Source organism: Orcinus orca, chromosome 5 (genome assembly GCF_937001465.1).
Source record: "Orcinus orca chromosome 5, mOrcOrc1.1, whole genome shotgun sequence".
Classification (NCBI taxonomy): Eukaryota; Metazoa; Chordata; class Mammalia; order Artiodactyla; family Delphinidae; genus Orcinus; species Orcinus orca.
In genome coordinates, this window is record NC_064563.1 from 147455947 (window position 1) to 147566352 (window position 110406).

Genomic DNA, 110406 nt, shown 5'->3' on the forward strand with positions numbered 1-110406 from the left:
GGCTGGCCTTCCCTCAGGTCTGGTCACCGTGCTTGACCAACTTTGCCGCAGGGTGTGACTAACAGACCCAGACGGCCGCGATCCGCCCCCTCAATATACGCGCCCCTTGTTAGACTGAACAGGTTTAGAAACTTGAACAAAAAGGCCGGCGCTGCCGGGTCGAGCCCCAGTTCCGCCGCCCAGGTGCCGGGTGCACGTCGGCCCCGCCCCGGCGTGGACAGCGGTGACATCACACAGCGCGGGGCGGAGCGCAGGGCGCGGGGCGGGACCAGCGACAGCGGCGGCGCGCGGCGGGAGAGCGAGTGAGGCCGAGTCGGCGCCACCATGGCCACCGTGGATCTGGAGAAGCTGCGGATGTCCGGGGCCGGCAAGGCCATCGGCGTGCTGACCAGCGGCGGCGATGCGCAAGGTGGGCGCGGGCACGCGGGGGCCGGTCGCCGGCGGGCGGGGGTGCTGCTGTCCCCGGGTCCCTGGGGCGCTCCCGCTCCCTCGGCGGCACCTGGGGCACGCGGTCAGCAGGTCCTCCTCCCGGCCTGCGCCTCCCGCCTCCTCCTCCCCCTCCCAGCCCCGGTCCCCTTCCCGGTCCGCGTCCTGGACCCGCCCCCGCGCGCCGGGGGCCCGCGTACGTGCCGCCCACCACGGCCTCTGCGTCCGGCCCGCCGGGGGTGTGTCCGCGCTGCCGGCCGTGGCCGGACAGGGTGCTCTCGCCGGCCGCCGCTCCTGCCGACCCCAGGCCCTCCCCGCACCCCTTCCCGGTGGCGCGTCTCAGAAGCACCATTTCCTGGAGGCCAAGCTGAGCGGAGGCCAGTGAAGGATGGGCAGGTCCCCGCAGGCCCACAGAGCCCCGGCTCTAACCAGGTCGTTATGAAACACGACTCGGGGGCACCGTGCTTCCCCCAAACCACTGCCTCCAGGGCCGCTCTGGGGCATTTTCTTTAGTGCAGAGCTGTTCCCACCCCCCTTGTACAGGGGAGGCCAAAGGTGGTGGCCTTCCTGCTGACCTGCCCAGGGTCCTGCAGCTGGGACCTGGCAGAGCTAGATGAGTGCCCCTCCTGGGGTCTGTCCTGGTGCCCTGGACTTGTCCTGACTGCTGCTCTCCTCAGCACCTCTGGCCTGGGATGGCCAGTGTCACACCTGTCGGGCTTGGCCGTATGGCCACACCACACACCTTGAACCTCAGGAGACACCTTAATTAGCCCAGGAAGCAGGCCTGGAAGGAGCCTAGCCGGCACTCTCAGGCTGCACAGGCAGGCCTGATCTGCCTCCTTCCAGAGCAGAAAGTCCAGACGCAGAATTGCTCTCCCTGCCTCAGGCCCCCGACTCCCCGCTCCCCACTCAGAAGCAGGGAAGAGCTAGAAGGAGCTTTCACAGGAGCAAGCCCAGGAAGGCAGAGACATCAGCCACTGTCTGCGTCCCGGCCTGTGTGGGTTTGGGCTGAGCCCTCCGGACCTGGTCTGGCGGGCGGACAGTGTGCTCCGCTGCACGTCCGCAGCCCCGCGTGGCCAGAGCGCTTGCCTGTTGCTGGGCAGCGGCGGCTCCCTCTTAGGGCACGGCCAGTGGGCCGGGGCCAGGTGGGAGGAGAGTGGTCTTGGGGAAGCATTGCCCTGTGAGATTGGACCACGGGAAGGGCCTGGTATGTGGGGGACAGACACTTCCTGAGAGGCTGGGCCCGCCTCTCCAGAGAGGCCCTTCCTCTGCGAGGCCCCAGCTCCCCGGCTCGAGCAGGCACAGGGGTCTCCACCCAGGCTCCTGTCTGCACCATGGAGACAACAGCACTGGAGGGAGGGCTGGGAAAGATAAATGCACGTTGAGGCAGGGGAGCCGAGCCGGTGGGTGGCACAGACTAAGCAGGACGAGGGATCAGTGGGGGCAGCTGAAGGGCCAGGGAGGAAGAGGCTGCCGGCCTGGGCCGGCGGGCCAGTGGAGGGCAAAGCCTGTATGACCTGTAGGTCTCCCCTTGGCCAGCCCGGACCTGATGCCCCACATGGAACGAGCAGTGCTTCCTGGACACCCAGGAGTGTGGCCGTCAGCGCACTGCCAGCTGGGCCGGCCACCTCACCTCGCGCTGTGTCCTCGCTTCCCTAGACCCCTGGCTGTAACGTGGTTTTCTGATCGGGGCTGCGAGAGAGAAGGGCTCCGCAAGCTTCCCCAGTTTAGGGCTCGGGCTGATGGCTGGGGGAAGATGCCAGGGCCAGCTGGCTCTCTGGGGGGCAGGGAGCCTTTCTGTATTGTAAGTTCTGAAGGCCAGCCTGTGGGTGTCCGCGCCGGGCCTGCGCCCTCTCGCCGGCACTGCTCCGGGGAGCTGGCTCCAGGCGATGGGTTCTCGGTTTGCCCTCAGGGGCCCCCGGGGCCTTCCAAATAGAGGCCGACCTCTAGGGACCTGATGGTGCCGGGCGGCCCTCCCCACGGGCCCCCCCGGGTGGGCGCGGGGCTGACAGCCGCCGTGGAGAACGGGCACCCACCCCGACCTGCACTTGCCTCCCCGAGGCTCAGGTCTGCATTTGTTGGAGTGAGTGGAAACCAGCCAGCCTCGCGGCAGTGGGCGGCGGGGGAGTGGGCAGACCCTGTCCCGGTGGGGCCGGCCTCGACCAGCTCTCTGACTTGACCCGAGCACATCCCTCGGGCCTCAGTTTCCCCTTCTGTAAACAAGACAAGCCACCTGGCAGGTTCCTTCCAGCCAGCCTGAAAGTCACGTCCTCTGCCCTTCCCATTGGCAGGGAGTAGGTGTCCGTGCGTTGAGGGAAGGTGGTCGTTACGGATGTTACTTTGTGCAAAAGTGACTAGAAGACTATAACACAGCCCCGCCGCCCACTGGTTCCACGCCTCGGTCTCGCCCCTGGGGCGGACCCCACCCTGTCCCTCAGTAACGCGCAGGACCTGCCTTTTCTGGGTGGATCCGTGTGGACGTGGATGTCCTGTATTTGCGGGTGAGGACCGCCCCCATCTCGTTATGTCCCAGCCTGGCTCCAAGTCTTCACATCGACTGATGCTAAGTGTGAATCTGCGGGGCCCCGTGTCCTGCCAGGATCACCTCTTTCTTGTCCATTTTGTTTTCCCGGAAGCTAACTGTGAAGAGAAGTCACCTTATGAACAAAGGCATCCGCCTTCGGACATCAGTTTGGCGGTGGTGTCGGTTTCCTCCAGCAGGAAGTCATCTGTTGCAGTGTCCCTGGCCCATCGGAGGCTGGAGGGTGGAGTGGAGGGTCCAGGGCTGCTCCTTCAGCGGGAGATGCAGCTGCTCTCCTCCCTGCTCCTCTGGCCCTGTGGGGCTTGCGGCTGCCACCCTGGGTTTATTTTGAGAAAGAAAAGCAGATTAAAGGGCAATAAAAAAGGCCCTTTCAGGAAGGCAGCTACAGTGAGGTTTACAGGGAAACCCACGCCCTCAGGCCTCCGTATCCATGGTAGCTGGCACAATTCCACTCTAAGATTGAAGAGTTTTCCTGTGATATGGTCATTTGTTCTTTTCTACAAGACTGAGCACACTACCCTAAGCCTGGGGCCCTTTGCAGTCCCTGGGTCTCCAGCCACTGCCCCCACCCCTCCCACCGCCCCATCCGGAACTGCTGGCCTCCCTCCAGTTGCCAGGGGGTGGGGCTTGGACTTGAGCCTGCAGTGAGCCCACAGTGGCCTCACCCCGGCGAGGGCAGCCGGGGAGGCAGATACCTGAGGGTGGAAAGCCTGGGCTGCCCAAGGCCCCAGAGGCGGCAGAATGCTTCTGCAGGACCAGGGCCTGCTGGGGGCTGGGGGGGCAGCTTTGCAGCTGTCTCATGTCCCTCCGTGCCCCTGCCCTGCCCCCTGCCAGCGAGGGCAGGCAGGGCAGGGAGCTTGCAGCTCGAGGCCCCTGACCTCAGGCAGCAGGACTGTCAGCCCTTCGGATCCGGTTCCTGGGGCAGCCGGGCTGTCTGGGGGTGGGGGTGGGGTACACTCTCTGGGCTCCTACCCCTAACTGCAGTCACTGAAACCCCACTTCCATTCGTTTTGGGGCCGTGAGACTTTTATGATTTCTTTAGAAATGGGGTTCTTTCGCTAAAGGCAGGTGTGTCAGCTGTGAGTGTGGCCATTTCAGGGCCCTTCTGGCCTCTGTGCTCTGCCAGCCGTGACATCTGGGCACCTCGGCCCCGGGAGTCCCTGGCTCTGGACGTCAGAGAGCAGGAGCCTCGGCTGCTGGCTGGGGACAGGGCAGCTTGCTGAGCCCAAGGAGGGTCCAGGGTACATCCTGGTACTGCCCTCACCTGCCGGGGTTCCAGCAGCTCCCCTGCCTTCCCTCTGGGATCTCGGTTTCTCATCTGCAAAATGGGGGCAGTGACAGTGGGCTGATTTCCTGGGAGCCCGGTGCCGTGAGCCTGCACTGGGGTAGGCTCTGCCCGCTGGGCTCTTCCTGAGGTGCCCATATGCTATATAGCCCTCCACGGTCCTCTGGGAGCTACGGGCTCCCCCTGGGCCCGCCTTCCAGGCTGGAGACGGGGTGAGACTAGTGTAAGTACGGTAAAGGGCGAGAGTCTTTACGTCAGGGTCACCCTGTGGACCACACAAGCTACGAGGGACCCTGGGGGTGACGGCACTCCCGCAGGACACCCAAGCTGATGGGCACTGCCCGTCCACCAGCTCAGAGCACCCGGGGGTGGGGCAGGGCTCCTGGGGCCTCGGCCACCCTTGGCTGGGGCCCCGCCGCCTCCAGGGAAAGGCTTTCACAGCTTAGGGACAGACCACGGGATGTATATGTGCTCCGGGCCAGGACCACCAGGAGGAAGCCGGGGGAGCAGGGGCGGTCCTGGGCCAGACCACGTGCAGGTCATGTCCGCGATCCAGCCTCCAGACCCAGGGTCAGAGGCTGGAGCCCAGGGCAGGTGACTGGCCAACTGTCTTCCTCTCTGAGTACGTGGGGGCCGCCCTGCCTGCCCCTTTGTATCGAACCACTGACATCTTTTGTGACGGCAAGAAGGTTTGAGGCAAATTGCCTACAGCCGCTGATTCCAGGCTCCTGCCCCCTCAACCCTTTGCCCCTCACCCGTCCCTGGGCCCCAGCCAGGTGGCAGTCAGTGTGGAGGCTGGGCCCGCCCCAGGTGCCCGCACAGGGCCCCTGACCTGGCACTGTCCAGGCCCGCAGCAGCTGCAGCCCCGGGCGGGGCCGCGTCCCACTCACAGGCAGGGCAGGGCCACGGCGTGGGCCACTGCTGGTGCTCGAGTCTCTCGTGGGGCTGCCCACGGGGTCTTCTTCACGTTGTGCCTTGTGAGCCTGACTGCGTGCGAGACCCCGGGGACACAGCGGGACGGCCCCCCGTGGAGGGACCTCAGGGACACCTTTCCCTTCTCTGGGTCTCAGCCTCAGAACTGACCACGAGGGAAGGGGACTGAGGTTCCTCTGGGCTCTTCTGAGCATTTCCTGCCCCCTCGTCCTGCCCCATGAGTGTCCGTCTTTCCAGGAAGCCTATACTGCAAGGTAGCTGCTGTAGACGGGGGCTGGGGGTCCCAGGGCTGGGGGACAGGGAAGAGAGGTGACCCGCTGAGCCTGGTGGCCCCGGCGTATGTTTGCAGGCTGGGGAGCAGGGGCGCCGGCCCGCTCAGCTGCACTGGGGCCATGCGACCCCCAGGAGCCTGAACTTGGCCCTAGGGGGTGCTGTCCTCCTCTCCTGTCTCGCGGAGCCCACCCTGCAGGCCAAGGGGCAGGGGGCTCACGGCCCCAGGGCCACAGGCACCGACCTCAGGGTGCTCCCCAAGCCGCCCCCCAGGGTGGTGGCCCGAGTCTAGCAGCGGCTGCGGGCGCATTTGGGAGGCGGCTGCCCCCGCGTCCCACCTGCCCCGTTTTGCATCTTGGGGCCATGTGCCCGACCTGCTGCGATTCCCCCAGGGCCCTGGGGGCCGGGGCCGGGGACTGTGCTGGGCAGCAGAGGCCGCAGGTGAGCGTGGTGGTGGGGATGCGGCCGGAAGCGATGTCGCACGTCTGCAGGTGCCTGTGCTCCGGGCTCAGGAGGAGTCAGGCCCTGGCGGGGACCTTCCCGGTTTAACTCTGGGGTGGCTTATTTCTGAGTGTGAAGCCGATACAATGCGGGGGGGCTCACCCCGTGCTGGACTCGGAGTCCTGGCTCGGCGCCCCCCGAGATGTGGGAGGGACGGTCCAAGGCGCCCACGCTCCGCGTCTCCACTGACGGCGTCTCCCGGACCCCTTCGCAGGCATGAATGCTGCCGTCCGAGCCGTGACGCGCATGGGCATTTACGTGGGAGCCAAAGTCTTCCTCATCTACGAGGTAAGGTGCGGGCAGGGCGGTCGTCGCCCCACGCTCTGGCAGGGAGCAGTGCGGGGAGAGGGGTGAGGATGGTGGATGGGGCAGGGCTGCCAGGCTCTGGGGTGTGGATGGGGAGTCCGCCCTCAGCCTGGGCGCTCACGGGTGGGCGTGTCCCCTGAGAGAGAGGAGGGTGTGAAGCTGCTGTTCTCCTCAGAGGCCGGGACCTCAGCCCCACCCGTCCTCCGACGCCCAGCCCTCCTGTACCCTCATCACCTAACCCGAGCTCGAGCTACCCTAGTGACAGCAGAAAACGGCCTCCTTACGCAAAGCAGCAGAGAATCATGGTGCCACTTCGCTCTGGCTAAAGCTGGTGCGCCCTTCGCCTTAGCCCCCGTTCCTGTCCCCCCAGATCACACGCACACACACACACACACACACACACACACACGCGTGCGCGCGCACACGCACACACACACTCTCTCTCATACACACACACACACACACACACACACACACACACACACACACACGTCCTGGAGTTCTCTCCCACTGTGTTACTTTGTTTTCACTCTTTGCTAAAGTGTAGCGAATCCCAACCTGCTCTGCTCTCCCCAGAGGTTCCCTCCTCCCACCTTGGGCGTGTCCACGTCCCGTCCCTTCACTCTGGTCCAGGTCCGGCCCTTCCTCCCCAGCCTTGTCTGTATGGGGCTGTTGAGTGAACAGATGGGCGGGCAGTTCTGCAGACCCCTCCCTCCTGCAGAGTCCAGACCCTCAGGCCAGGCTGGGACGACCAGGACCCTGCAGAGCCTGAGGTCATGTTTCGGGAGCACATCTCAGAGTCTCAGGACCTGTGGCCTCAGGAGCTGGGCAGGTGGAACCCATGCCCTGATAATGGTCTAGAACCTTCTGAAGGACAGGGTGAGATTCTTCAGGGAGTCGCCTAGTTTTGTGAACAAGTGGTCTCCAATCAGGGCGGGGTGGGTCCAGGGCGCGGCTCCTGGAGGTTGTACACATGTGACAGGGGCATCCCTTCACCTCCCTGACCCTTGGTTTCTTCTATGAAGTGGGGATGTTAGGGCGAAAAGCTAATGCAACACTGAGAGTTAAGGCACTTTTCACAGCCCCTGGTGCTGAGAAGGGCTCAGTGAACGGGGCTACTCTATTCACGTGACAGCCCAAACTGCACCTGTGGGCTCAGAGCTGCCACAAGGATGGCTGCTGGAAGTGCCCTGGGCCTGCGGCCAGTTCTGAGGCTACCCGGGTGCCCAGCCAGGTGGGAGTGGAGAAGGCAGAGGAGTGGGGAGGGGAGAGGGGAGAGGTGACACAAAGTGGCTGGAGGTGTGCAAAGACATTCCAGAAGGTTCCCAGGCCAGGAAAGGAGGACTGTGTCTGTGAGACTTTGACTCCAGCCGGGAGCACCGTGGGGCTGGGGTCTTGCGGACTCAGGGTGGCCTCTTTTGTCGCTTGGGTTTTCAGGTTACTTTCCTGCTTCTCTGTGGGGAGGGGGTGGGCGCGGCGGGGGGCGGGGGTGTCCTAGTGGCCAAATTCTTGACCGGACCGAGAGGGGGCGAGAGGGGGCCAGGCCTGGCCTGAGCTGGGGAAGGTAGCTTGACGATCCCTTAGACGGGGGTCTCGTCCTGAGGCCCTTCTCCCAGCTGCTTCCCCCTCTATTCCCAGGGGTGGGAGCATTTGCCCCGCCCGCCCCCAGGCCCCGCTGCCCAGGCCCCTGCAGGCCCCGGCTGATCTAATGACACGTGTGGGAACGGAGGAGGCGGGTCGCAGAGCCGAACCCAGGCAGGGGCGGTGGCTCGTGCTGCTTCGTTGGAGGTGCTGGGAGGGCTGCTTCGTTGGAGGTGCTGGGAGGGCTGCACGGAGGAGGTGGCCCTGCTCATTGCAGCTCGGCGGCGCCTCGTCTTCTCACCATTTGTGAAAGCACGTGTCCTCTCTGCAGACTCTGTAAAGAGCTCCTGCTAATAAGAAGGGGTTGGCCACATGAGAACAGAAACAGGCAAGACACTGGAATGGTCGCCCTCGCAGAGGCTGTCCAGGTGGCCTGTGGCTTACGTCATACCCGAAACAGCATGTGTCGTCAGGGAAACGCAGGGGAGAAGCCCTGCGGGGACCACATACAGCCTCCGGGATGGGAGACGCCCTGCAGGGACCACATCCAGCCTCCGGGATGGAAACCAGCAAGGGCCGGCGCGGGGGTGGGGCGCTCTGAGGCCCTGGCCGCGTTGCTGATGGACGAGGTGGCCGCAGGCGCTTCTGGGCACTGTGTGGCAGCGCTGTCGGTGGCTGCTTGCATACCCAGTGACCCGGGAGTCCTTTCCCAGGAGATGTGGAGCGTTATTTCCAATAGCCCCAAACCGGATCCCTCCAGAGTCCATCAGCGGTGGGCAGGTCATAGACTGTGGGAGTGTGCAGGGGACTCCCGCGTGGCCGCGAGCGCAGACACAGTCGCACGTGACCTCGTGGGGCCTCGCAGATGCCCGGCCGCGCGAAGGGGGGACGCAGAGGGGACGCTGTACTGTCATTTCCGCATCTAATCGGCACCCTTGGGAGGCAGGGCCGCGGGTGTCTCTGGCAGGGAGGGTCCTGGAAGGCAGAGGGGCTGCCGGGCGCTGGGCTGGATCTGGTTCTGACCCGGGCGCGGTGACCCAGCTGCGGCTCGTGGGCATACGTCCCGGGGCTGCCTGCGACAGGAGCGCTGCTGAGCAAGTCATGCTCTGTGTGTAACGCGCTGCCCTGCAGGCCCCACAGATGGTGCCTGGGAGGCGTCCGGGCACCCCAGCCTCTCCCCTGACACCCCTGACCCCAGCAGACCCTGGCTTCGTCCCCCAAGGCCCTGGGGGTGGAGGGGCCTCTGTGCTCAGGACCCCTGGGCCCACTTCCTGCCAGATGGGCTTTTGGCCGAGGTTCCACGTGTCCTGCTGCTGTGGGCGCCCGTCTCACGCCTGTCCCCTCACTTTCAGGGCTACGAGGGCCTCGTGGAAGGGGGCGAGAACATCAGGCCAGCCAACTGGCTCAGCGTCTCCAACATCATCCAGCTGGTAAGGCCCGCAGCCCTTCCCGCCATGAGCACGCGTGTGCACTGGGGACATGCGCACGGGCACATGGAGGGACGCACGGAGGGATATGCAGGTGCACACACCACACGCACAGACACACGGGGACACACAGAGGACACAGAGACACACAGAGACACACAGAACACACAGAACACACAGAGACACACAGAGGACACAGAGACACACACATAGAGACACACAGGCACACAGAGGGACACAGAGGGATACACAGGTGCACACACCAGACACACACAGAGACGCACACACAGGCACGCAGGCGTACACGCCATCCCGCAGGGGCTTGGCTCCCGGCTGACTGTCGTCCGACCGCCTTGGGGACGCGGGAGTGGGAGGTCGTGGGGGTGCGATGGCCCCGGAATGTCCCAGCTTCCAGCTGCGGGCTCTGGGAGGGGACGACACCCTGGAAGAGGCATGCTTGGCCTCAGCGGCCTCTGCGCCTCCCCCGCCTTCCCCTTCGTCATCCTACTTACTGAGGGCGGGGCGCTGAGCGCCTCGCTGGGGCCAGGGGTTCCTGGGAGCGGGGATCTTTGAACCAGGTCTCTGTAGGGAGACCCGAGTCCTCCCACAGAGCAGGGCCCGCTGTGGGGCGCCTGTCACCTGTGTATCCTAGACCACCAGCTGATACCTGCTTATTTAAGAGGCCTGTCGTCGTCACATGCTGTGTATGGGTCAGCGGAGCAGTGGGCGACAGGCCTGGACCCTGGGTCATCCAGGCACAGCCAACCCTGCCATGCCACCCACCCCTCCTGCCCAGGGTGGACGTCCCCAGGGGACCGCGCGCTCCAGGCGCTCGTGGGAGCGGCCCGTTCGCTGAGCCCTCAACGGTCCAGTGGGGCACAGACAACCCTGTTCATCAGAGCCCCCCACCCCGTGTCCTTCTGCTCTGGTGCGGTGCTCCCTGACCCCGTCATGGGTGGGGCTGCAGCCTGGGTGCCTCGTCCTCCACCCCAGGGGTCCAGGGAGGGCGGCCATCACGCCTCAGGCCTGGATCCAGCCGTTGCTCTGCTCTGAGCCTGTGTCTGAGGGTGGCTGTGGCCTCTGTCCTGAGAGACCGCCCGGGGAAGGAGCCTTGGGCCAAGTGTTAGCTGGGGTGTGAAGCTGCATGAAAGGTGGGCAGGTGAGGATGCGGGCTGGTGTTGAGACGGGTGGGGAGCGTAGAGCATGGGGGCAGCGGGGAGGGGCGCAGGGGGAGGCTGGGCTGGGCCAGGGCCAGCTCTGATGTGCGTTTTCCGTGAAGCCCGGGGCCCAGCCCGGTGCTCTCGGTGGTCTGGGGAGCAGCACATTGTCCCCACCAGCTGGCCGAGCGCAGGGGCCGGCAGTGCTGCCTGTGGGCAGGACCTGGGGAGCCTGGGCTGAGGCTGAGCCGGTGGCAGGGGAGGGGGGGCACGCGGACGACGGCATGAGCTGCCCAGGCACGTCCCTGCGTTGGTGCCCGGCCGTGTGGGCCAGAGTGCGTGCATGCGTGCGTGTGTGCACGCCTTACAGACCTCAGAGCCTGCTCATCCCTTACCTGTCGAGCTCCCCGAGCCTGACGGTGGACAGTCTCCTCCTTGCACACGTGAGGAGAAAGTCCAGGGGGTTGGGGCAGGGGGAGGCGGGCACCTGCCCAGGCTTCCGAGGAGCCCCTGGACTTGGCCCTCCGTTCCTTGGGGTCTCCCAGGCCGCCCCTGCCCAGTACCCGGGTCCCTCTGGCGCGCCCCGTTGGCCCAGGCTGCCCCTCCTCCGTGCAGGGCGGCACCGTCATCGGCAGCGCCCGCTGCAAGGCCTTCACCACGCGGGAGGGGCGCCGGGCGGCCGCCTACAACCTGGTCCAGCGTGGCATCACCAACCTGTGCGTCATCGGTGGGGACGGCAGCCTCACGGGCGCCAACATCTTCCGCAGCGAGTGGGGCAGCCTGCTGGAGGAGCTGGTGAGCGAAGGTGGGTCGGCGGCGGAGCAGCTGGGGCCGGGAACAGGCAGGACCAGAGGCTGCTGGCCGGGGATGGGGGCCTGGCCCGAGATCAGGCGGACCCTCGGTGGCTCCAGGAGCCACGGGCCCGGGTTTGGCCGGTAGTGAGGCCTGTGGGGACCCAACGTCAGGGACCCCCAGGCAGTGCTGTCCTGGTGCTGGATGGCAGTTCCCAGGCTGACTCGCCTGCGCTGTGAGTGATTCATTCCCCAACGTGGCTTACGGCCTTGTCACAGGTTGCAGAAGTATGATAGTTAAAATTTGGTAACATAAGACACAGAGTCCTGGGGGGTCACCAGTCGGAAAGTGACCTGCTGGAGCTTCGTTGGTTCTGTGCTGCTCGTGGGGGACCTGGAAGTGAGGGGTGCACTCTCCAGGGCCCCCCTGGACGTCTCCCAGAGGGTGACAAGTCCGCAATCAGCGGTTCGGCCACGACCGCCCGGCCCCAGGACCCCTGCTGCGGGCCCTGGGGACCTGACCAGGCTGCACTGCCGGGTGGGCTGGGGGAGGGGGTGGGGATCGGGGTCCGGGCCCCGTGTTGTGGCCAAGGGGGCCGGGTGGGCTGCTGCGGCTGCAGCTGGGCTGGCCTCCTCCTTCCAGGCAAGATCTCACAGAGCACGGCTCAGACCTACTCGCACCTGAGCATCGCTGGGCTGGTGGGTTCCATTGACAACGACTTCTGCGGCACCGACATGACCATCGGCACGGACTCGGCCCTGCACCGCATCATGGAGGTCATCGACGCCATCACCACCACCGCCCAGAGGTGAGTGAGGCCTGCAGCCCCCACCCAGCCAGGCCACCAGGCAAGAAAGCTTGGGATCCCGTCTCCCGACGAGCGGCTGAGGCTGCCCTTCTGCAGGGTCAATGGCTCGTCAGCGTAATGCCATCCCTAGGAGCCTGTACTGGCTGCCCGCAGCCCCCGTGTCGGGGGAGACTTACAGCGGGGTGAGCAGAGGGGCTTGGGGGTCTGGTCCCCACCCTGCCAGGTTGTCCCGAGCCCTAGGTGGGCAGTGGCTCTGACAGGTCTCCTCCGGCCCTGGGGCAATGGTGCACCCCACAGGGGGTCCTCAGGCTGCTGGCTGGTGACGGCCAGGCCCCAGCAGGGTGAATGGCCTTCAGTCTCAGGAGCAAAGATCGGTGAAAACCAGCGTGAAGCTGGCCGTGAGCCCGAGACAGAGGTGGCCCTTTGCCCAGGGCCTTGGCCGCCCTGGGAATGACAAGGGCTGTCTGTTGCTCCCACATCCTCTGTCTCTCCTGGGCACGCCCTTGGCGGAGCTGGGGCCATGGGTGGTGTGGTACGAGAGGCCAGGCTTCGTGGCTCAGCTCCGCTCAGGGGGACTTTGCACTGATGCCATCTGCCCTTTCCACGTCCACAGCCACCAGAGGACCTTCGTGCTGGAGGTGATGGGGCGGCACTGCGGGTAAGAGGGCTGCCCGGGTCAGCCGGGGGGCCCGGGGCTTCGGGGCAGTGGGAGCAGGGTGCAGCGCCTCCAGGGCTCCTGGCACGTGGCAGGTGCTCACTTGACACTGTGGGTGTGAGAGCCGGGGTGTGGGGAGTCCTGACTGTGGGGCTGGGTGCCACTCAGAGCTGTACCTCCCCTGTGACCCGGGGACCAGGGCCCGTGGTGTCGGGTCGGGGCCCACCTACTGCAGCCCCTCCCCCTCCTGCCCCTCCAGATACCTGGCCCTGGTGTCCGCCCTGGCCTCGGGGGCCGACTGGCTGTTCATCCCTGAGGCGCCACCCGAGGACGGCTGGGAGAACTTCATGTGTGAGCGGCTGGGTGAGGTGAGGGCCAGGGGGTCTTCTCCCAGGGTCCCTGCCGTGAGCTGCGTGGCCCGTGTCCCCCACGAGAGTGTCCCTGGGGTCACGTGGCCAGCTTTGGCCGATTCACTTCCCTCTGGTTCAGCAAGCATCTGCACATATCCCCCCGGGGGCGCCAACGCCCATGGACACCCGGGGGCTGCCCCGGAGTGCAGAGGGGCCTGAGGGGCACACTCACCACTGCCCCAGGCTGGGCTCTGCGTGGTCAGTGCTGACATGGGCGAGGGGTGGGAGCAGGGACATGGTCAAGCTGGCTCCCTCGGGCCCCGACCGCTGAGCCTGGGCAAGGGGAGGTGGCTTTGTGAAGATGGGTGGACGGGAACCTGGGGCAGTGGCTGCAGCAGAAGAGGCTGTGGAGGCAGGAGCAGATGGGGGTCTGAGGCCTCATCCAGGAGAGATGAGCAGGGGTGCCTGAGACGGGGGGCCTGGAACGCGGCTCTCCAGGCCCTTCAAGGTGGAGCTGGGGGGCTCTGGCACAGAACAGGCAGATACTCTGCCCCGGGCATCCCCGAGGCCCCCAGCTAGGATAGGCTGGCCCCTCGGCTAGGCCAGTGGTGGACTGGAGGGCTGTGACGGGGGGAGAGGCGCCTTCAGATCAGGGGTCGGGGGCACTCGAGGGCTGCGGTCTGGATTCAAGGCAGGGGAGCCCCCGAGACTGTGCACCCCAGTTCACACTCGGGCCCAGTCTGGGGCCCTAACGGGCTGTCTACCCCCCAAAGTCCTCTGCATCCTGGCCCAAGGGCAGGACGAGTGTGGAGGCTGCCCGGGGCCGGGCCTTTTGTTTGCTCTGTTGTCCTGGGAGGTCAGTGCCAGGCCCTGTTTCCTGAGGGAGAGGCGGCGGCTCGGGGCTGGCTCTGGAGCGTCCGTGTCCCCATGTGACCGAGGTGGTGGCATCACTCCCGTCCGCTGCCGGAGGCTGCTCTCCCCACCTCCCACTCGCACCCCAGGGTTTTGTACCCCTGCCCAGGGCCGTGGGAGGGGCCGAGGGCCATGACTGGCTTCTGGAACCTTCCCCAGTGAAGACAAGGGTAAGGCCGAGCTGAGCCTGGCAGCGAAGCTGGCCAGAGGTCTCTGTCCTCTCCTTGGGGGAAGTCCTTGCACCCCAGGGTGGCCTTGTGGCCTCGCCTGGGTAGAGGGGGCCTCTGGTGGTGACGGTCTCTGGCTGACCTCGGCCTTGGCCTACTCGCTGAGAACTTGGGGCTGGGTCTTCCTGGAAGTGGCCTGGACTCAGGCCTGGCCTCACATTCTGGTTCTTTGCTGCTGTGTGTAAGGCCCTCGCCTCACCCCGCCCCGGCGTTCCCTGAGCTTCAGTTTCCCCACCTGTTACGTGCAGGTGTCACCCTCTGCCCTGCCCACCTCCTGGGCTGCAGCGAGTGAGGCTGAGGGAGGTGTGGGCTCTTCTGGCTGTCTCCCTTCACTGCACCGCCCCCACCTGCTCCAGGCAGCCCTCTGCTCCTGGCTCCCCCGCCGCTCTGTACCCGGGTCTTGCAGGAGCTGCTGTGACCCTATCTTTCTCTCTAAGTCTCTCCGGGTGCTGTGGGGCAAACTTCTGAGGTTGGTGGATCAGAGTGAACCCCACAAACATTTGTTGAGGAAATACATAAACAAAAAGTACTTTCAAATCCCCAAAGAGCTTTGCCTTTGCGACAGTTAAGTGACGCTCATTCGTCCATCACCAGCTGATGGAGGGAATCTTCCCGCAGTCCGGGGAGGGGGAGGGGGAGGAGGAGTCCTCCAGTCGCCCAGTCTCTACCCCCAGGAGAGTCCACCCACCGCCCATGTGAGCCCCGCGGCGTGGACCCCGGGGAGGGCTTGCCGGTCGCAGCCGTGTCTGGGGCGGGGACTGGGGCTGGCGGCTGAGCCCTGCCGCGTCTCTGACCCAGACTCGGAGCCGGGGGTCCCGACTGAACATCATCATCATCGCCGAGGGCGCCATCGACCGCAACGGGAAGCCCATCTCGTCCCGCTACGTGAAGGACGTGAGTGGGCGGGGCCCTGGGTCACGTGGGGTGGGCGGGGCCTTGGGGAGGGGGCTCCCCTTTATCTCCAGTCCCCGAGTGCTCTTGCTGGGGCCCCACCCCCAGCTCCTGGAGGGAGCTTTCTTGTCCCTAACGATTGCCAGATGTGGGGTGGGTGCAGCCGGGACCCCTGAGAAGCCCCAGCCCCTCTGAAGCTGAGGTGTGGCTCCCGCCTGCTGGGAACCCCCAACCCCCTGTCCAGCCCCCCATTGACAGGGGAGCCCACTGCCTATCCAGTGCCAGATTCATAACAGAACAACTTTGGGGGGAATCCTTCGTCCCTGTGAGCGGCACCCACCTGCCGGGTTCTGCCCAGGGCCCTGGGCCCCCGTCCCCCAGTGGGTCACAGCCCCTGGGAGCCTCCATGCTCCTCACTTTGGCCGCCCACCCTGTCCTTGAGTCCCAGCCAGGTGCTGCCAGGAGCTGGCCTCTCCGCCGACCCTGTGCGCTCTGCTTCCTGCCACAGTTCCTGGCAAGGCCTGACCCACAGGGGCTGGAGACCATGATGAGCTCCTGCAGCCGGCACGTGTGGGAGCACACGCCCACACACTCACATGGAGACACACACCCACACACACAGGAGCACATGTGCACACGCTCAGGCTGTAGGCGTGAACCCTGGGCTGGCTCTGTGGGGCCCCTGGGGAGCTGACACCCTGAAATCCCTGAGGCAGGGTGGGAGGGGGAGGGGAGAGGTCTGGGGGCCACGGGGTGGTGGGACAGGGGGGTAGAGCGGCAAACTCAGGAACCCCCTCTCTGTCCCCACGAGCAGCTAGTGGTCCAGAGGCTGGGCTTTGACACACGTGTGACCGTGCTGGGCCACGTGCAGAGGGGAGGGACCCCCTCGGCGTTCGACCGCATCCTGGTAGGTGGGGCATCACCCTGGTGCACGGGTGGCGTGGTGGGTGTGCATGCGTGGGTGTGCGTGAGCATTTCTTCACTGCTGCTGGTGCTTGTGAGTGAGACCACGGCCTGGCAGCCTAGGCCACACCCCCCTGGCGACGGCTTTGGCAGGACCTTGGGAAAGGAGGGCCGGGTGAGCGGCAGGTCGACGTCTGGTTGTTCTGAGTCTGGCCCAGGGCCTGGGTGCCCAGCTCCGGGGCCTGGGTGCCGAATCCTGATTACCGCTGGTCCCACCCCATCCTCTGCAGGGTGGGAGTCATGCTGCAGCCCCACAGGGCCAGGGCCCAGGGCCAGGGAGGCCCCAAGGTGGTGAAGCGCCCGCCTGTGAGGCGCTGGTCGCCGGGACTGGGGGCTGGAGACTGCAGGGCTGGCCGGAGCTGTGCCTGGGCCACCGTGCTGGGTGAGGCCGGGTGGCCAGCGTGGGCCTGGGGGAGCCGCTGGACCAAACCTCTCCCAGGAGGCCTCAGTGCGTCCCCATCCCACACAGAGCAGTGGGGACACTGGCCTCAGAGGGAGTCTGGCCCCAGGGGTGCACTCGGGACGGAGGGTCAAGCACTGGCCCTCCACCAGGCCTGGCGCACAGAAGGGGCTGTCGAGTGCCAGCATGGGCCCAGGTCTCACCTGGTGGCAGGAGAATGGGCTTACCTGCTGCTTTTGCAGATGGTGGAGACACCGGAGGCCTGGGTCGGCGGCAAAGGGGCTCCAGAGGCACAGCTTACCGCTGGTCCCCGAGCCCAGGCCCTGCAGGGCGACACCTGCCCACAGTGGGTTACAGGAGAGCGGCCGTCACACGGTTCCCGAGGGACACAGGAGCATTCTCCAGGGCTGCTCCCGACACCCACCTGACCAGTGTGGGAGGCCAGGGGCACGGTCTGGGGGCGCCAGTGTCTCGCCGAGCTGAGCCGCGGGCCTTGGTCTCTGGCGCGCCTGTCTGTTCCCGTTGGCCGTGGCAGGACCCCTGTTTGTGATTTGTCTCCATGGAGGGCGGTCCTTACCTGACCAGTTTTAGCTGGTCCGGCCCGCCAGCCCATGCCCAAGTTTGCACACACACCAGGACAGCTGTGACAAAGGAGCCCCAAGCGAGAAACCTCGTCATAGTGGAGAGAACTCCAGAAACCCCAGTCCAGCCCTGGCCCTGCCACTGCAACCCCGGGGTGCAGGGGCCACGCCCTCCTAGCAGGGCCGGCTGAGACGCGGTGAAATGGTGCCGGGGGGCTGCTGTGAAACGTGGTCATGCTAAGTCACCGTTTCTAGAATAAACAGCGTCGCTGACTCCAGAAGCTTCTAGTGTGTGCGTGCGTGTGCGTGTCCGTGTGCGTGTGGCTCTGAGAGCCAAGGGCGTGTGCGTGGCGTGGGGCCGGCTCCGTGCCGGCTGCGCCTGCCTGAGCCCCGCCTGCCCTTCTTTCTGCTCAGAGCAGCAAGATGGGCATGGAGGCGGTGATGGCCCTGCTGGAGGCCACGCCCGACACGCCGGCCTGTGTGGTCAGTCTCTCCGGGAACCAGTCCGTGCGGCTGCCCCTCATGGAGTGCGTGCAGATGGTGAGTACCCGCCGGCCCGGGCGCCGGCACGGGGGCTTCCCAGGGAGGTGCCTGGGGCTCTCGTGCCCCCTCCCCGCCACAGCCCCGGCGCTGCCTGTCCTTCCAGGCCCCTCAGGGCCCAGCCAGCAGGCCGGCTGCAAGCCCCCCGCCCTGTCCCCCTGGGCGCCCGGCTGCTGCTCCGCGCGTGTTACACGGAGCGAGGGGCAGGTGCATCGCGCCTTCTGTTGTGGCCCCCCTTCCGAGTGTGTTGCTGCGCCCCCCAGCGGGCCTCAGGGTATCCGAGGCCTGCAGTCCTCCAGGTGGGGGAGGGAGGTGTGAGCACATCCCCAAGGTGCCCCCAAGGTAAGACAAGCCCGAGACAGGTGTGGGAGCTGCAGGGAGCTGGGGAGCCCGTGGGGGGCCTGTGGGGGTAGCTGGGGGGAGCCCAGGACACTTAGCTTCCCAGAGCCAGTGGGACAGACTGGCTTTGCAAAATGGGCAGGGTGGGGCCCTGGGGCTAGGATGGGAGGGGGAGGGGGAGTGGGTGGCCAGAGCCCCCGGGACGTCTCACGTGGTTGGAGCAGGGACCACGGGAGCGGGGAGTGGGGAGCAGAGAGAGGCTGGCTATGGGGACACTGGGGTACGGGGCTCGGTAGGTTTGGGGGGCCCTGCAGCTGGGGGCAGAGCGGGGCCTGCCCAGGCGAGGTGGGCTGGCACGGGAGAGGGGCCTCCCTGGCGCTCCTCCTGGAAGATCCTCCTGCGGCGACCTCCCCTGGGCCCCGCTTTCGGGCAGGCTGGTCGCCAGTGGGTGGTGGGTCTGGGGACCAGAGCAGCCTCACCCTTCGTTCCTAGACCCCAGCTGCCCCCCACTCCCTTCCCAGGGCTGAGGGGGAGCGAGGCCCGGGTGCCCCTTCCAGGGAGGGGAGGACCTGGCAGGCCAGGTGGGGTCCCCTTGCCCCTCAGCCCTCTCGATTCCGACAGCTGCCCGGCGGGTCTGGGTCAGGCCCCCCGCGTTGGGCTCAGACGCATGTGCCAGGCCTCCGCCTCCAGCCTGTGCGTCTTGTTTTCTTTAAGACCAAGGAGGTGCAGAAGGCCATGGATGAGAAGAGGTTTGAAGAGGCCATCCAGCTCCGAGGCAGGTGAGGGCCTGGAGGGCCTGGTGTTGGGCAGCTGTCTGCTCAGTGGGGCCACAGCAGACTCCGAGTGGCTCGCACACGGCCACCCCCCGACACGGGGACGTGCCCACTTGCAGAGGTGGCGCTCTGAGACCTTCCTCCTGGGGCGTGCATCGTGTAGGAGGGACAGGGCCCGACAGTGTCGGAGAAGTAGGCAGGCTGTGTGCATGCGCCCCGCGGGGCTGGTGGGGCCTGCAGGGCGCTGGGGGGATGGGGGGGCACAGCACAGGGAGGGTGCCTGGGAAGGGGGAGGGGGAACTACAGAAGACAGCAGCGAGGCAGGCCAGGGGGGGCCAGGTCAACTGGCCCTGCAGGTCTGCTTCCTGTGGTTCCCGTGGCCACGCTTCCTGCCCCACTGCGGAGCCGCCGAGACCACGCAGGCTGAAAGCGGGCGCTCGCTTTGCGGAGGGGGGCGTTGGGATCGCGTGTCCATGGGAGCCTCTGCCGCCCGGCGACGGCGCCCAGCCAGGGTCCGTGGCGACAAGAGTGGGGAGGGGGGCCGCACCCGTGTCCAGTCCTCTGAGGCTGTGCTGCCGGCGCCGTGCTGTGCTGAGCTGTCCCGCTTTCTTTCCAGGAGCTTTGAGAACAACTGGAACATTTACAAGCTGCTTGCGCACCAGAAGATCTCCAAGGAGAAGGTGAGGGGCGAGCCGCAGAGCCCACACCTGGCTGCGCCCTCGGCCTCCTCCCGCCTGCCCTGCCACCCCGCCAGGGAGCGGGGAGCTGGCGCCTCTGAGCCAGGACCCACCCTCCCGTCTGGGGTCTGAGCTGTGAGCTGAGAGGACCACACCTGGCCTCTGCTTGACCAGCAGGTCCCAGACAGGCCTGGGGATTACGCTGGCCTGTTGCTTATCAAACAGCAGGAGGAATTTAAGTCAGGAGAGGAGGTTTAACTCAGGAGACGCGGGATACAGTGTTATGACACATTCCAAAATAGGTAAAACTCTCAGGAAATGGACTCTCTTCACAATAAAGATGACAGCAGGCTTCGTTTCTGAAACCACAAGGGCAAGGAAAGGGTCCCACCAAGACAGTCTTGGACGGTGGGGTCCTGGCCCCCCATTCATCCCGGGAGCTGGTCAGGGCTGGGCATCGGCTTCTGGCAAGGCAGGGTGGTCCCCATATCCCCTTCCAGAACCGCCTGGGGCATGACCACCTCGGGCACGTCAGGCTGGTATTACCAGGACCCACTAGAGCCAGGCTGCCCAGCAGAGCCGGTGGCCACACGTGGCTGCGGAGTGCTGGCAACATGGCTGTCCTAGTGAGGTGTCCCTGCATGCCACGCGGGCGCAGGTTCTGGGCAGCAGCGAGGGAAACGGCTGTGGAAGCGCCCGATAGCAAAATGTCTTACACTGATTCCGGGTTGAGGTGATGACGTGTTGGTTCTGTCAGGTTCCAGTAACCCTAGGATTGAAAGAGCATCGCCTGCTTCTTTGCACTTTCTTACCATGGCTGCGGTGGCCCCCTTCCCTCCACGCACCCGTGTTGCTCGCCAGGGACTTTCTGGGGTGCTGCTGCCCTGAGCCCTGAGCGTGGGGTGGTTGCCCAGGGCCTCCAGGCAGGCGCTGACTCTGGCCTGAGCCACTGCTGCCCCGTGAGCCGCGCTTGGCCGACAGTGGCCCGAGTCCCGCTCCTACCTTTGGCCGAGGACTTTGCGGTAGCGAGCGGGGCCTGCACCGCGGCTCATGTGGTCTCGGGCACAGCCTTGCGGTGTCAGGAGGACAGGCCTTTGTTGTGCCCGGGGGAGTCCCATCTCTGGGCCGTGTGCAGGCTGCCACGGGGACTGGGGGGAGGACAGGCCTTTGTCGTGCCCAGGGGGGGTCCCATCTCTGGGCCGTGTCCAGGCTGCCACGGGGACTGGGGGGAGGACAGGCCTTTGTCGTGCCCGGGGGAGTCCCATCTCTGGGCCGTGTCCAGGCTGCCACGGGGACTGGGGCCTCTTCTCCGGAAGCGGCTCTCTGCTGACTTCTGTCCGGGTCGGCGGTCCCCCGCCCCGCGCTGGGGCTCATGCTCTTGTCTCCCCACCTTCTCTGAAGACCAGCTTCTCCCTGGCCGTCCTGAACGTGGGGGCCCCAGCGGCTGGCATGAACGCGGCCGTGCGCTCGGCGGTGCGTACCGGCATCTCCCAGGGCCACACGGTGTACGTCGTGCACGACGGCTTTGAAGGCCTGGCCAAGGGGCAGGTAGGTGAGGCCGTGCCTGAGGCCGGGCGGGGGGCGGGGCCTGCGGGGGTGGGCCCGTGTGTCTTTGGTCAGTTTAGGACGTGTCCCCGGCTTGCTTACGAGCAAACAAGGACCAAGGGGCTCGCCATGTGGGTATAAGGGCCAGGCCAGGTCCTCTCCTTGGTGTGGAGGGGGAGCACCTGGGTCCACTTTAGCCCGGCCCAGGCCCCGAGACCCCGCTCTGACCTGTGGTAGGACGGTCAGTGCCAGGCACGGCCCCTGTCCCCCCTCCCCCGAGGACGTGCGCTCCCCGAGGACAGGCCCGTCACCTGAGGAGGGGCGGGCCAGCACCCCTGGCCCGCCGCCCCTGAGGCCGCGCCTCGCCCTGCAGGTGCAAGAAGTGGGCTGGCATGACGTGGCTGGCTGGCTGGGGCGCGGCGGCTCCATGCTGGGGACCAAGAGGTGAGCACCTGGCTGCCGAGGGCAGCAGGGGTGGGATGCAGGCGAGACCAGCCCCGTGGCCCCGGGCTAGGTCTCCTCTGGCTGGTGGCCTGTCCAGAGCGGGACACAGACCCTCCTGCCTGGGGCTTCCTGGCCAAGAGCTCACTTGAAGTCACCTGTGTAGAGGAAGGCTGCTCGGGCGGCTCCGCACCTACAGAAGGGACCTCCTCGGGCAGGAAGTGAGGCTCACAGCCAGGCTGTCGGGAGGGCAGTGGCCAGTGCCCAGCAAGGGCGTTGAATAGGCGCCAGGCCGCTGGTGGGCCCTGCCGCCCCCGGGTGCCTCACCTTTGCGTCCACCTCTAATTGGGAATCCCACCGCCACGCCCCAGGCCTGCCTTCTCCCGAGGTCAGGCACGGTGCAGACGTGGGTCCTTCCAGCCTGGCGTTCTGTACAGATGCAGCACGTCCGTCTCATTTATCTCCCACTGCAGGACACTGCCCAAGGGCTACATGGAGAAAATTGTGGAAAACGTCCGCATTCACAACATCCACGCCCTGCTGGTCATCGGGGGCTTCGAGGTGAGGGGGCAGCTGCCGGGGAGCAAGCGGGGGTGGAGGAGGCCCCGGGGTGTGGGCCGCCGAGGTGGCCCTTCCGGAAGCCCCATGTGCAGGAGGTTACCTTGAGCCAGCTGGACTGATGGGGCCACCAGGGTGAGTGTGGCAGGGCTGGTGAGGAGGGGGAGGGGGGGCGGGAGGGGGAGGGGGAGGAGAGGGAGGGGGAGGAGAAGGAGGGGGAGGGGGAGGTGAAGGAGGGGGAGGGGGGAGGAGAAGGAAGGGGAGAGGCAGGGGCAGCTCTGACCGCAGGGGAGGGACAGTGGGGGTGAGACGGCCCAGGCAGGAGGGTCGCGTGGCCTCAGCCTCCCGCTGCTGAGGCGGTGGTCCAGAGTGTCTCTCGGCGGAGTTCTGGGTGGTGGGGGGCACGTCGGTGTGATGCTGGGGCTTGGTCAGCCCCCGTAAATGACAGATACCCACTCTTGCCCTTTCCTGAAGGAGCCCAAGCCCCCGCAGACTGCATGGAGTGGGCTGGGGTCAAGGCAGGGTGGGCGGGCCTCCTTCCTGTCCTCCTTGGAGTCCAGTTTCCCCAGTGAAGGCGGCTGCAGAGCTCCAGGATGGGGCCCGCCTGGTCTCGGTCCTGGGTTGTGGCAGGTGGGCCCAGACGCCCATCGCCAGGCACACAGCCGGGAGCAGGACCCAGGGGCCCCTCCTTGTGCCTCGTCCGGCAGCCCGGCCCCCCCCCGATTCCTGCAGGCCTACGAGGGGGTGCTGCAGCTGGTGGAGGCCCGCGAGCGCTACGAGGAGCTGTGCATCGTCATGTGTGTCATCCCCGCCACCATCAGCAACAACGTGCCGGGCACCGACTTCAGCCTGGGCTCGGACACCGCCGTCAACGCCGCCATGGAGGTGGGGCGTGGGGCCGCTGCCCCCACTTAGGCCGGCAGTGGGCAGACGGGGCGCCTGGGGGGGAGAGCGCCCAGAGGGTCTGCCGAGGGGTGGGATGGGGTGCGGGGCCCTCACCGAGGCTGGCAGCCTGCATGGGGAGTGGGCAGGACACGGCTGCCCCCGAGGTCTCAAGGATGGCAGAGAGGTTGTGACTCTGGGGTCACCAGGGTGTGATGATGACGGTGGTCAAGGCTGCCACTGACCTAACTGAGCTACTGTACTGGTGTGGATGTCGGGCCACGGTTCTGTCCGGTGAAGCAGCCACACGTGGCTCTAGGGGAACCCCAGGGCTCCGGCTGGGACATGGGAGGGTGGGAGCTGGGAGCCCGGTTCCTGGAGGGGTCCCAGCAGGCTGGCGCCACCAGGGGCTCTCTGGGGGCATCCCCACCGCTGTCCCCACTCTCTAGACCTTTCCCACCTTCGACTCTAACCCCACATGAGCCTAGCTTCCCCAGGGGTTCATTAGCTCTGTTATGGGGGGATCTGAAGCTGGAAGGGGGCGTGTTGCTCGATCAAGTGCTGCGTGTTTTTAGATGGAGGAGAAAATACAAGTGAAACAAGAGGCTAAAGGAGATCCCACCCCACCCCCATCTCCTGACCCAGAGTCCCATGATCCTCAGGGGTTTTCTTTGAATTTACCTCCCATCTGAACTGGCTGTGGGTCGCCCACGGCCCCTCTGAACCTTCTGGTGCCCCTGCCCCTCACCACATGAGGGAGGACAGGGTTCGGTTTTCATTTGCAGCTCTGATTTCTGGTTGAATGTTTTTCTATATGTTTATTGCCCAATTGTCAGGGGGTTTTTTTGAAATTATCTTTTCCCACCATTTGCCTATTTTTCTCTGGGCACGTTTTCTTTTTTATTTGTAAACGTTGTTTACATATGTAGGCTATAGACCCTTTGCCAAACATTGCAGCCGTTTCCTCCACTTTGCTCTTCATCTGTTATCTGGGGTCTATCCTCATAGTTCAGACACCAGTAACCTACATATCTGTTTTATTTCTTTCCTCAGTTCTTTATTTAATGCTTGAACTTCGTTGAACTGTTCAGTTAGGATTGTCATCACTTGTCGTGTTATCATTAGCGTCTGCAGAGCACTCACTTCACGTCGTCAGGGCCCCTATTTACGAAGACCCTGCCGTGGCAGACTGTCTTCCCCCATTGGCACATGAGCCGATTAAGGCCAATGTGTCCCTGGTCCAAGGTCAGGGAGAGCCTCCTAGAGTGTCCCTGGCCCCTACCCACTAGATGCTGGTGACGCCCACCTTGTCCTGGGGGCACCAACGCCTGGGCTGAGGACCCAGTTCCGTGTGGCCGCCTGGAGGGCGTGTGCTGAGGGCTGCCAGTGCCCTGGGCACGTGGGGCAAGGGCTGTCCCAGCCGCATTGGGAGAGAGACCCGGGTCCCCGCAGCGTCGTGGGTCCCCGCGGTCCGAGGGGAGGGCTCTGACCCGCACCCTGGCCCTCAGAGCTGCGACCGCATCAAGCAGTCGGCCTCGGGGACCAAGCGCCGTGTGTTCATCGTGGAGACCATGGGGGGCTACTGTGGCTACCTGGCCACCGTGACCGGCATCGCTGTGGGGGCCGACGCCGCCTACGTCTTCGAGGACCCCTTCAACATCCAGGACTTAAAGGTGAGCCGAGCCCGTACCCTTCTCCCGGCCAGGCTGAAGGGGCCCCTCCCGAGACGCAGTGGAGCAGGCCTGCAGAGGAGGCGGGGCCCTGCCAAGCAGCCGCGGCCCGGCAGGCTGGGGCCTCGCTGCCTTCGAGGGGACACAGCCCGTGACCCTCTGCACCCCTTCCCCGACCGGGCAGTGCTCCTGCCTCCCTGTGGCCTCCGTGGCTGGCCCCGGCCCTCCCCCCGGGGCTTCACGGTCCAGCCACAGGCCCACACCTGCACCACCCACACAGCCCTCCAGCAACCGCAGCCTGGTCCCCGCGCCCCGCCCCCAGGCTGATCTGGGTCTTCTCAGCCCCACCTGTTGGCTAGTCCGGAATAGGCCCTCCCAGACAGCCTCAGGCTGCGGGAAGGGGTGTGCAGTGCAGGCTGCTGCCCCCGACTCCGCTCAACCCAGGTCTTCACCCCACAGGCCAACGTGGAGCACATGACCGAGAAGATGAAGACGGACATCCAGAGGGGCCTGGTGCTCCGGTGAGGCTGCCGGCGAGCCCGCAGGGTCCAGCAGGGTGGCAGCTGGGTGGGGCAAGGCTGGGGGGCTTAGGAAGGAGTGGGTGGGGTCGGGCTTTCCTGAGAGCCTGTGGCCCAGCCGGAGGCCTCCCCGGCCGCCCCCACCCCCTTCTTCCCAGAAACGAGAAGTGCCACGAACACTACACCACGGAGTTTCTGTACAACCTGTACTCCTCCGAGGGGAAGGGCATTTTCGACTGCAGGACGAACGTCCTGGGCCACCTGCAGCAGGTACGGGTTCCGTGGAGGGCTGCTCCCTGGCCCCCGGCCCCCAGCTGTGCCCGGGCCGACGGGTCCCAGGAGGCCGTGGCAGGATGAGGACCCCTCTCTGTGCCCCTCCTCATGGGGCACCTGGCTGTAGGTGCCCCTTCGTCCTCACACCCCTGAGCAAGGCTTGCTCCTGCCCAGGCCTCAGCCTGAGGAAGGGGTGGGGCCGGGAGCCACTTCCACCCTGACAAGCCCCTCCCCTTCTGGCCCCCTGGAGGCCCTGCAGGAAGCCCGCGCTGTGGGTTCCAAGCAGACTGAGGGCCGTGTGCACCCCTAGGGCTCCCCTCTCCCGGGGGCCTTTGCTCACTGGTGGTGGGACCTGCCTGCCGGATGCAGGGGCCCACGGAGGCCCCCCAGTCAATGAGTAGGCAGCCCACTGCCCGGCCTCTGGAGGTGGCTTTTAGGGGTTTTTAGAGGTGGGACGGAGAAAGGGGCCGGAGTGCTGCAGGTCGAGGGGACGAGGTGTCAGCCCGGCAGGGCTCACCTGAGGTCACGGCAGGGCCTGGTTGCTGGGCTCGGGCCAGGGCTCGGCTGCCTGAGGCCCAGCTCCTCCCTGAGGGCCAACACCGGGCCTCACCCACTGTGTTTCCAGGGCGGGGCTCCCACCCCCTTCGACCGGAACTACGGCACCAAGCTGGGGGTGAAGGCTATACTCTGGATGTCGGAGAAGCTGCGGGCAGTCTACCGCAAGGGTGCGTGAGGGAGGTGGTGGCTAGCGCGACCTGTCCCCGCCGAGGGCCCTGGGTGTGGGGCTGCCGGCACGTGCCTGTGTCCACAGGGCGGGTCTTCGCCAACGCCCCCGACTCAGCTTGCGTGATCGGCCTGCAGAAGAAGGCGGTGGCCTTCAGCCCCGTCACCGAGCTCAAGAAGGATACCGACTTTGAGTGAGTCCCTCCGAAGAGAGGGGTGGACCGCCGGGCCCAGACCTGCCTGGACCCCTGATCCCACAGGGCCGCCCGGTCCCCACGCCCAGGGCTGACCCCGGGTCCCTGTTCCTCCCGACGGGGCAGAGAGTTGAGGGTGGGGTCAGCCACGGTCGGGTCTGCGGGCGCTCGCGGTCTGCCGACCCCTCCTGGGGGCGGGCCCCGGCACCTCTGAAGCGCAGGGGCCGGAGCTAGCCTCCACATGTCCCGGGTCCCGAGGTCCAGGTGTCCCGAGGGGGCGTGCGGGGCCCAGGTTGGGGCGGCGGCCCGGGAGCTGCCCCGCCCCGCCGCAGGCGCCGCAGGCCCCGCCCCCGCCCCTGACCGTGTCCCGGCCCCGCCGCTGGCACCGCCTGCCCCGCCCCCTGGCCCTGACCCCGCCCCGCCGCAGGCGCCGCCCCCGCCCCTGACCGTGTCCCCGCCCCTGACCGTGTCCGGCCCCGCCGCAGGCACCGCATGCCCCTGGAGCAGTGGTGGCTGAACCTGCGACTCATGCTGAAGATGCTGGCGCACTACCGCATCAGCATGGCCGACTACGTGTCCGGGGAGCTGGAGCACGTCACCCGCCGCACCCTCAGCATCGAAACAGGCTTCTGAAGGCGCGTCCCTGCCCCGCCCCCGCCTGCGCCCGCCTCCCGCCGCCCCCCCCCCGCCCCCACTTTGGAGCCTGGGCTGCTGCCGCCTGGAGCCTGCGGGCAGGCGGGCGGGGGGTGCACCCTGGCTCCGGGACTCTCACGGCCCCAGTTCCAGCCTGCTGTCCGCTCGGCTCTTCCCCAGGACACAGCACCCTGGGCACCCACTTTCCATCCTAGGGGTATGTGGGGGCGTCCGCGCTTGGACACCGCCGCCCCTCTGCCTCGGTACCCATGTGGCCCGGAGCCTCTGCCCGAGCCGGCCCTGCACCCTCACCAGCCCCGGGGGCGCAGCAGCCTGGGTCCCCGTGCCGGAGGGTGGGGAAGTGCCCCGGCGCGCCTCACTGTGCCCCTCTCCCTGTGTGCACTGGCCGCCGGGGCTGAGTAGCGCTTGTCACCTTTTTTTAGAAATAAAATCACCCCGACTGTGGGGTGCTGTCAGTCTCTGGAAAGCAGGGCCTCTGGAACCTTCTAAAGAGGGCGGGCTGGTGGTTGGTAGCCCCCCACCTGCACACATGGGCCTGGGGGCCTCCTCTGGGCTCTGGGCTGAGCCCGGTCTCAGGGACACGGGCCCTCTGGGGCCGCACCCTCATCCCAGGACCAGCAGCCCCTGTCCATGTGATGAGCTGAGCCCCTCCATCCTGCGGGGTGACCTGGGCCCCCCAACCACGTCCTGAGGGGTGACAGGCCTGGCTTCCCCCCCCTTCTTGGGAGGACTTCTGAGCCTGGTTCTTGGGGCCCAAGTCTGACCCGGAACGTTCCCCCCGACTCAGCCTGGGGTCTCAGCAGCACAGCCGAGGATCCTGGGGCAGGTGGCTGAGGGCAGGCGGCCCTCGCTCCGCAGTGGCGCCGGCACCAGGGTCCTCGGGAGCACGAACTGGATGTTGACCTCGTGGTCTGTGCTTTGCAGGTCCCCGTCACCCCTGCACAGGTTGCCCATCCACGTGTGTTCCCACTGCAGTCACCTGGGCCCTTCATCCAGGGCTGCTCTGCCTGCACTCCTGCTCTTGGCACCCTTAGAGGTCAGGACGAGGTTCTGGGACCCAGGAGGTTTTGTGGGGAGGCCCACAGGCCAAGTTGGGGGTCCCCGGGTGGGCGGGGGTCTCCCTGTCGGGCCCAGGCTGGGGCCCAGCGTCTCAGGCTGCCTTCGTGTGCCCACAGACCCCGGCAGGGAGCCTCGGTGACTCCTGGGCACCGCAGGCCTGGCTGGGCTGACCTGTGCTGGGGGCCCACGCCAGCCTCACTGTGTTGCCGAGAGCCTGGGGGCTCCTGGGTGCCCATTTCTGGAGCTGGGGCCCCTCCGGTCTGCTTTGCCAGCCCTGGGGCAGGCCAAGGGGGGACAGTCCCCCAGCGGTCTGAGCCTCTGTCTCAAAAGACCAGGGGCAAGTTTGCAGGGCCCAGAAACCTGAGTGTGCATGTGTGCGTGTGTGCGTGTGTGCATATGTGAGCGTGCCTGTGTGTGTGTGTGTGTGCGCGCGCGCACGTGCACACCTATGTGCCTACATGTACGTGTGCACACGCGCCTATACACGAGCGGGAGGCTGGAGCTCAGGGGTGGCGTCTCCCTTGGGGGTGACCCTGGCTGGTGGCAGCCGTGTCCCCTCTGTCCTCACCACACGCCAGCCCCAGCCAGGATGCCACGCTGACCCAGGCACTGCCCAGTGCCAGCCTCGCCCTCGCCTGGCTCCGCTTGAGCCCTGTGGTGCTGGGGCCAGGCCCTCCCAGGGTGCCCAATGCCCAGCCTGGGGAAGGCGGGAGGAGCGCTGGAAGGCTACTTTTCCAGGGTTTCCGGGTTGGTTTGGCTGAAATGTGCATTGTTTGCGGATGCCTCAGCAGCCGTGAAGGACCTGGCCCCGTGCTGGCCTCCGACGCGCCCTCCAGGGCTGCCGCCTGCCTTCCGGGCACTCAGCCCTCCCCAGGGCGTCCCACGCGGGGCACACAGGAGGCTGCCTGCCAGGCTGGAAGGACGTCTGCGGCGCCACCGGCCGCCTGTCCAGCAGCTGGGAGGCCCAGGCAGAGGCTGCGGCAGCTGCAGAAGGGCCAAGGTGTCCGGGCCCAGTCCCTGCCCTGCTTCTCCCTCCCTGTCGCCCCCCTTCCTCCTCTCAGCCAGCGCCTAGGCTCCCCAAGCAAGAGGGGGCTCCCTGTTCGGCCGGGTTTGGTCTCAGCTGGACCTCGGCCCTTCTGAGCTGCCTGTTGGTAGAATCCCAGCGGCAGCAGGAGGGTGTCCGCTGCCCCTAGTCTCTGAGCTCAGGGAGGGAAGGCCCACGGCCTCCTTATCCCTGATCCGGGGATGCCTGGAGCGGGGTGAGGTGGGGCGCCGAGGTCACCGGATTAGGGCAGGCCCACCAGGACACTGCCTTCTGTTAACTCAGAGTCACCTGATTAGGGGCCTTAACTGCAGCTGTGCAGCCCCTTCACCTTGGCCATATATCCATCACGTTCACGACTGGCCCCCCATTTGGGGGTGAGGATCTGGTAGGGTGTACACGCCAGGGGGCTGGGACCTGGGGCCACCTCAGAATCCTGCCTCCCGCCACAGACAACAAGACTGGGCCTCAACTGCAGGAAAGCATGTGTGCAACAGTTTCTCAGAACGGGATGGGGGTGGGGTGTGAGGCCAAGGGCGCGTTTCAGGGGACATGGCTGGGGAAGGAAGGTGCTGCAGGCCCAGGAACGGGGTGAGCCGGGGACCGGGCATCACTCTCGAGCTCCCTGAGACCAGGACAGGGCTCTGGGAGGGGCCGGGTGGGGTCCGCTGCGCACTGGGGTGTGGTCTGGAGAGCAGGGGTGATGACCCCCCTGCCTTGGGAAGCAGCCGGATCCCCACGATTCCTGCAACCCCCCCTCAGCCCCACTGGTCTAGGGCCACCCGACTGAGCAGGCTGGGGAGGGCTTGAACCCTGAGCCCCTCTCAACCCTAGCAGCACCCCCGAGGCCCAGGACGGTCCTGGAGGGCAGCTCCCCCGAGGCCATGGCCCCCTCCCTGAGCCTGGTGCCCACCGGGGAGGATGCCAGGCAGGCTCTGGGACGCAGGTGACCACAAACGCATAGTTTTCCTGTCTCAGCGTTCTTGCATTCTGTCTCACTAGGCGGAGACTATAATTTTAGGCCCTGGCAAACACTGCAATTCCTGCGAGCTTTCCGGGGAACACAGCCCACGAGTCAGCCTTGCGGAGGTGATGGAACTTTGAGAACGTCCAGCAAAGTAGACGCTTGTGCAGCAGGTTCAGCTAGAGCCCTTCTCCGTAATTCTGCCGGTGGCAGGGCTCGGCAGGTGCTGGAGAGCGTCGAAGGCCACCCCAGAGGCTCCTGCGCAGGTGCACTCACGACAGGACTGTGGGAGGGGCCTCCCCTGAAGGCCTAAATGCAGGGGGGTGGGGGAGGCCCTCGGACACTGTCCCAGACCCTGGACAGTCCGGCCAGGGGACATCAAGGCAACATGCAGTGTGTTTGTCTCAGTCTGATGGTTGAGTCGGGCCGCTCACCTGTCAGGGCTGCTCACCTGTCAGAGTGCTCACCTGGTGAGGTGCTCACCTGTCAGCAGTCCCGCCCATTGGGCACGTGGGGACGGTACAGTGACACCGTACTGGCTTGCCTACTTGTCGTCATCCTGAGGAAGGGTTTACGCAGGTGCTACACCCCTGGCCTGGCTAAGGTTCATAGGTTTGTCTCTTCCAGCCCTGCCCTGCCCACCAGTCCCTGCAGAGGGGGCAGGGCACGTGTCAGGCCCCTCAGACGAGCTGTGGCCACCCCCCTCCCTCATGTGAGGCTGTGACGGGCAGCTGTGCCCTTTACGTAGAAATAGCAAAAAGTGACAGCCCTGCAAGAGGAGAAAGACGCCGACTTCCCAGGGACCAGGCCCCGTGTTGAACAGGGATGAAGACACTCAGGTCGGCGACAGCAGGACACAGACCAAGCTCGGGCTCCCGCGTGCCCACGCCGTCCTGGCTGGCTGAGCGGCCGCAGGAGCGCAGGGCAGGCACAGCTCGTACTGGCGGCGCTGCTGGCCTCACTCAGCCTGGCGACTGTTCGCATCCACTCCTAGCCGGGCCAGCGCTCTTCCTCGGCCCGAGAAGATCCGATGCTCGCCACGGTGGCATCCCGCGCGGCGTCCCCAGGTGCTCCCACACCCCGGCGGGGCGTCTCAGGACCGCAGGCTCCCCGGGAAGACAAGGGAGCCCGTGTCCATTCACAGCGCCCTGGAGAACCACTGCCCTCAGGGGATGCTGGCAGCCAGGAGCCCTTGTTTCTTGTCTAATTTCCCAACTGGTTTGACGGGGGCCCCGTGAGCATCCCACAAGGGGTCCCACAAGCATCCCAGAGGCCCCACGAACACTTCCCGGAGGATATAACCAACAGAGGGAAGCCCCAGTGTCCTCCTGCAAACAGGGCAGCCCTGGGCTCGAGGACAGGGCGGGTAAGCGGCCCCTGCAAGGCTCCTCTCCACTCCCGCTCCTCCTGAAACTTGCCCCCAGTCAGCACAATCAGAGGGCGCCCCCACTGTGTCCTCCCCAGAACTCGGGGCTCACCTCCTGACCCACTGCGGGGTGGGGGAGCGGGCTGAGGGAGGAGGGTCTGCAGCTCAGCAAACTGGGGGGCGCTCGGGGTCCCCACCCACCCAGCGGCCGGGAGACGGGGTGTCGCCTCCACGTGGGAGGCTCTGGCTGCGCTGCAGCCTGGCCCAGCGCCCCACGTCAGCTCAGGACCCAGATCTCGGCCTGTCCTGCCACGAGTGTTGGACGCTGCGTGCAGCACAGGGGCTGCTGGCGCAGGTGACCCAGTGGTGGGGTCCGAGATGCAGAGTGACCGCCCTCGTTCCTGGGCAGCAGCTCTGTGGGGAGCACACAGTGCATCTGGCCCACCTCTGGCTGCACTGACCAGCGTTTCAGACGAGCGATGTGTCCTCTGGGGTCTCAGCCCTTTCCTCCTTAAACGGGGGCCAACAGGACAAACACACAGGCCGTAATGCCAGCACCTGCTTTGCTCCGAAACCCCACCTTCAGGGTTACCTGGGGCGAAGTTCAGAGCTGGGACTATGACGTGCCCGAAAAGACCGGCGGCCTGGGATCCAGGCCAGGGGTGGATGCGCTTCGTCCTCGGTCCAGATCGAGGGCTTCAGACGGGCACCGAGGGAGCAGGTGGCCGGGAGTGGGAGCCGGTGAGCTGACAGGAGGCTCTGACTAGGGGGTGGCGAAGGTGGGATGCGGGGGGAGCTGAAAAGTCAAGGGGCTGAGGCGGGCAGCTCACCCCGACCGGGGTCTGAGTCGAGGGTCCCTGACTTAGGCGAACCAGATCGTGGGGCAGGGGAAGTGGGTGTGAGCCGTGCCTCGCGGGTGAGGAGAGGGAGGGTGTTAATGCAACATAAGCACACACAGCTTGTTCTAACCAGGACGGGGCTTTATTGAAGACATCCAACGTCCCATAACACGAGAGAAGGCACATGCACAGGCCTCGGCCACCCGTCCTAGATGGCCCCGCGTGGCGAGTCCTCGCTTCCCGCGGCCAGACCTCACCCCCTGCCCTGAGAAGTACAGGGGGGCCCCAAGGTGAACCACCGCCTTCCCCGCGGCCCCCCATGAGGCCAGCGTGAGACGGTTGCACCACGAGTGCGGCTTCACCTTCCCGGAGCCGGTGGTCTTTCGGGCCGGTGTCTTGCACACGCTGTGGTCAGTCCCCCTTGGGTCTGTGCGGCGCTCATGCAACCTGACACACCCTCGGCTCCCACAGGGACGTGGACGTTCCTGTCCCAACAGGACACCAGTCCCTGTCATTTCAAGCCCAGCAAGAAGGAACCTCCCCTAACAGCTCGGAGAGCACGCTCCTCCCCTTGCACTGGGGGCACCAGGAAGACCCCAGGGCTGTGGAGTCACCGCCCGCATCCTGGTCACCGCAGCAAGGCCTGCAACTCTTCCCAAAGGAAGAGAACATAAGACGCCGTTCCCAGAAGGCTGTCCGTTCCCACGCGGCTGCTTCAGGTCCCCGGACAGAAGCGGCAGGCCTGTTGTCCAGGTCTTCTCACTCGGGCAGCACAGACCCTGTGTGTCGTGCGGGGCTCTCAAGAAGGGACACAGTGCCCTGCAGACAAAACGTCCCTGGAGGCGGCAGGCAGCCCACCCCTAAGGTTGCCACTGTTCTGGAAGTCTTCTATGGTCAACAGAAATCCATCCCATGACAGCGTCAGACAACTGGCTGAGAAAACATGCGCGAGCGACTGCCCTTACCTTTAACAAGAATGTCAAGGCCGTGCCTGTCATTCAGGAAACATCTGCTTCCAGGTCAGACTTTGGAAAAATATTTATTAGGGAGGATGGCTGCAAAGCCCACCTTCAGGAAGAGGCAAGTCGAGGTGGCCCTGCCATACAGGAGGGCATCTGGCTACGGCCCCTCACAGCAGAGGGCACAGGGGCAGGTCTGCCCAGCCAGCCCCTCCTGCCCTGGGTGCCCATCCACAGCGAAAGCTCGGCTTTCCTGGGTGGGCGAGGCTTCCTAAGGACGCAGCCCTGTGCGCCGAGGCTCAGCCTGGGGTCGAGCAGAGGCCGCAGCTGTGACCCCCACGCTCCCAGGTGTTCGGGAAGACGCCGGACTTCAGCTCGGGGTCCCCGCTGACAGTCACTCCATGGCCTCCTGCTTCTGCAGGGCCTGGAGCCGGCTGACCACGCGCTGGTGGACGGCCTCCAGCCCCTCGCTGTCTAGTTCCCGCAGCAGCAGGAGGACGGCGGTCAGGACGTTGTTCTGCGGGCACAGAGAGTCACTGGGTGAGCATCGCGCCTGCGAGGCTGGGCCGCCCACACCGCGACACATGCGCACATCGCGGGAGCATAGCCTGCAGGAGGGCGGCCCTGCAGGCAACAGGTGGAGACTCCGGCAGACGGAAGCCACAGTCGTGGCACGGGTGTGGCACTCACCGCCGGCGGGGACTTCCTACAAACTGACTTACCTCCTGTTCACAGCCCTGAGGCCCAGAGAGGCTGGGCGGCAAAGGAGCAGAGGCCTGCCGCAGGCTCTCGGCAACACGCACTCAAATGCACACGCGCTTAGTGTGTGATGCACCCGTGTCCACATGGCTACACCTGGTCTCCATCTGCATTTGAGCAGGGAAACATTGCCATTTCTACTAGGAAAATTCTGGAAGGATTTTGCACAGGCGGCTACTTGAGCCGATCCGTCTTGTGGGATGAGCTGAGGCACAGCCGCAAGCCAGAGCGTGTGGCCCATGTGGACACGTGAGGACGTGGCTCAGGGGCTCACGCCTGGGGTGCCGATCCCTGGCTCTGCAACGCCCCAAGACTCCTGCTGCCCTCAAATCTCACCAGCCCTCCCCCGTGTCCCCAGGTCTTCCTGGCCACCGGCACCTTGCACTCAGAGGCTTGTGGGGGGCTTCATGCCCACAGGGACACCCAGCCTGGCCGGGACCCTCGGTGGCAGAGCCAGGCCCCTTCTCTTCTCTGCTTTCAGAGCAGGTGTCCTGTTTGAGCAGGTTTGATGGTCTTTCGTTTGCATTTAGGGCAGGTGCGGAGCTGAACCAGTGTCTTCAATCTCTGGTCCACTCTGCGCCGCAGAGGCCCTGGAGTGGGAGTGAGGGTGCGGGGAGCTTCAGGCCTTAGCCCACCTGCTGGGCAGACCTGCCACTGGGGACGGTACATGCCTCGGGCTCCTCCCAAAACATGTGGGAAGTGTGTGCAGGGACCCTGAGCTGCCCCACGCGGCCACCTCACTGAGGAGAGTGTTGCCACGAGGGGACAGTGACCTGCCGGGGTGGGGCAGGGCGGGGGCGACTGCTGCCTAGGTCGGCCTTCAGCCTGCGGCCACATCTGTCCACAGCCCTGGGGGCTGGTACTTCCAAGGGCGGGGCCTCAGTCCACCCACTTCTGTACCTCCTGTGAGCTCTGCATGCATTTCAAGTGGCCACTGCATGAATGAGAGAGGCCCAGCCCGTGGCTTCGGGCAGCCCCGCTCGGACTGTGGTGCCCCTCTTCACGATGCCACAGGGAGGTCACAGCGCCTGACAGCTCTGGTCAGGCCGAGCCAGGGGCTGGAGCAGGTGCTGAGGGGTCACGGGCCTCCCCACAGACCCTGGTTCAGACAGCTCCCCTTCCCACGTAAGCCGGTGGCGAGGTCCCCTCTGGGCTGAGCTGACTGCTGACCCATTCCTCTGCCAACGACCGGCTCAGGGAACCGACAGCGAGCCTGCTGGGGGGCAGGGGGCACGTGGGGAAGATGCTGCACTGGTGAGAGGACACACGGCAAGAAACAGCCCCACCCTTCTGCCAGTCGCGAGCCTGGAGCAGGACATCCCTGTGAGCGCGGGACGAGCCCAAGCACAGGCCAGAGTGACACAAGAGGACTTGGAGGGACCCGGGTCCTCGCTGATGTCACTCAGCTGCCCACACGGCCTACTTATCGCTCAGCCAACAAGCTGTGGTCCATCAGGGGTGCCTGTGGGGCCGTGGGGCCCGCTGCCTGGTCACTGCACTTACAGGGATGCCTGTGGGGCCGTGGGGCTGCCGCCTGGTCACTGCACTTACAGGGGTGCCTGTGGGGCCTGCCGCCTGGTCACTGCACTTACAGGGGTGCCTGTGGGGCCGCGGGGCCCGCCGCCTGGTCACTGCACTTACAGGGGTGCCTGTGGGGCCTGCCGCCTGGTCACTGCACTTACAGGGGTGCCTGTGGGGCCGTGGGGCTGCCGCCTGGTCACTGCACTTACAGGGGTGCCTGTGGGGCCGTGGGGCCCGCCACCTGGTCACTGCACTTACAGGGGTGCCTGTGGGACCGTGGGGCCCGCCGCCTGGTCACTGCACTTACAGGGGTGCCCGTGGGGCCGTGGGGCCTGCCGCCTGGTCACTGCACTTACAGGGGTGCCCGTGGGGCCGTGGGGCCTGCCGCCTGGTCACTGCACTTACAGGGGTGCCCGTGGGGCCGTGGGGCCTGCCGCCTGGTCACTGCACTTACAGGGGTGCCCGTGGGGCTGGGGGCCTGCCGCCTGGTCACTGCACTTACAGGGGTGCCTGTGGGGCCGGGGGCTGCCGCCTGGTCACTGCACTTACAGGGATGCCTGTGGGGCCCGCCGCCTGGTCACTGCACTTACAGGGATGCCTGTGGGGCCGTGGGGGCTGCTGCCTGGTCACTGCACTTACAGGGGTGCCTGTGAGGCCGTGGGGCCCGCCGCCTGGTCACTGCACAGGGACACCGCCACCGCCCTGGCCAGGAGGGGCCCTGCTTCTAACCGCAGGCGCGAGGCCTCTCCCCAGGCAGCAACCTTCCCGCCCCCAGACCACCCTCGGCACAGCCCCAGGCGCGGGGGGGCCCACCGCTGTGCACTCAGGCGCCCCCTCCTCCGTCTGCCCCGCCCAACCAGCTTAGATGGAGACACAGACACTGGACCCGGGTGGTCGGCTTCCCGCCCTCTAGGGCCTGGCTTCGCGCGTCCCTGTGGTGTCTCCAGCCCCTGCCCCCCGCCCCCCAGCCCCCAATCTCCACATTCCGGGGCCTCTTCCGGCCAGAGCAGCCTCCGTCACACTCACCCTGTTCTTGCGACTGCTTGTGGCCGCCTTCTGCGAGAAGGAAGGAAACGGGTCCCGGGAAGGGCGCTTCAGGCCGAGCTGCCCCTGGGTGCCGCTGGCGGGGGCGGGCGGGGGGAGGACAGCGGGGCGTGAGGCCCGAGGGGCGCGGAGCCCCGCCCGCACTGTTCACACAACATCTGTGGGTCTGGCGCCTCGGGGGACAGCGAGGAAGAGCCTCCTAAAAGTGGACCCCACCCCGTCCGCAGGGAAAGCCCCACTGCAGGACTCCGCTTCTGGGGGGACAGGAGCAGTGGACGGGGGGGCCGGGGCAGCTCTACTTCTCTGACCCCTGGGGTCACCTCCCTGCTCCTGGCGCTCCCCCCGGGGCCGGGGGTGGGGCACTAGCACAAATGCTGCACGAGCCCCGGCCACGTGCCCTCCCCCTCCCGCCGCGGGGCAGCAAGGCGCGTGGGCCGCATCTGTAAGTGGACGCCCGGCCTGGGCCCCGCTGTGAACAGTGGTCTCCACCACGTTCCCCAAGTCCAGTTTCTGCCCACAAACGTCTGTGACAATCATTCAATTGAGGTGCCCTGTGGGTCAGGGAGGGAGGGCCCTCCCTCAGCCCACATGCCCCGCCGTCCCCGGGGCTCCTGAGGCCACACAGAGGCTCGGCCGGCCACGGCCATGGCCACGAGGCTTCCCTCCTGCCCAGGGGGCCCTGCGCGCCCACCAGCCCACCGCCCTGAGTCCACCACTCCCTGCGGAGGGCTGGTCCCACACTCGCACGAGCTCCCTGCCCTGGGCCTTCTCCTGGCCACGTGGCTGACCCCAGGCTGGGGGCCCCTGAGAGCCAGCCCAGAAACAAACACCCACACCCCCATCCAGCCCCAGAGGCGCAGCCGCGCGCGGGAGGACCGGGCAGGCCCACGGGCCACACCTGCTCTCCTCGCCGAGGCTCAGCGGGTCCCGTGGCATCTCAGCGGCGGCGTCCTCGGCGCTCAGGGTGTAGGACAGCTCGGGCGGGCCATTCCCTGAGTGCTGTCTGCTGGGGGCCGTGACCTCCTCTCCCTCCACCAGCGCTCGGGACACCTCCTCCTCCGTCACAGCTTGGGAGGGGGAGGGGGAGGGGGCGAAAGCATCAGTGGCCTCACCGCAAGCAAGCCCCGCGAGCCGTGGCCCCGCTGTCCCCTCGGCGCTCAGCACGGTCTGCTTCGGGGATGAGGCGGCTGACTGTCCACCCCGACGGCCAGCACCCGGCAGCAGGGCTGGGCCCCCCACCATTGCATCCCGCCCTGGAGGTGCTGGAGAAACGACAGATGGCCAATGATTGCTTGTGAATCTGAATTTCAGCATTTGCCAAAAGCAGATAGATACTCATAAAAAACCCTAAACTAAGACAGGTTTTTAAAAGGAATAGACCACACTATATTTCTTCTATTTCACTCACACATGACAGTTTATCTGAAGCTTATTTATATTAAAGTCATTCATCTAGGAGAAAATAATCGTGCACATAAGGGTCAGGAACCAGCACAGAGAACGCCAGGGGATTCACAGGAAAAAGGCCTGGCCCTGGACACGAGCTGGAACCCCAGAGGCAGGAGCAGGAAAGGCCCACACACGTCGCCTCGTGCGTGATGGAGGAGATGCGGGTTGAAACGGCAGGAAGGCGCCCCCCAAACCCCCACCCCACCCCTCCAACAGCAGGGCAACCCGGGGTGGGAGGGGTCAAGGACCGATGGAGCACCCTCACCTGCTGGCATCACCACCTTGGGACCCTGTCGACCAGCAGTGACGCTGCCCGGCCACCCAGACCGTCACGCGCTCCCGGGGCAGGCGGGTGAGCATTTGGAGCAGAGGGTACTTAGCAGCATAAAAAGGAGAAGCAGCAGCTCAGCGCTTCGACGGCGGGACCGAGAAACAACGGTGCGGGTTCAGCTGAGCTCCTGCACTCCGCGAGGGGCCGCACCGGGCGGCAGACGGCACAACCTGGGGCACCCCGAGGAGGCCGGCCTCCCCGGCACCTGCGAGAGGGGAGGGGTGGAGCCTGCCCGCGTGCGACCCGGCCCGCGGGCACCTACCCTGGTTGTCCAGCTTCTGCAGGTGAGGCAGGTTGCGCAGGACGGTCATGCGGTAGAGGTGAGGGCAGGCGCCGCAGCAGGGGTTCTCCGCCAGCCACAGCACACGCAGGCACGGGAGGCCCTTCAGGTAGAAGAGCTCCGCCAGGCTGGAGATGCAGTTCTTCCGCAGGTAGAGCTCGCTCAGCTGCCGGCAGCGGCTCACGGGCTCCAGGGTGGAGATGCTGTTGACGCTGCAGGGAGATGGCCGTCAGTGCCCGCCGGGGCACCCCCGCCCCACGGAGACGAGAGCACTGCTGGTCCAGTGCCCACCTGCCCTCGCCTTAGAAGTAGGTCAGACCCGGCTGTGGCCAGTCAAGTGCAAGGGAGGGCCCGGGCCCAGGAGAAAGCCCTGGGGGCGGGGGAAGCTCCTCCAGCTGAAGGTGGGAGCGGCAGCCCCGGCTCTGTTGAGGCCGCGAGGAGTCAACCTTGGGGGTAGGAGGTCTCAGCCCCCTTACAGGACAGGAGACTGCGGCCTCCCCGGGACACACCAAGCCCAGAGCTGGCAGTGGCCAGGAAAACCCATGTGACCGAGAACCGAGCACTGAACTTCCAAACCCAGGTTCACCAAAGAAACAGCCACGGGTTTAAATGATGAGTGACCCAGAGACAGGACAGCAGCCAGGCGCCCGGCAGAGACCTACAGGCTTGAGCTGACGGGACGGGATCACTCCCTGCACACCCAGTCGGACCAGCCGGCTGAGCCCGAGGGGGGCAGCCGGCAACCTCACGCCCTGAGCCCCAGGCCGCAGGGGACCCTGCCCGACGTGCCAGACCGGTCTAGACCACCCTGTGCTGGACGCCGCATTTGTGCCGGGCAGGCTGTCCCAACTCCTGCCTTAGGGCCGCTGCTGCCCCACCCGACACTCACTTGTCAACGTGGTTGCTGGTGTGCTCAGCACCACCTCGCCCGGCAGCCGGGATGAGGCTGACACCGTCTCACCACGAGCAAACACAGGCTTTGGGATCCTCACATCAGGGAAGCTGCGCAGGCCACGGGGTGAAGCGAGAACTTCAACCTGCAGCGGCCTGGAGCCCCTCCTCGCCCACCAAGGCTACCGCTGCTACAGACCGAACGTGTCCCCCAGATTCAGATGCTGGGATCCTGACCCCCAGTGCAGTGGTGTTAGGAGGTGGGGCCCCCGTGAGCGGGGTCAGTGCCCTTATAAAAGGGACCCCACAGAGCTCTCCGCCCTTCTGCCAGGTGTGAGCCAAGAGGCAGCCCCTCACTAGACCCTGACCTCGGGCTTGTGGCCTCAGAGCTGCGAGGAATCAATGTCTGTAAAATCCCACTAGAGCAGCCAGAATGGACTAAGCCTTCCTGCCCGTGGGCACCGAGACCAAAGCCAAACGCACTCATCTCACAGGACGGCCGACCCGCATCCAAGCAGCAGCCCCCACACGGCGGGGGTCCCGCCAGCTCAAGCGGCCAGACAGCCCGGCGACAGCCCTGGGCACTGTCCTCCCCCGGCCGCGGGGGTGAGAACCCCTGCTGCACGACGAGGGAGGCCCGGCAACTTGCCCCAGATTCCTCAGACAGCGCTCGGCAGCGACGAGGTTAAGTCCGCAGCCCGCTGCAAGTTTCCTGCTACTTTTGGGTAATGAAAGTAAACACTTGTTTGTCAGGTAGGGCCTTCTGGGGCATGGGCTCAAATCCCAGCTCCACTGATAATCGTACCAGGTGAGTAACAGTGGACGGCTGGCGCCCCACGTGCCCCACTGCACGTGCTCCTCCTGCCTCCACCCCACCCCACCCCAGGGCCGCTGCTGCCTTCACCCCCGTCCCACGGGCCTTGCAGCCAGGGAAGCCAAGGCACACAGGCCCGAGCTGGGCCCCGGGCGGGAGACCGGTCCTGGGCCCACTCCTTCATTCATTCCTTCGTCCTGCAAGAAGGTGCCGGCCTGAGCCTGTCGGGTCGGGACTGGGGGTACGTGAGCACAAGGTGGGCGGCACGGCACCCACCAGGTGACCTCGGAAGGTGCAAAGGAGGCCGAGCAGAGGGCTGGGGAGGGGCAAACAGGATGGCTGGCTGTGTGATGAGGAAGGTAAGTGACGGGATCTGCACGGGACCGAGGGCCTACGACCCCACATGCAGGGCGAGTCCTGCGACCTCTGAGCTGCCAAACAGGGGGTCTGCCTTCCTTACAGGGCTTAAATCTCCCTGAGGTTTTAGGTGTGGGGACCTGCAGAAAGCACCCACCCCGGCATCTGGCAGGGTCAGCTCCCTCCCGGGCCCAGAGCAGACAGGACAGAGCTCAGGGCTGGAGGGCGTTCCTTCCTCCGCCTGACCCTGCAAACTCCCCAGGCGCCTGAAGCCCCAAGGACAGTATTTGGTTCTTTCAAGGTTTCCTTTGTTAAACCGCTAATGATTCTGGAAGAGGTCAGCTATTACCAAGGACAGATCGTGTGATGCAGGGAAGCTGGCAGAGCTCCAGGCAGTGATGGAACCAGGAGGGCAGGAGAGGCTGGCGCGCTGGCGCAGACGTGGTCACCCTGGGGCAGATGCTCACCACTAGGAGGGCGGCACCCACTGACCCCAGGATGGGCAGGGCGAGCTCAGGGGGAGGCCCGGTGCCCTCCAGGAAGGGGGGCGGAGCTGCAGAGCAGCCAGGGCCTCGTGCTGCCTAGGCCTGGCCTGCAGCAGTGGCCCTCCCACACCTTGGTTGGGAATTTTCAGGTTATCTAAGGGCCTGCAGGAGGGATCTGAACATTCTCCTCCTCTTCCAGCCCCGGTGACTTAAGAGTGGGGCGGGCCGGCATTTACTACCTGAGGGTGATCACTTCCAGGCTGGGCATTTCCCGGCATATGGAGATCTAGGAAGGAAAAGAATGTGATTTTGCAAAAGTCGCTGGCACTGGCCCTGTGGCGTCACCCCTCTCCAGCAGCCAAGAGAACCAAGTTGGAGCTGCAGTCTACCCCACGCCAAGGGCCTAAGCAGAGGAGCCTCCCTCGCCCCAGGAGCACGCAGGGCTCTGCATCCCGCTCCCCTCTGCAGCCCAGACGTCCCCTCTACCTGATGGAGAAACGGGCACCCTCTCCACGACTTTAAACAGCATCTTTACTACCAAATGCTGCCAGTCCTCGAGACGGAGCATTCCTAATTTTAGATGCCCTCAAAGGACACCAGTAAGGGGAGCTGAATGGACAGAGGACCTTTCTTCTTGCTGCCCCTGACATCCAGGGAAAGGACAGAAGCCGCTTCTGGCCAACAGAGCTGTGCCGATAGGGAGACAGGCTTGAAACTGGATCTCAGACCATCTTAACACTGAGTGAGTGGAAGAGAGCAGCGGGGCTCAGGATGGACCACGCAGGCTCCCTGACCCGTGAGGCTGATTAACGGTGAAGCTGCAAATATCTGTGTGCCTGCCAGACCCCACGCACGGGCCAGACGGGGTCCCTCCGTCAACAAGCGCACAGTCTGGTCAGAATGCTTCACATCTGCGGTGGATCTGTTCTCTGTGACAGTGGTGTTTGGCTTCGTTTGTTTTTGTTGCTGAATAGGCAGCACTTCGGCCGCAGAATGAGGCGGAACTGGCTCTTCTGGGCAGCCCTGACAGCATCTCCAACTTTGTTTCTCAGAAAAGGTACAGTTCAAGGTACAAAACGGAAGTCAGTAAGAACCCGCTGACTAGCACCCACACTCTGTGCGAGCTGGAGACATTCATCCCAGAAACGGGCGGGCGGGGGCAGAAATCTATTCATGGACATACAGCTCAGCCCAGCGGCCCAGCTCCGTGCTCTGCCCCCACCCAGGCCCCATCTCTTCCTGCCATGGGAGTCGGGGTGAAGCTGGATCTGACCAAGGGGAGGAGCTGAAGTGAAGGGGCTCCTCGGGGACGTGAAGTCCAGGAACCTATACGAGGAACCTCTGGCTGAGTGCACTGCTCCCTCAAGCCAACCACCCAAGCCCCTGGGGCTCTTCCCCAGGTGGGAGCAGGTCTGTGCCCTGGACCTGCCCGCTCCTCCGTGAGGCCTGCCTTTCACCTGCAGGGGAATGGGTGCAGGAACACCACAGTGCACTTGGGTCCTGTAGAACTTTTTTTTCATGAGTGGTTCTGCCTTACAAGAACTGCTCAAGGAACAAAGTACTGGTCGGTCGCCTGGACCGAATGGGAGCCGTCTGTCAATTTAACCAGCCTCCTGGGGACCAGGAATTGTCTGGAGACAATCAGCATGATACTTACATCAGTGAGGCGGCTGCCCCTGGGGAGAGAAAAAGACATGCGCACCTTTATTTTGTTAAAGTTGAATTTAAAACATTAAAAACGAAAATTAATGACAAACGTCTACAGATTTCAAGAGTCTGTGATTTTAACGATAAAGTAAAAGAAATCTTTCCCAGATAACTGACAAAGGTGCCAAAAATCGTTTCCTGGTTGATTTTGGACAAAACTATTTGATACTGGCAGGCTCCTTCGCAGACTAAGGCACGGCAGAGGTTGCCCCATTTGAAGGACACCAAGAGGTACTCATTCTCAAGGCTGCTGCACTGAGGGGTAATTCCCTCACTAATGTGCATAAACAAGGGAGTCTTTGTAAGGGCCAAGTTCAAAGGCTAAACATGAGACTTATGAAACACACTTCAGAAAGCCTGGAATAGGGCTGTTGTGCCTCCCTGCTTAGGGGAAGAATGACCGCCCCATGCAGAACAAAGGCACGTATTATTGAAAACAATGACAGGGATGCCGTGGCCAAAATACCAGATGTGCAGCGCAAAGAGAAAGGCTTTTAATGAACAGGCAGAGCTCACTGCAGCCAGTCTGCCCGACACCAGTGGGAGGACGCTCTACTTCTGGCTGAGCGCCACCTGAACTGTCCAGTGTACAGGGCGCGTGGAGCCGTGCTCTGAACCCCCTGTGAACGTGTGCGGACCTTTCCGGAGTTTCAGAAGTACTTCTGGTCCTTCCTCGGCTCAGCTAGGCCTGGCCGCCCTGCCTTTGAGCCTGCACCTGTATCTCTTCCTGTCACCTCCCGGACAGTAAGTCCCCTGGGGACAACCCCTCTCCGTACCCCCCCGGAGCTCAATTACAAAAATGTTTACTGAAGCAGCACTTTAGAGTCTCAGTTTCCTTTCGTTCCCCAAGCAAGGGTGTCAATCACCTTGATCTCCCACCTTATCAGCAGGCCTGGCTCCCAGGGACTGGCTGGCAATGTCAGAAATGAGACCTGTCCACAGAGGGAAACGTCTGCCCACTAAAACTACCTAGAAGTCCAAGAACAGTCTTCAAGGTAATTCCAACCGTTTCCAGCAAGGAGGGCTGCTTTGGAGCTGTGTGTGAAATACCACTGCTCAGGAGTGAAAATTCTGAAACGACCTTTCCCCAAAGGCCCCCTGAGCTTATGGCATCACCTCCCAGAGGCTGTGAGCCCCTGGGACCGGGCACACCAGCCTGGACAGGGGCCAGGAAGGTGAGGCCAGAGGTGCCCCCCCTCCATCCTGAACCCCTCTGCATCCTCCGCAGGCCCTTCTCGGTCCCGCCCCCAGAGCAGAGGGGGCGGGCTGGGGTCCCCGCTCCAGGGCCGAGGTGCTGGGCAGGGGTCTCCATTCCTAGACGGCTCTTCCCAGCCCCTGTCCCAGGGAGGGGGTCCCGGGGAGGGGTTGCCGGGCAGCGGGCAGGACACGCGGGGACGGCCCCCGGCCCCTGGGCCTCACCAGCAGTTGAGCTTCCGCACGCTGTGCAGCTCCGAGGCCTTGGCCCGGGACAGGACCATCTTCCGCGTCAGCTTCATGACGGCGGGCAGCCCGAAGGCCTCAACCCGGCCCCGCTCTCAAACCGCCAGCTGCCACTGAGGCAGTCCGCCAGGCCGCGGGGCTTCTCCAAGGGGCGGGGCCCGCGTTGTCAGGGGCGGGTGCTGAGAGCCCATTGGCCGGCAGCGAGGGGGCGAGCCGGCGCGAGCGCAGTGGGGCCGCCAGAGCCTCTGCTCCGCGCATTGGTTCCGCCGCACATTGGCTCCGCCTCGCCGGCTCCACTCTGTCCCTGGCGCCGCGCGCCCGGTTCTGCGCATGCGCATTGTGGGGGACACCTCTACCCGCCACCCCCCCCCCCGGCTCTGACGCGATTCTGGCGCGACTCTGGCGCGATTCTGAGGCGACAAGGTTGGAGACTGCGGCCAGACGCGGGACGCCGGTCGGGTCCCGAATCCCAACCCCCGGCCCCCAGCCCCCTCCCCGATCCCCGAACCATGGACACCAACCCCGGGCCCCAGTCCCCGCCCCGAGTCCCAAATCCCGAACCCCATCCCCTGGCCACAGCCCCCGCCCCCGCCCCGAACCCCAACCCCGGGCCCCAGTCCCCGCCCCCAGTCCCAAATCCCGAACCCCATCCCCTGGCCACAGCCCCCGCCCCCGCCCCGAACCCCAACCCCGGGCCCCAGTCCCCGCCCCCAGTCCCAAATCCCGAACCCCATCCCCTGGCCACAGCCCCTGGCCATAGCCCCCGCCCAGAACCCCAACCCCGGGCCCCAGTCCCCGTCCCGAGTCCCGTGCATTAGAAGTGATGGTCTCGTAACTGCCCTGAATTAGAAAGATTTGAAGTGTTGAGAGGAGAACTCCAGGACAGTCCCAGGGCTGCGTTGATCCTCTCCCTCTCAGCATTTAAGGAAAGGCGGCAGGTGCCAAAGGTACGGGCCAGCCCTAACAGAGACCTCGCCAGTACTTACACATTTTAGAAATCAAAGGTTACTTGGGCTGCAAAGTACATTAAGACAGGTACCGGGGATCTCAGACCCGTTAGAATTGACAAGACCAAGCTCAGCCTCCTCTGGGACCTCTTTCCCATTAGGCCCTGGTCCAGTCTTTGGCCTGCCCAGCCCAATCTCAGCAAAGATCCTGCTAGGTGACCCCCACCCTTGATCTCTGATTGCCCTCATTATCTGATTAAGTGCCTCATCCCTCCCTCACAAGTGGTAGCTAATCTTCTTGGCCTGTAGTTTGCAAGATCCCCTGCCCTTGAAGTCTCTTAGTAACTTTCCATCCACTGGCCCCTCACCGCTCCTTGGCTGTAAATCCCCCTTTTCCTTGTTGAACTTGGAGTTGAGCGCAATCTCTCTCCTCTAATTGCAGTATTCTTGAATAAAGTCTTCCTTACTCTTTTAACAAGTGTCAGAATGATTTTTTCTTTCACAGGGGTCAGAGGTTGCTTTCCCAGGGTGTCACAGCCACATCCGAAGCCCAGGGCCCTGGAGAGTGGTGAAGGACCTGCATGTACGAGGGACCCCTGGCAGGACCAGGGGTTGCAATTCAGTGGGGGGAGTGGAATTTTGCTATAGGATCTCCCATCCCATCCAAGCCCACCATTTTTATTGTAAAGACAATACAGAGAATTCCAAAAACAGAAAAGCATCTCCACAGTAGTTTAACAGCTGCTGCGTTTTCTGTATTTCATCCTGTGTGCTGTATTTTGCTGGGACACACCGTGTTGTGAGGGGTCTACCAGTCAGTTCTTGCCCTGAGCCCCCTCATCCATGCCTGGGTCCTACCGTATGGTGGATGGGCCCAGAAACAATGTTGAGTGAGTGGAACCAGGTGCGAGGGGCGTGGGGCCGAGGGCACAGCTAGCTGGAGCACAGGTGGCCCAGACCCCCAGGCGACCTCCACCGTTGTCCCAGTGCCTGTGGCCCCACAGGGGCTCCTCTGATCAGCTGGTGAGGGATGGCCGGCTCAGTGTGGGGCTGGAAACTGCCGGGAGCTGCAGGATGTCACCCTCGGGTGGCCCTGAAAGACTGGTGAAGGCTGATGCCCGCAACAGGCAGAGTTTCGAGCAGGGTGTCAGCCTGGGCTTTGGTTTGATCCCACTTGCAGGCTGGTAAGTCAGCCTGTTACTCCTTCGCGGGTGCCGGCAGGAGACTGCGGCTCCTGAGTCAGAGACAGAGGACGGTTTATTACTCGTGGCGCTGGCACGTTTGCGTCAGCGACCCGACCCGAGCTCCACGGGAGCGACGTGAGGGGCTCAGTGGGTGCTCACTGCCCACGCTGTGGGTCCATGCGGTAGGCACCAGGAGGGGTCAGGGAGCTCTGGATCCACCGCTTTTCCAGCCACAGTGAGCAAGCCTCATCCTGGTCCAGGGGCAACATCCCTCACGTCTCACGGTTACCAGTTGTAGGAACAACCCAAGGAAATGGCCGTGCAGCCTTAGCACAGCAGCGAGACCTGTAGGTGAGCACGAGGTCCCGGGAGTGCAGGCCCACCACGTGGAGCGCCTGTTCCTCCACTCTGGGGTGGGAAGGGCACTGACTTTGGGTCACGCGTGGACTCACAGGTGGGCAGGAATGGCCTGACCCTCTGGGTGGTGGTGGGACTGAAAGGAGAGAGACGGGAGAATCGGGGACCGGGAGGTCTGGCGGAGACACTGGGGGTGGGCCGCGGTGCAGAGATCCTCATACCCAGCAGTGAGGCCACCGGGCACCGCCCACGGACGAGGCGCTGGACGGCCAGAGAGGGCAATGCCTCGGCCAGATGATGGCCATCAGCCTCTGTCCTCAGCCAGCCCGGTGCTGGCTGGTGAGTCAGACGGGGCAAGGCCATGGTGGCCCAGATGGAGGCCACACACGGTACCATCCCTCGGAGAGACGGGACGGTGACGCACTCGGGCAGGATGGACACGTTCTGGGGCTGGCCTCGGCTTTCCCACCCGCAGGGCCTCAGGCAGAAAGCACCGGGGTCTGAAAGCTCGCTGTGGTTTGATCCACCAGCACAGGGTCCCACAACATCTCGTCAGATCAGGGGACCCACATCAGGGGCACGAAAACCCTGCGTGATCTGGCCCCTGGCCCCTCCCCTCATCTCGTGCCCCACTCCCCTGGCACACTCCACGGCCACTATGGCCTTCCTGGTGGTCCTCAAACACACGACTTAAGTTCACCTCGGGGCCTTTGCACCTACTCTTCCCTGGGCCCAAATGGCTTTCATCGGATTGTTCTGGTTCGATCCATCACACTTCCTTAGAAAGTGGATCACTTCCTCAATGCACCCTGCTGAGAAAGGCCATCCCAGCTTGCCTGACACTGACCCTGTGACCTCCAGCTCCTGCCGCGCTGAACTCTCAATGTTTTCCACGCCCTGAGGTGGTTTATATCATTCTTCCCCTGGACTGTGGGTCTGGGCTCCTCTTTTCCCCAGAGCCCCAGCTCCTAGACAGGGTCTGCCCATGGTGAGGCTGGCTGACCAACGTGCATGCAGGGTCTGCAGGGGCCTTCGGATGCCAGCTCTGGCAGGTCCCCGAGTCACCGCTCCCTCCCCACCCACTGGGGGTGAGAAGGTTTCCTTCCACACTGGGTTTGAGGACTGCCAATGGACGTGGGAGCTTAGCGTGGCGCTTGGCAAGTGGACGGGAGCTGGGGGGTGGGGGGACCGGCCAAGCGATCAAGCCTCTCTGCCCTCATCCACCGACGGTGATGCCGGCCGCCGCAGAGAGCAGTCTGGACGGACAGACTCGGCTGCAGACCACAGAATGGACTTGTGGGAGAGAAGTGAGGCCTGTGTTTATTCATTTTATTCTGTGTCCTGACTGTCCGGGGCATTTCCATCTCCGTTCTCATCCTTGTCGCTGCAGAATGAATGGGCCACCTGGTAGAGCTTTCTGGGCGGGCACACAGCCACGAGGGTGTCCACGGTCTCTACCCTCCTGGGCAGCACCACCATGCCCACTTACTTCCATGGGCAGTCCCTTTGGATTAGACGTTTCTGGAATGCAGTTCATCCTTTGACCTCAGAAATGAAGTGATGGAGGTTGTCCCCCAGCATGAAGCCCACTCCTCTTGGTCCGCTCTCAAGACGAGGGTCAGCACCTCCCAGCCAACAGGCCAGATCCAGCCAGTGCCTGTTTGTGTAAATAAAGTTTTATTGGCACACAGCCAGACCCGTCCGCTTATGTTTTGCCATCGGCTGCTCTCTCGCTGCGAGGGCAGAGTTGAGTAGTTCCAACCGAGACCATCGCCTGCAAAACCTGAACCATTAACCACCCGGCCCCGAACGGAAAAAGTCTGCAGCAGCTGCCCTAGGCTCTGGCCGTGTTGGCTCCCAGCCCCCAGCCCCTCCCCTCCTTCCTCTGCTCTTCTCCAAGGAGCCTGCAGCCTGGCCTCTCTTTGCTCCTGTGTATTATTCATGAGCAGGGCTCGCCATGCTAATCGCTTAGATCACTATCTTTTCAGTGATTGTGGTTTTTCTCTCCCTGCCAGACCAGGGGGCTTTATATCTCGGGCATGACGTCCGCGCGGTAACAAAGTCTTCTGCGCCGCATTTCCTTTATCTGAACTGGAAACAACCCTCGGTGGAGATCAGTACTCGCTGCTCTTGCACTTTGCGGTTCCTGCTTCTTATTTTTATGGAAACGACATTTCATAATTGCTCTTGCAGCAGTGTGAAACATGTGGTGAGACATGCTGGTCTCTAGGAGGGAAAGAGCCCCACAGGGAACGATGTGGGCACATATGTTTCGTCAGAAGCCTGATTCATGAGATACTTCACCTTAAGCAATGTTCCCACAGAGGCCCTGGCGTACCTGGAAACGAGAGCCAGCCCGTCTGCACCTGTCCATCGGACGGTCCTGCAGTTACTTCTGTCTCATGAAATATTAACTTCCCCTCAGTGTGCTTTTAGTCATGATGGCTCTTGGGCCAGAGGGCATCAAGGAAGGAGCCCTGGGTGAGAGTATGGGCACAGCTGCTGACGAGCAGCTGTAGACGCGGGTGGGTCTCCTCTTCCTTTGCCTGTTAACTAGGGTCTGAGATGCCTGTCTGGGGTTGTGGCCGTCCTCGTAGCAGAATACGTCCCGTGGCGGCCACTCACTGAGCGCTTGCTACTTGCGGGCTCTGAGGATGCAGCAGTGATGTCTGGAAGGCTGTGCCCCCTGCAGCGTGCAGTCCTGCAGGCCAGAGCCATCGGGTAACACCCACTGTTGCTGTTCTTTAACTCCGTGGTGCCAACCACCTTGGAGGAGTGGCTCCAGCTGCCTTTAAAGTGTCTGGAAAAAAACGACCAAGTGCCATACAAGGGGCTCTGCTGGGTTCCGACACGTTCCCCAAGCTGCTTAGGAACCTCCTGATGACCAGAGAGTGAGACAGGGGCCAGCCTTTGGCTGGTGGACCCGTGGCACTGCCGGCTGGCTGCTTTGTGGAGAGGCAGGGGCGGGTGGGGGTGAAGGGCCTTCCAGAGGAGGGTGCTCCGGGCAGGAGTCTGCACACTAGGTCAGCACGCCCAGGGGAGGAAATGAGGGTCAGCAGGCAGTCCTCGGGCCCTGGATCAGAGAGGCACAGGACCCTGTTCACTTCCCTGGACCCTGAGCAAGGGCCCGGGAGTGGCCGTGGGGCCTTGTGGGGTGGCAGCTGGGAGGGAGAGGGCAGAGGGCCTCTGTTGGCTAAGAGACTTGTGGCCCGGGAGTTTGGACCTTTAGGGAAAGTTGGGATCAGTCTTTCAGAATCCAGTCCCCTCTGCCCTCCAGCCAGGAGGACTGAGCAGGGCAGGGCAGCCAGGGTGGAAATCAGGCACCTGAGGGCCCAGGGGCCAGCACGTGGCAGGGTGGATACTGTGCGGTTGCATCTTTCCGGCTCCCTCGGTTCCTGCCTTCCCGGGAACGGTCTCCTGGCTTTGGGGCCCCCAGGAAGACAGGTGACGGCAGGGATAGGCCGGCAGGGGAAGTGGCTCACCCGGTGCGGTGCCGGGGCCCCCTGGGTCTCCAGCTCTGGCTGACACAATCCCCACCCAGCCCTGCGCGCCCCGCCTCCCAGTGCTCTTTGGACTTGGCCAGAATCGCTGCCTCCGGGTTTACACGTGCCGCCAGCCTCTCGGGAGGGGGTCTGGGGAGGCTGACCTCCCAGCTCGGGCGTCTGGGAGACCCCGCTCCTGCGGCTCTTCTCTCCTCTTCGGCTCTGGCCTCGGGCGCGGGACGGGGCGGGCTGCGCTCTCCGGAGCCGTGACGCAGAGCGCGCTGCGGGGGCCCGAGATGCGGGCGGCCCCGCGGGGCCAGGGCTGCAGTCCTGCGCAGCGGCGCGCGAGTGACGCGGGGCCGCGGGCCTCCCCGAGCAGGTAGGCGCGCCGGCCGGGGTGGAGGACACCGGGGTGCGGCGAAGGCGCCGGTCGCGGGGAGGATGCGCAGGGGTCCAGGGGCGCCGTTCGGGCCGGCACAAGCGGAGCACAGGCTGGGGTGCGTGCGCCGCGGGGTGCGGAGACCCAGGCACCCGCCTGGGTGCAGGCGCGGCGGCGGGAGCTGGGGCGCGGCTGGGGTTCGGGGACGACTGCAGGCTCTGGGGTCTGAGTGAGCCGGGGCGCAGAGGGCTGGGCGCGGGCCCGGGCTGGGGAGCTGGTGCGGGGCTGCGGCGGGCGTGTGGGGACGGAGGCAGGGACCCAGGCAGCGCGGGTGCGGGCGTCCGCTGGGCTGCGGCGCGGGACGCAGGCGCTGCGACAGGGCTGGGCGCGGTCTGTCCGGGGGGAGAACAGGGACTTGGCCATCTCAGGCTCTTGTTCCGACACCCGCGCCCCCCGCCCCCGCCCAAGACCTCCCGGCCCAGTTCTGCGGCTGGTACTTCCTTTGCCCCTCACCCCGCGTGTGGCCATTTATAGCCTGGAAAGTGCTTTCACAGCCAGCATTTCAAAGGATGCTGGAGCGGAGCCGCTGGGAGCAGCTGCAGGGTTTAAAGAAGTGCAGAGGGGGGTGCACATAGGACGGCAGCCAGTGTGCCCAGGCCCGCTTGCGGTTCTGTTTCCTGGTGAGTCTTCCGGGCTGGGGAGGGTGGAGTGCCAGCAGGAGCCCTGTCTCGGTCCCCGTGGTCTGGACCCGCGGTCTTGGGTGGGACATTCACCCCCTCAGTCCCCTCCACGGTAACAGCTTCACCTTCTTGTCAGTGTCCTGTGCTAGGTGACGTTTGCGGTGTGCGTGCTGTGTGGCCGTATATTCAGGCCCATGCAGTCAGATACTCTCTCTCTCTTCTTGGAAGTCATTTACTTTTAGCGTTTTCTCAACACGCCTGTGCTAATTGCTTATGAAGAATTTTAGCTATAACACAGGGTGGCCAGATTTGCTTTTAGGTGATATGTGAAGAAAGCAACTGATGATAAGATTCTGGGGAGAAGAACCCCAGAGAAGGTTGGACGGGGGGCTTTGTAAGGGCACTGTCAGCCCTGGGTTTCCGGACTCTCCCAGGGCCTAGGCTGGTGGACGGGAAGCTGGGCATGGCGGGGCTGGGTTGGGGGGAGGGACAGGGGGAGGAGGGAGGAGAGGGTGAGGCCAGCATCCCCCCTGCAGCTGGGCATGGGGATGGTTACACACGGCCGGCTCTGTCCCGTGAAGTCTGATGGGGTGGTGGGTGGGAGGAGTGGCGTTTGACACGTTTCCCAGGGACCTGTTGGCAGCTGGGATTGGAGAAAATCCGCACAAGCCCCTGTGGGTGAGCTGAGATGGGCAGCTGTCTGAGAAATGTGAATCTGAGCACACGCACTTGAGTTTCTTAAGACCAAGTCCTTTACGGCTCATCCTTTAGCTCCTTGTCCTGTACAGGACCGAGCCTTGGAGGGGGGGCGGGAGCCGCCTTTAGTCCAGGTCCCCTTACAGACTAGCAGCCCGGCTGTATGCTTTTCAGAGCCTCGTTCTCCTCTTTGGTCACCTGGAACATTTCCTGCTCATCTGCTTCCCTGAGAAGCTGGTTGTGAGGCCAGGTGAGCTGCCATATAGGACTGCAGATGGCCCTGTAAGGGCCACACAGGTATAAGGCCCCCTCCGCCATGAGTGCTGTGCCAGGAAGCCCTGGAGGGGCTGCAGAGCCAGCACTGCTGACTGCCGTGTCTCAGTCCAGCCAGGCCACTATAACAAAATTCCACGTTCGGTGGTTTATGGACAGCAGGCATTTATTCCTCACAGCTCTGCAGGCTGGAAGTGCAAGATCAAGGTGCCCGCAGGGTTGGTGAGGGCCCCCTTTGGGTTGCAGGGAGATCTTGGGGGTTTCTTTTATAAGTACCCTGATCCCATTCACGAGGGCTCCACCTCCTGACCTAACTACCACTCAGATGCCCCACCTCCAAATGCCATCGCATTTCGGGGGCCGGTTTCAACGTAGGAATTTGAGGGGAACACAGTCAGACCATAGCATTCTGACCCCCAAAATTCATGTCCTTCCTACATGCAAAATACATTCACTGCATCCCAACAGCCCCCAAATCTTAACTCATTCCGGCGTCCACTCCAAAGTCTGAGTCCAAAGTCTCCTCTAAATACTACCTAAGTCAGGTGTGGGGGGACTCGAGGTAGATTCATCCCGAGGCAGAGTCCTCTCTGGCTGTGAACCTGGGAAACCAGACAGTGTTACCCAGTGCAAGTTCGTGTGCCCGACGGACGCACAGTGAGGCCAAAACAAACCGAAACGTCAGAATCTGGAGCAGAGAAAGGTTTATTGCAGGGCTGAGCAAGGAGATGGGTGGCTTGTGCCTTCCCAAACTGCAAACTCCCCAATGGCCTTCAGCAAAGCATTGTTAAAGGCCAAGTGATGGGGGGGAGTCACAGGGTCTGTGATCAGCTCGTGCACAGCTCTCTGATTGGCTGATGATAAGGTAATGGGCGGGGTCACAGGGGCTCACATGATCAATGCTCAGGCTCCAGTAGGTCTGGGGGCTGCATGCTCACAGTCGTCAAGTAGTTAGCGGCTTCCACTTGGTGGGGGAGGGGGCCGGGTGGTTTCACAGTTGTGAAACAATGCAGGAAATGTACAGCAGAGGATGTGGGGAAAGGACCTGCCCCCGGAAGACGCCATAGGGTCCTGCATGCCTACAACAAGCTGTGTGCTCCCAGAACACAGTGGACGCACAGGCGTAGGGAGGACATTCCCGTTCCCAAAGGGAGAGGTTGGAAAAAAAGGCAGGGTGGCAAGTCCTGAGCAGGTCCAAAGCCTTGAGGCCCACTGCGGGGTGGTCCTGCCCCTCTGCTGTGCTGGGCACCGTCCGCTGTGCACGCTCCTGGCCCGGAATCACTGGCCGGGGGCTCCACCGGTCTGGGGCTGCCCTGCACCACACACTGCCCTCGAGGCAGCCCTCTGCCGGGGCGCGTGCCTTGGGCTCTGGGCACCTCCATCCTTCAAATCCGGGGGCAGGTAGCCACGCCAACCCTGGGCCCCCAGGGCTGTGCACGCTTCCCATCGGCAGAGACAGCATCTTGCAGGCGCTGCCACAGCAGACTGGCTGGGGCCACACTCCTGCTGAGGAGTCCAGGACGGGAGGGGTGCAGGGCAGCTGGGCCCCCCTTTGAGATCATTCTGCCCCTCACGCCCTCCCACTCTGGGCCTGTGCTGGGAGGGCAGCCCCGTGAGCTTCAAAATGCCTTGGGGTCAATCTTCCATTGTCGTGGACGTGAGTCCCGGCTTCTGATGAGATGGCTGACCAGTCTCCCCAGCTGGATGAAGACAAACAGGCCACCTACATCCTTAGAGACCTGGCCACACCCTCCATCTTCCTTCCTGGACAAGCTTTCTCATTCCTTTCCTTGTCTATAGGCTGAGAATCTCCCAACTCTCTGAACTCCGAATCCTTTTTGATTAGAAGTCCATCTTTAGGTCATTTCTCTCTCCTCACAATTTGCTATAAGCAATCAAGAGAAGCCTTAGGGCTTCCCTGGTGGCGCAGTGGTTGGGAGTCCGGCTGCCGACGCAGGGGACGCGGGTTCGTGCCCCGGTCTGGGAAGATCCCACGTGCCGCGGAGCGGCTGGGCCCGTGAGCCATGGCCGCTGAGCCTGCGCGTCCGGAGCCTGTGCTCCGCAACAGGAGAGGCCACAACAGTGAGAGGCCCGCGTACCGCAGGAAAAAAAAAAAGAGAGAGAGAGAAGGCTTAGCTGTACTTTCAACACTTTGCCTCAATGCTTCCTCAGCCAGATTCTCAGTTTCATCACTTACGAGTTCTGTCTTCCACAAAACACCAGGAGAGAAGCAGTTCGGCCAAGCTCTTTGCCTCTTTATAACACGATCCCCCTCCTCCAGTTTCCAATAACATGGTCCTCGTTTCCGTCTGAGACCTTGTCAGAATGGCCTTTACCAACCACCTTTCTACCAGCGCCTGCTCGCGAGCACTCAGGCTTCTCTAAGGAGGCTGAGGCCCTCTCTCCAGCTCTGCTCTCCTCTGAGCTGCCCTCCCCAGACTTGTCAGCGATGGAGGCTTTTCCTAGCGCCCCTCCGAACTCTTCCGTTCTGCGCATGGCTCGGTTCCAGAGCTGCTTTTCCATTTGCAGGTGTTTGTACCAGCAGCCCCTACTCCTGGTACCAATGTTCTGTGTTATCCCGGTGCTTTCATGTGAGGGTTTGACTCCTTCTTCTGAGAAGGTGTGGGCGCCTTTGGGAGTGACCCTGGCCCAGGAGCAAGGGGGATGGGAGCCGCCCGGAGGAGGGAATGAGAATGCAGAGGTGAGGGTGGCCTGAGCCCTGCGCACCAGGGACTGGGTGGCTGAACCCCAAGTGCCCAGTGTTGAGCTGAGCGGCCCCGAAGAGGGTGGGCCAGATGAAGGCTGGATGGGTGCCTCACTCCCTGCAAATCCGCGCCCCTCCCCAGGGCACAGGGACCGCATGCTGTTGCTGGACGAAGGGTGTTAGGGAGGGGAAACTGCCTCCGCTGCCCCTCTAGGGTTCTTGTGGCTGGACTAACAGTAAAATTTGCACAAGACAGATTAGCAGGAGAGAAGGAAACTAATTTTAATTCAGAGAAACGGCACCTAAGAAGTGGCCAAAACAGGCAGCTTTTATACTTTTCAGTATAAATGTGTAAAGAATTGACAGGACAACGAAACTCAGGTTTTGGGTGCCCAACGAGTGAAGGATCTGAGCAGAGTTTGGGCGTTAGTCAATGAAAGAAGTCATGAGGTTGGTTTATACAGTCTTCTCGGCCCCGAATTCCCCATCTTTGATGATAAGGGTGTCCTTCGACCTCCAGGTGCAGGGGTGCACCTTTCACATGAGAGACTTACTTCCTGCCCTCAGGGAGACAGAAAGGAGGGTCAGAGTGTCTCTCTTGCATTGGTCGTTTCTTAAGAAACTCGAATTCAAAATAATCAATATACCTTTGAGGCATATTTGGGGCCACCTACGCTGGACCCCAACAATGGGCAGAGAAAGGCCTGTCCATCAGTGACCGTGATGTGTGGGGGAAGATGATGTGGCCAGAAAGGGCTTCAGGGCAGGAGACGGAGGGAGACCTTGTGACCTGCTCTCTGCCCCAGATGGCCCCCGTTCACACCCTTGGAGCAGCTGGGTGGGGGGTGCCTCCCTGGATGACACCCTGGGGTGATAGGGGGTGACATGATGGGATATCATCATGGGCATCATGGCTCCAGGGAAGACCTGTGGGGTTCACACACATTTGCTTTTCCTGTTTGTAAACTGAGGAAAATGGTCGGGCTGCTTACGGAGGTCTCGGTGATGGAGACCAGGTCAGAGCTGGAGCAAAGGGTTTGAGGAAATGAGATCTGTTCTATTTGGAGGACCTGTGTGATGGAGTGCAGAGCCGTGCCCCTCCCTGAAACCAGCTCTGTGGGCAGTGGGGGCTTTTTTCCTTTTTGGAAAACAAAAGAAGTGGATCCTGGGACTTCCCTGGTGGTGCAGTGGTTAAGACTCTGCACTCCCAATGCAGGGGACCCAGGTTCGATCCCTGGTCAGGGAACTAGATCCCACATGCATGCTGAAACTAACGAGCCAGTGAGCCACAACTAAGACCTTGCACAGTCAAAAAAAAAAAGTGACCCATGTCTGGAAGCAGGAGGATGGGACCCCAGCGTGAGCACCACGTGTGATGACTGGGGGGTTTCCCCCCGGCTCTGGGGGCTCCTGGGCACCACCGGGCACACAAGGAGTGGTGGCGGGGGGATGGCGCTCTTTCTCTGGCCCTTCCCAGTGACCTGAGGTTATGAGTGGGTGGCTGGGCCCCAGGGATGCACATGTGCCTCCAGACTGCCCAGGGCCCGATGGGGCTAGAGCTTGGGCAGCCGGGAAAACGTACAGACCGGCGAGCAGATGGGGCCCTGCATGAGGACACATCTGACTCGTTTCCCCCGATCGGGCTGCTTCTGACCTCGGGTGGCTGTGGGGTGTGGCAGCTTGAAGTGGGATCTCAGTTCCTTGACTGGGAATTGAACCTGGGCCAAGGTGGGGAGTGTGCCGAATCCTAACTGCCAGACCACCAGGGACTAGTGGCTAGTGTCAGCACCCTGGTTCCTGTCTGCTTTGAAGAAAGGAATCAGCAGACAGAAAGTAGTGGGGCAAGGAAAGAGTTCATGAAGAACAGAATACCTGCAGATAGACACACGGCTGCTCAGAGAGTCACGTGCAACAGGGTGGCTTAGATCACTTATATGGGGCCGTTTTCCAGGTCTTTGTTTTCCTCTGGCCAATCATCTTGCTTTGTTCCCATATCTGGGCTGACTCGGGGCCCTTCCCTGTGTGCACGCAGACCTTCTAGCCAAGATGGCTTCCGGTGCGAGGGTCTCTGGGAGGTTGACAGGACATATTAGGGGCTAATGCCCTCTCCCTTTCTGACCCCTGAGGAACTTTTCTGTGCATGTGCAGTTGGGGAGGTCTCCTTGATCTCAAGAACGAAAAACATGGGCATCCTATCTTTTTACTGCATCAGTGCTTAGCTCCCCTCTGCTGCTGCTGTTAAGTTTTCCTTGAAATGTCTAATGGCTCAGACTGATAAGCTTCACCTGCTCAGCCTGGGTCCCATCTACCTCCTACCTCCCTTCCAGGCCCCTCAGCCTTGCAGGCTAGAGAAGAGCCCATTCTGAGGGAGCAGGACGGAGCCTGCTCTGCGAGCCAAGGTGGGGCTGTCAGGATGGAGCCGGCCATGCTGAGGCGTCGGGATGGAGCCGGCTCCAGGCAGGAGGATGGCTTCGGGGTGCAGCCCAGGAGGGTGGCTGACCTGGGCATGGTCCCCAACCTCCGGCAAAGCAGCAGCAGTCTCTGCAGGAGCAGGAGGTCGCAGTACCCCTTCGGCAACTGTGAAAAGGTAGGTCTGGGGATCACCGGGTCTGCCAGGGCCCTGGTGGGGTACAGTGAACACCCAGGGAGGGCAGAGACCCGGCTGAGCTGGGGGCTCCAGCCCAGAAAGGCCGTTTAGCGGAGGGGACTTGGAGAGAGCGCTGGGTGGCTGGGTCTGTGCCCGGGGACTGTTCCTGTCCTTGGTCTGCATGGGAAAGTGCTGGGTAGGCACTAGGGTCCCGGGCCGCCCTCACAGAAAGCCCTCCACCCACATCACTGTGCAGTGACTGCATGTCCTCTCCCAACAGGGAAGGTCCCGGGCTGGCTTCACGGAAAGCCCCGGCAGGCCTGTGTTGGAGACACTTGAATGTCACAGCCCCTGGTCGGGTGGGAGGAGGGTGTCTCATGTCTCAGCCCGCAGTCCCACGACACGTAGGCAGGTATCCTGACACTCATTGGCCGCCTTTGCACCACATCACGCTGTTCCTGAGGAAGGTCCCAACCTGGAAGCACAGTGCTTCCCAGTTTATAGGCAACATTGACCTATAAACTGTAAAGCGCTGTGGACATTCCCTGGGGCCCAGGAGGAAGCGATTCCTCAGGCTCACTCTTCCCTCCCCGATCTGCGCCTGAGGGCCTCCAGCAGGGGATGGGGAGAACTCCGTCTCCCATCTCTGCAGAAAGACCCCTGAAGTGTGCCAGGGTGCACAGGCGGGTCTGAGTGAGGTGTGGGATGGGGTCTTTGGAAGAGTGTTGATTTGACTGTCTCAGGATCTCAAAGTGCCCTTTTTACCCTCAGCAAGGAAACCTTAGTTCATGGATTCCTGAGAATATCAAGAAGAAAGAATGCATGTACTTTGTGGAAAGCTCCAGACTGTCCGATGCTGGGTGAGTGGCTTGTTCTGTGTTTACGGCCCCTTCCCTGTTGCCACGTGGAATGGCTGAGCAGAGCAGGGCCGACCGAGGGGCCTCAGTGGGGGACAGTCCCTGTGTCTGTACCGGCCTGGGATGCTCGGAGTGTTTCCACGTACCCCACAAACAGGGTCGATTCGTGTTTGCATTTCCCCTCCGGACACACCCTCGTCTGCGCTGTGCCACAAATGGGCCTCGCTCTTTCTTACTTCCACTCCTTTGTCACCTGGTGGCGCTGCCTCTGCCACGGAGCCCTCCCTGACCACACCCTGGGATGTAACCTCTCTCCCCCACTACACTCCGTGTTTCCCTTTTATGCCAGTTGCCGACGGCACTGCAATCGTGTGGCTTTGTGGTCCTCTCTGAGCTCTGACCGTGTCTGAGTTACTGTATTACTTCCCTGCTGGACAGAGGCCAGCATCCAGCTCAGACTGTGAACAGTACAGGGAGGAAGGGTGTCCTCTGCGGGGATGATAGAAGAGGACGATGATCTGGAACCAGACGCGCATGATCACCGACGGTGATGCTGTTCCTGGGGTCCTGGGACGTGCCCAGGGTGTGATCACAAAAAGTCCCCCGTTTGGGAGTTCACGCTCCAGCTTGGCTCCGTTTCAGACGAGAGCCCTCCTTTCTCCCCGGGGGGTGGTAGGGGAGGACCCTCGCGTCCGAGGAAGTGGCCACCGTGCTCCAGATGACGGCCTCAAGGCTGGCAACCTCTAAAGTACTTGGTGGTAATCAGAGTTCAAGTTCACACCGATTATCCCGACAGTATGCAGAGAGTGCTTTGCACTGAGGTCTCCAGTTTTAGTTTTTAAAAATAGGTTTCGGGCTTCCCTGGTGGCGCAGTGGCTGAGAGTCTGCCTGCCGATGCAGGGGACACGGGTTCGTGCCCCGGTCCGGGAAGATCCCACATGCCGCAGAGCGCCTGGGCCCGTGAGCCATGGCCGCTGAGCCTGCGCGTCCGGAGCCTGTGCTCCGCAACGGGAGAGGCCACAGCAGTGAGAGGCCCGCGAACTGCAAAAAAAAAAAGAGAGAGAGAGAGGAGGGAAAGGGTCTGTTCTAGGCTAACTGTTAGAACCTATGAGAGAGTTTTGGGTAGCCTTGGGCCAAGCTGGAGTGTGAACTCCCACATGGGGCACTTTTTGTGATCACACCCTGGGCACATCCCAGGACCCCAGGAACAGCGTCACCGTCGGTCATAAATCATCATAAAAGTGGTCCTCGCCCTGACCCTCCTTCCCGCCTCGCACCCAGCTCTCTCCTCCGTAAATGGAGGAGCTGACACGAGGTGCTCAGAGAGAGCCCGGTGAGTCTGCGAGTGACTTGAGTCCCTAGGGGTCGTAGAGGAAGGTGTACGGGGCGTGCTGGGAGTTCCTTATGGTTGGCCCTGTGCTCCCAGCCCTGGGGGCCCCGGCCTAAGCAGTGGGACCAGGGGTAGCCAGGGCCGTGCCTTGTGGGTGGAGAAAGGGCACCCAAGTGAGCCCAGGAGACTGAGGTACAGGGTGGGCCATGGCCGTCTTAACCCGTCCTTGGTTCTCTGCATGGTTAGTTAACCTACACGAATTTTATAAATTATTTCCCATCTAGGACCTCATTTGGCCCTCACAAGTTTTGCAAGCTCGAGGTCAGACAGTGTATTATTTTTCCCATTTAACGATTGAGAAGTTGAGAGTCAGAAGCCCCTACGGACAAGCACTCCGGAAGCAGCAGGGAAACTTGTTTTCTCTCTCTGAGTCCAGTTGTGTTTCCCCCATGTCATCGGCTCAGGTTTCACCTGCTTTGGGACTTTTTTGGTTTGGTCTCATCTATATCTAGTCTTCCAGGTCACTTGTTACTAGCAAAAGCAGGACTCTAAAAAAATGTGTAGATCTCCGATTAAACAAGCTGTAAAGAACACGGTTGCTGTCTTCTCTCTCTCCTGCAACCCCAAAGAATAGCCGTAAAGGAAAAAACGATTTCAACCCACGAAGACAAGGCAAGAGAGGAGGTGACAGTTGAAAAGGGGTAGCCGGGCGTTCTCTTTGGGGGAACCACGTGTATCGTGCTAGCCCTGTGTCCAGAAGTTTCTGCTTGGAGCCTGCACTGTGTGCTTTTTAAACCTTTTTATTTTGAAATAACTATATATTTATAGGAAGTTGCAAAGATACTACAGGTAGATCCCATGGTTCCACCAGTGGTTACACGGTCACCTCCTCTTCCCCACCATCTGTAACCCCTGGCAACCACTCATCTGCTCTCATCCCTATAACTGCTTCCTTTCCAGAATGTCATATAAATGGAGCCATGCACAGTGTGATCTGTTGAGGCTGGCTTTTTTTCACTCAGCAGGGTGCCTTTGACATCCATTCGGGTGGTGTGTGTTGATAGTTGCCTCCTGTCTGCTGCTGAGGAGCTAAGTGGCCGCCATCACAATATTTATAGTGAGGTTTTTGTGGACGGCAAATGTTGGGTCTTATTATTTTTTTTACCTGCTCTGCCAGTCTCTGTTTTTTTTTGATCCGTGTATTTAGAATGTTACATTTAATGTGACTGTTGATATATTAGGACTTAAGTCTGCCACTGTATTTTCTTGTTTACATTTCTCTCTGTTTTTCTTTTCCTGCCTTGCTGTGAGTTACTTGAATCATTCTTAGAGTTCCATTTTGATTTATCTATGCTGTTTTTGACCGTATCTCTTTGCATAGCTGTTTTTTTTTTAGTGGTTGTTCCAGGTATTACGTTATATATCCACAACTCATCGCGTGTTACTGACATCTACTTACCTACTGATGTATCCAAAACTCATCAGAGTCTCCTGGTGTTGACATTTACCACGTTGAATCAAGTGTAGAAACAGTCCCACCTTTTACAACACTTTGCCCTTCCCCGTTTATAATATAATTATTTACAAAATTTCGTCCGCATGCACTGAGAATTATGTTCGATCATGGCGCAATTTTTCTTCAACAATCACACATACTTCAGAAAATTCAAGAGGAGGAAAATGTGCTATATTCACCCATACTTTTATTCTTTCCATTGCTCTTTCTTCCTTTTTAATATTCCAAAATTCCTTCTTATAACGTTTTGTTTCTGTTTAGAGACCCTTCTCTGGCCAGCCTTTTTGGGGTAGTTCCCTGGTTTCCTCTCATCTGAGAATGTCCTGATGCCCCTTTCATAGGTGAAGGATAGTTGTGCTGGGTGTAGAATTCTGGGTTGGTAGTTTTTTGTCTTTTGAAAAATGTCGTGTCACTTCTTTCTGGCACTTGTTTCTGGCTCTGATTCAAAGTCGGTTGTTGGAATTATTTTCCCCTAATAGGTAAGGTGTCATTTCCGACTTTCAAGATTTTTGTCTTTAGTTTTTAGAAGTTTGACGATTGTGTGTCTCCACCGGCTCTCGGCTGGGGCGCCTCGTTCGCCCTGCTGGGCCGCCAGTCCTGACCCCTCTGGGCCTCCTCTGACGCTCGCAGTGGGGCGGGGGCAGGCGCTGGTCACCCCTGGTGACCGAGTGGCTTTGCAGGAAGGTGGTGTGTGAGTGCGGCTACATGCGTGAACAGCACTTGGAGGAGGCCACCAGGCCCCACGCCTTCCAGGGCAAGGAGTGGGACCCGAAAAAGCACGTCCAGGAGATGCCAACAGACGCCTTTGGTGACATCGTCTTCACGGGCTTGGGCCAGAAGGTGGGAAAGGTTGGTTTCCATGGTGACTCCATTGCTCTTACTGTGGACCAGAGCCCACTGTGGGTGACCGAGGTGGCTGGGACTCCCTGGGGTAGGAGTGGGAGGCTGGTGGAAACCTGGGGCGGAGCCCACCTGCCCAGCACTGAGGGCGGAGTGGGTGGGGCTCGCATGGCGAACGGGAGACACGCGGTGCCCTCAGGGAGCAGGCAGGGCCACTGCTGGTGCTCTGCAGGGTGTGGGCAGGGTGGCCCGGATGGCTTTTGTCACTGCCAGGAGGGAGTGGGTGGGGGGGGAGGGAGGGCAGTGGGGAGGACCTCGAGGATGGGGTGAGACCCAGGAGCAGAGGCGAGAGTCCTGCCAGCGGGGGGCGGGGTCCCAGGCCTGCCCGGGAGCACGAGGGCAGGGAGGGCGGCAGCAGCCGGAGGCCCAGGCCCCGCTGAGCTCCCAGCTGCTGCAGACTCAGAGGGATCGCTGGACCAGCAGTACCTCCAAGCAGAGTTTTGGACCCCCCCCAGACCTGCTGAATCGGAGGCCCGGCCACCCTGGTCTCAAGCAGCCTTCCGGAGGATTCCGTGGCAGCTCTTGGGCCGCACTGTCCTGGAGGGTCTGGTGTAGCCACTTATTTCTGTGCTGGGGTTCTGGGACCTTGAGCTTCTTGTTAGCCAGTGTGACCTTTTCCCTCGACGACTCTGAGTCGCTGACGCTGCCCGCTTGGCCCAAGAGGCTGAACAAGGAGGGTCGGGCTGGGGTGGGCAGCGGCCCCAAGCCCTGCCCCTCGTGAGCCAGTGTCGGGGCAATGCCAGGCCCCCCCGGGCGCAGCTGGCTTAATCTGAGAGGGGCGTCCTCTGCGGAGCATTGGTGGGAGCGGGGAGGGGGGAGGTGGTCTTCTGCAGCATGGGGGCGGGGCAGGTGGGCAGCAGCCGGTCAGACCCTGTGGAGGTGATGGCGGGCGTGGCCTTCCAGGGAGACTGGACTCGGGCGTGGGGCTCAGGCCGGGGGTGCTCCCAAAACAGGGGCCAGGGGCTGGTCTCCTCTGGGCAGCCTCCCCCTTCCCTCAATCAGTGTCCTGCTCGGGTGTGGCCACTTTTACTCGCGGGGTCTGGACCCGGGTGTGAGCGTCCACCCGCCCAGCTGGGACTCCAGACACTGCTGGTGCAGGACGGCTGGGCTCTGGGGCGGGGGTGGCCGCTCCCTGACCCTCTGGGGTCTTCTGACCTCCCCACAGTACGTCCGCCTGTCCCAGGACACGCCCTCCAGCCTGATCTACCACCTCATGACCCAGCACTGGGGCCTGGACGTCCCCAACCTTCTCATCTCCGTGACGGGCGGGGCCAAGGACTTCAACATGAAGCCCAGGCTGAAGAGCGTCTTCCGAAGAGGCCTGGTCAAGGTGGCCCAGACCACAGGTAGCACCAGACCACAGGAGGGGCTCAGGCCTGGGAGTGGTGGGCGGGAGGGAGCGTCCCTGGGAGGCCAGGCCCGGGCTGGGGGGTGTGTCCGGTCAGACCCACCCCGCCCTGTCCGCTGCCATGCTTGGCTTGCGCGTGGCGGCCGACGCAGCTCTGGTTGGCTCTCCACTAGTGATGCTTTGAAGTAGACACATTCAGAGACACTTCTGAGATGCCGTGCTCCCGAGAGCAGGACAGAGGGATGCAGCAGGGAGGTGGGGAGAGAGGGCAAGGCCTGCAGTCAGCGACGGGGGTCCTGTCCTGTCCCCGCCCCCGCCTGAGCAACGCGGGGAACCGCGGCTTCCAGCTGCCGCAGGAGGACGTGATCGGGGCGGGGCTTCCCTGAGGCCCTGGTTTGGGGTAGAGGGTCTGCAGACGTGGGGCAGTGAGCACCGGAGACGCACAGGGCGTAGGCGTCGGACGTGTGCGTGGCAGGGCCCTCTGCTCCTTCCCAGGGGCCTGGATCATCACCGGGGGGTCCCACACGGGCGTGATGAAGCAGGTGGGAGAGGCGGTGCGCGTCTTCAGCCTGAGCAGCAGCTACAGCGAAGGGGAGGTGGTCACCATCGGGATCGCCACGTGGGGCACCTTGCACAAGCGGGAGAGCCTTATCCACCCCGCGGTGAGCTGGGGGCTGCTCCCGGGGCGGGCGGGGGCGGGGCGCAGCAGCGTGTAGGACCCTAGCGGGTGCTCAGCGGACAGGCCACCACCTGGGCAGCAGGGTGAACGCAGTGTGGAGGGGAGTGGCTGGGCAGGGACACAGGAGGCCCAGGCTCAAGCCCCCACGCCATGGAGCCTGGTGACCCCAGGCGAGTAGCTACCTTGGTTGGGTTCTGGTACCTTCCCTTGAGATCACGGGATGGGTCCACACAAGAGTCTCTGGAGCCGCCACTGGTCAGGGGCTCCTCCTGACGCCTCCCTGATGAGACATGGACTTTGCAGAAGGCGGTAGCTTGGCCGGGAGCCCACAGCCAGTGAGCATCTGGGGTGTCAGATCCCAGGGCCTGGCCTTCTGGCCCCAGAACCGACAGCACTCTGGTTCCCCTACTGAAGACAGAGCCTTCCTGCGTCCGTTCACCCGGGTGCAGCCTGAGAAGCGATTGCTTGAACGTGGGGCTGTGAGTGGAAGAGATCATTCGATCCATTCAGTGAGATTTTGGAGGACGGTAGATGTGACATAATGAGCGCATGTCCACCTACTTCATGGAGTCAGGAAAGTTTGGGGGAAACACTGGCCCCAACGACAGGTCTCCTTGACTTGCTGAGGAGACGTGATTATAGCAGCCCCATGAGGGCTGAGTTATGAACGAGCCCTTGCCCTTCCCGGCCGGCGGCGGCAGCCTTCACTTCCTGGGGAGGGCGTCCTCTGGAAGGTGATTCCTTGTGTCCGTCACAGACGCTTGTCATCGGGCCAGTCTGCCCCTCGGCCCTTGTCCTTTTGTGTCAGCGTCAGAGATGTGCTTAGTGGATGGGACCGGTTCTGTCTTGAAAGCTTGTTATACGGAGTGGAAATCTGAGGCCACGGGAGACTGGCTGACTTCCAAGATCACTCTGCACTTGTCTCCCCATTTCGAGTTCAGAAGACTTCCTGCGATACCACCTGCCGTCCTCTGTGGACACCAGGGGCCGTGTGCACGGGTCCGGCAGCCACCCCTCCTGCATCTGGGTCCTGGGCCTGCTGGGACAAATGACCACAGAGCTGGTGGCTTAAAGCAACAGAAGTGTACTCTCTGACATTTCTGGACACCAGAACTCCAAGACCAGTACCACCAGGCCAAAATCGGGATGTCGGCAGGGCCAGGGTCCCCCAGAGACTGTGGGGGAGGAGCTATTCCCTGCCTCTTCCAGCTGCTGCTTTGTGGCCGCATCACTCCAGTCTCTGCCTCTTGGTCACATGGCCCCCTCCTTCTCCTCGGCACCCTCTTCTAAGGACACCTGTCATGGCATTCAGGACCCCCCTGGATGATCCAGGTTAATCTTCCCAGGCTCAGACCCGTAGCCTCATCACATCCGCAAAGACCCTTTCTCCAAATGAGGGAGCATTCACAGGTTCCAGGCATTAGAGCCTGACATCTTGGGCGGGGGGCGGGGGGGGTCACTTATCCAGCCTGATGGAGCTCCTGTTCTTGGTGGGAAAGATGTAAAGCTTTCCGTCTGTCCGTGCCCACCTCTCCATCCCCAGGGCGGCTTCCCAGCTGAGTACATCATGGATGAGGACGGCCAGGGGCACTTGACCTGTCTGGACAGCAACCATTCCCACTTCATCCTTGTGGACGACGGGACCCATGGCCGCTACGGCGTCGAGATTCCCCTGAGGACGAAGCTAGAGAAGTTCATATCGGAGCAGACCAAGGAAAGGGGAGGTGAGCGAGGCACGCTTGCCAGGGTGCTCGGGGGGAGAGGGGAGCAGGCTGGTCCAGGTGTCTGGGGCTCCGCTGGCCATGACCAGGACGTTCGGCAGGTGGGGTGCTGGGGGGGCGTGGTCAGAACACACCTGGATGTCTGTACAGTGGTTCAGGGGTTCATCTTCTTGCGTCCCTTTTAACCAGCAGAAGGAAAGTTCGGGCAGGCATTGAGGTCATAGCATCCTACGATCACTTTACATCACAAACACGTCTCAGTTCAGAAATCAGAGCGTGCAGTAGTCAAAGCTTGGACCTTGACATCTCTTCCCTTGTGGGTGGGATGGGGTGGATTCTGGGGTGTTGGGACGTCAAATACATACGATTTTGCACACGATTTGCAGGTTGCTTGGACACCTTTGAGCCGAGGTTTTCAAGCTTCTTTGCACATCAGGGGTCCCCAGGGTATGGGTTCACCCCCAGGGTCTCTGATTCACAGGTCCGGGTAGTGAGGACTTGCATCTCCCAGTCCCCAGGGGACACGGATGCTGCTGGCCTGGGGACCACACCTGGAGAACTTGTTTTGACCAAGAGAAGCTGGGTGGGGAGTGTTGGGGGGGTGTGAGTGTGTGGGGACGGCGAGACCATGTGGGCTCTTGGAAAGAATGTTTGCTTCCCAGGGAAAGATGTTTCTAGAATCGTCACAAGCCCTCCTGGTTGCCAGGCTGGATGAAAGGCTGAGGGTGGGGCTGGCTGGCCAGAGGACGGAGTTGTGACGCCGTGCTCCCGTGCCATGCCTGGTGCCCGCTGGCTTGACATGTCCCCAGCCCTGCCCAGATTCGAGGCGCCACGAAAGGGCTGCAGGGAAAAGCAGGCTGGTTGCGGCGGCTGGCCGGGCAGAGCGGACCAGCTGAGGATGGTCTACAGCCCTCGCCGTCCCTCCACCCCAGAAAGCAGGCTGGTTGCGGTGGCCAGCCGGGCAGAGCGGACCCGCTGGGGGAGGCTTGGGTGCCTTCCCTCCACCCCAGAAAGGGGCTGCAGCGGGCAGGGGTGGGGCACCCACGATCCTAAACTGGGCTCTGTGCTTCGTCCTAGGTGTGGCCATCAAAATCCCCATCGTCTGCGTGGTGCTGGAGGGGGGACCCGGCACACTGCACGTGAGTCCTGGCTGGGGGGGGCGGGGTGTGCTTTTGGGGGTCAAGTCCTGCTGCAGGTGGGACGACTGCCCCAAGTGCTGTCACCAGCCCCGCAGGGGGGGTCATCAGCAAGAGGGGACAGGGATCCTGTCCCCTGGGTGGGGGGATCGGAGCCCTTTGAGTGGCCCTGCCGCAGGACGGGTGCTCTGGCTTTGGCCCTGGGGCTTGACCTGCACAGAAGAAAGAGGGGCTCCAGAGGGGCCTCGGGCAAGGGTGGAGCCCATGCCCCCCTCCCAGGACCCCCGGGCAGCCCATGGGGGGTTTCTGCAGCTCTGCACCCAGACTCCCGGGCGGGGCTCTCAAAGTACAGCCCTCGGCTGCCCCTCAGCCCCGTGGGACCAGCAGCTAGATGTCAAGCAGGATCCTCAGTGGCTGTGACATGCTGCTGTGGACCTTTGTTCAGAACCCACTCTCTGGTGTGGAATGGGCCTCCCTTGTGGAACGCGGGCCAACTTGACCTCTGCTGTAGTAACACACGACATTACAGCCTGCAGATTTGGGGCAAGAGCGTGACGTTCTGTTTATGGGATCATCGAAAGTGTCTGTTTATGTTTAGTAACCGCAGGAGGTCAGCGCAGGATCCTGGGGTCCCTGGGAGGACGGGATGCGTCTGGTCCCCACTCCCACCGTGGCTCTCCTGCAGCATCACCCAGACAGGGCGTCCTTCCTGCTGGGGTAGAACCCCTTCCTCAGGTTGCTCACCCTGGGTCTCCGGGGGTCTCCCTCGATGTCCTGGTTAACGAGGGGGCGGAACTCTGGCAGTGCCCCCTCCTTCTGGAGATGGTGCTTCCGTCCACACATCAAAGGGTGGAAATATACAAACCTTTCGTGACAGTGGTGTTGAGTGACAGGCCTGAAGGAGGTGGTGTATCGGGTGTGTATCCCACGTACATCAGGATTAGCCACTTTCCCCTCCGAGCGGTGGGATGCTACCAAGCAAATGCCTTCTGTAAACTTGCAGTAGCCAGACATCAACTCTGTTTGAGCATCTCTGTATTAGAAGGTGTCCGTGCGGGTGTGGAGTCAGGTCCCGGGCTCACGGTCAGCCCCTGTGTTGCAGACCATCTACAATGCCATCACCAACGGCACCCCATGCGTGATCGTGGAGGGTTCGGGACGAGTGGCTGACGTCATTGCCCAGGTGGCCAGCCTGCCCATCTCCGAGATCACCATCTCCCTGATTCAGCAGAAGCTGGGCCTGTTCTTCCAGGAGATGTTCGAGACCTTCACCGAAAGCAGGATTGTGGAGTGGACCAAAAAGGTGAGGCACACGGGCGCATCAGTCACCAGGCGTGGACCTGCAGCCGGTAGGTTAGACGCTGTCAGCCTGGTAAGCGGGACCAGGGCACGCCAAAACCAGACACAGAGACCCCAGCGGGCCTGGGGCGGGCACGGGAGTGATCTGCAGAAGGTGGGGGGCTGTGAGCCCGGAAGGCAGTGGGCCCAGGGCAGGTGGGAAGCCCTCAGCTGAGGCAGCAGGCTGTCCTCAAGGGAGGACGTGCTCAGCCTCTAGCCTGCAGAACTCCGGGCCTGGGCCGGTACCGCAGGGCATGAGGACCCTGCTGCCCTGGGAGGGCAGGAGGCTGGCGCTGAGGCCCCGGGGGAGGCAGAGGGGTGGGGAGCCCAGATTCCGGTAGAGGGGCGCTGCCAGGGACAGCAGTGGGTGGCAGGGTCCGGCCCAGCCTCCAGGCCTGGTGACCTCAAAGCCACTGGGGAGATTAATGGAGACCTTCTGGGGTCGGCAAGGCAGGCAGACGTGCCAGATGGGGGCCCATGCATGGTTCCGGGAACCATGTGGTGATCTGGGGGCTGCTTCACGTGCACCCTTAGATAGAGGCATCGGAGGCTGGGCCCATCCTGGGACCAGTGTTCTGGGGGACCCCCCCCATCTCCAGGGGGTTTGGAGACTTGAGACCTGGGAGGGAGCTAGTTACGCCCAAAACGGGCATCCTTTCTGCCCTGTGGGCAGGAGGTACTGAGTGGAAGCACAGGGAGTTGGGGACATGACCCTGCGGTGACAAGTGCAGAGAGAGACCGTCGGAAGGGCGGCCTCAGCTTTACGTCACGTGCCGGCCTGTCCTCTCTCTGTCTTTGTTTTGTAATAATTTTAGATTTGTGGAAAAGCAGCACAGGTAGTGGAGGGTGTCTGTCCGCCCTTCACCCAACTCTACTGCTGTCAACATCCGACATAAGCCCGGTGCGTTTATCAGAACCTAGAAGTGAACTCTGGTTCATCCCTGTTGACCAAACTCAGGCAGTTCGGATGTCATGTTCATCTACTAGTGGCCTTTTGCTGTGCCGGAGTCTGAACCATTAGCTTGGTCTCTTCATTGTCTTTTTTCTTTCTTTCTTTCTTTTGTTTTTTTTAAGTGTGGCATTTTCTAACTAGCCCACCGGATTCCAAAGGTTTTCTGGAACATCATCATATGAACTGGATAAAAGTGGGCTGCTCTGGTTGTGGGCTGGGCTGGGGGCTCTGGGGCCTCGCTTTCTGCCCATCCCCTCAGCTCCTGAGCCGTGAGCTTCGTGGGTGCTACCACCCCCAAGAGCTCTGGTTTGGTCCTTTCTCCTGACCCAGGGAGACCATGGCTGTTACGGCCCAGGACCATAATTGCCCTGCATTTCAGTATCTCTGCTTTAAAGTGCATTGGTATTTGCTCTTTCATAGCTACAGTGGGAGATAACACTGGTTACAGATGGGTGTAGACTTTGCTAGCATCCCTTATAGACGGGGTCCTCGGTGGACCGGGGGGAGAAATAGCGCAGGAAGTCTCTCCAGGTCCTGAAAAGAAGGAATTTCTCTCTCACATACTCCGAGGCTGTTTGACTCAGTTGGGTGATCTGGGGCACTTGGAATGGACCTCAGAATTGGCCATCTCCCCAGTCCAGATTTCAGGGGCCCTGGTGAGCTCTGCAGAGGGACACTAACCCAGGCCCCCAGCCTCCAAGGGGGGTAGGTGTGAAGGAGAGCACTGGCTGAGCCCTGATCACCCACGAAGCCCTTGGCCGGCGGAGAACCGCCGCACCTGTGGCCCCTGTGGTCCTGCTGTTCGGCCGCACTCTGGGCCCCGGGGGCAGGGGCTCACCCGCCCCGAGGTCACCTGACCTCTGTTTCCTGGCAGGATCCTTTGTGGGATGGGGGCAGTCAGTGCCTCTCTGACCCTCGGTTTCCCCAACAAGTTGGGGCTGACAAAGCAGTCAGGGTCTGTGACTTTCATCCAGCTCCATGGATGCTAAAGCCAGGCTGTAAAAACTCATGGAAATTCAGTTTTAAGTGCCTGACACGTGCCTTTCAGGGCACGTCTGTGGAGCAGCTTAGCCCCCACCGCGTCCAATTTCAGGCCATGTGGACGGTCTGTGCCCAGCAGCCAAAGACCACGGGGAGGGCTGGGACCCCGGATGGGGGCTGGGGAGGGGGAGGGCAGCGGGCCTGCTCCGAGGGGAGCCAGGTGGTTTTTGTGGGCGGCACAGTGACCCTGCTCTTGTCTGTCTTATTGTGGCCTCAGAGGACCTCCTTAGAAGCCAATGTTCTGTGAGATTGTTTTCGCTGTTGGCGTCAGCTCGGCTGCCAATGGACATGGTGGGGATTGGCTGGCCGGCTCTGTGGCCTTTCCTCAGTTAGTCTGTAAATTATTCAGGCAGTTCTCAGAAGTGGATCTAACCTGCCTAGGTTTAAAGGGGCCTGTGTTTTCAATCCCTTGCCAAGTAGATGCCTTAAAGTGGTGTTTCATACACACCAGTCTCAAGCCAGGGGCTTGCCCTCAGTGGTTGTTCTCGTTCAGTGGGGAGAGGACCCCCAGAGCCGTGATCGCTGATTCACTCCACAAACCTCAGGGCTGGTCTGCCCCATGGCAGGTACTTGGGTGTGGCCCTTGGCGGGTGTGGACATCTGCCATGGGGGTCTCATTGCCAGCCTGCGGCCAGCACCACATACCTGGGGTCGGAGGAGTTGCTGGCCCTCTCTCAGCAGTCCCGTTTTCTTATTTGCAAAATAGGGGTAATTGGTACTTAAACGCAGAGGATGGAGCAAGGTCACCTGGGACAGTGCTAAGTGGTTGTCAGCACATACACGCTGACGGTAGCTGCTTCATCCTGTGAATCAAAGCAAGGGTTAAATCCCGGAGCGATTTCAGCTGGAAGATGGAATTGGGGTTGGGAAGAGAGGCCAGGGGTATTTTGGAGCTGACATGAAAGCTGGACCCCGAGGGGTTAGGGAGGTTGGGGTCTTAGAGGTGGAGGTGGGGTGTGCAAGGGGCCCTCTAGGTGGGAGCGGTCTGTACAGAGGCGGGAGCTGCATGGCCAGGCTGCGGAAGGAGGTGGGAAGGCAGGTGGGGCGGCCGGGAGCTGGGGGAGGAGCCTGAAGCTGTGGGGGTGTGGGGAGCTAGTGGATGGCTCCCCCCCGTCTCAGGGTGAAGGGTTCAAGGCAGGGCAGCTACTGGTGGCAGACACGGCAGCTAAGAGATGATAGATACGATAGGTGATAGCTAGCTAGACGGGTGATAGGCAATAGATGATAGGTAGATAGATAGATAAAATAGATACATAATAGAAAGATAGATAGATAGATAGATTGGAAGGGTGGGTAGCTAGCTAGGTGTATAGAGAAGTAGGTAGATAGATACATAGGTAGATGGGGCGACTAGCTAAATAGATACATGGGGTGGGTAGGTAGATATATAGAAGGGTAGGTAGGTAAGTAGGGTAGGTAAGTAGGTAGACAAGTGGGTAGGGTGAACAGTAGGTACATAGATACAGACACACACATACCTACATACATACATGCGTACACACACAGACTGATGGATAGCTAGGTAGGTAGGTAGATGATTGGATAGACGAGTGGATGGATGGAAGTACGGACAGGTAGGTGGGTAGGTCCTCCCCCAGGCAGGAGGACCCGGGGAGAAGTCTTCAGTTAAGTGATGCTGAGTGTTGATCAGTGACTGATCAGTGAGGTGAAGATGCTTTACACGTGGGCTGTGTTTTCCACCCCACAGGCCACTCGCAAACACCGTGTGTTTGGTCCTCATGCATCTTTCATCTTCACCGTCTGGGGTGGGGGGGGGGGGGGCGGGGGGCCCTGGCTACACAAGCAGTTAGGACTCCTGCCTGGGGCTCTGGCTCCGTGTCCAGGGCCTTGGTTCTGAGGGTGCCTTTGGGGAGGCGGGAGGCACCTCACGTGGGGACCGTCTTTTGCAGATCCAAGACATTGTCCGGAGGCGGCAGCTGCTCACCGTGTTCCGGGAAGGCAAGGATGGCCAGCAGGACGTGGATGTGGCCATCCTGCAGGCCTTGTTGAAGGGTGAGGGGCAGGCAAAGTGGGGACAAGGGGGAGGAGCCGGCTGAGGGTTCGGGACCCTGAGTCCTGGCCTAGAGGAGCCAGAGATGCCACCCGTGGGCAGATGCGCTGGTCAGAGGGCAGCTGGTGGTGGACCTCGCCAGGCCTGCCTCATGCTCCCCCTGGGCAGGTGGGTGCCCACCACCAGTGTTGGGGAACGGGCTCCTTTCTCAGCTTACCTTCTCCCCTGAAATCTGAGTGCCGCCTGCACTGATCTACCCCTTAGTGGTCATCAGTTTCTCATAAAATTCTAGCATAGAAAGAAAGAACCTTGAAAGTCTGCTCCTGTCTCCCCACCGTCTGTCTCATGGTTAACGCCCTGCCCCCAGCGCAGGGCAGAGTCCAAACGCAGGGGTCCTCAGGACCAACAGAGCTCTCGACCGACTTCTGCTCCGTAGTCTGACCTCTGCCCTCCCCGGACCCACACTTCACTCTTCCCTCTTCTCCCACTTCTTGTGGGGGAGGGAAGCCAGTGCTACCCTGCCCTTCCCGCCGGCGTTGCCATGGCTGAGACATGCCTGGTGCCCAGAAGCCTTTGCTCTGCGCTGAGCAACCCCTCACCCTGGCGGGACACCAGCCCCAGGCCAGCCCTGACGGCGGAGCAGGGGCTGTCGTAGCAGAGGATAGCTTTCACTTTTCCGTGCCTCCGTCCACACGCCATGGATGCGGGGCTGGGCTCCTCTGCACCCTTGCCAGCACTTGGTGCTGTCAGTCTTTGAAGCTACAGCCCTCCTGGTGGCCGTGAAGGGAGATCTCGGTGTGGTTTGGATTTGCGTCTCCCTGGGCTTCCTGGCCATCTGTATTTCATCTTGGGGAAATGTCTGTCAGATCTTGTGTCTGTGTTTATTTGTCTTCTTATTTTTGAGGTGTATGCGTTCTTGACATATTCTCATACAAATCCTGTGTCGGATCTATGTGTTGGGTATATTTTCTCTTGGTTCATCGTCTGATTTTTTTTTTTTTTTTTTTTTTGCGGTACGCGGGCCTCTCACTCTTGTGGCCTCTCCCGTTGCGGAGCACAGGCTCCGGACGCACAGGCTCAGAGGCCATGGCTCACAGGCCCAGCCGCTCTGCGGCATGTGGGATCCTCCCAGACCGGGGCATGAACCCGTGTCCTCTGCATCGGCAGGCGGATTCTCAACCACTGCGCCACCAGGGAAGCCCTGCTTTTTTTTTTTTTTTCAATAAATTTATTTATTTTATTATTTTTGGCTGCGTTGGATCTTTGTTGCTGCGTGCGGGCTTTCTCTAGTTTCTCTAGTTGCAGCAAGCGGAGACTACTCTTACTACTCAGTGCACGGGCTTCTCATTGTGGTGGCTTCTCTTGTGGTGGAGCATGGGCTCTAGGTACGTGGGCTTCAGTACTTGTGGCATGCGGGCTCGGTAGTTGTGGCTCTCGGGCTCCAGAGCACAGGCTCAGTAGTTGTGGCGCACGGGCTTAGTTGCACTGCGACATGTGGGATCTTCCCGGACCAGGGCTCGAACCCGTGTCCCCTGCATTGGCAGGCGGATTCTTAACCACTGCGCCACCAGGGAAGCCCCTCATGGTCTGCTTTTATACGTCCTTCGAGGTGTCTTTGGAGAGCAGAAGGCTTATATTTTAACACATTTTAGTTTACTGACTGTTCTCTTTATGATTCATGTTCTTTGCATCCCAGGAAATCTTTTCCTTTCCCCCAGCTGCACACATTTTCGTCTGTTTCATTGTGGAAGCTCTATAGCCACAGCTTTTATATTTGGGTTTATTTTCTGCCTCGGGTTACTTTTTCTGTGTGGTGTGAGGTAAGGGTCCAAGTTCTTTTTCCTTTTTCCCCAAATAACAACCCATGTTTTAAAATGTTAACCCAGCAAGAGCAGAAACTAGTTGGGCAAAATACTTGCACTGAGAACCTGGGTGAGGTGGTGGTTTTGCAAACAGGGCAAAGGAAGGAAATGTGATGGTCTTTGTGGTCCAACTTTTGAGTGTGAATCTGAAACGCCTGCCTTTCAGAGACCTGTGTCTAGTTTAAACTTAGGGTGGGGGCTTGACCAGGAGCTGGGGACAGAGTGGAGGGCTGGGGTGAGTGGGAGTGGTGACAGAAACCCAGAGATTCTCTGATTCTACCACTGAAAGGAAAAGGGATTTTATAAGGGTGCGTGCAGGGGAAGGGTGGGGGATGGCGGTGATTTTGTGACCTTATCTGTTCAATTAAAATGATGGAGACACACCCCTCCCTCTCTGACTTTGATAGATGGGGCGTGGCTTGGAGGCCCAGATCAGAGCCCCTGACGCATGTGCTTTAACCTGCAGCCTCTCGGAGCCACGACCACTTTGGCCACGAGAACTGGGACCACCAGCTGAAGTTAGCAGTGGCGTGGAACCGCGTGGACATCGCCCGGAGTGAGATCTTCACGGACGAGTGTCAGTGGAAGGTGAGGCTGTGGGGGGTGCCCTGGGGAGGGGCGTGCTGGGCCTCGGAACAAGGGCAGGCCCTGAGGTGGCCTCGTCCAGACCCCAGCTCTGCCCTCAGTGAGGGCGGCTGGCACGTCTCCTGGCATCCCCGTCTCGGGGGCACCGAGATAAGGGTTATGCGGGGCGATGACCACATGCACGGCCCGCTCTCAGCCCTCAGAGCTGTACCCCATGATGACGGCCGCCCTCATCGCCAACAAGCCCGAGTTCGTAAAGCTCTTCCTGGAGAACGGGGTGCGGCTGAAGGAGTTCGTCACGTGGGACACGCTGCTCTACCTGTACGAGAACCTGGAGCCCACCTGCCTGTTCCACTACAAGCTGCAAAAGGCGCTGGCCGAGGAGCCCGAGCGCCCGGCGCCCCGTGTGCAGATGCACCACGTGGCCCAGGTGCTGCGGGAGCTCCTGGGGGACTCCACGCAGCCGCTGTACCCCCGGCCCCGCTCCAGCGACCGCCCGCGCCTCCTGCTCGCGGTGCCCAACATCAAGCTCAGTGTGAGTGCTGGCCGTGTGCCATGCGCACCGCTGTGTCCTCGGACCTTTGAAACACGGGCTTTATTTTCACTGGGAAAGTCAGCTTGGGCTGCCGTAACACAGATGGGGCGGCTTACACAGCAGGCGTCTTTTTCTCCTTGCCCTGGAGCCTGGAGTCAAGGTCAATGTGTCGGCAGTGGGCTTCCGGTGAGGTCTCTCCTGGCCTGCAGGGGACCAACCATCTTCTTACCCTGTCCTCACACGGCCTGTCCTCAGTGTGTCTGGTATCGTTGCCTCTTCTCCAAGGAACACTGGTCCTGTTGAATGAGCACCCCACTCTCATGACCTCATTTAACCTTGATCACATGCTTGAAAGCCCATCTCCAAATTACAGTCACATTAGGGGATGGGGCTTCAACATATGAAATTTGGGGGACGCAGTTCCGTCCATAACTCTCCCTTTCTGAACACCTCCAATGGTACCAAAAGTTATGTGGGGAGAATGCTCTCGCCTGTGCCCTGTACCCCGAGCCCTGCTCACAGGTGTAATCGGTGTCTGTGTAGCCAGGTCAGCATGTCCCACGCGTATCTCTGTGAGACGCATGTGTGTTGCAACAATAGGACAGGGGCTTGTCTAGTCTGCATCCTTATTTGATGGGAATCCCGCAGCCTCTCGACACGAAGTACGACGCTGGTGTTTGTATTTATGTGAGGGAGCCTCTTCTTCCGACTTATTAAGTTTTTACAAACGAAGCCTCAGTGCCGATCTTTGTCAGATGCCTTTTGAGGAGTTGAACTGCTCTTCTTTGACCTATGAATTTGGTGAATTATAGGTCGTTCTTATTTTTTGATTCCTGTTTTGAATCTCAACTCGACTGCAGGGTAACATGTATTCAGTATGGTGTTGGATTCCCAATATTTTCAGGGTTTTGCATCAGAATGTTTAAGTCTTTAATTGTAGTTTTATTTCGGGGGGGTGTATTTGTCAGGTTCTGGTATCAATTTTGTGTTAGCTTTGTAAAAACATTGGGAAGCCTTTCTTCTTTCTCTGCCCTGGAACAGTTTATGTGGCCGGAGTTCACTGCTTCTTACAAGCTTGGCAGACTCCCCTAGGAGTCCATCAGGGCCCGGTGCCTTTTTGGGTAGTAACTGATAACTTTCTCATTTTCTTTCCTGATGGTCCCAATGTTTAGGTTTTCTGTCTGTTCTAAGATCATATTTGATTTTGTTTTTTTCCTGCTAGAAAATTATCCACTTCCTTCAGGTTTGCAAATCTGTCCATTGTCCTGTGTGAGCTATTCCTGACCCCTGAGAATGATGTGGCTGTGGCTTGGTTTTATATATTTACAGTTCTGCTTTTCTTGATTCCACTGTGTTTAAGATGTCCAGTTGGAATGTGCTCAAGTGGAAGCTCACACAGACCCATGTCTGTAATTTAAGAAGATGAACTAATTTTTCTTTTTTTATAAAGATGAGTCTTCAGGCGATTTCTAAAATCACTTAAGGAAAGTGCAGTTTTGTGTGTGATGTGGGAAGTGTGTTGTTTGCTTCTGGGAATTGTTTCCAGACTGTCTGAGGATGTGTTTATTTACTGATGGGCCAGGAAGCCTGGGTTCTCATATCACTGTAGGTTGAGTGTGTCTGGGGTCAGGGCCTTCCCACTCACACATGGCTTTGTCTGTCTGGTGTTTCTTGCTGACCTTCTCTGCAGGAGACATGGTGTAGGTTCCCTTGAGGAGCTCACAGCATGAATCTATTAACAGACCGTGTTAGAATTTTACTTCATAGAAGAAGGCTTTGATGCCAGTAGATAAGAGTAGGAAATGTTGGGGTGCCTGGCTAGCCACAAAGGTCTACAGATATTGGTGTGGGAGGTAACTGGGTATTGCACTATTGGGGCGTGTCTTCACGTCTCCAGAGTGGTGCTTTAAAAACCCCGGTGTGCATGAGAAAGATTTGGGTGTTGCTGGAAATGCAGCTTGCAGGGCTCATCCCGCAGGGACGGTGGGGCTGAGCTCAGGACCCTCCATAGGCCCCGGGGTTCTGATGCTCATGGGGCCCTAGGTGAGGCTCTAACTGTCCGCTGCTCCCCAGGTGCAGGGAGTGAGTCTCCGGTCCCTGTACAAGCGTTCCTCAGGCCACGTGGCCTTCACCGTGGACCCTGTCCGTGATCTGCTCATTTGGGCCATCATCCAGAACCGCCGGGAGCTGGCAGAAATCATCTGGGCTCAGGTACTCAGACCCGCTTCCTGGCACGCATGGCTATGGGGGGACCAGGGACAGGGCTCCAGCTGGGGCTCCTGGCCAGAGAGCCAACCGCAAGGGGTTGGTCCGCAGCACAGGGCCATGCAGGGAGGGCAGTGGGTGTCCACAACAGCAGAAGGAGCTCAGGGTGTCCAGGGTTGGAGGACAGAGAGCTTGGCCCTAGGCCCTAGGCAAGAAGAGAATTTTTAAAAAGGAGTGCCACGTAGTCTCCCCCTGTGGTCTGTCTGGGCCAAGGCCCACCTGGCACACACACCAAGCAGGCCACCCTCTGTGACCCACACGTTCTGGTGGTCAGCGCACGTGCTGGGCCCCCCACCCTGCCCCCCCGGTCTGTAGGCTCTGCAGGCAAATTCCATCCCCGGAGGGGCGACCTCTCTTTCCATTGATGGTTGGGGGTCTCAGACACAATCTGTTACTGAGAGGGGCGCTTCCCAGGTGCCACTGCCCTGAGCTGTTGGCAGGCCATCTGGGAACGCCTGCTGGCTGGCCTGCCGGGTCCTAATCCCTGGGCCTGTGTGCGGCCTCGTCACCCGCTGCGGGGGACTTGCCGGGGAGCTCCCTGAGAAACAGGGCACCGCAGGCCCAAGTCTTCCTGTGTGGCTTTCCTTTAGTTCGAGCTGACTCTCCTCGTAACGGGAAAGTAAAGTTCTGTCATTTTTTCTCAGAGAGGCCCCGCTTTTAGGTGCTGGCATTTCCAGGCTGCTCTCGAGAGCCCGCTCCCCCCAGGGTCCCAGCAAAGGCTCTGGTGGCTCCCCGCTTTTCCATAGTTCTGGGAGGTTTGCCCTCGCGCAAGGTGCTTGGGGGAGGGGTCGGCGACAGAGCTGGGCCCGACTGTGGCCTCACAGTCCTCCTGGGATCAGTGGCAGCAGTGAGGACCCCCGAGAGACCCCCTTGGGGCTCAGGGGACAGAAAAGCCAAACCCGGGTTTCCAGGCTCTGACACCAACCCCTCGCCCGGGCTGGCACTGCCCTCAGACCCAGCGCCTCCGGGCTGAGCTTTGAGACCCTCCATGAGATCTTCCGGGCCCCCACTCTGGTGCCTGGGACTGGCAGTGCCCCCGAGGCAGGGCACCCCGGCTTTGGACAGGGACGTGCGAGGGCCTGGTCCCCGCCTCTCCCCCTCAGGTGCTCCATGCATGAGGTTAGCCGGACCTCGTACTGGCAGGGCTGTGCTAGCACCAGTGTCCAGTCCACGTTCTGGGGAGGCAAGTGGGCTGCCTGGTAAGCAGACCACTCTACCGGCCCGTGCAGGAAACTGGCCACCAGCAGGGCTTACCTGTGATGTGGGTGAGCCCAGTGGTTTATATGGAAGGAGCCACAGTACTTGCTCCACAGCCTGTGCTGTCTCGGGGCCTCTGCTCTCATAGCCCTGGGCGGTGTGTCGGGGGCTCCCGGGGCTGGGCCATGCAGGTCCTCACGGTGGCTTCTCCTGGTGCCCAGAGCCAGGACTGCATCGCTGCGGCCTTGGCCTGCAGCAAGATCCTGAAGGAGCTGTCCAAGGAGGAGGACACGGACAGCTTGGAGGAGATGCTGCTGCTGGCTGACGAGTTTGAGCAGAGAGCCATCGGTGAGTTCCTGGGGCCGCGGCCTCGGGCCTGGGCTCAGCTCCTCATGGGTCCCCCTGGGGTCCTCGCCCCGAGTCTCAGCGCCATCCGTGTTCAGGCTGTGTCACCTGGAGAGGCCCTGCTCCGACACTGTCCTCGGCTGTCACTGCTGGGGACACGGCTGCTGTGACGCGGGCTTCCTCCCATCCAGGGGTCTTCACCGAGTGCTACCGCAAAGATGAGGAGAGAGCTCAGAAGCTGCTGGTCCGCGTATCGGAGGCCTGGGGCAAGACCACCTGCCTGCAGCTGGCCCTGGAGGCCAAGGACATGAAGTTCGTGTCTCACGGGGGCATCCAGGTGACCTTCCAGAAACACCTGCCGTGCTGCTGCAGGGGCAGACGCGGCCTCCCGCTCACACAGACGGCACAGGAGGGCCCTATGTGGGAGCCCCCAGCAGGCCCCCAGGAGGTCCCAGGGACAGGACTCGGACGCCCACCCCCTCTGCCTGGGGCCTCGCGAGGGGCACATGGGGGGCGGGGCATCCTCCCGGAGCACCGAGTGCAGGGCGCTCTGGCGTTTCCTTGGTGACGTGGCGTGCATGGCACACAGTGGGTGTCCCTCGGAACCCTGGTGCTTCCTTGGAGCACAGCCTCCTGCTGTCACCACGTCCACAGCACTGTCGTGTGCCGTCCATGCTGGATCCCAGGGACGTGGCGGGGAGGGGGTCCTGTCCACACCCCCACCCCCGGAGAGAGCTCAGAAGCGCCAGCTGGTGGGAGACGGGGGGACGGAAATGCTGGGCTTGAGCCCTGCTCTCCGCCCCTTCTGTCTGGGAGAGCTGGCCCCGCCCTGCTCACAGGGAGCCTCTTCCTCGGCCTCAGGGAGCATGGGGTCAGGGGTGGGGGCCGCCCATCACGCTGACACCGGCGCCCGTGTCCGCAGGCCTTCCTGACCAAGGTGTGGTGGGGTCAGCTCTGCGTGGACAACGGGCTCTGGCAGCTGGCCCTGTGCATGCTGGCCTTCCCGCTGCTCTACACGGGCCTCATCTCCTTCAGGTGCCAGCCTGGCTGCGGGTGGGGGCCGGGGCTGGGGGCCCGGGGGTCCGGACCTTCCATCCCAAGCACCCTCTCTCGGGGGTCCTCACCGCTGCCACTGATCCCAGGACGGAGGGGAACCACGCTTGGGGGAGGGCCCCCCCGGGCCGAGACCTGCTGTCCCCCAGTACCCGCAGGGGGCCGAGCGCCGCCCTGCCCGCACCACCACCGTGGCCTGAGTATTTTGTTACAGCCCGAAAGGAACCCGAGGGCCCTCTGGGGACCCCTCGTGGGGCCGTCTGGCTGAGCCCCCGCTGAAGCCACGCGTGCAGGGGCAGCAGCCGCATGCGGGTCCCGGGCCTCCCTTCTCTGCGCTGTGGCCTGTGTCGCCGTCAGGCGCCTCACGGCCGCGCCCCGCCCCGTGTCTGCCCCAGGGACAGGCGGCTGCAGGCCGAGGGGGGCCTGGCCCGCATCCGCGCCTTCTTCAGCGCGCCCGTGGTCGTCTTCCACCTGAACATCCTGTCGTACTTCGCCTTCCTCTGCCTCTTCGCCTACGTGCTCATGGTGGACTTCCAGCCCAGGCCCTCGGGCTGCGAGTGCCTCATCTACCTCTGGCTCTGCTCCCTGGTGTGCGAGGAGCTGCGGCAGGTGGGCCCTGCCCAGCCCCAGCCCCACCCACTGACCCTCCCGCCCCCGGGCAGCTCCCTGGGCTCGGGCACTTTCTCCCGGTGGTCCTTGGCCCAGTGCCGACCCCGGCGAGACTCACGGGGCCGCTGAGAGCGGGCAGGGCCCCTTGGAAAGGGCGGCCTGCGGTCCAGCAGCCACACCGGCCCTTGCCCCTCCTCCACCTGGCCACCCCTCCCCAGGCGCTGCTTTTTGCTTGAAACCCTCCCTAATCACCCCAAACGGGGTGCCCTCACCACGCGGCCTCCTGGACTTGGGGGGCTGTGAGACCCCGGCCGCGCTGTGAAGGGCACTGCAAACTGTGGGGTCCCGAGACTGCTCTTGGGTTTGGTGATTCTCCAGAAGCACCCCCAGCGCCCTGAGCCAGCACAGGAGGCCACAGCTTAACATCGAGGTGCACGGCAGCGTCCGTCCAAGGATTCTAGACACAGAGCTCCTGTTTCCCCTCCCCTCGGGGGGCAGGGTGTTTCCCAGGGGTCGGTCAGGTGCTGAGGGGTGGCCCACCACAGTGTCCAGCCCCTCTGGAGGCCACGCTGGCCCTGCGTGGCCCAGGCCCCATCCTGAGTCCCGCCGTGAGACGACCTGGTGAAGAAAGACCCCTTCCGGGCTCAGAGGCCTCCTCGGAGGCCCGGGGCAGAGGGAAAGGCTGATCCTCACGGCTCGTCCGCCCCCCCGTTCCCACACTGTCCCCACCTGCCAGTACCTGGAGGCAGCGGTGAACGTGAGCCTCAGCTGGCGTGGGGAGGGGCCGGCCCGCTGAGAGACGCTGCTCAGACGCGCCCCTGCTCTCTGCACTTGGCAGCCACGAGCCCCGAGATAAGGCCAGCTTAGCTCACAGGCATCAACGCCACCGCCTGCAGGGGACCCGAGGGCACCGTCAGGGTCCCCAGGAAGGAGGTGCAGGGCGGGCGGCCGGGCCTGGGGCCGCGCTGGCTCCGCGGGCCTCACCTCGTCCCGCACGGCCTCCTGCAGCAGAAGCCCCCAGTCCCTGGGCCCCAGCCTCACCGCGGGCAGCCCCAGGACAGAGGGCAGACCCTTCTCCCGGAGTCTGCCCAGCGGTGCCAGGGAGGGGACCCGGTTGCTCCCGTGGGGCCGCCTGCCCCGCGCACCCAGCTGCTGGGGTCTGGGGTGGGGACTCCCGCGGGGCAGGCCAAGCAGGGCCACGGTCGCTCCACCGTCTCTCCCTCCTCTGGGGGCCGCTGCAGGGGTCGGGGAGCGCGCCCTGTGGGAGGGGAGCTGGCCCCTGACGCCTTCGCTTGAGGCTGGGGCGAGGGAGCCCACGTGTCCTGCCCGTGGCCCCTCCCCAGGAGGCCGTGGTTTGCTGGTTGCTGGGGCTGTGAGAGGCATAAGGCACTGGGCCCGCTGTGTCCCCCCCCTAGCTCTTCTACCACCCGGACGAGTGTGGCCTGATGAAGATGGCGCTCCTGTACTTCAGCGATTTCTGGAACAAGCTGGACATCTGTGCTATCCTGCTCTTCATGGCGGGGCTGATTTGCCGGTGAGGAGTCAGCCGCCCCACAGGGCTGGCTCTGGATGAGGCCACAGGCCAGGGACCCCCGCGAGGCTCAGCTCCTCTCTGGACGCATCTGTCCCGAGGGTGCCCTGCCCCCGCCCGGGGCCGGTGAGGGAACCAGGGCGGAGACTCGGGGCTCTGTCACTGCGGGTGGCTGCCGCGTGCGTGCGCCTGCATCCCAGCCTGGGGCTCTGACCTCTCCACTGCCCGTCAAGGCTGCGCGTGTCTGCCCTGCCGTGACCCGCTTTCTCCACCAGGCGAGACTGCCCGGCGCAGCCTCTGGTTCCCGGGACGCCCACGCGGCCTGGCTTCTCTGCCCGTGGCTGGGCTTCTAGACCCTCCTGGAGGCGCTGCCCCTGAGCTCACACCCAGCTTTAGTACTTTGGGGTCCCGGGGTTGCCCCTGGACGGGGGCAGGTGAGCAGGAGGCCGGGGCCAGGCCCTGGGGGCGGCCGGCTGAGGCCCCTGCTTCTGCCCGGCCAGGCTCGTCCCCTCGCTGCTGTACCCCGGGCGCATCGTCCTCTCCCTGGACCGGGGCAGGCCCTGGGGGCGGCCGGCTGAGGCCCTGCTTCTGCCCGGCCAGGCTCGTCCCCTCGCTGCTGTACCCCGGGCGCATCGTCCTCTCCCTGGACTTCATCATGTTCTGCTTGCGTCTGATGCATATTTTCACCATCAGCAAGACGCTGGGGCCCAAGATCATCATCGTGAAGCGGATGGTGAGGGGACAAGGGGCCCCTGACGCCAGTTGCAAGTGAGGCGCCCCAGGGCTTCGGCACACCCCGTGAGATCCCCAGTCCCGGCCTTGCCCCTCGGGCTCCCACCCCCGGGCACGCCCGTCTCGGGTCTTTGCCTGTATGTTGCCTCCTCCAGGCAGCCCTGCCTGATCTCCACAGCTCATTCCTGATCCCGGTTACAGCTTCTATCACTCCCCTCCTGGGTCATGGTCACGTCGGACCCTTCCCGCACTTCAGGGGTGCCCGGCGCACCTTTGAGGTGTTGGGGCAGCCCCAGGGCTGTTCCCCCGGAGCTCCTGGCTCTAGGCGTCCATGCCGTGGGCGTCGATGGAGCCCCTCTCCGCCGCAGGGCACACAGGAGCCCACCTGTGGGCAGTGAGGGTGTGGGGCTGCAGCCTGGTGTCTCCCTGTCCCCGCAGATGAAGGATGTCTTCTTTTTCCTCTTCCTGCTGGCCGTGTGGGTCGTGTCCTTCGGGGTGGCCAAGCAGGCCATCCTCATCCACAACGAGAGGCGGGCGGAGTGGATCTTCCGGGGGGTCGTCTACCACTCGTATCTCACCATCTTCGGGCAGATCCCGGCCTACATCGACGGTACAATGGGCCCTGACAGCCTGGGGAAAAGAGGGGCCAGCCCAGCGGGGGTCCTGCAAGCTCACAGAAGTGGGGCAGGGAGGGCCCGGGGGCCGTGGCCGAAAGAGACAGGTGCACGCTGGGTCCAGCTGAGCAGGGAGGGTGCCAGCTGGCGGAGCCTGAGCCGTACCTTGCAGCTTCGGGGAGGTGGGGCCCTGGGGCATCAGCTGACCCCCACCCCCCAGCATTAAATGCTGCCCTATTCCTTCTGTTCCTCCCACTGCAGTCAGAAATGAGTCCTCCTTCTCTGGACACAGAGAACTCGCTCTGTGTACTGAGCTTGTTCTCCTGAAGAGCTTCTTTGAGATTTAATTCACATTACCGTAAGGCTCGGCGGTATGAAATGTTCGCTGCAGTGGTTTTTAGTATATTTACAGAACCTAATTTTAGAACATTTGCATCACCCCAAAGAGACACCCAGTGCCCATTAGTAGTCACTCCCCTTCCCCCTTCCCCTCAACCGTAGGTGACCTCTAATCGACTTTCTGTCTCTATAGAACTTGCCTTTTCTGGACATTTCGTATCAAGTAGATCATGTAATACATAGTCTTTTGTGTCTTCTTTTACTTAGCATAATGTTTTCAAGAGTCGTCCGTATAGTGGTCTGTGTCAGCATTTAATTCCTTTCTGTTGCCAAATAATATTCCATTGGTTGGATTTGCCACGTTCTGTTTATCCATCCATAGGTTGGTGAACATTTGAGTGGTTTCTACTTTTTGGCTCTTATGACTAATGTGACTATGTTTTCTGTAAATTTTTGTGTGGACACGTTGTCATTTCTTTTGGATGTATGCCTGGGAGTGGAATGGCTGGGTCACATGGTAATTCTGTGTTTCACTTTTTGAGAAGCTGCCAGACTGTTTCCCACAGCAGCTGCACCAGCAATGTATGAGGTTCCAATCTCTCCACATTCTCGCCGACACTTGTTATCTGTCTTTTTTGATTCTAGCCACCCTACTGGGCGGGAAGTTCTCTCACTGTGGTTTGATTTGCACTTCCCTGATGGCCAGTGATGTCGAGCATCTCCTCATGTGATTTCTGAGCCATCTTCTTTGGAAAAATATCTGTTTCTATCCTTTGCCCATTTTTCAAGTGGGTATTGGTCTTTTCATCGAGTTGTAAGAGTTCCTTACATACGGTTACCAGTCCCTTATCATATATATGATGTGCAAGTTATTCGCCATTCTGTGGGTTGTCTCTTCACTTTCTTTATGTTGTCCTTTGAAACACAAAAGTTTTCAGTTGTGTTGAAACTCACCTTGTCAATCTCTTTGATCATGTGTGCTTTTGGGCTAGCCAAGGTCAGGAAGACTTATGCCTATGGTATTATTCTAAAAGTTTTATAGCTTTAGCACCTACTCTTGGCCTTTGATCTGTTTAGATTAATTTTGTATACAATATGAGAGTCATTCTTTTACAGCAAGCATTCAGTTGTTCTAGCCCCCTTTGTTGAAAAGACCGTTCTTTCCCTGTTGAATTGTCTGGGCACCCTTGTCAAAAATCAGCTGACCATGAATGAAAGCGTTTATCTCTAGGCTGTCAGTTCTATTCCGTTGATCTGTGTCTACCCTTGTGCCAACACCACAGTCCTGGCTAGTATAGCTTTGTAGTAAGTTTTCGAATCAGGAAGCGTGAGTCTTTCAACTTTGTTCTTTTTTTCAAGATCGTCTTGGCCTCTGGGTCCTTGGGTCCACATGAACTTTTGGGTCATCTTATCAATTTTTCCAAAAAGAGCATCTAGGATTTTGACTGTAAACATGTGATGTCTTCCACTTATTTAAATCTTTCATTTCTTTCCATAATATTTTTTTATTTTTCAGTGTGTAAGTTGCACTTCTTCTGTTAAATTTATTCCTAAGTGTTTTATTCTTTTTCATGCTGCTGTAAGTAGACTTGTTTTATTAATTGGATTGTTTACTGCTTGTGTATGGAAATACACTGTATTTTGTATATTGAACTTGTATCCTGAAACCTTGCTGAACTTCTTTATTAGTTCTAATAGTTTTTAAGTGCACTTTTTGGAGATTTGCTATGATCATGTCATCTGCAAATAGAGACACTTTTACTTGTTCCTTTCCAGTCTGGATGTCTTTTATTTCTTTTTCCTGCCTAATTATCCTGGTTAGAACCTCTGGTACAGTGTTGAAACGTATCAAGAACACATGTCTTTATCCTGTCCCTGATCGTCGGGGAAGCTTTCAGTCCTTCACTACTAAGTGCGATGTGAGCTATGGGTTTTTGTAAATACCCTTCACCAGGTTGACACAGTTCCCCTCTATTCCTAGTTTCTTGAGTGCGTGTATTGTGGAAGGATGTTAGGTTTGTCAGATGCTTTTCCTGCATCAATTGAAATGTTCATACGGTTTATTTTCTTTATATTATTAATATGGTGTTTTATATTAATTGATCTTCAGACGTTAAACGGACTTTGCATTCCTGGGATATATTTCGCTTAGTCACGGTGTGTAAATCTTTTTATACGTTGCAGCATTCAGTTTGCTAGCATTTTGTTGAGGATTTTTGCATCTATATTCTTAAAGGGTGTTGGTCTGTAGTTTTCTTTTCTTGTAATGTTTTTGTCTGGTTCTGGTATGAGAGTAATACTGGCCTCATAGAATCACTTAGAAAGTAGTCCCTCCTCTCTTATATTTTGGAAAAGCTTATGAAGGATTGGTCTTCATTATTCTTTCAATATTTGGTCGAATTCACCAGAGAAGCCATCCAGGCCTGGACTTTTCTTTGTGTGAAGTCTTAAAATTACACATTCAATATCTTTACTTGTATAGGTCTATTTATATTTTCTACTTCTTTTTCAGTCACTTTTGGTAGTTTGTGTCTTTCTAGGAATTTTTCCATTTTTTTTAAGTCATCTAATTTGTTAGCATACAATTTTTTGGTAGTATTTCCTTATAGTTTTTTCTGTTTTTGTAAGGTTGGTTGCAATGTCCTCTCTTTCAGCTATGATTTAGTCATTTGAGTCTTTTTTTTTTTCTGGATCAGTCTAGCTAAAAGGTTGTAATTCTGTTCATCTTTTCCAAGAAAAAGATTTTGGTTGTGTTGATTTTCTTTATTGTTTTTGTCTCTATTTCATTTATTTGCATTCTGCTCTTAATTATTCCCTTCCTTCTGCTTGCTCTGGGTTTACTTTACTAAAATGGAAGGTTATTTTATTGATTTGATCTCTTTTTTAAAAAAATATAGGCATTTCTAGCTATTATAATGAGTTTCTATCTTAGAAAATTAGTAGCACTGTCAAAAATACATTTGATTACAGAACAGTGCATACTGATTGCTAAAAAAATTTTAAATTCAAGTTAAGTATAAAGAAGAATGTTCATAATCCCACCTCCCAGAGTTAACCACTATTAACTTAGTATATTTTCTCAGAGATTTTTAAATGCACAAACAGAATATATATTTATGTTTGTAATATTATATTCCAAATATTATAATAAAGGATACATATTATCCTTTACTTGTCTGCAGTTGTGTGGCTATATTTTGTTTTGTAACCGCTCGTTCCACATATAGGAATGCTGCCTCTGCAGCGTTTTTCCTTTCTTGTGTCTCCCTTCTCTTTTTGATGGTTGTTCATTTCCTCTTTGAATTCTTTCCCACCGCAATTTGCTCCCCCGGGTTGGGACCTGTGTCTTATGATGACACAGCCCCTCCTGGTGCTGCCCCCGCCTGGGGCCCAGAAAGTGCCCTGGTGGGATGGCTGGATCTGGACAGGGGCACGTGCCCACCTGGAGTACAGGTCTGGCTCCCGGGCTTCCCTTGGCAGCCGCACTTCCTGCCCGCGAGGATGCCTGGGTGTAGATGGTTGCCCCTCTTTGGGCTGCCCTCACGCCTGAGCTGACAGCTGAGGTCACCCAGATGTGGGGGTGTCCAGGTCTGCGGGGTCATCGCCCAAGGACCCTTGTGCTTCCACTCGGCTTTCCTGGTTCACCTGGCCCCTCACTCCCGTCACAGGCGTGAACTTCAACCTGGACCAGTGCAGCCCCAATGGCACCGACCCCTACAAGCCCAAATGCCCCGAGATCGACGCGACCCAGCGGGAGCCCGCCTTCCCCGAGTGGCTGACCGTCACCCTGCTGTGCCTCTATCTTCTCTTCACCAACATCTTGCTGCTTAACCTCCTCATCGCCATGTTCAAGTAAGCGCCCTGTGCCAGCCTGGCCGGGGGCACGCCCCTTGCCCTCCCCCCATCCCCCTGGGGCGCGGGCGGGGCGGAGCCCAGGACCTGGGACCTGGCTCAGCCCAGGTGGACCGTGTGCGGCCACTCTCTCTGGTCACCGCCGAGTCCGTCAAGGCACTGCTGCTGCGGGACCAGTGCACGGGCCGCTCGGAGTGCTCGGAGGCTGCGGGCTGGGGCACGTGGACGTCTGGCTCCTCCCACCCTGGAGGGAGGGGGTGCGGGGCAGCGACCTGGCCGCCCGACTCTAGATGTGGAGGTGCGTGTCACACGTACTGAAAATCGGACGATGCAGGATCACCTGTATTTGCCTTCCATGGCTCAGGGCATCGCCAGCCCCTCAGCGCCCCTCCCGGCCTCTGCAGGAGGGCCCCTGGGACCCGTGGTGACGCTGGTGAAAATCCCTTAATTCCTGGTTTGGGCACCGTTTCTCTTCCCTTTCATCAGCTAGCGTGATGAGGTCGCCACTTTCTGATTTACCACGTGTTCTGAACAGTGAGAGACCCTGACCTGTGCTGGGCTGTGATAGAGACAGAGAGGTCAGAAGGCCGGCGGGCAGGGGCTGCATCGTGGCCCTGCCTTGCCTCCCTCCCTCCCTCCGAGGGCCTCTCTGGCAAGGATTCGGGTCAGTTGACGTCCATCCACAAGACACACACATTGCAGAGAATAAATGTGTCAGCCTGTTGAAGACACCGTCCCTTCTGTTTGTCAGATCCAAGGGACGAGCCCCTCTTAGAGTCCAGTGCGGGACACTGTCCCTCTCCCAACACATGCAGCTCTGTTTTACTCTCTAACGAGGTTTGTAGAACCTAAACTCTAGGTCTTCTTTCTTCCTTCTCCCCTTGGCTCCCAGGAAGCTCAGAATTCTGGGGCTGGCCATTCAGCTGCCTTTCCCTGCATCTGGAGTTGCGCCCCTGGGTGATGTGTGTGCTCTTCATGGGCCGTCACGGCAGACACGCCGGGCAGGGACACGGGTGTTTTCGTAACCGTGTTTGGGTGGCCCGTGCTCCCCTGTAACCAGTGCTTCCTGCCCCTGCAGCTACACGTTCCAGCAGGTCCAGGAGCGCACGGACCAGATCTGGAAGTTCCAGCGCCACGACCTGATCGAGGAGTACCAGGGCAGGCCCCCCGCGCCGCCCCCCTTCATCCTTCTCAACCACCTGCATCTCTTCATCAAGAGGGTCATCCTGAAGGTCCCCGCCAAGCGACACAAGCAGCTCAGTAAGCTGCCGTCTCCCTCATCCCAGAGCCGCGTCTGCGGCGGAGCCGGGGTGGGGTGGGGGCAGCAGCTGCTTGGAGAGTTCTGGAAGCTCGGTGCGCGTGCAGACCGCTCAGGCCACCGACTTCCCACCCTGCCCACTGGGGGCGGGTGCGGACTGGCTCCTCCGGCCCCTCAGGGTCCCGGCCCCTCCCTGCGGGGCCCCAAGTGGGTCAGAGGCTCCCCTCCCCCGACAGAGAACAAGCTAGAGAAGAACGAGGAGGCGGCCCTCCTGTCCTGGGAGATCTACCTGAAGGAGAACTACCTGCAGGACCAGCAGATCCAGCAGAAGCAGAGGCCGGAGCAGAAGATCCAGGACATCAGTGACAAGTACGGGACCAGGGCGGTCCCCTCGGGGTTCCTGAAACGTTTGCTCTTTGTCACACAGCACACGCGGCACCGGGCGGGGGGCGGGGGGGAAGACAGCTCAGGAACCCCCCCCACGCAAAAGACAAGAGCGTTTGGAAGTATTTTTCATATAAAAACAGAGGCCGCCTTGGGTGCAATTCCTATGTTGTAGGAAAAGAAGACAGAGACCAAACACTTATTCCCCAGACAACGGTGCTGCGTCCTCCTCCTTCCAAAGTCCCCAGTGGTGCCCAGCGGTAGCTTTCCCCTTTGTGACTCGGCTGTGGAACTCGTGGCAAATCGAGGCAAGGAGCCAGGCGTGTGCGCGTCTGCACACCTGCGCCTCTCTCCCAGCCATGCTCCCCGCAAAGCCCGGGGCTGTTGGGGCAGCCCTGTGAGCCAGGGGCATCTGTTGGCTGCGAGATCTTCCCCTTGGGCCACTAGGCGGTGCTCATTCTATACGGAAACGTATGGTATAAATACTTTCAAATTAAGAGGAAGATGCGTGAAGTTAAGGCCAGCAGAGCCTGGGCTGCTGGATCTGACAGGTCACCCACCTGCAAAGAGGCACCAGGCTTCCTTCACATCCCGCCCCTGGCTGGCCTGCGGGGCTCAGCTGTGTCCTCTTGCAGGGTGGACACCATGGTGGACCTGCTGGAAATGGCACATCTGAAGCAGTCGAGCTCCATGGAGCAGAGACTGGCCTCTCTAGAGGAGCAGGTGGGTTCCGGGCTGGGACCTCTGTTTCTGGGCACAGCTCCGAAGGACCTGGAAGGTCGCTCTGTGGTGTGGTGGCTTTGAGAGTGCACATACTGGGAAACCACCCAGGAGAAGGGGGCGGTGACATCAGGGCCATTGCTCCCAACTGGCAGGGGCACCTTCTCCGTCCTCTAGAGAATTCCACCAAACGCTCCCCTGCCTGAGCTCTGCCACACCGCACTGTGTGGCGGCCACATCAGGGGCTGGTCTGAGGGAACAAACTCTTGACCTTCCCCTGGCCTCCTTGGAACTGTCCTCTGAGACGCCGCTGTCTCCAGACTCGGCACCTGGAACCTGGGAGGGGGCCGTGGAAATTACTAACAGCCCTTGGCTGCTTTCTCAGGCTGCCAGCTATGCTGGGAGGGAGGGAGGCCACGGGGCCAGCAAGGATGCGTATGGATGTCCGTGTGGACAGCTGGACTGAGGGGCAGCATCAGAAAGCAGCGTGTGGGTGTCTCAGAGCAGCTCCAGATGAGAGAGCGGTGGCCGGTGGGCAACAGGAGGGCAGCCTCCACCCGCCCCTCCCCCCTCAATGTCCACTGACAGCCCCCCCGTCAGCTGGGCAGCCCTGAGTGACCTCACACCCAAGAGCCATTGCCTCATAGGCCAGCTGGGCTCAGGCGCCTGAGTGATGCTGAGGGACAGTAATGTGTATTAGTTCATCCATCCGTCCATCCATCCATCCATCCACCCAACCATCCATCTGCCCCTCCATCCACCCAGCCATCCATTGATCCATCTGCCCATCCATCCATCCATCCGTCCATTCATTCATCCATCCATCTATCCATTTATCTGTCCATCCATCCATCTGTCCATCCATCCATCCATCCAGTCATTCATCCATCCATCCATCCATTCATTCATCCATCCGTCCATCCTTCCAGTCATTCATCCATCTGTCCATTTATCTGTCCATCCATCTGCCCATCCATCCATTCATGCATCCAGTCCATTCAGTCATCCATCCATCCATCCATCCTTCCAGTCATTCATCCATCTATCCATTTATCTGTCCATCCATCCATCCATCCATCCATCCATCCAGTCATTCATCCATCCATCTATCCATTTAACTGTCCATCCACCCATCCGTCCCTCCCTCTATCCATCTGTGTGTCCATCCATCATCTATCCATCCATCCATCCATCCATCCTTCCAGTCATTCATCCATCTATCCATTTATCTGTCCATCCATCTGTCCATCCATCCATTCATGCATCCAATCCATTCAGTCGTCCATCCATCCATCCATCCATCTATCCATTTAACTGTCCATCCATCCCTCCCTCCCTCCCTCTATCCATCTGTGTGTCCATCCATCATCCATCCATCCATCCATCCATCCCACGTCTCCTGTGTGCCTCCTCCGTGCCTGTCCAAAGCTGGCCTTGAGAATGCAGGGCGGCAGGCATCATCTCATCCTTGAGGATTCCCAGTCAGGGGGAGGCACAGACATGAAGGTTCATTGTCACCATGTACTTCAGTAGGCACAGTGAAGGAGGTGGATGCAGGGGCTTTGGTCAGGGAGGCCTTGGGACTCCAGGACGAGGAGGAGTGGACAGGCAGAGGCCAGCTCCCCGCCCCTCCGTGCCCTCCTGCTGTGCCTTGACCCTGTGCCCCCCAACCCCGTGGGCCTGCCCTGGGTTCCCCTCCTCACTCTGGGTGCTCTGGCCCCAGGGCCTGTGCCTTGCGACACAGTGGAACAGGGTGGGTAGGAGCTGGGCATTCTGTGTGGGGGCAGGTGTTGACCAAATCTTGTTTGGGACGTGCCTTCCAGGTGGCCCAGACGGCCAGAGCGCTGCACTGGATCGTGAAAGCCCTGAGGGACAGCGGCTTTGGCTCGGAGGAGGGCGTCCCCACCCTGGGTGAGTGGATGGCTGTACCAGCTGCTGGTCTCTACCACCTGTGCTCTTTTGCGTCCGGGGGTCCATGGGGAGGAGATGCAGCAGGCCCAGTGCCTCGGGGAGCATGGCCCACCCCACAGATACATGTGCAGAGTGTGGCCAAGTCCCCTGCTTGACCAGGCTGGGGACTTCCAGAGGTCGCCTGGCCCACAGCCCCATCCTCCTGTGCATCAAGGTACAAAGTGGGGGCAGCTCCAGCAGATACCCGAGACCCAGTCACGTTGACTGGTGACAGAAAGCAAGTCTTTGTTCCTACATTTGCAGTCGGCCAAGAAATGGGCATGAGTAACCCTCCTGGGGTGTTGCTGGCCCGGAAGGAGCAGTGTGCTCTCCTCAGCTGGCCAAGCTTCTGTAAGGGCCTGTGCGTCCAGCTAATTACTGAGAGCTCTGCTGGGAGCTGTCCAAGGTGGTGGTTGCCTGCCCCCAGGTCTCTGTCCTCCTGGGCCGCAGTGCTGGGGGCCCTGGGGAGGGTACCCTCTTTGGGGCTGGCATTCAATCCAGGCTTGGGGAGTAGAGGCAGCCCAGAAGTTTGGGGGAAAGGACCATAGAGGATGGCCCCGTCCTGCGCGCCTGGAACCCAAGTCCGGGCCCAGCTTTGCCCACAGCTCCGTGGGGCTGTTCCCATTCCCAGCACCCCAGAAGGCCTCGGTGGGGCGGGACCCTGAGCTGGACAGCGGGCTGAAGGTGGAGGACCCGGGCGACGCCTACCACGTGGATGCCAGGCACCTCCTCTACCCCAACTGCCCCGTCCAGCGTTTCCCAGTGCCCAACGAGAAGGTGCCCTGGGAGGTGAGTGCCTGTTCTGCCGCGTCCACCAGGCTGCAGGGGCCCGGTGTCCTGGGGGGAAGCAGTCCAGCCCCCTGGGCGGGATGAGCCCGCTGAGGCCTCACAGGGACATGACAACAGATGAGAAAACGGAGGCACGCGGTCCACATGGCCAGAGGGGATGGAGCTGGGGTTTGAGCCAGGACGCTGGTGGGCCTCCATCCACACACAGCCGACTGCCCTGCTTTTCCGACCCCCTGTCCCCAGTGAACGGTCCCTGCCCTGTTTCTGAGTGCCAGGGAGGCTGGAGGTGGAGAGAGAGAGGGAGAGATGGTTGAGGCATGTGGGTGCCCCCCCGGTCTTCTCTCTAGTTTTCCTTGGAACATTCCAGGCTGTTACTCTTCCCCAGTCTCTGCCACTGGGACCCCTTCTCCCCTCTAGAGCCCAGCCTAGCCCCTCACCCCCATCCTGGGGGCTGGGCCGGGTGTGTGTGTCCTCAGGTCTGCTGAGCTCGGGCTCCCAGGCCCTTTGGGCCGTCCCAGGGTCTTGGGCTCTGAGGTCAGCCGTCCTGGGTGCCAGCTGACCTGGGGTGGTGACCGACTGAGGGGAGCCCCCATGTCGTGCAGACGGAGTTCCTTATCTACAGCCCGCCCTTCTACACGGCCGACAGGAAAAACAAGGACCTGGTGGACCCTGTGGGGGAGTGAGTGCCCTGCTTCCCGCCTGGACGGGTGGCCCGTCCTCCCTGGGGGCTGGGCCATGCTGGGAGGGCTGCGGCCGGGGAGGGGCCCTCGTGGTGGACCCCCTGAGGGCTCACCACGGCCGCTCTGCATCCCACCATCTTTGTCGGGGACGCGACCTCTCCTCTCGCTCCCAGCGCCCTGGAGCCTCTGTCCAGGATCAACTACAATGCGGTGGATGGATGCCTGGACCGGCGCAGCTTCCATGGGGTCTACACTGTGCAGGATGGACTCCCTCTGTGAGTGCAGCCTGGCCCTTCTCCGCGGCCTCTGGGGGTTTCCTTCTGGGGTCAGGTTTCCTCTCCGGCAATGTGGGCGCTTTTCTGATAAAAACAAACAAAATACGGAAGAAAAGAAACACCCACATAAGGCGTTTCCTTCGTGGGGAGGCGGGGGCCATGGGCTGGTCCCGCTGGCCTGGGCGCTGCGCCCTCGTCCCCCGATGTAACCTTTACGGCTTCCGTTCCTGTGGTGTGGAAATGGGGTAAGACGTGGACCGCCCGGCTGCCAGCTGCACCGATCGTGAGAATGAAGCGGGGGAGCTGTTAAAGGGCCCCTGGGGTTACGTGTAGGGGACGGAGGTGTTTCCAGGTCTGTTCTCTGTAGGGACGGGCACTGAGCCCCACTGTACAGGTGAAGAATCAGCATAAAGATGTCAGGTGCCCCATGGCGTCAGGCCCAGCAAGCACTTAGTGGACGCCTACTGTGTGCCAGCCTGGGGTTTGGAGGTCAGAGGGCCTCCTCTGATGGGGTTTGCTGGGGAAGCAGCACCACAGGGCGGAGGCCGAGGAAGGGGCAGTCAGCATCTGCGGAGGGACCACAGATGGCCAGGACGTGGGGGCTCCATGAGCAGGCGGTCGTTGAGGGCACCTGGGGGAGGAGGTGTGTGGTGGGCCTCTGGGGAAGGTTCTGGAACAGGGAGCAGAGGCTGTGGAAGGAGGTGGTGGGAGACGGGTGGGGCAGGAGAACAGACGTGACCAGGAGCGTCTCCAGCCCTGGACAGGGGAGGGGACTAGGGGGACGTGGTGTTCAGGACGAGAGCAGGACGGAGTGTCACGGCGGGGCGGGGGGGACCGTCGGGTGCCAGGTCACAGGCCGGCTGAGGCCCTCGGACGCAGCACGATGGTCGGTCAGGCGCTCTCTGGGGGGTTCTGCGGTGGGGCTGGGCTTCTGCTCCCAAGGAGACTCCTTTCCTTTCCAACTCACGCCAAGGTGACCTGAAGCCTTGGAGTCCCCCAGGGACAGGATTCGGGGTGGACAGCCCCAGTGGGTGATGCGGAGTCAGCCAGACCGGTCAAGGGGCCCGTGGGTGTCGGGGGTCCTCTCCAGGACTCTATACGGTGGCCTCCTCCCTGCTCCCGTCCATCCTGGGCCGGGGCAGGTGTGGGCGGCACCGGCACATGCCCCGTCAGAGGCCCCGCCTGCTGCCGCGGCCTGGCTCTCCAGCTGCAGGCGGCAGGCTGAGCAGACCCCTGTCCGTCCAGGAACCCCATGGGCCGCACAGGGCTGCGCGGGCGCGGGGACCTCAGCTGCTTTGGCCCCAACCACACGCTGCAGCCCGTGGTCACCCGGTGAGTAGCCCCGGATGAGCACACAGCGTGCACCACGCGCCCTACCCCGTAGTGGCCTGGATAAGCACGGGCGCGCCCCAAAACACAGGGCAGGAGCGTCTATGCCCCTAGGAAAGCCCAGGCCCTTCCTGCCCCCAGGCTGCCCTCATTTCCCTGTGGGTCCCCCTCCCTCAGAGGCCCCTTGGGGGAGGGACAAAGCCAGGGCCAGGGCTCACTACGCAGACAAAATGAAAGTCCATATCCATCTACCCGTCATTTCCAAAGAGTCCCAGAGGTGGAAGGGCTGGGTCCAGGGCGCGTGCTGCGTTAAGGCTTTTGATAGAAAAATACTCTCCCAAAAGGCCTACCCGTTCTAGTCAGACCAGCAGTCATGGGAGCGGTGGTTACTATCTCTGTGCCCCTGGAGCAGGTGCTCAGGAGTGGGGGGTGCCTTGGCCTCCCCCGCAGCGGGGGAGGGGCTGACATCAGACCGTCCCTCCTGCAGCTGGAGGCGGAACCAGGACGGCGCCATCTGCAGGAAGGGCATAAAGAAGATGCTGGAGGTGCTGGTGGTGAAGCGCTCCCTCTCAGAGCACTGGGTGCTGCCCGGGGTGAGCCCGCGCCCGCCGTCCCGGGGCCCTGCGCGCCTTTGTGCGTTCCACCCAGCGAAGGAGCACCACCCGCCTGTGGTCGCTGCCCTGCACGGCTCAGACTCGATCCTTGGTTCTGAATGACAGAGGCCGGTCCTTGCCTTTTAGAGGGAATTCTCCCTCCTAGTACCTTGTTTTGCGGTTGTGAAAATGGGTTCAGGGGCTCTTCGGAGTGTAAGCACTAATTGAGCACGTACTGCATCCCGGGGGGCACCAGGCCCAGGGCTGGGGCTGCCTCGGAGGCTAGACTGGGTCTCCCTGCAGGGCTCAGGGGTTGGGGTCAGACGCGGCTCCCAGGTGGGTGTCTCAGGCGCGCACCTGCCCCTAGCCCTGGGGCCCGAGCTGAGCCTGGGGCTGGGGACGGGGGTGCACAGGCCCTCAGCTCAAGGGCAGCAGCTCCTTGCAGGACTGAAGGCCGCATGCACCCCAGAGGCCTTGTGGTGACAGAATTGGGGTGTGGAAGGCCCTGGGCCTGTCCTATCCAAGCGGGCCCAACCGCTCAGATTCTGACCCGTCAATCTGCCCTCTGCCCCCCACGACCCTGTCACTGCTCTGGGGTTGGAGTAGGCTGACCCTGGCAGGAGGACCGTGTCGCCCACCAGGCCCCCGGCTGGTCTCTGGGTGCAGCTCTGTCCGGGGTCCCCTCCTCTGAGCCTGTACCCGGGAGTCCGTGATTCGCCCAGCTCAGCAAGAGGCCGTCGGGTTTCCCCACCACCCACCCAGTGGCCCAGCAGCTGCTCTGCTGTGACAGCAAGTTAATGGGTGTGTGGGGGGCAGTGGTGCCACTGAGGGTCTTCAGACCCCAACCAGGATTCCAGGGCCCTGGGCGGCTCTCGTTCCTGCAGCCATAGCCCCTGTGCCCTCAAGCTGAGGGAGCGCGGCTCTGAGCCCAGGCCCGGCCCTCTCCTCCCACGGGTTCTCTGGCAGCATTCAGCCTCCCTCTCTGGCACTTAGGTCTCTCCTGCCGACGGGCATCTTCTGAGCTGTGTCCCTGTGTCCCCGAGAGCCAGTCCACCCCAGCGAGGGGCTAGGGCGTCTCCAGGGCCTACGTGGATGGACGTGATGTGGACTGAGAGAGTCCCCTAGATGGATGGAGAGGGGAGTGCGGGTGCAGGCCCGTGTCTGGGGTGTCGGGAGTGGCCGGGAGCCTGGTGTGCGAGAGCAGAGGCTGGACACGGGGACAGGGGTGCACGCAGACAGGACACAGCCCGGCTGGTGCTCAGGGTGGTGGAGGTCAGGGGGCTGCCTCCCCACAGTGCCCTGCGCGCCTCAAGGCTGGGCCACCCTCCTGCCCCGCGGGCTGACGTGGACTCTGGGCTCTGGGCAATGTCACTCCAGCCCCGAGGCAGCTGCTGTCAGACACTCATCCGCCTGTGGCTCCAGGGGGCTGGCCCGCTGCCCATGCTGGGCAGGTGGCCAGAGGAAGCAGGTCCCCAGACAGCCGTGCTGACCCGCCCCTTCCTCCCTCTCTGCTCAGGGCTCCCGGGAACCAGGAGAGACGCTGCCCCGGAAGCTGAAGCAGGTCCTCCGGAGAGAGTTCTGGCCTTCCTTCGAGAGCCTGCTGACGCAGGGCATGGAGGTGAGGTCATCTTTCTGCTCTGCTCACACCTGTGCGTCTGGGGCCCCAAGGTGCGGGTCGTGACAGCTGCAGGGCGGGCCGCGTGGAGCTGGGGAGCCTCCTGGAGGGACCCACGTGGCCGCGGCTCTGGGCCCCTCGCCTTCTCTCTCTGTCTGGGTTTGCTCCTCCCGAGAGCAAGTGGGGGGCCACGGCCTCTGCCGCCCTGGGGCCGGGGCACGCCTGGTGTCCGGCCCACACTCCCTCTTGCCCTGAGCACAGCTGGGCACAAAGACGTAACTCGCTTTTCAGTTAATTTGCAAAGGCCATATTTTTAGGTCCACATTTCCGAATCCACCTCGCTCTTTTTCAGGACCACATAGTATTTTGTGCCATGATTTCTTTAAACAGTCCTCCAAGTGGGCATCCGAGTCGTTGCTGGTTCTGTCTCTGCGGCGTCTCAGGATGCAATGGGCAATGGCCGACGTTTGCGGTTTTGCCCTACAAACCAAGCAGTTTCACAGGCTTATCCCCTGCAGCCCCGCAGGGAGCACTGCCATCTCTCTTTTCTCTGCTCTGTAGAAATAAACTTCTTTATTTGCTGAGGTAAAATCCAAACAACAGAAAAGGAACCACTTTCAAGTGAGCAGTTAGTTCAGTGGTATTTAGTACACAGACGGCGTGGTGTGGTCACCACCTCTGTCTGGTTCCAGAACATTCCATCACCCCAAAAGGAAGCCCATGCCCGTTGGCAGTCACTCCCCCCCTCCCCCGCCCCGGGCACCCGCGCGGCTGCTTTCGGTCTCTGCGGGTTTGCTGCTCTGGGCGGTCATCATAGGTGGGATCACACAGCGTGCAGCCTCTGGCGTCTGGCTTTTCACTTTGCGTAATGTTTTGAGGTCCGCTGGCCCTTTTTAACCCCCCAAAGACACTCGAGGCAGGTCTGGGTAGCAGGCCAGACACCAGAAGGGAGATGAGTGAGGCTGTGGGTCCCCACGACGTGTCAGTCAGGCGGAAGGTGGTGTTGGGGGCAGGCGGATGGGGTGGGGGAGAGCCAGGAGGGGCTTGGGTGCAGTGGACAGCTGTGCTCAGAGCATCCCAGACCCGGACCAGTTGCAGAGAAAGCATGGGGCCCCTTCCTCTGGGAGAAAGCCGGGGGCCTCAGGGGTCCATCAGGTGAAACAGCTCACACCTGTGCTGCCTCCCAGGTGTACAAAGGGTACGTGGATGACCCAAGGAACACGGACAACGCCTGGATCGAGACGGTGGCCATGAGCGTCCACTTTCCAGACCAGAGCGACGTGGAGCTGAAGAGGCTGAACTCTGTATGTGGCCTGGGTCTCAGGCTCTGAGGAATGGGGGGACCGGGGGCATCAGTGCTCCAGAGAGCCTCGGGGTCTATAGGGAGGGGTCTGAGGGGTTCCGGGGCCTGGGGCCAGAGCTGGCCAGGACCAGAGAGTGGGAGCTGCGTGGGTCAGAGTTGTGCCCAGCGGGTACCAAGGGGGCATCCGGGACAGGCCAGAGGGCAGCAGAAGGAGGCTGGGGCGCAGTCGGGGCTGGCCAGGAACCCTGGGGGCCTCCAGGCTCGTACCCAGGGGAGGCTGGTTCCAGCACTTATGTGGGTTTGCCGTCCCCAGTACTTAGATCAGTCCTACGTATCCCTAATCCAGAACTGGGACCAGGAAGTCCCAGGGAACAAAACCCGGGCTGTGTCTGAAGACAGAAAACCCCAGAACAAGGCTGCACCTCTTCTCTCTCCTCCTTCAAGGGGTTTTAAGGCTTTGTGGGCATTTTCTGATTCGTGCCTGTGCAGCAGAAGCATAAAGCACGCGGCCATTGGCCAGGCCTGTGGCAGGGCCAGGAGCCAGGCCGTGGGGTCCCCGTCACCCCCTGATGTCTGTAGTCTCGGGGTGTCTGGGTGGGGGCAGGGCCGGCTCAGGAGGGAGTCAGGATCTTACCCCTGTCCTCGCAGCACCTGTACTCCTGCGACGCGGGGGTGTCCATCCGGTGGCAGGTGGTGGACGAGCGCATCCCACTGTACGCCAACCACAAGGCCATCCTCCAGAAGGTGGCCGCCTTGTTCGGGGCCTACTACTAGCCTGGGGACGCAGCCCGGGCAGCTCTGCAGGGGCCGGCAGAGCTGCTCCGTCCACGGCCCGCCCGGATCAGCAGCCCCTCTTGCCCAGCTGTTGAACTGGGAGGCTTCGGGGTGCCCTGGGAGGAGAGCTGAGCAGGGAGCAGGTGGGCTCCGGCCGCGAGGCAGGGCCTCAGGGTTGAGGTGGCCACGGGGACTCCACCAGCCAACACTGCTTCTCCTGAGCCTGCTGGCGGCCAGTGGACACCCTCCCGGCCACATCCTGTGAGCAGCATGTCCACCATCAGAGGCGTCTCCACCCAAGCCTGGTACCTCCTGGAGAGTCGGGGTTCCCCTGTGGCCTCCTGCTCAGGCCCACACCCCCGAGAGGGCCTCCACCGGGACCTAACTCAGCCCCTTGCCTGGCCGGGGGCGGGGCACCATGGGACCCATTTCCCTTGGCTGTCAGGGCTGAGCCCCTTAGCAGGGCAGGAGGCGCAGGCAAGCTCCGGCCTCCTCCCGAAATGCACAGGTCTCTGCCTGTGTGCTGCCCCGGGACCCAGGCGGGGAGGACGCAGACGCCCCGTGCGGGCGGGGGCTCTCCTGCACAGGGTGCCCCCAACCCCCACCCTGAGAGCCCGGGAGGAGCGGGCGGTAGGTGTGGACTGTGGGGCCACCCAGTTCAGCATCAGCGACTCACAGGCCATCAGGAGCCGTGGAATGTTGTGAAAACCCCACATTAAATCCGCTTTCCTACACCAGCCTCGCCCGCCTCTTCTGTGCTTCCCTCAAATAAAGTTATAGACACAAGCAGTGGTCAAGGGCCTGTGTCTGGGTCACCAAGACCTCACCCAGCCCACAGCCAAGCTTCCTGGGGCCTGAGGGGGTCTCCTGTGGACAGCCTGCAGCCCCTCCGGTCCAAACTCATGATTTCTCCTCCAATCAACACCTCCCCAACACACACACACACACACACACACACACACACACACACACACACACTACCTCTTCCTCATTTCCTAGACCCCGGCTCTGGCCCCCAGCTTGGGACTCAGCCCCTTGCGCCTCCCCCCGGCCCCCTACCCTGCAGGTCCTCAGCCACTGTGGGGGCCTTGGTTTTTTATCTAGAATCTCATATCCAGCCAAACTAGTGTTCACGTGGCAGCACCAAACAAAGACCTTTTAGAAGCATAAGGACCCAGAAAGTGTGTTCCTCGTGCACCCTTTCTGAAAGAATTTCACAAAGATGAATTACAGAAAAGCAAAACACACTGTCTTGGTCAGCTTGGGCTGCAGAACAAGGCACCACAGATGGAACATTCACTTTCTCACAGTTCTGGAGGCTGGGAGTGGGGGGTCAAGGTGTGGGCAGGGTGGTTCCTGGTGAAGGCTCTCCCCTGCTTGGCCACAGCCACCTTGAACTCTGTCCTCAGGTGACCTTTCCTTGGAGTGTGCAGGAGAGAGGTGGGGAGCTCTGGTTCTTCTCTTACAGGGGCACTAATTCTATCAAGTCAGGGCCCCACCCTTATGACCTCATTTAACCCTACTTCCTTAGAGGTCCTCCCTCCAAATGCAGTCACACTGGGGATTATGGCTTCAATGTAGAAATTTTGGGGAGAGACACAAACATTTAGTCCAACACACACACACACACACACACACACACACACACACATGCACGCGTGCACAGACTGAGCTCTGTGGAAGCAAAGGAACCAGTAAATGTAGGGCCAAGTCCTGCCATTGTTGAGGCACAATATAAAAAGAAAATTTAATGATAGCTTCTTGTTGAAACCCCAGCTGGTCTCCCTGGGAGCCAGCAGGAGAACAAACGCAGAGAATCCAAGTGCAGCACAGGTCTCCTCTTGCTCATGAGGAAGAAATAGATGCTGACCGGGCATAGCGCTGGGAGAGAAACGCAGGCAGTGGGACCTGTAAGTGTATCTATCACAGGCCCAGGGTGACCTCCAGAGGATAGAAAGAGAGGAATAATGTCAAACCACCGGAGGAAACAAAAGGAACGACCAAATCAAGGAAAGAAAAAATATCAGTAGAAGATGGTTCACATAAAATAAAATGGCAGGAAGCAATTATGGCACAAATTGTGAGTCATATTGGGATAAAAACTAAATTTAAAAATTTCTCTTCTTTTCTATATGTTTTTCTCTATCACCCAAAAGACACATGTACTAGATGACAGCACAAGGGATTCATCCTAGCAAACACTCCCGAAAGGAAAACTGGGGAGGCAGGTCCAGCAGAGGACAGAACCCAAGGCTCGAGTTTGTCTTTTTAAGGACAAGGGAATATTTGAGTGGGAAAAGGTATAAGTCCTTTAAGAAAGCAGCACTTCTGTGAACTGCTATCCACCTAGAACAATACCTTTTTAAATATATAATACAAAATTGATAGAAATTCATGGAGAAATGGGCAAATTCACAGTGATGTTTGAGACTTTTCTCTCAGAAATCAAGGAATCAAGGAGCAAAAGAAAAATAGGGCGGAATTTGAATAACGCAGTCAACAGAATTGAGGTCACTCTGTGTGGTGTGTGTGCATGTTTACCTACGTACTATGCGTGTGTGTATTTCTCTATAAATACATATCATATATTATACATATATATTATGCATAGCTTGCACATACATGTGTTTATGTGTAACTTATGTGCAATATGTTTCTTTAGGTACAATATGTGTAATGTGTATGTATACTGGTAGAGTAAATGACGTGTAATATGCGCATATATGTATGCACAGTCTATGGCGTGTGTGTCATTCTGTACCCACCACCACAACAACATGGCCCGGAAGAGACACATGGTTCTCAGACACGGAACATTCACAGAAGTGGGCGTGCATCACACCCAGCAAGTGTGTGGATCTCGGCAAGTCTCCAAGGGAGCTCCATCGCTGAGGCCACGCTCGGCTCACAGCTTCCGAAGCGTAATGTTAGAACGCAGCTGTGCCCCAGAAGAGGACGGAAGATACATCAGTGGTTCCACGTGGTTCCAGGTGCCTTCCCGGGACGTGAGTGACCAGTCCCCTGACCACGGGAAGGGAGCTGAGGCAGCAGCGGGCAAGGCCGCTGCGGCGCCCCACCCTCTGCCCTCCCTGTGGGGGGCTTCCGTCCTCACTCCGGAGCCTCTAGTTTCAGGGCAGGAGGACCAATGGGGAGCGGCAGTGTCTCTGTGGGTAGAGCGGTTGCTGTCCCCGAGCCTCTGGTCGGCACTAGGTCCAGGGCCACCCCTGCTGCTCGGGATTTGGGGCAAGTGAGGCCTGCGGGCTGGGTGCCGCATGTGATTCCATGCCCTCCACCTCCCGCCCGGGACCTGCACCCTCCTGGGGAGCAGCCAGAGCCAGACAGTGAGAGTCCCAGGTCCCAGCCCAGGGCTGGGGCTGAAAGTCTCGGGAGGGAACAGCTAGGACCCTAAATGCACTTATCTGAAAATGAAAAGAGTGAAAGTAGGGCTTCCCTGGTGGCGCAGTGGTTGAGAGTCCACCTGCGGATGCAGGGGATGCGGGTTCGTGCCCTGGTCCGGGAAGATCCCACGTGCCGCGGAGCGGCTGGACCCGTGAGCCATGGCCGCTGAGCCTGCGCATCCGGAGCCTGTGCTCCGCAACGGGAGGGGCCACAGCAGTGAGAGGCCCGCGTACCACAAAAAAAAAAAAAGAGTGAAAGTAAATTATCTGAGATTATGACTCAAGAAGCTCAAAAACAGCTACAGCATCACCCTAGGGGCTCAGGCAGGGACCAAGCATTTAATGAGCGGGAAAAAGTAAGAACTGGCATGTGGTGAGTACATTCAGAACTCGGCTCTTGAAAAAGGGCAGCAAAGTGGGCAAAACTTGGAGACGAGGAAGAGTGAGAGACCTGGGCGGGGGGCTGTGTGCTGGGGGGGCGAGGGAGACTGCCCTGGAACCCAGAACTACTAGATAAGGTGCAGGTGGCCTCCACTTCCCTGGGAAATGGGCCGCCCTCTGCTCCCACACTGAAACCCGGCAGCGGCCCAGAGCGTGAGGCCCTTTTGTTCCGAGGGGCTTCGGGAAGGGCGCGGGGGCTGGGCCCTAGCTGCTCAGGCCCAGTGCTCGGGAAGCCCTCGAGGGGAACCAACATCAGGGCTTTTCGATCCAGGAATTCCGGGAGAGCCAGGGATTCAGGGAGTGTAGGAGGAGGCCGAGTCTGTCCCAAGCTGCTGCGAGTAACGTTGCCCAAGTCAATCCATCCATCGGGGCTCTTTGGCGAGCTCAGGCCCTGCTCTTGTGGTGCTGGGCAGCGGGCGGGCTCTGTCAGGTGCTCTGGGTCCAGCCCCTACCCACGAGCTGGCTGCAGTCAGCAGAGCCTGGCCGGCCTGGGGTTCTGTCTGAGGGTCCCCACGGCTGCACGAGGGCAGGAGGCAGGGCGGCTGAGGGCCACGCTGCTGACTGTGGACGGGCAGGTGGGGGAGCAGGGCGGTGAGCACACAGCTAGACGGCCGGCCACACCGCAAGGAGGGGCCGGTCCCAGGCTTCTCTGAGGTGTCTTTGTGGGCAGGCAAGGTTTCGGCCTTGCCAGGATGTTTTATTCATCCCCACCATAGTGGCTGCAGCAGGCTCTGCTCCCTCCCACCCCCTCCCCAGGGAGGTGCACGCAGACCTTGCTAGCAAAGCAGCCTGCCTGATGGGAAGCAATTAACCAGCCGAAGCATCGTGCTTTCTCCCTGGAGTCAGAAGGCCTGGGTTCTAGGTGGATAAATGGGTGACGTAATCAGCACGGAGCCCAGTCACATCTATAAGGGCAGCTACAGTGGGCAGACCACGTGGCCAGGATGGCATTAGAAGGTTTCTGGTATTTCTGAGAGCGGGCTCGTGGTCTGGAGTAGACAGTGAGCCAGGCTCTCACGTGGCCCTGCGGCCTGGACCTGGCCGGCTGCCAGCACCTTCTGTGGAGACTCCGACGTCATCAGCTAGTGAGGCCACGGACCAGTGAGGTGCAGGAGGGCAACACTGCACCTGAACGGACCCATCCATCATTCTATCCATCACCTACACGTGTAACCACCTGTGACCACACACGTGGCCAGCACACCATTGTTCTCTTTTATTGAGGAGTTACACGCCCTCAGTCGCCCGCCCACATCTGAAGTGTGAGCAGCTTGGTGGGTTTTTTACTTATGTTGACGACCAGCACCCAGATCAAGATGCAGAACGTGCGGCCCCAGCAGCCCCCTCGCACCTCCTCCCCGTCCCTGCCTCCACCACCTGATCTTGAACTTTCCATAAACAGAAGCCACAGCGTGAACTCGAGTGTCTGTCCCTCCCCCCACTGCATAATGTCTGGATGCACCTGCATCTGCACTGTACTTTTGGGTGGTGACCACATTCATGTGTTTAACTTAAATATTAAAAATATTCCATGATTTGGGGCTCCCCTCTTCAATCTACTCTGCAATAACATAGTGGCAGCTGCACGGCTCATCTTATTTATATCCCTTTAAAAGACTGTTGATGGTAAGATTGGAGGGGCTCCTACCCACGTGGATGTCCACTGCACGGCCGGGGACGGGCACACCCTGCAGGGCTCCCACCCTACGCGGCAGGTGGTCTGATGTGACCCGACGCGGTCTGTGATGAGAAGTGACAGCTGACACCACCCCCTAAAGTGGCCACTGGCATAGCAGTGAAGAGTCCCAGCTAGGAGTCAACTAGAGGGAGAAAATGGGCTCAAAAAGGACTCAGTCTGCAAGAAGGCAGGAAAAGAGGAAAAGGAAACAGAGTAGAGGGACAAATGGGGCAGAAACAGAGGACAGACGGGAGCTCACGGTTCCCGTCACCCTGTGGATGTGGGTTACCAAGCCATCACCTGCACCACCAGCCTTATTGTGCGCCCCGTTTCCCCACTGTGCCCGGGGATATTCCAGGATCCCACATCCCATTTAGTTGCCATTTCTTGTCTTTTACGACCTCTCCATTTTGGAAGCGTACTGATCAGTCACTTTGTAAAAAGTGCCTTTCAATTTGGGTATGTCTGACGTGTTCCCACGATTGGAAAGAGATTGTGCGTTTTGGGCAAGAATACCATGGCAGTGATGCCGTGTCTTTCTCAGTCCGTGGTGTCAAGGGCTACATGATGTCAGTCTGTCTTATTACTGATGATATTAACCTTGGTCACATATGTAAGGTAGTTTCTGTTGGGTTTCTTCACTGTAAAGCTATTATTTTTCCCTTTGCAGTTAATATATGGAGGATGAAACTTTGATGCCATGGAAATCCTGAAGGAAACTAAATACAAAGACATAGGAGGGGGGAGGGGTGAATTGGGAGATTGGGACTGACATATACACACTACTATATATAAAACAGGTAACTAATAAGAACCTGCTCTGGGCTTCCCCGGTGGCACAGTGGTTGAGAATCTGCCTGCTAATGCAGGGGACACGGGTTTGAGCCCTGGTCTGGGAAGATCACACATGCCGCGGAGCAGCTAGGCCCATGAGCCACAACTACTGAGACTGCGCGTCTGGAGCCTGTGCTCCGCAACAAGAGAGGCCGCGATAGTGAGAGGCCCGCGCACCGCGATGAAGAGTGGCCCCCGCTCACCACAACTAGAGAAAGCCCTCGCACAGAAACGAAGACCCAACACAGCCAAAAATAAATAAATAAACAAATGTGGGGTTTAAAAAAAAAAAAGAAAAAAGAATATTATTAGAAAAAAGAAAAAAAGAACCTGCTCTATAGCACAGGGAACTCTACTCAATACTCTGTAATGCCCTATATGGGAAAAGGTTTGATATATGTATATGTATAACTGATTCACTTTGCTGTACACCTGAAACTAACACAACATTGTAAATCAACTGTACTCCAATAAAAATATTTTTAAAAAAGACATAGGAGGTTAAAAGCAAAAGGATGGAGGAAGATATCCCATATCTTATCCCATATCTTATCCCATACGCTAACCCATCAGAACAGAGAGCTGGAGTGGCTGTTAGTGTCAGAAAAGTAGAATTCAAGGCAAAGAATCTGGGGATAAGGAGGCTCTTTTCATAATGATAAAGTGGTTGATTAATCAAGAAGACATACTAATTCGAATATAAGCCTTCAAAATGCGTGAAACAAAAAATGATAGAACTGCAAGGAGTAACAGACAGATCTCAGGAACCTCAACACACCTCTGTCGATAATTAAGAAGCAAGTAGATGGAAAATCAGTAATCATACCGTCAGCAGACTTGACTTCACCAATATTTATAGAATATTCCTCTGAGCAACAGAACACATATTTAAGTACACACATAACAATTTTTAACATGGGCCATATTCTGGTCCTTAAAATGAGTCTAAATAAGTTTAAAAGGATCTGATGCATACAGTGTATGTTCTCTAACAACAATGGATCTAAATTAATAATCAAATGCAGAATAATCTCTGCAAAATCCTCAAATATCTGGAAATGAAATAACGTCCTTCCAAACCCATGGGTCAAAAAGATATCAAAAGGTGTATTTGCAAATATTTCAAACTTAATGAATATGAAAATACAACATAGAGTTTTTGGGACACAGCTAGAGCAAGACTTGGAAATTCATACGCCTACGCAGGCGTAACTTGTCTTACTGCGCTTTGCTTTATTGCACTTTGCAGATATTGTGTCTCTTACAAATTGAAGGTTTGTGGCAACCCTGAGTCGAGCAAGTCTATTGGCACCATTTTTTCCAACAGCATTTGTTCACTTCGTATCTCTCCGTAACATTTTGGTAATTCTTTTGATATTTCAAACTTTTTCATTGTTATTACATCTGTTATGGTGATCAGCGATCAGTAATCTTTGGTGCTACTACTAGACGATGGTTAACTTTTTTTTAGCAATAAAACATTTTAAAATTAAGTTATACAAATTTTTTTAGACATAATGCTATTGCACACTTCATAGACTACAGTATAGTGTAAACATAAGTTTTATATGTACTGGGAAACCAAAAATTTAAGCGACTCGTTTTATCTTGATATTCACTTTATTGCAGTAGTCTGGACCTGAACCTGCAATATCTCCAAGATATGCCTATACTAGAGAATAAGAAAGGTCTCAAATCAGTGAGCTCATCTTCCTCCTTAAGATACTAGAAAAAGAAAAGAAAATTAATGTAAGTAAAAGATTAGAGTAGAAGTCAATGGAAAAAAGAAAAGGAAAAAAATAGAGAAATCTATGAAACTAAGAACTGGTTCTTTGAGATTATCAATAAAATTGACACACTTCCATACTGACTGGTCAGTAAAAGGAAAGAGAGAAGACACAAAGCACCAACATCAGGAATGAAAGAGGTGACATCACTTCATACTCTATATTGAAAGGATGAGCAATTTTATGCTGATAAATTCAACAGATTTGATGAAATGGGCAATTCCTTGAGAGATGCAAGCTATAACGTTCAGTCAAAGAAAAAAATAACCTCAGCAACTCTGTATCTATTAAATAATTCCACAGCATGTAAAAATAATAATACATCATGAGCCAGTGAGATTTATTTCAAGGACACAAGGTTGATTTAACACTTGAAAGTCAATCAGTATAATCCGTCATATTAATAGACTAATAAAAATATTCTTCATAGATGTAGAAAAAAAGTTTGACAAAATCCAACATCCATTCCTGTTAAAAACTCTCAGCAAACTAGTAATCGAAGGATGCTTTCTTATACTGATAAGGACAGCTACAAAACCCTACAGTCAACATTATTCTTAATGTGAAAGACTGAATGTTTCCCCTTAAGGTCAAGAGGAACAAGGTTATCTGCTGTCACTCCTCCTATTCGGTATTGAACTAGGGCTCTAGCCAGCACAGTTAGGTATGAAAATGAAGTAAAAGACATTCAGGCTGGAAGAAAGCAGTAACACTCTTTTTATTTGCAGATAACGTGACTGTATATGTAGAAAATCCTAAGGCTTCTATTAAAAAGTTACTAGAACTAATAAGTGAGTTTAGCAAAGTTCAGATCAGTATATAAAAATCTATTTTATTTCTATATATTAGCATTTAACAAAGATAAATTGAACTTAAAATACCATTTACAATAGCATTAAAAAATCAGAGCTAAATCTGACAAAAGATGTGTGAGATCTGTAAACCAAAAACTACAAAACACAAATGAAAGAAATAAAAGAAGCTCTAAATAAATGAGAAGATATACCATGTTCATGGATTGGAATACTCAATATTGTCAAGATGTTAATTCTCTTAAACTGATCTGTAGGTTCAATGCAATCCCACACAACAGCCCACTAGGCTTTTTTGTTTTTGTTTTTAATTTTTGGCTGCACCCCGAGGCATGTGTGATCTTAGCTCCCCGACCAGGTATTGAACCCACACACCCTGCATTGGAAGGCACAGTCTTAAACATTGGACTGCTGGGGAAGTCCCCACTAAGCTTTTTGGGTAGAAGTTGTCAAGCTGATTCTAAAATTCATGAGGAAATACAAAGAATCTTGGATGACCAGAAGAACTTTATAGAAAAACAAAGTTGGAAGAATCGTACCTCACACTGTACACCAAAACTAACTCAAAATGGATAATAGACCCAAATGCAAAATATAAGTGCAATATGTAAGATTTCTTACATATGACACCAGAAGAATGATCCATAAAATATAAAACACTGATAAATTGGACTTCATCAAAATTAAAAATTTCTCTTTGAAAAACTTTAAAGAGAATGAAAAGACAACCCACAGAATCAGAGAAAATATATACATATCACATATCTGAGAAATATATACATATCACATATCTGGTACAAATCACAAGGAATTCTCAAAACTCAAAATAAGAAAACAACTCAATTAAAAGTGGGTAAAAGATTTGAACAGAACACTTCCTTAAAGATAGACAGCAAATAAACAGATGAAAAGACACTTAAGTCATGAGTGAAGTACAAATTAAAACCACAATGAGATATACCCTTACACACCTATTAGAATATGTAAAATTAAAAAGAGTGACCATACCAAGTGCTGGTGAAGATGTGCAGCATACGCAGCACAGGAATGTAAAATCGTACTGTCACTTGGGCAGTTTCTTAGAAGTTAAAAATAAGCTACTGTATGATCCAGTCATTCCACTCCTAGATATTTACCTAAGATAAATGAGTATTTCAAACAAAGATTGTACACAATTTTCATATCAGCTCTCTTTGTAATAGCCAACAACTGGAAACAACCCAAATCTCCATGAGCAGGTGAGTGGATATACAAATGGTGGAACATTCCTGCAATGTCTCATTACTCAGCCCCAGAAGGAATAACCATTGATAAACGCATCAGCACCTGGTGAACCAAAATGAATTATGCTGAGTGAGAGAAGCTAGACAAAACGTACACACCCACGATTCCATTTATATAAATTACAGGAAATGCAAACTGATCTAGTGATAGAGCAGATGAGTGCTTGCCTGGTGATGGGGATCAGAGGGGATGGATTGCAAACGGGAAACTCTGGGGTATTTACTATCAATACTTTGAGGTGGTGATGGTTTCACGGGTGTATACAAATGTCAAAATGTATCAAATCTGAATATGTGGTTTACTGTATATCAATTACACCACAGTAAAGCTGTTATAAAAACCCTAAGGATGGCTCAATCCCCACATTGCCTACGCGCCTTGGACGCCCATGCATGGACCCTAAGACGCGAGGTGGAGGAGTGGGGGTGGGGATATGGGGGGTGGGCAGGAAGAGACCCAGGTGGGCGGAGACCTAACTCCATTAACGCTTTGGCAGCCACTGGCACCATACCTGAGACAGACGCTCTGGGGTTTCGCGCTGACCCGAGGGTCTCCAACTTCCCCGCCCCCGCCCCCGCCTCCCACATCCTGGAGCCAGAGCCAGGGGTGGGGCTGGACACGGGCAGGGGCGGGGCTCGGGGGGGGGTCCCCCCACGACCCCGCCCACAGCTCAGGAGACACACTCCTGTCTAAAATCCTGATCCCAGGCCCGACTCACGCCTTCCCACAAGCTAGGCTCCCAGGCCCCGCCCCGTGTAGCCTCT

General features: G+C 60.2%; 3 protein-coding genes, 1 long non-coding RNA gene and 2 other non-coding genes across 22 annotated transcripts; 5 read left to right on the plus strand and 1 right to left on the minus strand.

The window, feature by feature from the left end:
• Nucleotides 1–250: 250 nt before the first annotated feature.
• Nucleotides 251–27260, plus strand: PFKL (phosphofructokinase, liver type). 2 transcript variants are annotated; one of them, XM_004264609.4, is made up of 22 exons: nucleotides 251–409; nucleotides 6172–6245; nucleotides 9197–9274; nucleotides 11044–11233; nucleotides 11863–12028; nucleotides 12642–12686; nucleotides 12943–13051; nucleotides 14971–15066; nucleotides 15878–15970; nucleotides 17422–17547; nucleotides 18601–18665; nucleotides 19276–19339; nucleotides 20738–20884; nucleotides 21255–21325; nucleotides 21796–21883; nucleotides 22613–22765; nucleotides 24271–24435; nucleotides 24892–24953; nucleotides 25109–25220; nucleotides 25849–25948; nucleotides 26035–26140; nucleotides 26626–27260. In XM_004264609.4, the coding sequence occupies exons 1-22, from the start codon at nucleotides 325–327 to the stop codon at nucleotides 26771–26773; spliced, it is 2343 nt and encodes a 780-aa protein (XP_004264657.1). In that variant the 5' UTR covers nucleotides 251–324; the 3' UTR covers nucleotides 26774–27260. The 2 variants fall into 2 exon arrangements, with proteins under 2 accessions (XP_004264657.1, XP_049565793.1); XM_049709836.1 differs by lacking the exons at nucleotides 251–409; nucleotides 6172–6245; nucleotides 9197–9274 and having other exon boundaries at nucleotides 11091–11223.
• A 5824-nt stretch (nucleotides 27261–33084) lies between these two features.
• Nucleotides 33085–44523, minus strand: CFAP410 (cilia and flagella associated protein 410). 11 transcript variants are annotated; one of them, XM_033418448.2, is made up of 7 exons: nucleotides 44081–44508; nucleotides 42612–42630; nucleotides 41194–41240; nucleotides 38390–38619; nucleotides 37246–37609; nucleotides 36330–36520; nucleotides 33085–33540 (listed from the first exon to the last, which is right to left on the minus strand). In XM_033418448.2, exons 1-7 carry the CDS (start codon nucleotides 44155–44157, stop codon nucleotides 33323–33325), a joined length of 1146 nt encoding a protein of 381 aa, XP_033274339.1. In that variant the 5' UTR covers nucleotides 44158–44508; the 3' UTR covers nucleotides 33085–33322. The 11 variants fall into 11 exon arrangements, with proteins under 11 accessions (XP_033274339.1, XP_033274343.1, XP_033274341.1 ...); XM_033418452.2 differs by having other exon boundaries at nucleotides 36330–36420; nucleotides 44081–44507; XM_033418450.2 differs by having other exon boundaries at nucleotides 36330–36423; nucleotides 44081–44499.
• LOC125964409 (uncharacterized) lies at nucleotides 40848–43856 on the plus strand. Its single transcript, XR_007477403.1, has 3 exons — nucleotides 40848–43405; nucleotides 43549–43656; nucleotides 43755–43856. It is a non-coding gene; the product is annotated as an uncharacterized LOC125964409 (long non-coding RNA).
• Nucleotides 44524–50201: 5678 nt separating the features above from the next.
• TRPM2 (transient receptor potential cation channel subfamily M member 2) lies at nucleotides 50202–100142 on the plus strand. 6 transcript variants are annotated; one of them, XM_033418456.2, is made up of 33 exons: nucleotides 50202–50450; nucleotides 57131–57390; nucleotides 58162–58250; nucleotides 61774–61933; nucleotides 63159–63339; nucleotides 63837–64003; nucleotides 65564–65744; nucleotides 66819–66880; nucleotides 67980–68180; nucleotides 72119–72221; nucleotides 74548–74669; nucleotides 74863–75201; nucleotides 77275–77412; nucleotides 78885–79011; nucleotides 79200–79345; nucleotides 79931–80043; nucleotides 80457–80670; nucleotides 82086–82204; nucleotides 82802–82934; nucleotides 83372–83543; nucleotides 87555–87738; nucleotides 88817–88998; nucleotides 89233–89365; nucleotides 90016–90103; nucleotides 91924–92011; nucleotides 92682–92839; nucleotides 93442–93518; nucleotides 93693–93794; nucleotides 95040–95126; nucleotides 95611–95716; nucleotides 97233–97334; nucleotides 98519–98635; nucleotides 99283–100142. In XM_033418456.2, the coding sequence occupies exons 2-33, from the start codon at nucleotides 57217–57219 to the stop codon at nucleotides 99406–99408; spliced, it is 4491 nt and encodes a 1496-aa protein (XP_033274347.2). In that variant the 5' UTR covers nucleotides 50202–50450; nucleotides 57131–57216; the 3' UTR covers nucleotides 99409–100142. The 6 variants fall into 6 exon arrangements, with proteins under 6 accessions (XP_033274347.2, XP_004264659.2, XP_033274345.2 ...); XM_004264611.4 differs by having other exon boundaries at nucleotides 57140–57390; nucleotides 61774–61942; XM_033418454.2 differs by having other exon boundaries at nucleotides 50203–50450; nucleotides 61774–61942.
• Nucleotides 55977–56049, plus strand: TRNAG-CCC (transfer RNA glycine (anticodon CCC)). Its single transcript has one exon. It is a non-coding gene; the product is annotated as a tRNA-Gly (tRNA).
• LOC117199334 (Z6 small nucleolar RNA) lies at nucleotides 97200–97276 on the plus strand. The gene has a single exon (XR_004480561.1). It is a non-coding gene; the product is annotated as a Z6 small nucleolar RNA (small nucleolar RNA).
• Nucleotides 100143–110406: the final 10264 nt, after the last annotated feature.

What these genes read in the sequence shown, in the direction of transcription:
- PFKL (XM_004264609.4), top strand. Translation starts at nt 325, where the DNA reads ATGGCCACCGTGGATCTGGAGAAGCTGCGGATGTCCGGGGCCGGCAAG. An exon ending in TGTGTGAGCGGCTGGGTGAG is followed by an intron (nt 13,052 to 14,970) that starts GTGAGGGCCAGG and finishes TCTCTGACCCAG; the next exon opens with ACTCGGAGCCGGGGGTCCCG. An exon ending in GCGGGCAGTCTACCGCAAGG is followed by an intron (nt 25,949 to 26,034) that starts GTGCGTGAGGGA and finishes CTGTGTCCACAG; the next exon opens with GGCGGGTCTTCGCCAACGCC.
- CFAP410 (XM_033418448.2), bottom strand. Translation starts at nt 44,157, where the DNA reads ATGAAGCTGACGCGGAAGATGGTCCTGTCCCGGGCCAAGGCCTCGGAG. An exon ending in GCAGAAGCTGGACAACCAGG is followed by an intron (nt 37,610 to 38,389) that starts GTAGGTGCCCGC and finishes TCGTTTCTCCAG; the next exon opens with CACCTCCAGGGCGGGATGCA. An exon ending in CAAGCAGTCGCAAGAACAGG is followed by an intron (nt 33,541 to 36,329) that starts GTGAGTGTGACG and finishes CTGTGCCCGCAG; the next exon opens with AACAACGTCCTGACCGCCGT.
- TRPM2 (XM_004264611.4), top strand. Translation starts at nt 57,217, where the DNA reads ATGGAGCCGGCCATGCTGAGGCGTCGGGATGGAGCCGGCTCCAGGCAG. An exon ending in TGGGCCAGAAGGTGGGAAAG is followed by an intron (nt 61,943 to 63,158) that starts GTTGGTTTCCAT and finishes ACCTCCCCACAG; the next exon opens with TACGTCCGCCTGTCCCAGGA. An exon ending in GGAGGGCGTCCCCACCCTGG is followed by an intron (nt 92,012 to 92,681) that starts GTGAGTGGATGG and finishes TCCCATTCCCAG; the next exon opens with CACCCCAGAAGGCCTCGGTG.